The 144,179-nt window shown below is 38.2% G+C and overlaps 1 protein-coding gene and 1 pseudogene across 2 annotated transcripts; one reads left to right on the top strand and one right to left on the bottom strand.

Annotated features, from left to right (window-relative positions):
• The window catches only part of LOC148586353 (uncharacterized), a 97,927-nt pseudogene extending 85,513 nt beyond the window's left edge, over positions 1–12,414 (top strand).
• Positions 12,415–61,372: 48,958 nt separating this feature from the next.
• Positions 61,373–122,617, bottom strand: TIC40 (hydroxyproline-rich glycoprotein family protein). Of its 2 annotated transcripts, none has more exons than XM_088515728.1 (14): positions 122,252–122,617; positions 122,026–122,173; positions 121,603–121,660; positions 121,482–121,499; positions 101,030–101,288; positions 95,611–95,708; positions 95,394–95,526; positions 90,228–90,300; positions 86,587–86,627; positions 85,752–85,797; positions 79,202–79,296; positions 62,252–62,355; positions 62,136–62,183; positions 61,373–61,749 (listed from the first exon to the last, which is right to left on the bottom strand). In XM_088515728.1, exons 1-14 carry the CDS (start codon positions 122,412–122,414, stop codon positions 61,690–61,692), a joined length of 1,344 nt encoding a protein of 447 aa, XP_088371854.1. In that variant the 5' UTR covers positions 122,415–122,617; the 3' UTR covers positions 61,373–61,689. The 2 variants fall into 2 exon arrangements, with proteins under 2 accessions (XP_088371854.1, XP_088371855.1); XM_088515729.1 differs by having other exon boundaries at positions 122,026–122,134; positions 122,252–122,616.
• Between the last annotated feature and the right edge of the window lie 21,562 nt (positions 122,618–144,179).

Here is a 144,179-nt window from a genome sequence, read left to right as displayed (position 1 = left end):
TAACACCAAAAACACCAAAAATACTAAACACAAATGAAAACACAACAAAATATAATTCAAACTACAAAATAAAAGGATATGCTATGGAATGCCTCCCATGAGCGCAAAGTTTAACGTCTTCAGCCAGACGGTTGTTCTTCCTTCATTCTCTTATTTCTGTCCTGAAGATGAGGTTCTAGGATTGGGTATTGTTTGGGATGGAAATCCACCCTGTTTCCTTTCACTCAGCTCCTTAGCCATTTGCCCCATTTGGACTTCCAATCTTTGCATAGCTTGCTCAGTTTTTGCATTGAATTGTCTTTGATCATTCATGAATTCCCTTTGGCCCTTGTTGAATGGTCCTCTTAATTTCTGGATCAAGTGGAAGGATGGTTGAGGATTGAGATCGACGACCTTGCATAAGAAGAATTTTCCCTTATGGTCACAGCAGCTTCAGTACTACTGTGCGAAAGTCCTCTGGAACTGTGCTCGATCGCCGGGCCCTGCGCTCGATCGCAATGATAGAATGCCAGGTGCTTTAACCTGAAACAGAACACAGAGAAACACAAAAACAAAAACAAAAACAAAGGCAAAATAAAAGAAAATAGAGAAAAATAAAAAAATAAAAATGGACATACAAGATTGAAATCAGCAGCTTCAGTACTGCTGTCTGGCTGTGCGCTCGATCGCAGTGCACTTGTGCTCGATCGCACAGCTGCGCTCGATCTCCCTGGAATGGGCGCTCGAGCGCACTGTCGCAAAACATAAACATATAAGGCTCACAGATAGCTATGCGCTCGATCGCAGTGAGACTGCGCTCGATCGCACTGCCACAAATTAGATGAGATTTGCGGACAGAACAGAAACGAAAGACAAAATAAACAGAAATATAAAATAAACAAAATAATAAATAAATAAAAAATATGAACAAAACAGAGCAAAGAAAAATAAGAATAAATAACAGAATTATAAACAAACAAAAACAAAGAAAATTAAATAAGCAAAATTAAATCAAAACAGAATTAGATTAGAAACAGATAAGTAAACTAAAAAAATATTTTTACCTTTTATTTATTTATTTATTTATTTTGATAAAACAGAAATAAAAATAAAAATAATAGACTGGAAACAAAAACAAAAAAAATAGAAATATGAAAATAATAATAATAATAAAAATAAAGGCAAAATTGCTCCCTGCAAATGTGCTCGCTCGATCGCAGTAACAGAATGCTATCTCCGCAAATCTGAAACAAACAGAAAATTAAGAAAGAACGGATTTTTTTTTTTTTTTGATTTTTGATAGAGTTAAAAATTAAAATAACAAAACTAAAGGAAAATAATTCTAAACAAAATTTAACACAATCCCCGGCAACGGCACCAAAAACTTCTTGTGCAACAATATACCTAAATTAATAGGTAAATAATTGTACGTTTTAACTCGCAAGTGCACAAGATCAAAACAATAGTATAGCAGGCAAATACGAGATCATTCCCACGAGGATTGGTAAATTATGTTTAGAAATAAATTCCTATTTAATTAAACATATAAAATTCAATTGTCACGATTGAATTTAGATAAAAGAAATAAAATAAAAGATAACCAAAAACTAAAAAGGATTAGGGTTTTGATATCCACCACTAATCAGACTAATTAAGATAACAATATGCCAATGCGCCAATTATACTAGTATAATTAATGTTTGCCAACCTAAGGGCATGGGTGTCTACTCCTTAAGCTATTGATTTTCCTAAGCAACGAATTAGGCATGAGTGTCTACTCTAATTCTTTTATTTCTTAAAGGATTTAGCATGGGTGTCTATTAAGTTGTTCTTTAAGAAAGCATAAATCTGTGAAAATCGACAAACACACGAGGCCTAGGGCTGGTCAACATATGTGTGTGTGCTTGATTAACATATGCATGTGGTATGGACTAGTTAGTTAAATCAATTTGGATGACCAAGTCCTGATTTTAATAAAAGTAACAAAAGAAATCTACACCGGGTTCTTGGGTTAATCAACATGGAAAACCGGGAGTAGACACCCATGCCCTAGGCCTCATGTGCTTGTCGATTTCCATAGATTTATGCTTTCTTAAAGAACAACTTAGTAGACACCCATGCTAAATCCTTTAAGAAATAAAAGAATTAGAGTAGACACCCATGCCCTTAGGTTGACAAACATTAGATATACATAACATGATCAAAGCATTGGCATATTGATATATTATCTAAATATAATTAATGGTGGATATCCAAGCCCTACCTTTTTATTATCATCAATTCAAAAATTCAATCTTTGTTTTGTTTTACTTTTGGAATTAATTTTAAGCAAAATTAGCAATCCTCGTGGGAATGACCCCGTACTTGCACCCTATACTACTATGTTGACCTCGTCCATTTGCGGGTAAAATATACAATTATTTACCTATTAATTTAGGTAGATATTTGTAAACAACAAGTTTTTGGTTCTGTTGCCGGGGATTGTGGCGAATTTTGTTTAGAATTATTTTCCTTTAGCTTTGTTATTTTAAATTTTAAATTTTTATTCTGTTTTTATCAAAAATAAAAAAAAATCAAAAGTATTTTTCTGTTTCTTTTTATTCCTCTGTTTTTGTTCTACTTCAGCTCTGCGGTGCCTACATTCTATTACTGCGATCGAGCGCACTACCCTGTGATCGAGCGTAGTACCAGGGAGTATTCGAACAACAACACTGAAGCTGCTGTGACTACAGGGGCAAAATCTTTTTATGCAAAAATTTGACGGGACCATTCAACAAAGTCCTAGAGACAACTCCAACACGGAGGAAGAGGAAGAAGTTGAGGTAACAATGGAAGATCTTTTAGAAAACCCGCCACCAGTGCAAAGGCCCATGAAACAGTCTTTCATCCCAAGAAACCTCAACCAGCCATCATGCATTGCCTATCAACCGGAGGTGGAAGGCGAAGTTCTTTGATCTCTGCAAGCTTCAGCACATTCAAGGCCTAACTCCAGAGAAACTCAGGTTAGTCTTATTCCCATTTTCTTGAAAGACAATGCTAAGTTGTGGTATAATTCCTTGCCTGCAAAATCCATTCATACTTAGGAAGAGTTGTCCAGTAAGTTCCTGAAGAAGTTTTTCCTAGGTTAAAAGACAAGGCAGCTTAGAAGGGAGCTACAATCGTTCCAACAAAGAGATGGAGACCTTTTCTTTGAAGCATGGGACCACTTTAATGCGCTGCTTCTTAAGTGTCCAAATCACAACATATCTCGAGATGACCAGGTACAAATCTTTTATGAAAGGTTAGATGATTTTAACAAGGGTGTTGTTGATACAACTTGTGGAGGTGTGCTGATGGAAAAGAGTAGTGAGGAAGCCATAAAGATTTTTGAGATGTTGAGTGAACACATCCAACAATTCCCATCTAGAGGGAGGCAATGTGTAAGGAGCAAAGGCAGGAATGAAGAACACAGCGGAGTGCAAAATCAGTAGCTGCCATGCAGAAGACATTAAATATGCTTGTACATTCCATGATGACTCAGAACATCTCTCCCATGCAGCCAGCCACCCAACTCCAGGTATATGCCATATGTTCTCATTTAGATCACACTACTGAGACTTGCCTTTTGTATTCATCTGCAGATCAGGAGCAAGCAAATTATGTAGGACAACACAATTATCCTCCCAAGAATAATCCATACTCCAACACCTATAATTTAGGGTGGCGCAACCACCCCAATTCATCATGGAGTAATAGTCGGAATATTCTAAACCCACAAGGACAACAAGGCACTCCACAACAAGCAGTTCAACTAGCTTAGGAGCCACAGAAGGATGACCTAGCAAGTATTGTACGACAATTTGTGATTGCGCAACAACAAACCAATGCCAAGAATGATCAGTCCACACAAAGGACCGAGCAAGCTATTCAAAGACTGGAAGTGCAAATGGGGCAAATGGCTAAGGAATTGAGTGCAATAAAGCAGGGTGAATTTCCATTCCAAACAATACCCAATTCATGGGGTCACCAGCAACTAAAAGCAATCACAACCCTCAGAAATGGCAAGGTCATAGGAACTAAAGAGCCACCTCAAGCATCTCAAGATGAAGCCTCGACATCCAAGGTATGTAAAATGGAGAAGGTGAATGCACCACCCTTCCCTCAAAGGTTAGTCAAACCAAAGAAAGAAAAGCAACTTATGGATATTTTTGAGACCTTGAGGAAAGTAGAAATCAACATTAATTTATTAAATGCAATTAAACAGATTCCTTCATATGCTAAATTTTTAAAGGATTGTTGCACTAACAACAGGAAGTTTCAGGAGCATGAGACAGTGGCCCTAACAGAGGAGGTAAGTGTAGTTTTGCTAAGAAAATTACCACCAAAGCTAATAGATCCGGGTAGTTTTACCATTCCTTGCAGGATAGGAGACCAGGATGCATTGCTCGATTTGGGAGCTGGGGTCAATTTGCTGCCATACACTATATATGAAAAGCTAGGTTTGGGGGAGCTTCAACCAACTTCTATCACCTTATAATTGGCAGACAGAAGCATCAAAAGACCAAGAGGTATACTTGAGGATGTGTTGGTGTTGTGCAAATTTATTTAACTCGCAAGTGCACGAATTAATTGTAGTTTAATGGATTGCAAGTGCGAGGTCGAACCTACAGAGAATTCTATTTTTGAAAGAACAACTTATATCTAAACTAATTTTACCCTAACTTTGTTCCAAAAAAAAGTTTGAATTTGAAGTTTTGAAAATTAAAGGATAAACATAAACTAAATAAAATAAAACAAAAGGTAAAGACTAAGGTTTAGGAATCCATACTCACCGAATCATAACATCATACTTCCATGTTTATCAATATTAATCTGAAGTTCTCACCATTAAAATCTTAGATATGTTTTACTATGCTTCAAACAATTAATCAAAACCATCTCATGTATCCATTCATTGCACAAATTATAAAAGAAATCTAATATCAATTAAATCATCAGATGTATTCGTAAATCACAAAAGATATCCAATCTTAATTGAAACACCAAATGTATCCGTAAAATAAATCACAAGGGATATCCAATTATTTAGGCAAATAAAATCAAGCAATAAATTATGTGAAATTATCTTAAATCATCAAGTGTATCCTTGAATCACAAAAGATATCAAAGAATCACTCTACACATTGAAAAGAAGTAAAACAATTGAAATATTAAACCCAATAAAATCAGATAAATAAAGACTTACATGAAAGTATTGATGTTCTTCATTGGTCAGGCTTCATCCCCAACCTTAGTTGGGAATTTAGCTCCACATAAAAATAAAACCTAAATCTAAAGAAAACCTAAACTAAAAGGAGAAAAACTGTATAATTTTGCTCTCTAGAATTCTATCTCTCTTCTTGAATGCAAAGAAGTCCATTTATAGGCTTAGGAAAGTCCTAGAAGCCCTATTAAACCTAGATAATTCAGAGGTCTGTCTCCCAGTCAAATAGAAGTCTGAAATCGGAATAGGATTCGTCCAAATTTGTGTCCTTTAATTGCGGGGCGATTTTGGCATCGTTACCGTCTGAATTAGGAAAATCTTATTTCACAATGAATTGTATTATTTTGAGCTAGCTTTCCAATGCCATTTGAGTCACTTCAATCCGATATTTGAGAAGAAAGTTATGAACAAAATACTGAAACGTGTATAGAATCTGAATTTGAATCCGATCCGAAATCTTATCCAACTGATTTTTAATTCGATTTAACCTTTTCCTTGGATTTGGTTGAACTTAACCACATCATCTAGGTCTTCTCAAAGTATGCTTTCTTCCAAACTTCACATTTTTCCCTTTAAAGCTGCAGTTTTTCTTCAACGACCTACAAAATACAAAAAGCACAAAACTAACACAAAATATTAAATAATGACACAGCTAAAGGATTAACTAATGTAAATAAAGAGGTCCAAATATGCAATATTTGGCACTTATCAAACACCCTCAAACTTACGTTTTGCTAGTCTCTTAGCAAAACAAAACGAAAAATAAAATGAAAACAAAACAGAACAAAACAAAACATAAATCCTCTTTCGTGGGATAGACGATTGCATTTAGCATATGCAACAAGCCTTTTACACCCCTAGGCATCCCTAGTGGACAAGTGAAGTTTCGTGAGGGCTTAACAGGAATGATACATACAAACATTGTAGCACTATGTTGTTAACAAGAAAGAAATTTCACATAAACCATGGTTCTTATTCATAAGCGAACTTAAAAAGACAAACACCATCATCAGAATCAAAAGGAAATCCAAAATCACATCACTCATAAATGGACAATTAAGACCTCATATGTTCTGAAATGTGTGAAGTGTAATTAGCATACAATCATAAAGCTTTCAGCTTAAACTCAAGACAAGTTCTATAAAATTTGTAAAACTCTATCAAATGAAACAACCAAGGCAAGATATGCATTTTTTTTTTTAAAAAAAAAACAAAACAGGCTCTGCAATGTCTAACTCCCTTAAGCTTTCTAATTGACCCTTATAACAAGTGTTAGGCCAATGACTCCCAAGCCAGGTGGCTTTAGGGCACTAGATGTAGAACATCTCTAAGGGCTTATTAACTTAAGTAGAAAAGGCTACGAAGCCAGACTAGCCATATCTTAACTCAATACTGAATTTCACACCTTTTGACACGAACACTCAATGCTTAATGAGGCAAGAGGTCCGGTTACTCAGTGAAAAACTTAACATGATTTTTCTTTTCTTTTCCCTTCTCCTTTTATTTTTTATTTTATTTTATTTTTTATATATCTTGCAAGCCAATGGTTATTCATCAATAGGTCATTCAACGAATCTCAAAGAGAACAAGCTTAAGCTCAAACATCATACTTCACAGAAAACATGCTAATGTGCTCATAAAATTTTATCTCAAAACAAGTGAAATCTCTTTTACCCAAAAATAAGTCATGGGACTCAGACTCCTAATGACATAATAATGTGTTCAACCCTTTAAGCAAGCTAATGAAATGCAAATCACAGTCACAGTTTAACTCAACTTGACAACAACATAGCACATTTTTTTTTAACACAAAATGACAAATAAAAATAAACAAATAAGAACAAAAATAAACAATAAGAACAAAAATAAACAGACAAAGTGTTTTTCCATACCCCTAAACTTGAATTACACATTGCCCTCAATGTGTAGTATAGAAATACATTACAGGAAGTAAGAAAATCTGAGTGTGAACAGGGTCAGGGCGTCCCCCAAACTTAAACACCAAAACACCTGTCAACAAAAACTAACAGCAATATTTTTTATTTTTTATTTTTATTTTTATAGAAACAAACATTAAAAGATTAATTGCTGTTAGAAACAAAAACAAATAAAAAGAAATGCAGTATAATGAAAAAGGAAAGAAAGAATTTGTGGAATGAAGTGCTGAAAATAAACTGGAGGAGAAAACTTTACAATGATTCCCCCTATCATGTGGATGTCCAACCAATCCCTTCCACCCCTTCTTCTTCAAAACTTCATACCCTTCTGGAAGGATATTTCGCCATCTTATGTAGAATTGCTTGCTTCGAAGGATCTTTTTAGGAAAGTGGTTCCTAGATTTGTGTGCTTGTGTGCACAAGTCCTTGAGTATCTTAACATAAGATGGCTCTTTGAGATATTCAGGCGATGAAGCTTTGGGCTCTTGATATGGCTCAAGAGGGACAGTGATGCAGGCAGGAGCTTCAGTACTCACTTCCATGTCACTGGGCAGATTAGGATCTGTTGGGGGCTCACTATTCTCATGATGCTCAACTTACTCAGGTGCTCAACTTGCTCCTCTTTCTCTTCCTCCTCTTTGTTATCCACAATTTCCTCACTGTCAAGTGTGATGGTGACTTGGGCATGCTCATGATAAGAATTTTCGAAATCATCCTCATCAATCATGTAGTGCCTTTCAGCCATCAGTTGACTTTGAAGCTCTTCTTCCTCTATTCTGTTGAAGTAAGCAACTAGATGACCGATCTGTCCTTCTATCTTGGTCATGGCCTGCTTAAGTTCTTGTATGTCTCTACCATTAGCCATGTTGGAATTCCTCAGCTCCTGTACAGCTTGATTGGTAAAACCTTTTAGCTCTTGTATAGCTTGGGAGTTGGAATTCTTGAGCTCTTGTATAGCTTGGGAGTTGGACTGGTCGACTTTTTCTATTAATGTTTTCATCATGTATTCCAGTGATGATTATGGTGCAGGCTGTGACACTTGAATGGTAGATTGATAAATAGGAGTTTGAGCATGGTGATTGAACTGCGGATATTCTGACTGGTGCAATTCATCAAATTGGTGAGCATAATTTCCTGTAGCCTGAGCTGATCTTGAGAAATCAGATTGGTTGCTTCAGTCCGAGTTATAACAATTGAAATTTGAATCAAACCCCGGGTTAGAGAAACTGGTGTTCATTTGTTCATATGAAAAGTTAGATCTAACTGCTCTGATTTGGTCTAATTTGTCCCATAAGTCATTAAGCTCAGCTCGCAGATTTGGACAATTGTTTTCCTCATGATTGGATTGAAACAATATGAACATGGTTTATGTGAGTAAAAATTTTGATGGTAGTTAGTAGGAGCTGGTATCCTATAACTTGGAGAGGTATTAAAATTATTAAAATGAAAATTCATGCTTCCCCCTCACTTTTTAGCATGCAGATATCCCACATAAAACATTAACCATTTTTTTTTAAAAAATAAAATAAACTAAAACAAAAAAAAAACTAACACAAATAATAAAATAAGAAAAAATTAAACTAAAATTTAAAAACTCACAAAAAGGACCAAAAATAAATTTTTGGCAAAGATCTACGGAACTGCTGCCTTTGCTGTGAGTGCGCTCGATCGCGCTGATGTGCGGAAGGTGATGCGGCAGAACTGTAAAACAAGCCAAACAAAACAAAAAAAAAACAAGAAAAATCCTTTCTTTTTTTTTTCTTTTTTTTTTTAAATTTTTTTTATTAGTAACACGATTAAAACAAAACAAATTACAAAAAAATAAAATCCTAATTATAACTAGTAGAAGAATAAAACTGATCTAGAAATAAATTGGTTTCAAAAAATAAAAAATTCCCTGGCAACGGCGCCAAAAACTTGTGCAAATTTATTTTTAACTCGCAAGTGCACGAATCAATTGTAGTTTAATGGATTGCAAGTGCGAGGCCGAACCCATAGAGAATTGTATTTTTGAAAGAATAACTTATATCTAAACTAATTTTACCCTAACCTAGTTCCAAAAAAAAGTTTGAATTTTGAGTTTTGAAAATTAAAGGATAAACATAAACTAAATAAAATAAAACAAAAGGTAAAGACTAAGGTTTAGGAGTCCATACTCACCGGATTATAACATCATACTTCCATGTTTATCAATATTAATCTGAAGTTCTCACCATTAAAATCTTAGATATGTTTTACTATGTTTCAAACAATTAATCAAAGCCATCCCATGTATCCATTCATTGCACAAATCACAAAAGGAATCCAATATCAATTAAATCATCAGATGTATCCGTAAATCACAAAAGATATCCAATCTTAATTGAAATACCAAATGTATCCATAGAACAAATCACAAGGGATATCCAATTATTTAGGCAAATAAAATCAAGCAATTAATTATGTGAAATTATCTTAAATCATCAAGTGTATCCTTGAATCACAAAAGATATCAAAGAATCACTTCCACATTGAAAGGAAGTAAAACAATTGAAATATTAAACCCAATAAAATCAGATAAATAAAGACTAATATGAAAGTATTGATGTCTTCATCGGTGAGGCTTCATCCCCAACCTTAGTTGGGAATTTAGCTCCACATAAAAATAAAACCTAAATCTAAAGAAAACCTAAACTAAAAATAAAAAAACTGTAGAATTTTGCTCTCTGGAATTCTATCTCTCTTCTTGAATGCAAAGAAGTCTATTTATAGGCTTAGGGAAGTCTTAGAAGCCCTATTAAACCTAGATAATTTGGAGGTCTGTCTCCCAATCAAAATAGAAGTTTGAAATCGGAATAGGATTTGTCCAGATTTGTGTCCTTTAATTGCGGGGCGATTTTGGCATAGTTACCGTATGAATTAGGAAAATCCTATTTCACAACAAGTTGTATTATTTTGAGCTAGCTTTCCAATGCCATTTGAATCACTTCAATCCAATATTTGAGGAGAAAGTTATGATCAAAATACTGAGACATGTATGGAACCTAAATTTGAATCCGATCCGAAATCTTATCCAATCTGATCTTTAATCCGATTTAACATTTCCTTGGATTTGGTTGAACTTAACCACATCATCTAGGTCTTCTCAAAGTATGCTTTCTTCCAAACTTCGTATTTTTTCCTTTAAAGCTGTAGTTTTTCTTCAACAACCTACAAAATACTAAAAGCACAAAAGTAACACAAAATATTAAATAACGATATAGCTAAAGGATTAACTAATGTAAATAAAGGGGTCCAAGTATGCAATATTTGGCACTTATCAGTTGGTAAAGGTAGGTACATTTATTTTACTTGCTGATTTTATTGTATTGGATGTGGAAGAATCCCCTATGCCATCACCTTTGCCTATTATCTTAGGAAGACCATTTATGAGAACTGCTGATACCACAATAGGTGTGAAAAAGGGTATTGTGAGTTTGAAGGTAAATGGTGAGACAATAGAGTTCAAAATATTCGATGCACTGAAATTACCTCATGATGATTTAGACTGTTATGATGTTTGTATGATCCAAGGTGTTAGTGAGCCAGCTTTGCAGGACCAACATAGAGATCCATTGGAAGCCACCCTCACCTATAGTTTCACAAGGCAGGACATTGAGCCAGAACCTGAAGATGTTACTGATGACATCATTGAAACCGTGCACCTCCTTGAGGCCTCTTCAAAATATTCAAGTAAGTACACTCCTCCCTTTGAGATTCTTGAGCCTACTAATACCTCTCTTGTCCCTTCTATTGTCCAGGCATTAAAGCTAGAATTGAAGCAATTGCCAGAACACCTAACATATGCCTACTTAGGAGAGAACAAGACACTACCGGTCATAATTGCTGCAAATCTGAGTTGTAGGGAAGAAGAAAAGCTGTTGAGATTTCTTAGAGAGCATAAAACTGCATTGGGGTAAACCATTGTTGACATCAAGGGAATAAGTCCAGCCAAGTGCATACATCAAATCTTCCTTGAAGATGAAGCAAAGCCAAGCAGGGATGCACAGAGAAGACTCAATCCACACATGAAGGAGGTGGTTAAGGCAGAAGTATTAAAACTTGTGGATGTGGGCATTATCTATCCCATCTCAGACTATAAATGGGTTAGTCCAGTCCAAGTAGTTCCAAAAAAGAGTGGGATCACAGTGGCAAAGAATGAAGATGATGAGCTGATACCTACAAGAATAACCACTGGTTGGAGGGTATGCATTGATTACAGAAAGCTGAACAAGGTAACGAGAAAAGACCATTTTCCATTACCCTTCATGGATCAAATGCTTGAGAGGTTAGCTGGCCATAGCTACTACTGTTTCTTGGATGGATACAGTGGCTATAATTAGATTGCAATAGCACCAGAGGATCAAGAGAAGACCACCTTCACATGTCCTTTTGGCACATTCGCCTATAGAAGAATGCCATTTGGATTATGCAATGCTCCAGCCACATTCCAAAGATGCATGATGAGCATTTTTTCAGACATGATGAAGAAATTCATTGAGGTATTTATAGATGAGTTTAGTGTTTTTGGGTCTAGTTTCGATGAGTGCCACAACCATTTGAAGAATGTTCTCAAGAGATGTGAAGAATGCAACCTAGTGCTCAATTGGGAAAAATGTTACTTCATGGTTCAACAAGGCATCGTATTAGGTCATGCTATTTCAAGCAAGGGCATTGAGGTGGATAAAGCGAAGATTGACATCATTTCCAAGCTTCCCCCACCTCTGACAATGAAGGGGGAGAGGAGTTTTCTTGGACATGCCGGGTTCTATAGAAGGTTCATCAAGGATTTCTCCAAGGTCTTTAGACCTCACTGTTCATTGCTAGGGAAAGAGGCCAAAGTTTGAATGGACTGAAGAATGCATGACTGCCTTCAACACACTGAAAAAGCTGCTAACATCTGCACCAATAATGTGGGCACCTGAGAAAGAATTATTAGCTGTCATATTTGTTTTGGAGAAGTTCAGGTCATACCTAATTGATTCTAAGGTTATTATATTCACTGATCATGCTACTTTGAGATATTTGTTTGCGAAGAAAGACGCAAAACCTAGATTGATCAGATGGATATTACTTCTGCAAGAATTTGACCTTGAGATTAGAGACAAAAAGGGCAGTGAGAATGTGGTGGCAGATCTCTTATCCAGACTACTCCATGAAGAAGAAGGAGATGAGCTTCCACTGAATGAAAATTTTTCAGATGAGCAATTGTTTGTGTTGTCACAATTACCTACCTAAATTAATAGGCAAATAATTAGATGTTTTACCCGCAAGTGCACGAGGTCAACACAGTAGTACGGTGTGGAAGTACGGGGTCATTCCCACGAGGATTGCTGAATTTTGTTTAAAATTAATTCCAAAAGTAAACTAAAACAAAGATTGGAAGTGAGTTGATAATGATAAAAGGGTAGGGCTTTGATATCCACCACTAATTATATTTAGCTAATATATCAATATGCCAATGTTTTGATCATGTTATGAATATCTAATGTTTGTCAACCTAAGGGCATTGGTGTCTACTCCTTAAGCTATTGATTTTCCTAAGCAACGAATTAGGCATGGGTGTCTACTCTAATTCTTTTCTTTCTTAAAGGATTTAGCATGGGTGTCGACTAAGTTGTTCTTTAAGAAAGCATAAAATTGTGGAAATCAACAACCACACGAGGCCTAGGGCATGAGTGTCTACTCTCGGTTCCCCATGTTGATTAACCCAAGAACCCAGTGTGGATTTCTTTTGTTACTTTTGTTAAACCCAGGACTCGGTCATCCAAATTGATTTAACTAACTAGTCCATACCACATGCATATGTTGAACAGGCACACACATATGAGAAATTCATGAAAATAGGAATTAATCAATTTAGATATCACAACAAGATCATCACAAGGGCGCCAGTATTGAATATCAACTAAACATAACTAGGGCTTTAATCTAGCCCTACTAAATAAATTAGTTACATATAAGTTTGATGTTAAACATCTTCATAACATAAAATAAGAGAAAAGAAAAGAATAAACCCGAAATTTGAACTTGAAGAGCTCAAATTCTTCTCCTTGGAAAGTATATCTATTCTAGAGGCTTAAGGGTCTATTTATAGGCCTTTAGGTATACTCTAGAACCCTTAAAAATCAAAGGGTTTGAGCCCTAGTTCGTTGTTGTGCAAATTTATTTAACTCGCAAGTGCACGAATCAATTGTAGTTTAATGGATTGTGTTGTGCAAATTTATTTAACTCGCAAGTGCACGAATCGATTGTAGTTTAATGGATTGCAAGTGCGAGGTCGATCCCACAGAGAATTGTATTTTTGAAAGAGCAATTTATATCTAAACTAATTAAATCCTAATCTAGTTCCAAAAGGGTTTTGATTTTTGAGTTTTGAAAATTAAAGGATAAACATAAACTAAATAAAATAAGTAAATCTAAGGATAAAGGTACTAAGGTTTGGGAATTCACACTTACCAAATCATAACAACATATTTTATGTTCATCAATATTAATCCGAAGTTCTCACAAATTAAATCATAGATATGTTTTACTATACTTTAAAGAATTAATCAAAACCATCCCATGTATCCATTCATTGACCAAATCACAAAAGGAATCCAAATTAAATTGAAACACCAGATGTATCCGTAGAACAAATCACAAGGGATATCCAATTTTTATGAGTTAAAAGCCAAGCAATCAATCATATGAAATTATCTCAAATCATCAAATGTATCCTTGAATCACAAGAGATATCCAAGAATCACTCCATACAATTGATTAGAAGTAAAACAATTGAAATATAAAACCCAATAAAATCAGAATAATAAAAACTTACATAAAAGTATTGATGTTCTTCATCGGTGAGGCTTCATCCCCAACCTTAGTTGGGAATTTAGCTCCACATAAAAAATAAAATCTAAACCTAAACCTAAAGAAAAACTAAACAAAAGAATTTTGCTCTCTGGGATTGTGTATATTTTCTTGAATGCAAAGAATTCTATTTATAAGCTTAGGGAAGTCCTAGAAGCCCAAGTAAACTTAGATAATTCGGAGGTCTATCTCCCAGTCAAAATAGAAGTCTGAAATCGGAATAGGATTCGTCCAGATTTGTGTCCTTTAATTGTGGGGCGATTTTGACATACTAACTCTCAGAATTATGAAAATCCTATTTCACAACAAATTGTATTATTTTGAGCTAGCTTTCCAATACCGTTTGAATCACTTCAATCTGATATTTGAGCGGAGAGTTATGGTCAAAATACTAAGACATATGCAGAATCTGAATTTGAATCCGATCCGAAATCTTATCAAATCTGAACTTTAATCTGATTTAACCTTTTCTTGGATTTGGTTAGACATAACCACATCATCTAGGTCTTCTCAAAGTATGCTTTCTTCCAAACTTCGCATTTTTCCCTTTAAAGCTGCAGTTTTTCTTCAATGACCTACAAAACACTAAAAACACAAAACTAACACAAAATATTAAATAACGACACAGCTAAAGGATTAACTAATGTAAATAAAGGGGTCCAAATATGCAATATTTGGCACTTATCAAACACCCCCAAACTTACATTTTGCTAGTCCCTTAGCAAAACGAAACAAAAAATAAAATGAAAGCAAGAAACATAAATCCTCTTTCGTGGGAGAGACGATTGCATTTAGCATATGCAACAAGCCTTTTAAACCCCTAGGCATCCCTAGTGGACGAGTGAAGTCTCATGAGGGCTTAACATGAATGATACCCACAAACATTGTGCACTATGTTGTTAACAAGAAAGAAGTTTCACATAAACCCTGGTTCTTATTCATGAGCAAACTTAAAAAGACAAACACCATCATAACAGTCAAAAGGAAATCCAAAATCAAATTACTCATAAATGGACAATTGAGACCTCATATGTTCTGAAATGTGTAAAGTGTAATTAGTACATAATCATGAAGCTTTCAGTTTAAACTCAAGATAAGTTCCATAAAATTTGAAAGAATCCCTAACAAATGAAACAACCAAAGCAAGATATGCATTTTTTTTTTTTTTAAACAGGCTCTGCAATGTCTAACTCCCTTAAGCTTTCTAATTGACTCATATAACAAGTGTTAGGCCAATGACTCCCAAGCCAGGTAGCTTCAGGGCACTAGATGTAGAACATCCCTAAGGGCTTATTAACTTAAGTCAAAAAGACTACGAAGCCAGACTAGCCATATCATAAATCAACACTGAACTTCACACCTTTTGACGCGAACACTCAATGCTTAATGAGGCAAGAGGTTCGGTTACTCAGTGAAAAACTCAACATGATCTTTCTTTTCTTTTTCCTTCTCTTTTTTCTTTTTTATTTTTTTATATCTTACAAGCCAATGGTTATTCATCAATAGGTCATCCAACAAATCTCAAAGAGAACAAGCTTAAGCTCAAACATCATACTTCACAGAAAACATGCTAATGTGCTCATAAAAATTTATTTCAAAACAAGTGAAATCTCTTTTACCAAAAAATAAGTCAAAGGACTCTGACTTTTAATGACATAATGATGATGTTCAACCCTTTAAGCAAGCTAATGAAATGCAAATCACAGTTATAGTTTAACTCAAACTTGACAACTACATAGCACAATTTTTTTTTTTTTTTTTCAAATTTTTTAACACAAAATGATAAATAAAAATAAACAAATAAGAACAAAAATAAATAGACAAAGTGTTTTTCCATACCCCCAAACTTGAATTACACATTGCCCTCAATGTGTAGTATAGAAATACATTACCGGAAGTAAAGAAATCTCAAGGTATGAAAAAGGCTAGGGCGTCCCCCAAACTTAAACACCAAGACACCTGTCAACAAAAACTAAGAGCAATATTTTTTTCATAGAAACAAAACATCAAAAGATCAATTGCTGTTAGAAACAAAACAAATAAATAGAAATGCAATATAATGAAAAAGGAAATCAAAAATTTGTGGAGTGAAGTGCAGAAAATAAACTGGAGGAGAAAACTTTACAGTGCTTCCCCCTATCATGCGGATGTCCAACCAATCCCTTCCACCCCTTCTTCTTCAAAACTTCATACCCCTCTGGAAGGATGTTTCGCCATCTTATGTAGAATTTCTTGCTTTGAAGGATTGTCTTAGGAAAGTGGTTCCTAGATTTGTGTGCTTGTGTGCACAAGTCCTTGAGTATCTTGACATAAGATGGCTCTTTGAGATATTTAGGCGCTGAAGCTTTGGGCTCTTGATGTGTCTCAAGAGGGACAGTGATGCTGGCAGGAGCTTCAGTACTCACTTCCATGTCACTGGGCAGATTAGGATCCATTGGGAGTTCACCATTTTCATGGTGCTCAACTTGCTCAAAGTGCTCAACTTGCTCATCTTTCTCTTCCTCCTCTTTGTTATCCACAATTTCCTCACTCTCAAGTGTGATGGTGACTTGGGCATGCTCATGATAAGAATTTTCAGAATCATCCTCATCCATCATGTAGTGTCTTTCAGCCACCAGCTGACTTTGAAGCTCTTCTTCTTCTATTCTGTTGAAGTCAGCAACTAGATGACCGATCTGTCCTTCTATCTTGGTCATGGCCTGCTTAAGTTCTTGTATGTCTCTGCCATTAGCCATGTTGGAATTCCTCAGCTCTTGTACAGCTTGATTGGTAAAACCTTTTAGCTCTTGTATAGCTTGGGAGTTGGAATTCTTGAGCTCTTGTATAGCTTGGGAGTTGGACTGGTCGACTTTTTCTATTAGTGTTTTCATCATGGCTTCCAATGATGACTGTGGTGCAGGCTGTGGCACTTGAGTGGTAGCCTGATAAATGGGAGGTTGAGCTTGCTGATCGAACTGCGGATATTCTAAGTGGTGCAATTCATCAAATTGGTGAGCATAATTTCCTGTAGCTTGAGCTGACCATGAGAAACCAGATTGGTTGCTCCAGTCCGAGTTATAACAATTGAAATTTGAATCAAACCCCAGGCTGGAGAAACTAGTGTTCATTTGTTCATATGAAAAGTTAGATCTAGCTGCTCTGATTTGGTATAATTTGTCCCATAAGTCATCGAGCTCAGCTCGCAAATCTGGACAATTGTTTTCCTCATGATAAGGATTGAAACAAAATGAACATGGTTTATGTGGGTAAAAATTTTAAGGATAGTTGGTAGGAGCTGATGTCCTATAACTAGGAGATGCATTAAAATCATTAAAATGAAAATTCATGCTTCCCCTCACTTTTTAGCATGCAGATATCCCACATAAAATATTAACCAATTTTTTTTTTTTAAATAAAATAAACTAAAAGAACAGCTAACACAATAAAAAAAAAAATGAAAATGAAAATTTAAAAACTCACAAAAAGGACCAAAAATAAATTTTTGGCAAAGATCTACGGAACTGCTGCTTTTGCTATGAGTGCGCTCGATCGCGCTGATGTGCGGAAGGTGCTGCGGCAGAACTGTAAAACAAGCCAAACAAAACAAAAAGCAACAAGAAAAATCTTTTTTTTTTTTTTTTAAGTAATACGAATAAAACAAAACAAATTGCAGAAAAATAAAATCCTAATTATAACTAGTAGAAGAATAAAACTAATTTAGAAATAAATTGGTTTCAAAAATTGAACAATCCCCCGGCAACGGCGCCAAAAACTTGTTGTGCAAATTTATTTAACTCGCAAGTGCACGAATCAATTGTAGTTTAATGGATTGCAAGTGCGAGGTCGATCCCACAGAGAATTGTATTTTTGAAAGAGCAATTTATATCTAAACTAATTAAATCCTAATCTAGTTCCAAAAGGGTTTTGATTTTTGAGTTTTGAAAATTAAGGGATAAACATAAACTAAATAAAATAAGTAAATCTAAGGATAAAGGTACTAAGGTTTGGGAATTCACACTCACCAAATCATAACAACATACTTTATGTTCATCAATATTAATCCGAAGTTCTCACAAATTAAATCATAGATATGTTTTACTATGCTTCAAAGAATTAATCAAAACCATCCAATGTATCCATTCATTGACCAAATCACAAAAGGAATCCAAATTGAATTGAAACACCAGATGTATCCGTAGAACAAATCACAAGGGATATCCAATTTTTATGAGTTAAAAGCCAAGCAATCAATCATATGAAATTATCTCAAATCATCACATGTATCCTTGAATCACAAGAGATATCCAAGAATCAATCCATACAATTGATTAAAAGTAAAACAATTGAAATAAAAAAACCCAATAAAATCAGAATAATAAAAACTTACATAAAAGTGATGTTGTTCTTCATCGGTGAGGCTTCATCCCCAACCTTAGTTGGGAATTTAGCTCCACATAAAAATAAAATCTAAACCTAAACCTAAACCTAAACCTAAAGAAAAACTAAACAAAAGAATTTTGCTCTCTGGGATTGTGTATCTTTTCTTGAATGCAAAGAAGTCTATTTATAGGCTTAGGGAAGTCCTAGAAGCCCAAGTAAACCTAGATAATTCGGAAGTCTGTCTCCCAGTCAAAATAGAAGTCTAAAAACGGAATAGGATTCGTCCAGATTTGTGTCCTTTAATTGCGGGGCGATTTTGACATAGTAACTGTACGAATTACGAAAATCCTATTTCATAACAAATTGTAGTATTTTGAGCTAGCTTTCCAATGCCGTTTGAATCACTTCAATCCGATATTTGAGCGGAGAGTTATGGTCAAAATACTAAGATGTGTGCAGAATCTGAATTTGAATCCGATCCGAAATCTTATCCAATCTGAACTTTAATCTGATTTAACCTTTCCTTAGATTTGGTTAGACTTAACCACACAATCTAGGTCTTCTCAAAGTATGCTTTCTTCCAAACTTCGCATTTTTCCCTTTAAAGATACAGTTTTTCTTAATGACCTACAAAACACTAAAAACACAAAACTAACACAAAATATTAAATAACGACACAGCTAAAGGATTAACTAATGTAAATAAAGGGATCCAAATATGCAATATTTGGCACTTATCATTCGTACAAAGCTACAAAACCCTAAAAGTTGCTCTTTCCATATTAAGGCTGGCGGCTGACTTGGCCTTCACGCACAGGTGCGCTCGATCGCAGCCTATGTGCGATAAATCGCAAGTCTGCGATCGATCCTTCTTGTGCTTGCGCTCGATCATGGTTGCCTTGCATGTTGGGGTCCTCGTTTGTAGTGCGCTCAATCGCAGATCCCCTACGATAGTTCGCTCTACCAGAGCCTTGCAATTTCCAAAATAGCTCTTTTTAAGTTCAAAACTTCTAAGATTGTTTATTTTTCTTCCAATGACCTACATAATCAAGGAAAACACAATAAAGAGCTAAAATGACATAATTAACTAAAACTAAAGAATTAAAACATTTAAGTTAAGGGCTAAAAATATGAATATTTTAGTACTTAACACACCCTGAAACTTACATATTGCTAGTCCCTTAGCAATACAAAACTAAAAACAAAATGAAAAACAGAGAACGAAAAGATAAATCTATCTTTCGTGGGATGTAAGATTGCATGTAGCATATGCAACAAGCCTTTTAAACCCTTAGGAATTCCCTAAAGGACGAGTGAAGTCTCGTGAGGGTTTTCTAGAAATGTTACCCACAAACATCATGCACAGTTTATGTTATTCCAAAAATTAAAGCATCACTTCAAGATCATGATTTTCATTCATTAGCAAGCTTAAAAAGATGAACTCCATCTTCACAATGAGTTGGAATCCCAAAGTTCAATTACTTACAGAGGACATGCTAAAACATCACAAGTTTGAAAACAGTGTAAGGTGAACTAGCACAAAATTATGAGACTTCCAAATCTTTCCAGTGTGTACTATTTTTATATCTCAAAATTCATTGAAATCCCTATTAGAATGAACAATTATGGCATATTTCTTTTTTTTTTTTGGTCAGGTTGTGCAATGTTTGGTTTCCTTAAGCTTTCTAATTGACCCATGTAACAAGTGTTAAGTCAATGACTCTCAAACTAGATGGTTTTAGGGCATTAGGTGTAGAGACACCCTAAGGACCTACTAACTCGAGTCAAAAAGGCTACAAAACCAAACTAACCATGACATTGATCAAATCCAAATTTTTCACCTTTTGCCGTGAACACTCAATGCTTTTGAGGCAAGAGGTCCAGTTACTCAGTGAAAAGCTTATCAATGATCATTTATTTTATATATATATATATGCCAAAATGTCCATCTAATAAGTCATCCAATTCACCCAAGATACAGAAAAACAGACATTAGACTTCTCGTCATACCTCACAAATTATGTGCTAATGTGCTTGTGTGATCAGATCAAACATGTGATTTTTCAATTGTCCTAAGCAAGTAACCAAGCTAACAAATTCTCTCATCAGATCATGTGTTCAAAATTTTAAGCTCACTGATGAATGTAAGCCACAATTTTTTCAGATTAACCAAATTTTTAGGGCAAACATGAACATGCATAGATTTCCTTCTTCGTTATTTATTTATTTTTTATTTTCAAACATCAAACAAACAAAATAATTAACATGAAATTGGGACAAAGTGTGTGTAAACAACATGTGTGCCCATACCCCCAAACTTAAATGACACATTGTCCCTAATGTGTCTAAATTAAGGAAAGAATGTACTCGGGAGATGGACGACATTGTCTTGGAAAGCATGGCTCATAGCACACTCCCAAACTTAAATTGAAGCACACTTGTCCCTGTAAAATAAGAAAAACAAAAACAAGTAAAAAGAACAAAACTAAAGATAAAGCAAAAGATTAAATAAAACACACAAAAATAAAATAACAAGATAAACTATGGGGTGCCTCCCATGAGCGCTAAGTTTAACATCTTCAACTAGACTTTGGTACTTTAAACTTGAAGCACCAATCTTTCCTTCTCTTGCACCAAAGGGAATGAATCTTTTCCGCTGCAAGGTGATTCCAAATGTCTATAGATCGGGGAGGGCCACTTTGAGTTTTCTCAAACAGTTTCTCATCCGGTGGGGAATCATGAACTGGAATAAAGTAGGAAGAAAACTCAGGGAGCTTCTCTATCTTTATATCCTCAAATTACTCATCACATAGCCCCAATAGACTTCTCTCTTGGATTCTTAGGAATTCAGGAATAGATTTTGAAGAAGTTTCAGTGCTCTCTTCCTTTCCCCGATGTAGCTCCTCTAGAACTTTGGTTTGCTCCCCATTCCCCTCTTCCACTTGATTTTCAACCACTTCTTCGCTCCTCAACGTGATAACTTGCTCATGATAGTAGGTGCACTCTTTCTCCATGTAATGCTCATTAGGATTGGCCACCAACTCACTTTGACACTCTTCTTCTTCTTCTTCTTTAAATGTATTTGATTTTTGCTTGAGGTGGGCCTCCATCCATTCAAATGATTGCTCTCTTTCCTCCGAGTGACTAAGATGAGCTACCGCATGTTTTGTAAAGTCAGCACACTGTTTCACTGAGGCAGCAACTGCTTCTTCTAAGGTAGACCTTTTTGGAGGAGGTGGTTCTTCTTGACATTGTTCATGTGGAGAAGAATTCAAATGATCATATATGGGAGATGGCTTCTCTTCTTGGTATTGTGGAGGCCAATAGGTGGACGATGGCTCCTCTTGATATGCTTCTTCTTCTTTGAGACTATTGCCTTTATGTTTGAAGTAGGTCTTCATCTCCTCAGATGCTTGCTGTGCAATCTTAATTAATGTATTTATCATATCTATAAGAGAAGGTGGTTCAGCCTGACATTGCTGTTGTGGAGTTGATTGAGAGGAATATGCATGACCATAGAATTGTTGAAATGAGTAACGTAGCAGTCCATGAGATTGTTGAGCATGAATTCCTGGAGCTTGAGCTTGCCATGAGAGATTGGATTGTTGGCTCCATGTTGGGTTACAAGAATCAAAATAGCGGCCAATCCCTAGTCTAAAAAATGATGTGTTCTTATGCCCATTAAATTTGTTAGAAATTTGTCTCATTATAAGACACTCTCTAACATGGTGATAAGGGTCACGGCATAAAGAACATGGTCCATGAGGTGTCAGAACGCTTCCCCACATGTGTGAATAAAATAACAAAAAGTTAAAATAAAAAGGAAAAAAAATGAGATTTAAAAAGAAAACTTACTAATATGCAGATTCGAATGACCCTGTATGAAACAAAAGAAAAAAATTAGATCTATCGTTAGTGTAGTAACTGTGCCGCTCTCTGGATGTGCGATCAATCACACTGGAAAAAATAGAAAAACAAAAAAATTTAAAACAAAAATAAATTAAAGGAAAAACCAAAATTGAAAATTGAAAATTAAAATAACACAACTAAAAAAAATTAATTCTAAACAAAATTTGCCGCAATCCCCGGCAACGGTGCCAAAAACTTGTTGTCCCAATTACCTATCTAAATTAATAGGCAAATAATTGGAAGTTTTACCTGCAAGTGCATGAGGTCAATATAGTAGTATAGTGTGCAAGTACGGGGTCATTCCCACGAGGATTGCTGAATTTCGTTTAAAATTAATTTCAAAAGTAAACTAAAACAAAGATTGGAAGTTAGTTGATAATGATAAAAGGTTAAGGCTTTGATATCCACCACTAATTATATTTAGCTAATATATCAATATGCCAATGTTTTGATCATGTTATGAATATCTAATGTTTGTCAACCTAAGGGCATTAGTATCTACTCCTTATGCTATTGATTTTCCTAAGCAACGAATTAGGCATGGATGTCTAATCTAATTCTTTTCTTTCTTAAAGGATTTAGCATGGGTGTCTACTAAGTTGTTTTTTAAGAAAGCATAAAATTGTGGAAATCGACAAACGCATGAGGCCTAGGGCATGGGTGTTTACTCCTGATTCCCCATGTTGATTAACCCAAGAGCCCGGTGTGGATTTCTTTTGTTACTTTTGTTAAACCCAAGACTCGGTCATCCAAATTAATTTAACTAACTAGTCCATATCACGTGCATATGTTGATCAGGCACACACATATGAGGAATTCATGAAAACAGGAATTAATCAATTTAGATATCACAACAAGATCATCATAAGGGCGGCAATATTGAATATCAACTAAACATAACTAGGGCTTCAATCTAGCCCTACTAAATAAATTAGTTACACATAAGTTTGATGTTAAACATCTTTATAAAATAAAATAAGAGAAAGGAAAAGAATAAACCCGAAACTTGAACTTGAAGAGCTCCAATTTTTCACCTTGGAAAGTATATCTATTCTAGAGGCTTAAAGGTCTATTTATAGGCCTTTAGGAATACTCTAGAACTCCTAAAAATCGTAGGGTTTGAGAACTAGTTCGTACAAAGCTACAAAACCCTAAAAGTTGCTCTTCCATATTAAGGCTGGCAGCTGACTTGGCCTTCACGCACGGGTGAGCTCGATCGCAGCCTGTGTGCGATCGATCGTAGGTCTGCGATCGATCCTCCTTGTGCTTGCGCTCGATCGTGGTTGCTTTGCATGTTGCGGTTCTCGCCTGTAGTGTGCTTGATCCACGATCCCTTGTGATTGATCACTCTACCAGAGCCTTCCAATTTCCAAAATAGGTCTTTTTAAGTTCAAAACTTCTAAGATTGCTTTTTTTTTTTTTTTCTTCCAATGACCTACATAATCAAGGAAAATACATTAAAGAGCTACAATGACATAATTAACTAAAACTAAAGGATTATAACATGTAACTTAAGGGTTAAAAATATGAATATTTTTGCACTTAACAGTTTGCAGTTGATATCCAGCTCCCATGGTGTTGTGCCAAATACTACCTAAATTAATAGATAATATTTAGTACGTTTTAACTCGCAAGTGCACAAGATCAAAACAATAGTATAGCAGGCAAGTACGAGATCATTCCCACGAGGATTGGTAAATTATGTTTAGAAGTAGTTTCCTATTTAATTAAAAGATGAAATTCAATTGTCACGATTGAATTTAATAGAAAGAAATAAAATAAAAGATAAACAAAAACTAAAAAGGATTAGGGTTTTGATATCCACCACTAACTATATTCAGCTAATATAACAATATGCCAATGCTTTGATCATGTTATGCATATCTAATGTTTGTCAACGTAAGGGCATGGATGTCTACTCCTTAAACTATTGATTTCCCTAAGCAACGAATTAGGCATGGGTGTCTACTCTAATTCTTTTCTTTCTTAAAGGATTTAGTATGGGTGTCTACTAAGTTGTTCTTTAAGAACGCATAAAACTGTGGAAATCGATAAACACTTGAAGGCTAGGGCATGGGTGTCTACTCCTGGTTCCCCATGTTGATTAACCCAAGAATCGCGGTGTGGATTTCTTTTGTTACTTATGTTAAACCTAGGACTCGGTCATCCAAATTGATTTAACTAACTAGTCCATACCACATGCATATGTTGGCCAGACAGACACATATGAGGAATTCATGAAAGCAGGTATTAATCAAGTTAAATAGCACAACAAGATCATCACAAAGGCGCCAATATTGAAATATTAATTAAACATAACTAGGGTTTCAATCTAGGCCTAAATAAAATATAAACTACATAATAAAAATAAAAGGTGGAAGAGAAGAAAAACCTAAAGTCCTCTTGATTCAGCCTTCAGTTCATTTCCAGAGCTTGTGCCTATTTTCTCCACACTTATTCCTAGAGGCTAAGAGGTCTATTTATAAGCTTTAGAAGTCCTTGTTACCCAAGTAAATCTAGGAAATTCGCAGGGTTTTAATCCTATTACAAGTTGGAGTTGGAAAACCTTAATATGAAAATATTAACAGTGCTGGCCGCCACTTGATTTGTCTCCTGCGCATGGATGCGAACGATCGCAGCCCGTGTGCGCTTGATCGCTCCTGGCTTGCATCGTGCTGTGTATTCTCTGGTACTGCGCTCAATCGCAGTGTCAGGGATTCCCATTTTTCCCTTCTTCTCACTTTGAGCCCAAATCTTCCTGATTTACTTCATTTTCTTCCAAAAGCCTACAAAAGTATGAAAAACACAAAAATGAATTAAAATGACCTAATTAACTAAAATCAAAGGATTAAAACATGCAAGTTAAGGGCTGAAAATATGAATATTTTAGTTCCTAACACATGGTATGCAGATATAGTGAATGATATAACTGCCAAGGTGTTTCCTCCGGGTATGTCTAGTCAAGAAAGGAAGAGGTTAATGTCTATATCTAGACAATACCCTTGGGATGACTCCTATTTGTTCAAATTCTGCCCTGATCAAATCATTAGAAGGTGTGTCCCAGAAGAAGAGCACCTGAATATTTTGCAACACTGTCATCAGTTTGCTTGTGGTGAACACTTTGGGGCCAAGAGAACAGCTCTTAAGGTATTACAATCTGGTTTCTATTGGCCTAATGTGTTTAAAGATGTTTTTTTGTTTTGCAGCTCTTGTGATAGATGCCAAAGGACAGGTAACATCTCATCTAGAAATCAAATGCCACGGCAAAATATTTAAGTTGTAGAGCTCTTCGATGTCTGGGATATTGACTCCATGGGACCATTTCTTAACTTATTCGACTATTTATATATTCTTGTGGGTGTGGATTATGTGTCTAAATGGGTTGAGGATATCCCCTCAAAGACTAATGATCATAAAGTGGTTGTGAAGTTTTTGCAGGAAAACATCTTTGCTGGATTTGGGAAACCAAAGGCAATCATTAGTGATGGGGGAAGCCACTTCAACAACTATGTCTTTGCCTCTGTGATAAAGAAGTATGGCATCACTCATAAGGTTGGCACTCCATACCACCCCCAAACCCGTGGTCAAGTGGAGATCAGCAATAGAGAGATCAAAGGTATCCTTAAAAGGACAGTGAATCCCAGTAGGAAGGATTGGTCACTATGCTTGAATGATGCACTATGGGCTTATAGGATTGCTTACAAGACACCTATCGATATGTCTCCATATCGTTTGGTTTTTTGAAAAGCATGTCATCTACTAGTGGAATTGGAACACAAAGCGTACTGGGCCATCAAGAAATTTAATTTTGATATGAAGCAAGCTGGTGACAAAAGGAAGCTCCATCTAAATGAACTGGAGGAATTGAGGCGTGATGCATGTGAGAATGCCAAGCTCTACAAGGATAGAACCAAAGCATACCATGACAAGCAACTGGTCAGGAAGGAGTTTCAAGTAGGACATAAGCTATTGATCTATAATTCAAGATTGAAACTCTTCCTTGGGAAGCTTAAGTCAAGATGGTCTGGACCTTGCATTGTTACACAAGTATTCCCTCATGGAGCTTTGGAGGTTCACAACCCACAGACAAATCAGTCATTCAAGGTCAATAGACACAGAGTCAAGCCATATCTTAAAGTAAAATTAATACCAAGAGATGAAGATTTGGTACTCTAGTCCGTCCAACATGCAGCACCGCCATCTGGCGCATCTTCTTTAGGACAGCATTGACAGGGACCACTGTCTGGCTGAAGACGTTAAACTTAGTGCTCCTGGGAGGCACCCCATAGTTTATCTTGTTATTTTCTTTTTTGTGTGCTTTATTTAATCTTTTTATTGATCTTTAGTTTTGTTTCCTTTTACTTGTTTTTCGTGTTTTCTTCTTTTGCAGGGACAAGTGTGCTTCACTTCAAGTTTGGGGGTGTGCTATGAGCCATGCTTTCCAAGATGATGTCGTCCATCTCCTGTTGTGCAAAAATATACCTAAATTAATAGGTAAATAATTGTACGTTTTACTTGCAAGTGCACAAGGTCAACATGGTAGTATAGGGTGCAAGTACAGGATCATTCCCACGAGGATTGCTAAATTTATGTTTAAAAATATATTCCTTAAGCAAAAGCAAACTAAAATTGATTGTTGATGAGATGATAATAAAGGGTAGGGCTTTGATATCCACCACTAATTATATTAAACTAGTATTTCAATATGCCAATGCTTTGACCAAGTTATGCATATTTAATGTTTATCAACCTAAGGGTTAAACCCTAACTCCTTAAGCTATTGATTTCCCTAAGCAACAAATTAGGCACTTGGTCCATGCTCTAACTCTTTTCTTTCCTAAAGGATTTAGCATGGTCTATACTAAGTTGTTCTTTAGAAAAGCATATGTTCTATGGAAATCGACAAACACACAAGGCCTAGGGCATGGATACATACTCCCGGTTCCCTATGTTGATTAACTCAAGAATCCAGTGTGGATATCTCTTGTTACTTATGTTAAACCCAGGACTCGGTCATCCAAATTGATCTAACTAACAAGTCCATACCACATGCACATGTTGGTCAGGCATACACATATGAGGAATTCATGTAAACAGGTGTTAATCAAGTTAAATAGCACAACATGATCATCACAAGGCGCCAATATTGAAATATTAATTTAACATAACTAGGGCTTCAATCTAGCCCTGATAAGTAAATTAGCTACACATATAATTGATGTTAAACATCTTCATAAAATAAAACAAGGAAAAGAATAAACCCGAGACTTGAACTTGAGAGCTCCTCCTTCTCTTCCTCCAAGCCTCCCTATTCTAAAGGCTTAAGAGTCTATTTATAGGCTTTAAAAGTCCCTAGAAAAGTAGTAAACCCTAGGGATTTTATAGGGTTTCAATCCTATTACAATTTGGAGTTGGAAAAACCCTACAATCGTAGGGGAGCTATGATCGAGCGCACTACAGGCGAGGATGGCAACATTGCAAGGCAGCCACGATCGAGAGCAAGCACAAGGAGCATCGATCATAGACCTGCGATCGATCGCACACGGGCTGCGATCGAGAGCACCCGTGCGTGATGTCCAAGACAGCCGCTAGCCTTAATAAAGAAAGAGCAGTTTCTAGGGTTTTGTAGCATAGTGCGAACTAGGGCTCAAACCCTATGATTTTTAGGGGTTCTAGAGTATTCCTAAAGGCCTATAAATAGACCCTTAAGCCTCTAGAATATAAACACTTTTGAAGGAGAAGAATTGGAGCTCTTCAAGTTCAAGTTTCGGGTTTATTCTTTTCCTTTCTTTTATTTTATTTTATAAAGATGTTTAACATCAACTCTATGTGTAATGAATTTATTTAGTAGGGTTAGATTGAAGCCCTAGTTATGTTTAGTTGATGTGCAATATTGGCACCTTCCTCATATGTGTGTGCCTGATCAACATGTGCATGTGGTATGGACTAGTTAGTTAAATCAATTTGGATGACCGAGTCTTGGGTTTAACATAAGTAACAAAAGTAATCCACACCGGGTTCTTGCGTTAATCAACATGGGGAACCAGGAGTATATACCCATGCCCTAGGCCTCACGTGTTTGTTGATTTTCACAGAATATATGCTTTCTTAAAGAACAACTTAGTATACACCATGCTAAATCCTTTAGGAAAGAAACGAGTTACAGTATACACCCATGCCTAACTCATTGCTTAGGGAAATCTATAGCTTAAGAAGTATACACCCATGCCCTTAGGTTGACAAACATTAGATATACATAACATGATCAAAACATTGGCATATTGACATATTATCTAAATATAATTAGTGATGGATATCAAAGCCCTACATTTTTATCATTATCAACTCAAATCCAATCTTTTGTTTTATTTTACTTTGGAAATTTATTTTAGACAAAATTCAGCAATCCTCGTGAGAATGACCCCGTATTTGCACACTATACTACTATGTTGACCTCGTGCACTTGCGGGTAAAACATCCAATTATTTACCTATTAATTTAAGTAGATAATTGAGACAACAAGTTTTTGGCGCCGGTGCTGGGGATTGCGGCGAATTTTGTTTAAAATTATTTTCCTTTAGTTGTGTTATTTTAATTTTCAATTTCCAATTTTGTTTTTATCAAAAATATTTTCTATTGATTCTTAACTTTTTCTATTTTCTGTTTTAGGTTTACGGACTAGCATTCTGTGATTGCGATCAAACGTCCGCCAAGTGCGATCGAGTGCATTGCGATCGAACGCACCAACTTGCGATTGAGAATAGTTCCAGGGAGCATCCGGATCAGCAGTGCTAAGGCTGTTTTGACTAAAGAAGCAAAGCAATTGATGCAAGGTCGTCGATCGCAAGATTCAACCATCATTCCACTCGATCCTGAAATTGAGCGGACAATTCGACAAAGACCTAGTGACAAAGAAGAAGAGGAAGAAATTGAGATGAAAGATTTGCAAGAGAATCCAATAGAGCCAAGACCACTAGAGGCAAATCCACACCCGGTGTGGAGACCAATGAAGCAGGCATTCGTTCCAGCAAACCTCCATAAACCCTCATGCATAGCATAACAATCGGAGGTGGAAGGCAGGTATTATATTTCTCCTCAAATCCTCAATGCATTGACTCACTTTAGGGGCACAGCTACTGAGGATCCCAACTTGCATCTTAAAGAGTTCTTTGATCTAAGCAAGGTGCAGCACGTCCAAGGCCTAACTCCAGAGAGACTCAGGTTAGTTCTCTTTCCTTTCTCTTTGAAAGATATTGCTAAACTGAGGTATAATTCTATCCATACTTGGGAAGAATTAGCCACTAAGTTTCTGAAGAAGTTTTTCCCAACCCAAAAGACAAGACAACTTAAAAGGGAAGTTCAAATGTTCCAACAACAAGATGGAGATCTGTTCTTTGAGGCATGGGATCATTTCAATTCATTGCTTCTAAAGTGCCCACATCACAACATCCCTCAAGATGATCAGGTACAAATTTTTTTATGAAGGTTTAGATGTTACTAACAAAAGGATGGTTGATTTAGCTTGTGGAAGAGCACTTATGGAGAAGAGTAGTGAGGAAGAAATGGAGCTTTTTGAAACGTCAAGTGAGCATTCCCAACAATTCTGCTCTAGAGGAAGGCGAGGATTAAAGAGCAAAGGCATGTATGAAGTGAACTTCAATGGGGGATCTCCAAATCAGATGGCTGCTGTGGAAAAGAAGTTAGGCGTGATTGTCAAGGCCATGATTGCTCAGAAAATCTCACCTCTGCAATAGGACACACCAATCCAGGTATGTTCTATTTGTTCCTATTTAGATCACACAACTGAGACATGTCCTTTATCTCCATTTGTAGAGCAAGAAGAGGTGAATTATGTGGGACAAAACAATTACCCCCACAAGAACAATCCGTACTCCAACACCTACAATCCACGATGGCGCAACCATCCCAATTTCTCTTGGAGTAACAATCAAGGACAGCAGCAGGGGCCCCAACAAGCAAGCCAACCAACTCAAAAGTCAAAGTTGAACCAACTAGAGAATATGATACACAACCTGGTGACTTTATAACACCAATTTATGGCTAATCAAATGCAATTCAATACAAAGACTAATCAAGCCATCCAAAGACTGGAAGTGCAAATGGGGCAGATGGCAAAGGAGCTGAGTAAAAGGAAGTAGGAAGAATTTTCAGCCCAAACAATACCTAATCCAGGGAGTCAACAGCAGCTAAAAGCAGTCACAGTTCTCAGGAATGGTAAGGTCATTGGAACTGAAGAGCTACCTCAAGCATCTCCAGATGAAGCATCAACTTCTAAGGTAAACAAAATGGAGAAGGTAAATGCACCACCCTTCCCTCAAAGGTTAGTCAAACCAAAGAAAGAAAAGCAACTTATCCATCTTTGAGACTTTGAGGAAAGTAGAAATCAATATTCCCTTGTTAGATGCAATTAAACAGATTCCTTCTTATGCTCAATTTTTAAAGGATTGTTGTACTAACAAAAGGAGGTTTCAGGAGCATGAGACAGTGGCCCTAACAAAAGAGGTAAGTGCAGTCTTGCTGAGAAAATTACCTCCAAAGATAACAGATTCGGGTAGTTTTACCATTCCTTGCAGGATAAAAGACCATCTTTTTGAGCATGCATTGCTGGATCTAGGAACAGGGGTCAATTTGCTGCCTTACATGGTTTATGAAAAGTTGGGTTTAGGGGAGCTTCAACCAACCTCTGTTACCTTGCAATTGGCAGACAGAAGCATCAAAAGACCAAGAGATATACTTAAGGATGTGTTGGTAAAGGTAGGTACATTTATTTTACTTGCTGACTTCATTGTGTTAGATGTGGAAGAATCCCCTATGCCATCACCCTTGCCTATCATCTTAGGAAGACCTTTATGAGAACTGCTGATACCATAATAGGTGTGAAAAAGGGTACGGTAAGTATGAAGGTGAATGGTGAGACAATAGAGTTCAAAATATTTGATGCAAAGCAATTACCTCAAGACGATTTCAAATGTTTTGATGCTTGTATGATCCAAGGTGTTTGTGAGCCAGTTTTGTAGGACCCACAAAAAGATCCAGTAAAGACCCCCCTCACTCATAAGTTCACAAGTCAGGACATTGGGCCAGTCCATGCAGATGTTACTGAGGACATTAGTGGAGCAAAGCAACCACTTCAAGCCTGTCCACCATATTCAACTACCAAAAGAAAGCTGCAGCTGGATGAATGGGACGAATTGAGATATGAAGCAAATGAGGACACCAAGAAAAGACCCAAGGACCATCATCACAGAAAGCATGTCAAGAAGGAGTTCTATGTGGAACCGAAATTGTTGACCTATAGAGACAGTCCTGTGCCTACACCACCTAGGGCACTTGAGCCACATTCTATGGAGCTCAAATGCAGCTCTCCACACTAGAGACATTACAGTTACAAGTAGAAGCATTTGAGCAGTCCAGGAGCTCAAGCGCATCTACTCATAACAGTGGTACTGAGGCCACAGAAGGTAGTACACTTTTCCCCTCTTGTTTTTCATCATATCAATTTCTTTACTTTACATGTGTTCTCACTTATCCTTTGTGTTTCCTTTTTATTTCAAAACATTGTTGTACATTCTGCATTCAAGAAAAAAAAAAAATTGTTACTACGATCGATCGCAACAAGTATGCGATCGAGCCCAGTAATCAAATTTTGGCTTTGTACATTCTGTTAGTGCGATCGAACGCACCTTGCGTGCGTTCGAGCGCACATCACCCACTCACGCACATCCTTGCATCAATGTGATCGAGTGCACCATGTGTGCGACCAAGTGCACTCAGACAGCAGGACACGTGACGTATTTTAGGTCACTTTCTCCCCTATTCCCCCTTACACTCTCCCTGGGCCGTACAGTCCCCATCACTTGCACCCACACGTTCACCGGTGCACCACCACTTTTCCTTCATCTCCACTGGCCTTCAACCACCACCACCGCATCGCATCCGCACTTGCACGGCCGCATGCTTCCCTGCGGCCACCACCATCATCCCATAACACACACATATCACCCATCAATACCCCAACTCCGTTAACCCCCAACCTCCAATTTTTCCATCATTCTTTGCAATTGTGGGTGTTCATCCACCCACATTGCCTCTCTGTGTTGGGAATTTTTTGTTTCTGCAGGGGGTTTTGAGCAGTGTTGTTGTGTTTTACAACTTTGATCATCACAAGTGCCCACCAAGTGTTCGATAAAAGTCCCCAATCAAGCTCATAATGCCAAGAACTTGTGCTTCATCCTCCCGAGGGTCCGAGGCCCAAGCCATTTCTCCCCCGCCCACTAGACTTCCAAAACCTTGAGGCAACTCAATGGGCGGTCGCCAAGTTCAAGTGATGGGGGCTCAAGAAGCTTTCCAAGCCAGTCACCCCCACTGCCTACCGAAAGCTGGTGATTGAGTTCTATGCCTTCCTGTCCCATGATTGTGCCAGGCCGGCTGCCCTCTTTTCCAAGGTGCAAGGCCAAGCTGTTGTCGTGACACGGGCCGACATTGCCGTTGCCCTTCAATGCAATGAAGAGCACCCTCCAGAAGCCGCACAACTTGCCTAGCAATTGCCTAGATTCTATGTGGCAGAAATCATTAAGGACATGTTCCAAGGGCAATATGCCGATGCCCATCATAATGCCGGCAGCCGATCCAAGCTACCTCAACGGCTTTGGTTTGTGTACTCCATATTGCACCGTAATGCCTTTCCCTTGGGGCATAAGACTTAGAGGCGGGATCAATTTTTCCTAACCCTCTACGCCTTCCACAAGGATGCCTGGTATTCCATTCTCGATATTATCTGGAACCAAATTCACAAATTTTGGAATGGAGTGCATATTGGAGGAGTTGAGTCCACTCACTCATGGGGGTTGCCTTTCCCATACTTAATCACCTGCATTCTCTGGAAGAAAGGCATCAAGGGTACCATAGCTGATGAGCCAGTCACTACTACCCCCATCTTTGGCATTCGCCAATGGAATAAGAGCTGGCACCTCCAGCACCAACAGTTGGTAGGGAAGAGAGCGAGGCCGAGCCGATGGCAGAAGATGAACCAGCAGTTGAGCTAGCAGTAGCGGAGGAGGAAGCCCCAATCATTTTTTGTGCAGCACAGTACCGCTCACTTAGTGAAGAAATGTCAGGCCTTAGGAGAGAGTTGGCGGATCAAAGAAGGGAGGCTCGGGAAGATAAAGTCTTAATGGACAAAAGATTAGCGGCCTTAGAAGAATTGATGTAGTCCATTCTCAGATGTTTACCACCACCATCTGGAGCATCATCTTCTGGACAGCACTGAGCGGGGACCACAGTCTGGCTGAAGACGTTAAACTTAGCGCTCATGGGAGGCACCCCATAGTTTATCTTTTTATTTTTGTTTTGTTTAGTGTGTTTAAAGTTAATCTTTTTTATCTATCTTTAATTTTGTTTCTTTTTACTTGTTTTTGATGTTTTCTTATTTTGCAGGGACAAGTATGCTTCAATCCAAGTTTGGGGTTGTGCTATGAGCCATGCTTTCCAAGACTATGTCGTCCATCTCCCGGGTACACTCTTTCCTTTATTTAGACACATTGGGGACAATGTGTCATTTAAGTTTGGGGGTATGGACACACATGTTGTTCACAGACACTTTGTCCCAATTTCATGTTATTTGTTTTGTGTGTTTCTTTGTTTAATTGAAAAAAAAAATTAAAAAAAAAATATGCATGTTCATGTTTATCCAAAAAATTTTAGTTAATCTAAAAGAATTATGGCTTGAATTCATCAGTGAGCTTAAAATTTTGAACACATGATCAGATGAGTGAATCTGTTAGTTTGGTTACTTGTTTAGGACAGTTGAAAAATCACATGTTTGATTTAATCACACAAGCACATTAGCACATAATTTGTGAGGTATGATATGAGGTCTGATATGTGTGTTTCTGTATCTTAGATGAAATTGGATGACTTATTAGATGGACACTTTGGCATATATTTGAAAAAAAAATAATGATGAAATAAATGATCATTGATAAGCTTTTCACTGAGTAACTGGACCTCTTGCCTCAAAGCATTGAGTGTTCACGTCAAAAGGTGAAAAATTTGGATTTGATCAATGTCTTGGTTAGTTTGGTTTTGTAACATCTTTGACTCGAGTTAGTAGGTCGTTAGGGGTGTCTCTACACCTAATGCCCTAAAACCATCTGGTTTGGGAGTCATTGACTTAACACTCACTACATGGGTCAATTAGAAAACTTAAGGGAACCAAACATTGCACAACCTGACCACCCCCCCCCCCCCCCTTCTCCTCCCAAAAAGAATAAATAAAAGAGAAAAAGAAATATGCCATAGTTGTTCATTCTAATAGGGATTTCAACGAATTTTGAGAGATGGAGACATTACATGTTGGAAAGATTTGGAAGCCTCATAATTTTGTTCTAAGTTCACTTCACACTGTTTCCAAACTTGTGATGTTTTAGCATGTCCTTTGTAAGTAATTGAATTTTAAAATTCCAATTCATTGTGAAGATGAAGTTCATCTTTTTAAGCTTGCTAATGAATGAAAATCATGATCTTGAAGTGATACTTAATTTTTGGGGATAACATGAACTGTGCATGATGTTTGTGGGTAACATTTCAAGAAAACCCTCACGAGACTTCACTCGTCCTCTAGGGAATGCCTAGAGGTTTAAAAGGCTTGTTGCATATGTTAAATGCAATCGTACATCCCACGAAAGATGGATTTATCTTTTTGTTCTCTGTTTTTCATTTTTGTTTTTAGTTTTGTATTGCTAAGGGACTAGCAATATGTAAGTTTGGGGGTGTGCTATGTGCTAAAATATTCATATTTTCAAACCTTAACTTACATGTTTTAATCCTTTAGTTTTAGTTAATTATGTCATTTTAGCTCTTTTATGTGTTTTCTTTGATTTTGTAGGTCATGGGAAGAAAAAGAAGAAAACTCAGAAGTTTTGGACTAAAAAGGAGCTATTTTGGATTTTGGAAGGCTCTGGTAGAGCGATCGATCGCAGGGGAGCTGCGATTGAGCGTACTACAGGCGAGGATGGCAACATAGCAAGGCAGCCACGATCGAGTGCAAGCACAAGGAGGATTGATCGCAGACCTGCGATCGATTGCACACGAGCTGCGATCGATTGCACACGAGCTACGATCGATCACACCCGTGCGTGATGGCCAAGACTGCCACTAGCCTTGATAAGGAAATAGCAGTTTCTAGGGTTTTGTAGCTTAGTGCAAACTAGGGCTCAAACCCTACAATTTTTAGCGGTTCTAGAGTATTCCTAAAGGCCTATAAATAGACCCTTAAGCCTTTAGAATAGACACACTTTTGAAGAAGAAGAATTGGAGCTCTTCAAGTTCAAGTTTCAGGTTTATTCTTTTCCTTTCTTTTATTTTATTTTATGAAAATGTTTAACATCAACTCTATGTGTAACGAATTTATTTAGTAGGGCTATATTGAAGCCCTAGTTATGTTTAGTTGATATCAATATTGGCGCCTTTGTGATGATCTTGTTGTGAAATCTAAATTGATTAATTCCTGCTTTCATGAATTCCTGATATATGTGTGCCTAATCAACATGTGCATGTGGTATGGACTAGTTAGTTAAATAAATTTGGATGACCGAGTCCTGGGTTTAACATAAGTAACAAAATTAATCCACACCGGGTTCTTTTGTTAATCAACGTGGGGAACCGGGAGTATACACCCATGCCCTAGGCCTCATGTATTTGTCGATTTTCATAGAATATATGCATTCCTAAAAAACAACTTAGTATACACCATGCTAAATCCTTTAGGAAAGAAAAGAGTTAGAGTATACACCCATCCCTTAGGTTGACAAACATTAAATATAGATAACATGATCAAAGCATTGGCATATTGACATATTATCTAAATATAATTAGTAGTGGATATCAAAGCCCTACTTTTTTATCATTATCAACTCAAATCCAATCTTTTGTTTTATTTTACTTTGGGAACTTATTTTAGACAAAATTCAGAAATCCTCGTGGGAATGACCTCGTATTTGCACACTATACTACTGTGTTGACCTCGTGCACTTGCGGGTAAATCATCGAATTATTTGCCTATTAATTTAAGTAGATAATTGAGACAACACTCAAATATCCGATTGAGGTGAGTATAGTGGCATTGGAAAGCTAATTCAAAATGATACAAATCATTGCGAAATAGCATTTTCCTAATTCAGACATGCGCTATGCCAAAATCTTCCCTCAAGATAAGAACGCAAATCTGGACGAATCCTATTCTGAATTGGACTTAGGTTATCTTTATCCTAATTGGACTAGGAGATAAACCTCCAATTTTCCTGGGATTACTAGGGCTTCTAGGACTCTCATAAGCGCTATAAATAGACCTCTAAGCCTCACAATACAATACACAATTTAGGACACAATCTTGGGGAGAGGAATTGGAGGCTACTTCAAGGAGTCGTTTTTGGTTCTTTCTTTCTCTTTTCTTTTTAGTTTTATTTTAACTATGTGTAACTAAACTCCTTAGTAGGGCTATATTGAAGCCTTAATTATATTTATTTAATATTTTAATATTGGCGCCTTTGTGATAATCATACTGTGATGCTTAACTTGAGTAATCTCCGTTTTATTGAATTCCTCATATGTGTGTGCCTGATCAACATATGCATGTGGTATGGATTAGTTATTTAAGCCAATTTGGATGATCGAGTCTTGGGCTTAATAGAGTAACAAAAGAATTCCTCACAGGTTCTTGGGTTAATCAACATGAAAAACCAGGAGTTGCGTTTGTCGATTTTCACAAATTTATGCTTACTTAAAGAACTACTTAATAGACACCCATACTAAATCCTTTAAGAAAGAAAAGAATTAGAGTAGATACACATGCCTAATCCGTTGCTTAGGGAGATAAATAGCTTAAGGAGTAGACACATATACCCTTAGGTTGGCAAACATTACGTATTCATAATATGATTGGAATATTGGCATATTGTTATATTATTGAGCATGATTAGTGGTGGATATCAAAGCCCTACCTTTTTATTTATCTGTATTCCTTTTTCATAGTATCAATTTCGTGACAAAGTTGATATTTTAATAAATTCTAAGGAAAATCAACAATCCTCGCGGGAACGATGTTAAGTGCTAAAATATTCATATTTTTAGCCCTTAACTTACATGTGTTAATCCTTTAGTTTTGATTCATTTATGCTATTTTAGTTTTTTTATGTGTTTTCCATGCTTTTGTAGGCTTTTGGAAGAAAAGGAAGTAAAGCTGTAAGATTTGGGCTCAAAGAATTTTGGAAAAGTGGAGTTTCCAGTAGTGTGATCGATTGCAGGAGACTTGCGATCGAGCGCACATGGGTTGCGATCAATCGAACCTGTGCGCTGGAGAATTCTAGAAGCTACGGACAAACTCCCTGTCCTTCCATATTAGGGTTTTCCAAGTCCCACTTGTAATAGGACTAAAACCCTACGAAATTCTAGGTTTACTAGTGTAACAAGGACTTCTAAAGCCCTATAAATAGACCTCTAAACCTTGAGAGCAATCAAGCTGGAAAAGACACTCTTTCCAAGGAGAAGAATTGGAGCTCTTCAAGTTCAAGTCTCGGGTTTATTCTTATCCTTTCTTTTATTTTATTTTATTTTATGAAGATGTTTAACATCAAACTTATGTATAACTAATTTATTTAGTAGGGCTAGATTGAAGCCCTAGTTATGTTTAGTTAATATTCAATATTGGCGCCTTTGTGATGATCATGTTGTGATATTTAACTTGATTAATTCCTACTTTTATGAATTCCTCATATGTGTGTGCTTGATCAACATATGCATATGGTATGGACTAGTTAGTTAAACCAATTTGGATGACCAAGTCTTGGGTTTAATAAAAGTAACAAAATAATTTCACACCAGATTCTTGGGTTAATCAACATGGGGAACTGAGAGTATACACCCATGCCCTAGGCCTCATGTGTTTGTCGATTTCCATAGAATATATGCTTTCTTAAAAAACAACTTAGTATACACCCATGCTAAATCCTTTAAGAAAGAAAAGAGTTAGAATATACACCCATACCTAACTCGTTGCTAAGGGAAATCAATAGCTTAAGGAGTATACACCCATAGCCTTAGGTTGACAAACATTAAATATACATAATATGATCAAAAGATTGGCATATTGATATATTATCTAAATATAATTAGTGGTGGATATCAAAGCCCCACCTTTTCATTATTATCAAATCAAAAACCGATCTTTGTTTTGCTTTACTTTTGGAATTTATTTTAGACAAAATTCAACAATCCTCGTAGGAATGACCCCGTACTTGTACCCTATACTACTATGTTGACCTCGTACACTTGCGGGTAAAACATACAATTATTTGCCTATTAATTTAGGTAGATAATTGTAACGACAAACGATCTTGTACTTGCTGCACTATACTATCGTTTGATCTTGTGCACTTGCGAGTATAACATACCAATTATTATCTTTAATTTAGGTAGTATTTGGCACAACAAGTTTTTGGTGCCTTTGTCGGGGATTGTTTAATTTTGTTTAGAATTTTTTTTCCCTTAGTTTATTTTATTTTAATTTTCATGTTATTGTTTTCTGGAGTTTTAATTCCGTTCAGTAGCGGTGCGATCAAGTGCACTGCTGCAAGGCGATCAAGCGCACAGTCAGACAGCCACATGGAAGACGCATTGTTTTCTTTTTTGTTTTGCAGGTTTTCCGAAGTGCGATCGAGCAGCCCTGTGCAATTGAGCGCACTACCAGACAGTAGCTACGTTCCAGCACTTCAGGCCGTTTGTGAGTTCTCGCTCTTATTTTTATTTTTATTTTTATTTTGTTATTTAATTTTCTTTTTGTTCTTGTTTTCATGTGGGGAGCCATTCTGACACCCCATGGACCATGTTCATATTGCCATGACCCTTAACACTATGTTAGAGATTGTCCTTCAACAAGACAATTTTCTAACCATTCTTATGGGTATATGAACACATAATTCTCTAGACTAGGGGATGACGGCTATTTTGATACATATAACCCAACTTGGAGACAACAGTCAAATCTCTCATGCCATGCTCAAGTTCCTGAAAATCCTACTCCACAATTCTATGGTCAATCGTATTCCTGTCTTAGTCCTAGTCTAAGGCAATCCATTTTCAAGATAGAAGCTCAAGAAGAGGAGCCATCTCCCATATATGATCATTCATATTCCTTTCCACATCAACAATACCAAGAAGGACCACCTCCTCCAAAAGGTCTGCCTTAGACAAACCGTGCTATGCCTTAGAAGAAGAAAGTTTTTCCTTAAAAGAAGAGATGTCAGCTTATCTTAGCCAAATGGAGGAAAGTAAGTGATCATTTGAAAGGATGGAGGCTCACCTCAAGCAAATATCAAATATACTTAAAGAAGAAGAAGAAGAGTGCCAAATTTGATCTGGACCTTGACGTAATATGTGAGCAAGCTGAGGCCTTATTGGATTCCACTCCTGAGAACAACAAGGTGGAAGAAGAAGAGGAGCAAACTGAGGATCTAGAGGAACCACATCAGGAAAAAGAAGAGAGCACTAAGACTTCTTCAACATCAGCTCCTATTCCTGTATTACCAAAAGCCCAAGAGAGAAGTTTGCTGGGGTTATGTGATGAGCAAATTGAGGACACCAAGATAGAAAAGTTACCTGAGTATTCTTCTTATTTTATTCCAGTTCATGATTCCCTTCCGGATGAGAAACTATTTGAGAAGACTCAGAATGGTCTTCCCCGATCTATAGACAGTTGGAATCACCCTGCAATAGGAAGAATTCATTCTCTTTGGTGGAAGAGAAGAAAAGACTAGTGTGTCAAGTTTAAAAGGGGACAATAGTCTGGTTGAAGACATTAAACTTAGTGCTCATGGGAGGCACCCCATAACATACCCTTTTTATTCTTTTGTTTGTTTTTATTTTATTTTCATTTTATTTTTATTGGTTTTGTTTTTGTTTTCCGTTGTTACTTTAGTGTTTTTTTTTCAGCGACAAGTGTCCTTGCATTCAAGTTTGAGGGTGTGCTATGAGCCATACGAGTCCAGCCAGTTTCAACCATCTCCCGGGTAAGATCTTTCCATGTTATACACATATTGGGGATAATGTATAATTTAAGTTTGGGGTATGGGAGACACTTTACACACTTGGTCCCATTTTTGAAAAAAAATGCATGTTCATGTTTGTCTTAAAATTTTGGTTGCTCTTAAAAATTGTGATTTGATTTTTATTGGTGAGCTTAAAATTTTGAACATATGATATGATAACTGAGTTTTTAAGTTTGGTTACTTATTTTGGACAATTGAGAATTCACATGTTTGATCTGATCTTACACAAGCACATTAGCACATAATTTGTGGGGTATGACATGAAAGTCTGATGTGTATGTTTCTATGTCTTGGGTAAAACTGGATGACTTATTAGATTGATACTTTGGCATAATTATATATATAAAAAGAGAAAAAGAAGTTTTTTAAAAAAATGATCATTGATAATCTTTTCACTAAGTAATTGGACATTTTGCCTCATTAAGCATTGAGTGTTCACGTCAAAATGTGAAGATTTTGATTTCATTAATGTCATAGCTAGTTTGGTTTCGTAGCCTTTTTTACTCGAGTTAGTAAGTCCTTAGGGGTGTCTTTACACCTAATGTCCTAAAACCATCTGGTTTGGGAGTCATTGGCCTAACATTCGCTACATGAGTCTATTAGAAAGCTTAAGGGAACCAAACATTACATAGCCTGACAAAACAAAAAGGAAAAAAATACACTTTACCCCCCTAAACTATCTACCCATTTTCACTTTGACGTCCAATGTTTAAAAAGTGACACTTGACCCCCTCAAAGTTTAACACCATGACAAAAAAACCCATCCATTTATTTTGGCCGTCACTTTGGATGGAAACCTAATCATGTGCGTGGCACGTGCCACTTTTCAACCAAAAAGTTCAAAAATGCCCTTGGAGGGTAAAGTGGAAACATAAATTACTGAGGGGAGGGGGGGGGGGGGGGGGGGGTTAAAGTGTAAACATAAAAAACAAAAGACAAAACCAAAAAAAAAAAATTCTTATTTAAAAAATAAAAAGAAAAACTAAACTAAAACAAAAAAAAACTCGGGTTAATTACCTTTTTAGTACTAAGGTTCACACTTTATTTATTTTCTCACCTAAGTTACAAATCGTATCACAGATGACACCTGAGTTATAGGAAAAGACCAACTTGGTACCTCCATCACATTCTGTTAACCCAAACTAATGGACTCCCATGTGTCACCCCTAAAAAATGCCACATGTCCCTAAAAAAACTGGTTTAATAACTGGCTGAGCCACCCCTAGAGGGATCCAGATCCTCTCCAGTCCTTTTGGACTGAAGAGGCCTCCAGTTAATGGCTAGTATGGCCCTAGGAGAATCCTAGAGCCATTCTCATGCCACATGTCCCACCTATTAAAATATTATTTTTTATTTTAAAAACAAATAAAAATTCAAATAATATTATAATAATAATTTTTTTTTTTTTTTAATATGGCCCTTGGGGGTGGATGGTCTGGGGGTGGCCGAAACCACCCCAAAGGACAAAATGGGGTGGCCTGGCCACCCCATAATTTTTTCAATTTTTTTAGGGTTTATCTTTTTTGATTTTTTTTTTTAATTATTTTTATTTTTTTAAGACATGTCCCAAATTGGTATTTTTTTACGACATGTGGAGCCGAATATTTTTAGGACGTGGCATTTTTTGGGGGTGACACGTGACGGTCCATTACTTTGGGCTAATAGAATGTGACAAAAGTACCAAGTTGGTCTTTTCCCATAACTCAAGCACCATCTATTATACGATTTGTAATATAGGTGAGAAAAAAAAAAAGTGAGAAACTTAGTACTAAAAAGGTAATTAACTCGAGTTTTTTTGTTTTAGTTTAGTTTTTATTTTTTCTTTTTTAAATAAGCTTTTTTAAAAAAAAAAAAAAAAAAGTTTTTTATTTTTTATTTTGTTTTTTGTTTTTTTTATTTTTACCCCCTTGAAGTAATTTATGTTTACACTTTACCCCCCAAGGGCATTTTCAAACTTTTTGGTTGAAAAGTGTCACGTGCCACGCACGTGACTAGGTTTCCGTCCAAAGTGACGGCCGAAATAAACTGATGGGTTTTTTTGTTATTGTGTTAAACTTTGAGGGGGTTAAGTGTCACTTTTTAAACATTAGACGTCAATTGCAAATGGGTAGATAGTTTAGGGGGATAAGGTGTATTTTCCCAAAAATAAAAAATAAAGAAAAAAAAATGAAAAAGAAGAGAAAGAAATTTATGCCATAGTTATTCATTTTGATGGAAATTTCAGTGAACTTTGAGATATTGAGACTTTGCGCATTGGAATTAATAGGAAGCTTCATATTTATGTGCTAGTTCACTTTACACTGTCTCGAACTTGTAATGACTTAGCTTGTCTTTTGTGAGTAATTAGATTTTAAAATTCCAATTCATTGTGAAGATGAAGTTTGTCTTTTTAAACTTGCCAATGAATGAAAATCATAGTTTTGAGTGACACTAAAATTTTTGGATAACATGAACTTTGCATAATGTTTGTGAGTAATATTTTCTATGAAAACTCTCACGAGACTTCACTCATCCTCTAGGGAATGCCTAGATGTTTAAAAGGCTTGTTGCATACGTTAAATGCAATCGTACATCCCACGAAAGATGGATTTATCTTTTTGTTTTTTGTTTTTCATTTTGTTTTTAGTTTTGTATTGCTAAGGGACTAGCAATATGTAAGTTTGGGGATGTGATAAATCCCAAAATATTCATATTTTAGTCTTTAATTTATATTTGTTAATTCTTTAGTTTTGTTAGTTTGCGCAATTTTATTTCCTTTTTGTGTTTTCTTTATTTCATAGGTCATGGAAGAAAAGAAAGCATTTCCGGAAAAGTTCCAAGTTTAAAGGGAAAATTGGGAAGACCTAGAAGATATAGTTAAGCTTAACCAATCATAATAGATGACCTATATAATGTGGTTAAGTTTAATCAAATAAATGAAATGATTAAATCGGAATTTCTCAAATTGGAGTCAAAATTGGATTAGATTCAAATTTGGATTCTGCACACGTCTCGGTATTTTGATCATAACTTTCTGCTCAAATATCAAATTGAAGTGACTCCAGCAGCATTGGAAAGCTAACTCAAAATGATACAAATCATTGCAGAATAGCATTTTCCTAATTCGGACGTGCGCTATGCCAAAATTGTCCCGTAGGATAAGAGTGCAAATCTGGACGAATCCTATTCCAATTTGGACTTTGGTTATGTTTATCCTAATTGGACTAGGAGATAAACCTCAGAATTTTCAAGGATTACTAGGGCTTTTAGGACTCTCCTAAGCCCTATAAATAGACCTCTAAGCCTCACAATACAATACACAATTTAGGACACAATCTTGGGGAGAGGAATTGGAGGCTACTTCAAGGAGTCGTTTTTGGTTCTTTCTTTCCCTTTTCTTTTTAGTTTTATTTTAATTATGTGTAACTAAACTCCTAAGTAGTGCAAAATTGAAGCCCTAATTATGTGTATTTAGTATTTCAATATTGGCGCCTTTGTGATAATCATACTATGATGTTTAACTTGATTAATTCCTGTTTTATTGAATTCCTCATATGTGTGTGCCTGATCAACGTATGCATGTGGCACAGATTAGTTATATAAGTCAATTTGGATGATCGAGTCCTGGGCTTAATAGAGTAACAAAAGAATTCCTCATGGGTTCTTGGGTTAATCAACATGGAAAACCGGGAGTAGACACCCATGCCCTAGGTTCCATGTGTTTGTCGATTTCCACAAATTTATGGTTTCTTAAACAACTTAGTGTCGATTTCCACAAATTTATGGTTTCTTAAACAACTTAGTAGACACCCATGCTAAATCCCTTAAGAAAGAAAAGAATTAGAATAGACACCCATGCCCTTAGGTTGACAAACATTCGGTATTCATAATATGATTGGAACATTTGCATATTGTTATAGTATTGAGCATCATTAGTGGTGGATATCACAACCCTACCTTTCCATTTATCTTTATTCCTTTTTTATAGTATCAATTTCGTGACAAAATTGATATTTTAATAAATTCTAAACAAAATCAACAATCCTCTTGGAAACGATCTTGTACTTACTGCATTATACTATCGTTTGATCTTGTGTACTTGCGAGTAAAATGTACCGATTATTATCTATTAATTTTGGTAGTATTTGGCTTAACACCAAGTAGGGTTCTATTGACCGAACATGAGTCAGGAATCGATGAAAACGGTCAAAACTTATGACAATTGCCAGCGTTTCGCCAATATCTCTAAACAACCCCCCAAAGAGTTAAGTTTAATTCCCTCACACTAGCCTTTCTCGCAATGGGGGATGGATATAGTCGGACCATTACCCAAAGGAAATAGGGTGTTCGGTTTACAGTGGTAGTTGTAGATTACTTCACAAAGTGGGCAGAAGTTGATGCCCTAATAAACATCACAGCTAAGAGCATCGAACGATTCCTATGGAGGAATGTTATCTGTCAATATGGCATTCTGCACGCATTCATTATGGATAATGGAAAGCAGTTTGTCTGTGATTCATTCCGAGAATGGTGTGCCACTCTCTATATCAGAAACTACTTTTCATCCTCGAGACATCCTCAAGCGAATGGGCAGGTAGAGGCCACCAACAAGACCATCTTCAAAATTTTGAAGAAAAAGCTTGGCGATCACAAGGGAAACTGGGCTGAAGATCTCCCTAAAGTTCTTTGGGCGTACCGAACTACGAAGAGGATGCCAATTGAAGAAACCCCTTATGCTTTAGCTTTTGGAACCGAGGTAGTTATCTTAGCCGAGGTTGGGTCGGGCAGCTTTTGTGTAGAGACCTTTCAACCGGAGACTAATCATGAAGGCCTCAAATTACATCTCAATCTATTGCAGGAGAAACGGGACAAGCCCATGTAACAATGGCAGCATACCAAGAGAGAGTGGCTCGGTACTTCAATCAAAGGGTCAAGCACCGAAGCTTCAATCTGGGAGATTTGGTCTTGCGGAAGGTTACTATCGCCACCAAAGACCCAACAGAAGGAAAGTTGGCTCCAAATTGGGAAGGGTCAGACACCACAGAACATAAGCTTATCATCTCGAAGATTCGGAGGGTAAAACACTACCAAGGCCCTAGAATGTCAAGCACTTGAAGAAGTATTATGTGTAGCCATTGTAATCTCAAATGAAGGTTATTTTTTATGTAACTCATAAAAATACTATCAATAAAATCTTCAAAATTATAGTGTCAAATAATGCTTCAATAAAATATCGCCAACTGGGCACTTACTTGGAAACATCGCCGAGGTGCTTTCCCGAGTGTAACTCGGAGAAATATCGCCAAGGCACTTTCCTAGTTGGAAATATCATCGAGGTGCTTTCCCAGATTAACTCGGAGAAATATCGCCAAGATACTTTCCCAGACTTAGAAATATCACCATGGTGCTTTCCCCGAGTCTAACTCGGAGAAATATCGCCAAGGCACTTTCTTAGTCGGAAACATCGTTGAGGTGCTTTCCTGAGTATAGTTAGCTCAGAGAAATATCTCCAAGATGCTTTCCTAAAAATCCATTGGTGATATATCGCCAAGCTGCTTTCCCAAGACTAACTTGGAGAAATATTGCCAAGGTACTTTCCCAAGGATAACTAGACCTATTAAGAACATAAAGCCTCTGCAGTGGGATTGTTTAAAGGTTAAGTTACCTTGAGAAACACTGCTAAGAACATAAAGCCTCTAAAGTAGGATTGTTCCTTCAAGCATTTTCTTAGGTCAAGCACTTTGCCAAACATTCTGCCAAGAGCATTTTGCCAAGCAATCACAAAATTTAAACACTTGAGTTTTATTCTTAAGACTGAAGAGAAAATAGGAACAAGCGAGACAATGATGTTAAGCAAAAAACCTTTTCCTTATCACACCATCCAAAGATTTTCACAAGTCTTTAATCATGGAAGCGTTAACCTCGAAAACTTAATTGTTATCCGAATTAATGTCATATCAAACAACCCAAGGTTCTAGATCCCAAGAATCAGAACCGAAAGTTGTTTTAAACTTTAAACTTAGGTTGTTTTAAAAGAATTGCGAATGAAAGAGAGGAATGCAAGCAAGTTCAACTCAAACTGAAAATTTCTCTCTATTTTCAAGAAAAATAAATCAACCTACAGTTTGCATAAAAAGATTTCATTAATACAAACAGATACAAAATATTTCTTTAAACTAATCTTTGCCCTCAAGCGATACAATGTCTTCAGCCTTAGGAGAACCAGCGTCATTAGATGATCCCTTCAACTTGGAAGCCTCACCAGGTTCAAGGTCGGTGAAGCGGTTATATCCGAGTCTGGTTATCCCTCGGGCATCAGGCATCACTTCTGATCCAAGGGTGGCTATCTCCTCCATAGAGGCAGTTGAAGGCACAATGTCGTCGACCTTGACAGCCTGAAGGTTGATATCACAAGCGGGGTCCAAAGCCTAAACTTGGAAGGTCTCAAAGCCCAACGAGATGCCTTGGGCCCAGCCAATATCTTGTGCCCACGAGGCAAAGGACAGCTGTCTGATGTAGTTCTGGGCCTTGTCCTTAGCCACCTTCAGCTGGAGCCTTGTCTTTGTAAGTTGGCCAGTGAGGAACCCCACCTCGACTCGGTGATCTCCAGCTTCTTCTTTGCAACCTCAGCTTGTCTACTGGGCCTTAGATGCCCTCTTGGCCTCCTTCAGCTGCTCGACATCCACAGACTGACTCTCTTCCAGCTGCCGAAGATCCTCTTTTATGGTCGAGTGATCCTCTTGAAGAGAATGCAACTCAGCCGTAAGCTTCTTAATCCGAGATTGTAGCTGGCCCGCAATAAGTAGCTTAGCGTCTTGATCAGCCAACAGATCCTTCAACCTTGCCAAATTAACCTTAGAGAGGGCCAGCTTATTCTTGGCAACCGAGGATTGCAGAGACTTCCTGGCATCACAGTATAGGAGAATCGACCGCATGACACCTTGTCATAGATCAGAGAATAAGTCAAAATATTGTATTAGTAAAAAATTCAAATTGAAAGAGAAAACGAGCTTACATTAAGCTGCCAGTAGATCATTGACTCGGCCATACCAAGAGCTGAGTGATCGCGGGTACCAGTCAACTACTCACGAGGAATTAAGTCCAGCGTTAAACGGCTTCGCCAGTAGGTCACCACCGAATTTAGACATGGGTTCGCTGTTGTTACAAATATCTCCCTAAATTAATAGGCAAATAATTGCATATTTTATCCGCAAGTGCATGAGGTCAACATAGTAGTATAGGATGGAAGTAGGGGGTCGGTCATTCCCACGAGGATTGCTAATTTTGCTTAAAATTAATTCCAAAAGTAAAACAAAACAAAGATAGAATTTTGATTTGATGATAATAAAAAGGTAGGGCTTTGATATCCACCCCTAATTATATTTAGATAATAGAGAAAAATGCAATTTACCCCCCTGAAGTTTCAGGGGTTTTTCAATTTTAACCCAAAAGTTCAAAAATTGGCACTCTACCCCCTGAAGTTTCAAAAATTGGCAATTTAAACCCTCCGTTTAATTTTTCCGTCTAAATAGACGGAAATCTATGAAATTACATTATTTCCCTAAGGCATTTTTTAAAAAATTTCCGTCCAATTTAACAGAAATTAGTAACGGAAAGTTTAAATTGAAAATTTTTGAAACTTCAGGGGCTAAATTGCCAATTTTTGAAACTTCAGGAGGTAAATTGCCAATTTTTGAAACTTCAGGGGGTAAATTGCCAATTTTTGAACTTTGGAGTTAAAATTGAAAAACCCCTGAAACTTTAAGGGGGTAAACTGCATTTTCCCCTAGATAATATATCAATATGCCAATGTTTTGATCATGTTATGTATATTTAATGTTTGTCAACCTAAGCACATGGGCGTATACCCCTTAAAGGATATATTTCCTTAAGCAACGAGTTAGGTATGGGTGTATACTCGAACTCCTCTCTTTCTTAAAGGATTTAGCATGGGTGTATACTAAGTTGTTCTTTAAAAAAGCATATATTCTGTAGAAATCAAAAAAACACATGAGGCATAGGGCATGGGTGTATACTCTCGGTTCCCCATGTTGATTAACCCAAGAACCTGGTATAGATTTCTTTTGTTACTTTTATTAAACCCAGGACTCCGTTATCAAAATTGGTTTAACTAACTAGTCCATACCACATGCATATGTTGATCAGGTACACACATAGGAGGAATTCATGACAACAGAAATTAATCAAGTTAAATATCACAACATGATCATCACAAGGGCGCCAATATTAAATATGAACTAAACATAACTAGGGCTTCAATCTAGCCCTACTAAATAAATTAGATACACATAAGTTTAATGTTAAACATCTTCATAAAATAAAATAAAATAAAGGAAAAGAATAAACCCAAAACTTGAACTTGAAGGGCTCCTATTCTTCTCCATGGAAAGTATGTCTATTCTAGAGGCTTAATGGTCAATTTATAAGCCTTAGGAATACTCTAGAAACCTTAAAAATCGTAGGGTTTGACCCTTAGTTCGCAATAATTTACAAAACCCTAAAAGTTGCAGTTTCCATAACAAGGCTAGCGGCTGACTTGCCTATCACGCACGAGTACGCTCGATTGCAGCCCGTGTGCGATCGATCGCAGGTCTGCGATCGATCCTCTTTGTGCTGGCGCACGATTGTTGTCCAAAAATGTACCTAAATTAATAGGTAAATTATTGTACATTTTACCTGCAAGTGTACAAGGTCAACATGGTAATATAGGGTGCAAGTACAGGATCATTCCCACGAGGATTGCTGAATTTATGTTTAAAAATAAATTCCTTATGTAGAAACAGAGAGCGATTGTTAAAGTGATAATGATAAAAAGGTAGGGTTTTGATATCCACCGCTAATTATATCTAGCTAATATAACAATATGCCAATGCTTTGATCATGTTATGTATATTTAATGCTTGCCAACTTAAAGGTATGGGTGTCTACTCATTAGGCTATTGATTTCCCTAAGCACCGAATTTGGCATGGGTGTCTACTCTAATTCTTTTCTTCCTTAAAGGATTTAGCATGGGTGTCTACTAAGTTGTTCTTTAAGAAGCATGAATCTGTGGAAATCGGCGAACACATGAGGCCTAGGGTATGGGTGTCTACTCCCGGTTCCCCATGTTGATTAACCCAAGAACCCGGTGTGGATTTATTTTGTTACTAACATTAAACCTAGGACTCGATCATCCAAATTGATTTAATTAACTAGTCCATACCACATGCATATGTTTATCATGCACACACATATGAGGAATTCATAAAAGCAGGAATTAACCAAGTTAAATAACATAACATAACCATCGCAAAGGCGCCAATATTGAAATATTAACTAAACATAACTAGGGCTTCAATCTAGCCCTACTAAGTAAATTAGCTACACAATAAAGATAAAAGGGGTGGAAGAGAAAAAACCCAAACTCCTCTTGATTTAGCCTTCAGTTCATTTCCAGAGCTTATGCCTCTTTTCTCCAGACTTATTCCTAGAAACTAAGAGGTCTATTTATGGGCTTTAGAAGTCCTTGTGACACTAGTAAACCTAGAAAATTCGTAGGGTTTTAATCATATTACAAGTGGAAATTGAAAAACCCTAATATGGAAGGAAAAGGAGTCTGTCCGCAGCTTCTAGAATTCTCCAGCGCACAGGTGCGATCAATCGCAACCCGTGTGCGATCGATCACAAGTACACTGTGTTCGATCACACTACCAGAAACTCCAACTTTTCCAAAATTCTCTCTTTGAGCCTAAATCTTCCAAATTTACTTCATTTTCTTCCAAAAGCCTACAAAAGCAAAGAAAATACAAAAAGGAAGTAAAATGGCCTAATTAACTAAAACCAAAGGATTAAAACATGCAAGTTAAGAGCTGAAAATATGAATATTTTAGCACTTATTACACCCCCAAACTTACATATTGCTAGTCCCTTAGCAATACAAAACTAAAAACAGGAATGGAAAACAGAAAACATAAGATAAATCCATCTTTCGTGGGATGTACGATTGCATTTAGCATATGCAACAAGCCTTTTAAACCCCTAGGAATTCCCTAGTGGACGAGTGAAGTCTCGTGAGGGTTTTCTAGAAATGTTACCCACAAACATCATGCAAGAGTTAATGTTATCCAAAAACTAAGGTATCACTCAAAACCATGATTCTCATTCATTAGCAAGCTTTAAAAAGATAAACTCCATCTTCACAATGAATTGAAATTTTAAAATTTAATTACTCACCAAAGACATGCTAAGACATCACAAGTTTGAAAATAGGGTAAAGTGAACTAGCACATAAATATGAAGCTTCCAATTATTTCTAATGTACAATGTCTCAATATCTCAAAGTTCACTGAAATCCCTATTAGAATGAACAACAATGGCATATTTTTCTTTTTCTTCTTCTTTCTTTGTCAGGTTGTGCAATGCTTGATTCCCTTAAGCTTTCTAATTGACCCATGTAATGAGTGTTAAGTCAATGACTCCCAAACCAGATGGTTTTAGGGCATTAGGTGTAGAGATACCCCTAGGACTTACTAACTCGAGTCAAAAAGGCTACGAAACCAAACTGACCATGACATTAACCAAATCAAAATTCTTCACCTTTTGACGTGAACACTCAATGCTTTGAGACAAGAGGTCAAGTTACTCAGCGAAAAGCTTATCAATGATCATATTTTATTTTTTTATTTTATTTTTCATATATATATATGCCAAAGTAGCCATCTAATAAATCATCCAGTTTCACTTAAGACATAGAAACACACACATTAAACTTTTCATGTCATACCCCACAAATTATGTGCTAATGTGCTTGTGTAAGATCATATCAAACATGTGAATTCTCAACTGTCCTAAGCAAGTAACCAAACCGAAAAACTCAATTATTAGATTATGTGTTCAAAATTTTAAGCTCACCAATGAAATCAAATCACAATTTTTAAGATTAACCAAAATTTTAAGACAAACATGAACATGCATATATTTTTTTCTTGTTGAATTTTTTTTTTTTTTTTTTTCATTTATAAAAATAAACAGCAAACAAAATGAAATTGGGACAAAGTGTGTGTAAACAACATGTGCGCCCATACCCCCAAACTTAAATGACACATTGTCCCCAATGTGTCTAAAACAAGGAAAGAGTGTACCCGGGAGATGGACGACATCGTCTTGGAAAGCATGGCTCATAGCACACCCCCAAACTTGAAGTAAAGCACACTTGTCCCTGCGAAATAAGAAAACACAAAAACAAGTAAACAGAAACAAACTAAAATGAAATAAAAATTGAACATAAAAAGAATAATATAAATAACTAGGAGATGATGCCAAGTGCGCTCGATCGCACATGTTGTGCGTTCGATCGCACTAACAGAGTGTGGTAGCCTCTCAGATGGAAACCGGCGCTCGATCGCATGTGAGGTGCGATAGATCGTAGGAACAGAATGGAAAAGAAAACGACATAACACCAAAAACACCAAAAATACTAAACACAAATGAAAACACAACAAAATATAAATCAAACTACAAAATAAAAGGATATGCGATGGGGTGCCTCCCATGAGCGCGAAGTTTAACGTCTTCAGCCAGACGGTTGTTCTTCCTTCATTCTCTTATTTCTGTCCTGAAGATGAGGTTCCAGGATTGGGTATTGTTTGGGATGGAAATCCACCTTGTTTCCTTTCACTCAGCTCCTTAGCCATTTGCCCGATTTGGACTTCCAATCCTTGCATAGCTTGCTCGGTTTTGCATTGAATTGTCTTTTGATCATTCATGAATTCCCTTTGTGTGGTTGCCAAGGTGCGTACCATACTGTCCAAGTCAATCGGCTTTGATTCTTGGCTTGTTTGGCTTGCTTGTTGGTAGTTCCTCTGCAGCCCTTGATGGTTCAGAATATTTTGACTGTTACTCCATGAGAAATTTGGGGTGGTTTCGCCACCCTGAATTGTAGGTGTTGGAGTAGGGATTATTCTTGGGAGGATAGTTGTTTTGTCCCACATAATACACTTGCTCTTGGTCTGTGGATGAGTAAAAGGGGCAAGTCTCAGTAGTGTGATCAAAATGAGAACATAAAGCACATACCTGAGGTTGCATGTCTTGTTGACTAGGTGAGACTTTCTAAGCAGTCATGGCTTTGGCAATCATATCCGGCTTTCTTTCTACAACAGCCATCTGATTGGGGGTCCACTAATCAGATTCACTTCAAACATGCCCTTGCTCTTTACTCCTTGCCTCCCTTTGGATGAGAATTGTTGGGAGTGTTCACTCAAAGTTTCAAAGAGCTCTATGGCTTCCTCACTGCTCTTTTTCATTAGAACACCTCCACAAGCTGAATCAACAAAACCTTTGTTAATATCCTTACAACTTTCATAGAAAGCTTGTACCTGGTCATCTTGAGGCATGTTGTGATGTGGATACTTAAGAAGCAGCGTATTGAAGTGGTCCCACGCTTCAAAGAACAGATCTCCATCTCTTTGTTGGAAGGATTGAATCTCCCTTCTAAGTTGTCTTGTCTTTTGAGCTGGGAAGAACTTCTTTAGGAACTTGTTGGACAACTCTTCCCAAGTATGAATAGATTCCGCAAGCAAAGAATTATACCACAACTTAGCATTATCTTTTAAGGAAAAAGGGAATAAGACTAACCTGAACCTCTCTAGAGTTAGGCCTTGAACATGTTGAAGCTCACCGTGCGATCGATCACAGTGTACCTATGATCGATCACACTACCAGAAACTCCAATTTTTCCAAAATTCTCTCTTTGAGCCCAAATCTTCCAGATTTACTTCATTTTCTTCCAAAAGCCTACAAAAGCAAAGAAAATACAAAAAGGAAGTAAAATGGCCTAATTAACTAAAATCAAAGGATTAAAATATGCAAGTTAAGGGCTGAAAATATGAATATATTAGCACTTATCAACGATCGCAAGTGCCTTGCCGTGTTGTGGTCCTCGCTTGTAGTGTGCTCGATCGCTGCTCCCCTGCGATTGATCGCACTACCAGAGCCTTCCAATTTCCCAAAATAGCTCTTTTTAAGTCCAAAACTTTTGAGATTGCTTCTTTTTCTTCCAATGACCTACAAAATCAAGGAAAACACAAGAAAGAACTAAAATGGCATAAATTAACTAAAACTAAATGATTAAAACATGTAAGTTAAGGGTTAAAAATATGAATATTTTAGCACTTAACACACCCTCAAACTTACATATTGATAGTCCCTTAGCAATACAAAACTAAAAACAAGATGAAAAACAGAAAACAAAAAGATAAATCCATCTTTCACGGGATGTACGATTACATTTAGCATATGCAACAAGCCTTTTAAATCTCTAGGAATTCCCTAAAGGACGAATGAAGTATCGTGAGGGTTTTCCAGAAATGTTACCCACAAACATCATGCACAATTGATGTTATTCCAAAAATTAAAGCATCACTTAAACTTCATGATTTTCATTCATTAACAAGCTTAAAAAGATGAACTCCATCTTCACAATGAATTGGAATCTCAAAGTGCAATTACTTACAAAGGACATGCTAAAACATCACAAGTTTGAAAACAGTGTAAGGTGAACTAGCACAAAATTATGAGGCTTTCAAATCTTTTCAATGTGTAATATCTCCATATTTTAAAATTCACTGAAATCTCTATTAGAATGAACAATAATGGCATATTTCTTTTCTTCTTATCTTTTTTTTTTTTTTTTTTTCTTTTTGAGTCAGGTTGGGCAATGTTTGGTTCCCTTAAGCTTTCTAATTAACCCATGTAGCGAGTGTTAAGTCAATGACTCCCAAACCAGATGGTTTTAGGACATTAGGTGTAAAGACACCCCTAAGGACCTATTAACTCGCGTCAAAAAGGCTACAAAGCCAAACTAACTATGACATTAATAAAATAAAAAATTTTAACCTTTTGACGTGAACATTCAATGCTTTAAGGCAAGAGGTCCAGTTACTCAGTGAAAAGCTTATCAATGATCATATATATATATATATATATATATATATATATATATATATATATTCTTTTTGAATATATATGCCAAAGTGTCCATCTTATAAGTCATCCAATTTACCCAAGATACGGAAGCACACACATCAGACCTTATGTCATACCTCACAAATTATGTGTTAATGTGCTTGTGTGATTAGATCAAACATGTGATTTTTCAACTATCCTAAACAAGTAATCAGACTAACAAATTCTCTCATCAGATCATGTGTTCAAAATTTTGAGCTCACTGATGAATTCAAGCCACAATTCTTTTAGATTAACTACATTTTTTGCGCAAACATGAACATGCATAATTTATTTATTTTTTTTTTTTTTGAATAAACAAACAAACAAACAAAACAAATAACATGAAACCGGGACAAAGTGTGTGTAAACAACATGCCCATACCCCCAAACTTAATGGACACATTGTCCCCAATGTGTCTAAATTAATGAAAGAATGTATCAGGGATATGGACGATATCGTCTTGAAAAGTATGGCTCATAGCACACCCCCAAACTTGAATCGAAGCACACTTGTCCCTACAAAATAAGAAAACACAAAAACAAGTAAAAGAAAACAAAACTAAATATAAATAAAGAAGTAAAATGAAACACACAAAAATAAAATAACATGATAAACTATGGGGTGCCTCCCATGAGCACTAAGTTTAACGTCTTCAGCCAGACAGTGGTCCCTACTCAATGCTACCTAGAAGATAATGCTCCAGATGGTGATGGCAACCGGCTGAGAATGGATTGCATCAATTCTTCTAAGGCAGCTAGTCTTTTATCCATCAGGACTTTGTCCTCCCGAGCCTCTCTTCTCTGATCAGCCAACTCTCTGAATGCCTGCCATTTCTTCACTGAGTGAGTGATAGTGTGCTGCTCGAAAAATGATTGGGGCCTCCGCCTCTACTGCGGCTGGCTCAGCTGTGGGTTCATCTTCTGCCATCGGCTTGGCCTCATTCTCTTCCAAGCTAGTTGCTGCTGCTGGAGGTACCGGGGCATATGGGAGCAGCTCTTGTTCCATTGGCGAATGCCAAACATGGGGGTAGTGGTAACTGGCTCATTAGCCGCGGTGCCCTTGATGCCTTTCTTCCGGAGGATATAAGTGATTAAATATTGGAAAGGTAACCCCCATGAGTGTGTGGACTCAACTCCTCCAATGTGCAGTCCATTCCAAAATTTGTGAATTTGGTTTCAGACGATATCAGAAATGGAACACCAGGCATGTTTATGGAAGGCGTTGAGTGTCTGGAGAAATTGGTCCCACCTTTGAGTTTTGTGCCCCATGGGAAAAGCATTGCGGTGCAATATTGAGTCCATAAACCAGAGTCGTGGAGGTAGCTTGGACCGGCTGCCGGCATTATGATGGGCGTCGGCATATTGCCCTTGGCACATGTCCTAAATGATTTCCGCCACATAGAATCTAGGCGGTTGCTCGGCAAGTTGTGCTGCTTCTGGAGGGTGCTCATCATTACATTGGAGTGCAACGGCAATGTCGGTTTTTGTTACGTCAATAGCTCGACCCTGCACTGTGGAAGAGAGGGCAGCCAGCCTATTGCAATCATGGGACAGGTAGGCATAAAATTCGATCACCAATCTTCTATAGGAAGTGGAGATGACCGGCTTGAAAAGCTTCTTGAGCCCTCGACTCTTGAACTTGGAGAACGCCCATTGAGATGCCTCAAGGTTTTGAAAATCTTCTCTTATGGCAAAAGATGTCTCAAACAGCAACTTCCGCTCCTCAAAAGTGGGCGGGAGAGAAGTGGCATGGGCTTTGGACCCCCGGGAGGACGAAGCTCGAGTTCTTGGCATGATGAACTTGATTGGGAACTTTTGTCGAACACCTAATATGTACTGTGATGACCAAGGTTGCTATGGCACGGCAACAACTGCCCAAAATCCCCTGCAAAACAATAAAACCCAACAAAGAGAGGCAATGTGGGTGGTCAATTGCAGAAAATGATGAAAAAAAAATGAAGCGTGGGTCTAAGGGGATTTAGGGTTTTGAAGGTTGATGGTGCGATGATGTTGGTGGCCGCAGGTGAGAATGGGCACGTGCAGGTGCAAATGCGGTGCGGTGGTGATTGTTTAAGGCCGGTGGAAGTAAGGAAAAGTGGTGGTGTGCTGGTGGAGGTGGAGTTGCAGTGAAGGGGTGTGGGTGAGGGGTGTACGGCGCAGGGGAAAGTGAAGTGAAAGTGGGGAAACAATGACCTAAAATAGGTCATGTGGCCTGCTGCCCGAGTGCGCTCGATCGCACTCGTGCAATAGTGTGTGTATGTGGGTGATGTGCACTCGAGCGCGCACAAGGTGAGCTCGATCGCACTAACAGAATGTACAAAGCCAAAAATTGATCACTGCGCTCGATCGCATACTGGTTGCGATTGATCCTAGTAACCGAATGTGATTTTTTTTAAATGCATAATGTATAACAACACAAAAGATAAGTGAGAACACTACGAGTATGTCAAAAAAGTTTGGAAATTGATGTGATGGGAAACAAAGATGGAAAAGTGTACCGCCTTCGGTGGCCTGAGTACCACTGTTTTGAGTAGATGCGCTTGAGCTTCTGGACTGGTCAAACGCTTCTACTTGCAGCTGTAGTGCTACTAGTGTGGAGAGCTGCACTTGAGCTCCACAGAATGTGGCTCAAGTGCCCCTGGTGGTGCAGGGACAAGACTTTCTTTATAGGTCAATGATTTCAGTCGCCCATAGGACTCCTTGACACGCTTTATGTGATGATGGTCCTTAGGTCTTTTCTTGTGGAGCTTGGTGTCCTCATTTGCTTCATACCTAATTCGTCCCGTTCATCCAGCTGGAGCTTTCTCTTGGCACTTGAATATGGTGGGAAGGTTTCAAGGGGGTGCTTTGCTCCACTAATGTCCTCAATAACATCTGCATAGACTGGTCCAATGTCTTGCCTTGTGAACTTGTGAGTGAGGCAGGTCTTTACTAGATCTTTATATGGGTCCTGTAAAACTAGCTTACTAACACCTTGGATCATACAAACACCAAAACATTTAAAATCATCTTGAGGTAATTGCATTGTATCAAATATTTTGAACTCTATTGTCTCACCATTCACCTTCATACTTACAGTACCATTTTTCACACCTATTGTAGTATCAGCAGTTCTCATAAAGGGTCTTCCTAAGATGATAAGCGAGGGTAATGGCATAGGGGATTCTTCCACATCTAACACAATGAAGTCAGCAGGTAAAATAAATGTACCTACCTTTACCAACACATCCTCAAGTATACCTCTTGGTCTTTTGATGCTTCTGTCTGCCAATTGTAAGGTGACAGAGGTTGGTTGAAGATCCCCCAAACCCAGCTTTTCATATACCGTATAAGGCAGCAAATTTACCCCAGCTCCCAGATCTAGCAATGCATGCTCAAAATGATGGTCTCCTATCCTGCAAGGAATGGTAAAACTACTCGGATCTGTTAGCTTTGGTGGTAATTTCCTTAACAAAACTGCACTTACCTCCTCTGTTAGGGCCACTGTCTCATGCTCCTAAAACTTCCTTTTGTTAGTGCAATAATCCTGATGCGAACCTCAATCGACACGCTTTGAGACCCAACAAACAATATTGGAAATTAACCCAAGAAAACTAAAAACCAGATTTTAGATAGAAAACCTCGACCCAACATTTATAAAGAAACGCGAACCAAAGGTATAAAAAGTAACAACCTTCGACCCAACGTTTATAAACGAAACGCGAACCGAAGGTATAAAGTTAGAACGCCACAAGGAAGAATCCTTGATAAGTTCACAAGTTCTTTGAAGAACTAATAGAAGAAGCAAACCTCACTTTTGTATTTTCATTCATGATTTCCATTACAATGAATGCATGTTATTTATAGAACATGGCTGAAAATATGACTACCTACTTGCTATGGAAAGGAAATTAAATTGGTTCCAACATTGGAAAGTAAATAAAGTAAAAAAGGACTAACTAATAAAAGCCTAAAATTAAGGTTGATTTGGTCTGAAATTTGCAGCTCCTCCATGCCAAAAATAGACTGAGATTGGCAATTAAATCACGCCTAAGGAAGGTCTTGAAATAGGTAAGTCAATCAACCAACTAATTAGCATGTAATTTGGCAAGTCAATCATCCAATTAATTGGTATGTAATTAGATAGTCAATTAGCCATAATCAACCATTAATCCATGCCATTGCTAAGGAAATTTTGTGCAATCTGCTCCATGAATAGCTTGGATCAAATTTATTACGCCTTCATCTCCCTTTGGGCCAAGCTTGGAATGCCCCATTTTAGAATCAGCCCAAATCTCTTGAATCAGCCCATTAAGTGCTTCTTTGATCTTCTTGGATCTTGCTCTAGTAATAGGCCCAACTGGAACATGCAACGGATCCTTTAATGGTGCTTGTTGAATCTCATCAAATCCTTTAAAAATTTAGCATATGAAGGAATCTGCTTAATTGCATCTAATAAAGGAATATTGATTTTTGCTTTCCTCAAGGTCTCAAAAATATCCATGAGTTGCTTTTCTTTCTTTGGTTTGACTAACCTTTGAGGGAAGGGAGGTGCATTCACCTTCTCCATTTTGTTTACCTTGGAAGTTGATGCTTCATCTGGAGATGTTTGAGGTGGCTCTTCAGTTCCTATGACCTTGCCATTTCTGAGAACTGTGATTGCTTTCAGCTGCTGATGATCCCCTGGATTGGGTATTGTTTGGGCTGAAAATTCTCTCTTCTTTCTTTCACTCCCTGATAGCTAAAGAATATATATATTCTTCAGCTATCCAATTGATTGTTACTGAATTTAAAATTTCATGATCTTGTTTACCCAAAAAAAGGTCTAAAATATTTGTCTCTTCGGAATCATGCAAGCCAAATGCTAATCATGGATGAGTTCACACAAGGGCAGTTTTGTGATTGCCAATGAGTTTTCATTTCACTTCACATCCCTTCGCGTTTCCTTTTTTTATTTTTATTTTTCTCTTAACAAAATTGGAGGAAGGGATCAGACTAGCTATTTTATTTGGACGTGACTATAATAACACTTGTTCACTAAGTATCGCTTAAGAGGGGTATAGATGATAAGAATCGTAGACGCCCTCTCAGGACTGATTGAGCAATAGTTTAACACCAATCCATGAAAAATTATGTGAATTTGTGATATTTTGTATGTTTGTATTTTGGTATTAAAGAGTACATTTGTAAGAAACAATGATATGGTTGCGATTATATATGTTTATTAGTAATTAATTATTTTGTCTTATGTTTTTTTATGTCTATGATTATGATTTCTTTTAATTTATATTTAATTTACTATCAAGTGGCACCAAATTTGGTTTAAAAAAAAAAAAAAAATTGGCATTAAAATAATTTCTTTCGAATAAACCTAGTATTTAATTTTGTGCCAGGAGTGAGATTTTGGCACATAAAAATGCCAGAGTGAGATTTTGGCGCATGAAAATATGCCAATAAGCTATAAATCCTAACATATTATTATCATTTTTTGGACACTCAACTGTCATTATTTACTACCAAGAAAATATATACTTTCTAGCATTTAATTATTGCCTGCCTAAACAAAAACCCTTTTATAGTGCCACTAAAAATTCTAATAACATTCAAGCCAATAGCTATCATCGTTCCGATTGCTGGAATGCCGAATTTGCAGAATATTAAGACAGGAAGGTGACGCAAAGCAAGTTGATGGTTTTTTTGTTTTTTTGTAGTTGGCAAGAAAAGTAATATAATATAAATAGGGTTTAATAATAATTTAATGATGCTGGTAAAACCCAGCCTAGGTGGGGACGTCCAACCCTAGTTGTGGGCGTGTCTGTATGTCATTTTCTTCCTCCTAACTAATACACTTGAAAAAAAAAAAAAAAAAAGAAAAAAGAAAAAAAAAGGAGTTAAATAATACAATGACGTCTGCATTCCTTTGAAATAGGCATCTCACCGACGAGTCGTGATTGGGAGCACGCCTGGCGTGCTTCAACAGTGAAGCACGCCAGGCACAAATTTTTTTTTTTTTTTTTTTTTTCAAAAAAATTAAAATAATAAAATAATAATAAAATAATAATAAAAAAAAATTTTGTGCCTGGCGTGCATCACTGTTGATGCACGCCAGGCGTGGTGAATATCTTTACCCCTCACCGACGGTGCTCCCACAGTTTTGTTCTCGAGAATTCTAATGCAAAATTTTTATTTATTTATTTTCATTGGTTTTGGCGCAATTAACATTGTTTGTTTTGGTAACAAAATATTTCAGGAGGAGATGTAAGGGTGTTCATAATGTGAAATGGATTGGAAATGCCAATAAGATGAGCTCTAGTGCATACTAGACTATTATATTATAATTTTATTTTATTTTTTAAATTTTAATTGTTTGAAATGATGCTGAACTTCCATTGCCAATATAAAGAACAAGTATATTGTCCAGCTTGGACATTACACTTTCACTAATACAACTAGGATATCTTTCATCCACACTTCTCAATGGATTGTTGCACTAAAGCCTTCCCAACTCTTCCTCTTGGAAGGTTCGGAAGATTTATAAAAGCGCTAATTTCTATGTCCACCATGTGACATATTAAAATATACGATACAGCTTGAATTCACTCTGATTGCATTCCCACCTTCTTTTCTCCCTCCTTACCCAATCTGTAGTGGAAAAGATCCACCCCCTAGCTTGCTTTGTTTTTCTGTTTTTGCTTGTTAGATGTACTTAAATAATTTTAAAAAAAAATTTAAAAAAAAAAAAGTGAAAATGCAAGGAGAGGTGGTTTTACAAAATGAGTTCCCTCCTCTTCCCCCCCACACGAAAAAAGGTGAACGAATTTTGAGAGGAAAAGCAACCAATTTCCCAGTCTAGCATTACCTTTTGAAAACTTTTGGAAAAAAAAGCTACAATAAAACCAAAACAAAATAAGATATGGAAAACTTATAAACCCTAGAAAGTCGATGCTTATTACTCTTTTTGTGCATGCAAGTGTGCGGGCGCGAGGGAGATAAATCCCACGACATTATCAAGAGGTATTTTACTATGCAAGCAAATTTATTGCATTAAGTACAACAAAATAAGAGTTTAACTAACAACTGATCACAACTAGCAAACTTATTCAACCATCTACATATTCAGACCATGGGATGATGAGGCGAGGGAACTCTTAGCTGAATTAAGTCTACAAGAACTGGTCAAAATTTAGAACTTCACTCATGCATGCTTTAGATTTAGGGTTTTGTTCTAACCACCTTGGTCATGAAGAACAAATAATGAGCATTTCTACTCCACCATCGAGTAACTGTGAATGAACCAAGACAATCATGGTGGACCGGTCACTCCAGGGAAGAGTTCGGTTAATTTATTGAAAAGATCCATAACCTGGAATTGGAAAGAAACAGGGAAAAAAAAGACATAAGTTTATTATTTTGATGAGAGAGAAATAAGGACAACTCTTGGACTAAGAAAAGAATACTAAGGACAAAGGTCAGATAAGCGGTATTAGAACAATACAAACAAGACAGGGTGGTGTGAGACAAATAATGGCTCTAAATATAATACATTTGAGACTTGAGATTGTTTTTAATTAAGGTTACTATAGGATGTATATTTTAATACTGTGAGAATTTTGAATTGGTGGATGCATAGTTTAATTTTAAAGAAAAAAATGGAGTTGAATTTGTATTCTTATAGAAGCATTAATTTAAAAGCAGATAATTTTAGGAATGAAAAATCATGTTTAAGGTAAAAAAAATGTTTGGCCTTACCTCCTTGTCATTTTGATATTTTGCAATGCTCAGTGGGTTCTGTGAACACTGGAAAGGCAACATAATGTTAGAGAGTTGGTGTTAAAGATTAAAAAAGTGCTTCAGGTAGAACATACATCCATGATTGCTGCTTGGACTCTTGGGTTTTGAAAGGCCTGGGCAACTTCAGGGTTGGCCATTATTTTTGCAATAGTTTCTTCAGGTGAAAGCCCAATTTGATCTGCAAAATGTAAAATAGAAGCAGAATTAAAAAGGGAAGTTAAAACAGAATGCTGAACATCCACCCAAAGAGGGTTTGCCTTGATTACAGAGTGTAATGGAACTTTATCCAAACAGAAATGTGATACAGAGAAAAGTAAACCTTATGAGATACTTAGAAGTATTCAATAAATTCAAGTCAAATCTCTAAAATACTCTTGTAGTAATACCAATCTTAACATAACAATGGATGGCGGGTCAAAGGTCACTGGTGCAGTTTTGTATACACATGGTTACAACTACACCCAGAAAGGTTATTATAGACATATTAAGAAAGCTCTGCTCTACCATTTTGAGTGATGAAGCAGTTAAGTGAAAGTGCTTATTTACAAAGGTACTATGCACCATTTGAATATATAATGTGAAAGATCATTTATTTTCGACAAGAGTGAGATTTCTATCCATTTGCCTCCAATTACAACCAAACTAAGAGTCTGAGTTAGTCATTGGCAATCAGATCATGCAAACCCACCATAGTGGATATCAATAGTTATTAGGGATAAATGCCCAGTCCACATGATGACACCCCCATAATCTGCAACGCTACGAGATATGACATTAAGTTTATTTTCTTGAAAACAAACAATATCCACCTTCCAATCTCTGAGCAAGTTCCTAACCTTCAGACATTTCTTCCCCTCTTTCAACTTTCAGGCTTATGAACCAAAACAAATCCACAATCTTATGAATCAAGACCACAGCTATCCTTATCAAATGCTGCTAGCTACGAATTTCAACTGGACAATGCAATTCTCTCCATGGGGGAAGGCTTTGTGGAGATTGGTTGTGGATTTTAAATATGACAGCATGTACAATGGAGGGTGGTGTTCTAATGCTGTCAATGGATCTTGCGGGGTTAGGGTGTGGAGAAATATTAGGAGGATGGAGGGATTTCTCTATATTTATTAGATTTGAGGCCGGCAATGAGTTCTAAGATCTAATTTTAGCATGATGTGTGGTGTGTGGATCAGGCATTGAAGGCAGCTTTCGGGGAGTTGTTTAGCATAACTTGTTTTTAAGGAGGCTTCAGTGGTAGATCATTTGCAATTTTTCTAATCACACTTTATAGGGGAACATCACCTTTATTAGATTAGTGCATGGCTAGGAGGTGGCTTCAATTACCTCGCTCCTTCACTTTTTGTATTCTCTTAGGTTGAAACTGTTAGTCAGATACGGCAAATATATCATATATATTTAGCCATAAATAGTCTATCTAGTTATGGCATGTTTTTGTATTATAGCTATAGTATCTTGTAATTAATAGGTAGATTTTAGTTGCCTTATTTGTTCTCCTAGATTGCTGTAATCGCTGAGATACAACCTGTAATTAGCTAGACAATTCTTATATAAAATGAGAAACCCTCACATTGAGAGGTATTCAGTACAATTGACAGAAACTAAGTGGTGTGAATAAGATTTGTTGGATTCGTTCGAAAAGGCGGATTTTTGAGGTTAGATCTTTTTACAATGGGTAAATTCCCCCTGATGACTCTCATTTTCCTTGGAAGTGCATTTGGTGGAATAAGACTCATTTGAAAATAACATTCTTTGTATGGACCATAGCTTTAGGGAAGATCCTAACTATAGATAACTTGAGAAAGAACACATCATAGTGATGAATTGGTGTTGTATGTGTAAGAAGAGTGGGGAAAACACTGATCATCTATTGCTCCATTACGAAGTAGCTAGAGAATTATGGGAATCGATCTTCCATTTATTCAAAATAGAGTGGGTCAAGCCTCAACGGGTTGTGGACTTATTGGAGAGGATAGTTTGGAAAACAATGCAATATAGAAGTTTGGAAAATGATTCGCCTGTCCTTAATGTGGTGTATTTGGAGAGACCACAATGCTCGAAACTTCAAAAATAGTTAGAGGACACTGACAATATCAAAAGACGTTATGTTCAAATCTCTTCGTGTTCGGATAGCTGCCTGCAACTGTTCTCGTTTTTCTAAATGCTTAGAATTTTTCGATATGTGTTCTTTTTGTTAATTGGATGTTTCTTTTGTCTGAAGATTTCAAGGGTGGTTAGTCTTGTGGGTGGCATCTACAAAATTATTGCTAAAGTTTTAGGTAACAGGTTGAGATTGGTATTGGAGAAGATTATTTCCAAGTCTCAGAACACTTTCATCAAGAGAAGATAATTTCTAGATTCCTGCCAATAAATAGCAGAATCAGATATGGGGAAATGGATGTGCCATGTACATTGGATATAGAAAAAGCTTATGATCACAGTAACGGGGATTTTTTGTTGTACATGTTGAGTGGTTTTGGGGAGAGATGGTGTTCTTGGATAGCTCATTGCATATGTTTAGTTCGCTTTTCTGTTTTGGTGAATGGCACTCCTACCCATTTTTTTGGTAGTTCTTGTGGTCTAAGACAGGGGATCTTACTGTTTGTTGTTGTTATGGAGACTTCAGGTAAGATGATCTCAGCTGTATTGAGGGGAGGTCTTTTATTTGGCTTTTATGTGGGGCATTGGAATGCTAGAGGGATTGATATCTCTTATCATTTGTTTGCGGACGACACCTTGATTCTCTGTGAGGTGGATTTAGATCACCTTTGTCCTCTACGGTGCTAGTTTTTATGTTTCGAAGCTATTTCGGGTCTTAAAATAGTTGCAGTTCGTTAAAGTTCTCCTTCTCTCTCATCCACTTCCGCCTGAGTGTCGGAGCGTGGGTGGCACGTGAGAGCCGGTTGGGATAGTTTTAGCTGTTTGGTGAACATCATGGCTGGGTCGAGAAGTTGGTCCGTTGAATCCAAGGTTTTTGAAGTGCTGATTAAGGCAGGGTTATCAGGGGTGAGGATTTTTGAGATAATTAAAAGATTCAGAAGGTCTATTTTCATGCAGAAGGATGAGCTAGCTTGGTTAGTGCGAATAGTGGAGGAATTGGTGACAGTGGATAACTCTGAAGTCTTTTGGGATCAATCTAGAGCTGGGTATCCTAGAATAATCGATTAGAAATGCTCTAATAGGCATGGTTATTTTCTGAAGGTAGAGGAATTTGATGGTAGAAGAAGGTGTGGCTCGATCATCATTCCAGAAGGACGTCATCGGATAGGGTGGGAACGTTTCATGGCAAACTCATCCCTCCGTGAGCACAGAGCGGTCAGTGATCCTCGAGTGGTCAGGGAAGGCAAGAACGACAAGGTAGTGAAGGAAAGGAGTTACGCGGAGACGTTGAGGTTATCGTTGAAGCCAACTGAGGAATGTTTCAATTCCTTTTTAGAACCGATTGCCAAGGTCCCAAGGTGGCTAAAAGAAGCTCCTGTAGATAGGGAAAGGCAAGTCCATGTTTATGGCAAGCAACCGTGGGTTCTGACGAAAACCCATGTTATGGCGAGGTTCCAAGGTGGTTCTGGGGTGGGTCCAACAGAGAGCCACTGTCCGGCGAGGTCTGTCCAAGAACATGCAAAGGCTGGAACGTGCAGTTTGAAGGATGGAGACAGAATGGGGGTGTCGTTTAGAGCTCCGGCGAGTAGTTCCCAAAGGCCGGCGACGGGGTCTGCATCGTTTTCTGGTCCTGACCACTTGAAGGGACGGGAGGGGATGGGGAGCCATGTTGGGCAGACCTACTCTGCTGCAAGTCTCGAGCTCCTCAACGTTAGGGAGTCATTGCAAAGGCTGAAATGGGAGTGTGATGTGGGGCTGACGAAGGTAGATTTGGTGATGAAGTTATTGGAGGACAGTGGGCTTGGGCAGGGTGTTAGAGAATTGTTTGTCCAGCAGAAATCGGCATCAGAAGGGAAGGAGATGAGTGGGTTGGAGGGCAAAGCTACAAAAACCAATAGGAAGCATAAGGTGAAGAAGAAAGTAGCTTTTAAGCCCAAAGGTGGTTTGGGCCCAGGCGTGGGCTTTAACTATAGACCAGACCACGCTGGTCTATGAGTGGGTTGGAGGGCAAAGCTACAAAAACCAATAGGAAGCATAAGGTGAAGAAGAAAGTAGCTTTTAAGCCCAAAGGTGGTTTGGGCCCAGGCGTGGGCTTTAACTATAGACCAGACCACGCTGGACCAAAAGGATTTACATCCTCAGACGTTTTGATTCCGATGCTGGAGACACAGAAAGCCCCGAAGGGCCTGCGACCAAACTTGGTAAGTTCGGCAAGCATGTCACCGTTGGCTGGAAGGGCCCTACCAGGGGGAGGGGGGGTTGGGTCAGCGGAAGGAGAAGCACCCACGGAGGTTTTCGGCTTTTCTACCAGGGAGGTGATGGGTTTCTGACCGTCGAGAAGCCCAGTAACAGGGACCCTCAAAGATCGGCGCTCGCAGCTCAGACCACTGATAAAAGGAAAACTCTGTTGACTTATTATAGGAGGAAGAAGACTGGGCCGCAGTTTTCGAACGCAGCACTGGTGGGCTCGCTAGAAGTTTCTTCGTCGGCCGGTGGACAGGGGGAAAGGGATCCTTGGGTCGAAGCCAACTTCTACTTAGGGGGTGCCGGAAACGCAATCTCTACCGGAGAAATCACAGAGCTCGCCGGAGTGTCATTTGGACATCGGTGAGGCTTGGGCAGGGGAGGACTTGGGCTCGGCCAGGGGTCAACTTTTGGCGGAATCTTCTTCTCGTCTGAATACTGGGGTGGTGGTGGTAGGGGGCTGTTTGCCGGAGGCTCCTCAGGGGGAGGCAATGAGCCTGGGATCGCCGATTCCTGTAGGACAGGAAGGTGTTGAGCGTGTGCCAGTGATGGAATTTATAGGGCTTGGAGTAGGCACGGACAGTATCTCAGGAACAGGAGGGATGGGGGAATTAGGGGCGGAGAAGGATTCTTCCAGCTGGGTAGTTGAAAGCTGCCTCAAGTTTTGCCCTAAAATTGGTGTATCTGATGAGGGGAAAAAGGAGGAGTTGGCGGGTTTGTTCAATTCTATTGAAGCATCTAGAGCGCAATGTGATTCGGACTTGGGAGGCTTTTATGCCAATGATCATGCTCTTAAAGGATTTCAGGAGCTAAAGAAATCTGGAGGTTCTAGTATTATTGGTAGGGGCCAGATGGAAATTATGCAAGGTAGGGGTTGAGGGAGGGGTCGATTGGTGGATTATGAAGCTTAACATCGTCGCATGGAATGTAAGAGGGTTGAATGCCCTCAAAAAAAGGATGAGGATAAGGGGTCTCTTGAAAGAATGAAAAGTAGATATAGTGTGCTTGATTGAGACTAAGATGGAGGATATTTCCCGTGAAGTGGTTTATAGTCTTTGGGGAGATCAACATGTGGGGTGGATGTATAAGGGGTCTAATGGGTTGTCGGGGGGGGGGGGGGTGTGTTACTGATGTGGGATAGGAGGGTGGTTGAGTGTAAGGAGGAGTGTGTGGGGCATTTCAGCCAGGCGTGTTCCTTTCAAAATGTGGAGGATAATTGGGTCTGGGCATTTGGGGGGGTGTATGGCCCAAGTGATGATGTGGAGAGAAGGGTCCTTTGAGAAGAGCTGGCTGGTTTGATGAATGTGTAGGAGATCCCTTGGTGTATTGGTGGGGATTTTAATATTGTCCGGTTTCCTAGTGAGTGCTCTAGTGTCTCTTATTATTCTTCTAGCATGATGGATTTCTCGGACTTTATATCAGAGAACAATTTGGTGGACATTCCGATGATGGGGGGTCAATTTACTTGGTCTAATAATCAAGAGAATGAGATTTGGTCTAGAATTGACCGGTTCTTGCTCTCCTCAGATTGGGAAGATCATTACCCAGCGGTGTCACAAAGAAGACTTCAACACCTGCTCTCCGATCATTTCCCTTTATTACTGGACTGTGGGGATCCTCGTGGAGGTAATAAGTGTTTCAAATTTGAAAATATGTGGCTTAAATCCGAAGGTTCTGTTGACAAGGTTAGTTTTTGGTGGGGGTCTTATTCGTTTGAAGGTTTGCCTAGTTTTGTATTAGCTAATAAGCTGAAATCCCTTAAAGTGGATTTGAAAAAGTGGAATGAGTAGGTGTTTGGTGATATTGGGAGGAAAAAGGAGTTGTTGGGAGGAATTCAGGAGTTGGATGAGATGGCAGAATCGAGAGGCTTAGCTCAAGAAGAGAAGATTAGAAAGGCAGATATGTCGAAAGAATTGGAGAATACTTTGTTGTATGAAGAAATTCATTGGCGCCAAAAATCGAGAGCTTTGTGGCTCAAGGAGGGGGATCGAAATACTCGGTTTTTTACAAGGTGGCCAACTCTCATCGAAGGTACAATCGGGTGGAAGCGCTTCGTATTGATGGTGTCTTATCTGACGATCCAGTTGAGGTAAAAGATCACATTGTGCAATATTATCAAACCTTATACTCGGAACAAAGCACTTGGAGACCTAGAATGGATAACCAACCCTTCTTGTCCATTGATGAGGAGGATAATAGGTGGTTAGAAAGAGATTTTGAGGAAAATGAGGTATGGGAGGTGGTAAAAGGTATGGAGGGTGATAAGGCACCGGGCCCGAATGGCTTTTCCATGGCTTTCTTTCAAGCTTGTTGGAGTGTAATTAAACATGATGTTATGGCGGTTTTTGCTGAGTTCCATCGTAGACGTCAATTGGTGAAGAGCTTAAATGCAACTTTTATTTCCTTGATTCCGAAAAAGGCGGATGCGGTGGAGATGAAGGATTTTCGGCCCATTAGCTTGGTGGGAGGGGTGTACAAAATTGTTTCTAAGGTACTCACCAATAGGATGAGAACTGTTTTGGGTAAGATCATTTCCAACTCTCAAAATGCTTTCATCGAGGGTCGTCAAATCCTAGATTCTGTACTCATTGCAAATGAATTTGTGAATAGTCGTATAAAATCCAGGGTGCCAGGTGTTCTTTGTAAATTGGAATTGGAAAAGGCTTATGACCGTGTAAATTGGGACTTTGTTATGTATTTGCTGCATCGGTGTGGTTTTGGAAAGAGGTGGAGGGATTGGATAGAGTGGTACATTACGTCGGTAAGATTCTCCATCCTTGTGAACGGTTCTTCGGAAGGCTTCTTTAACAGCTTGCGGGGAATACGGCAAGGGGATCCTTTCTCTCTGCTACTCTTTGTGCTTGTTATGGAGGCCTTGAGTAAGATGGTGAATGCGACAGTTAACCAAGGCCTTTTGACTGGTTTTTCGGTGTGAGATAGGGTCTTCTCAGAGTTGGTGGTTACTCACTCGTTATTTGCTGATGATACTTTGATTTTTTGTGAAGCTTCTCCCGAACAGACACGGTATGTGCGCCTCATTCTTTTATGTTTTGAAGCTGTTTCGGGGTTGAGAGTTAATCTGGGAAAGTCAAAGATTGTGGCTATTGGTGAGGTGGAGAACATTGGGGCTTTAGCTAATATCCTTGGGTGTAGTGTTGCCAATATGCCTATGAAGTATTTGGGTCTGCCTCTTGGGGCGTTGTATAAGGATACGGCTATGTGGAATGATGTGATCAAAAAGATGGAGCATCAGATGGCAGGTTGGAAGAGAATGTATCTCTCTAAGGGAGGCCGTTTAACTCTCATTAAGAGTACGTTGTCTAATCTTCCGACTTACTTTTTGTCTTTGTTTCCAATTCCCATGAGTGTAGCAAAAAGGCTTGAGAAAATCCAAAGAGACTTCTTGTGGGGAGGGATGGGAGATGAGCCTAAGTTGCATCTTGTAAGTTAGAATCAAGTCTGTCGTCCCCTGCACTCCGGTGGTCTGGGCATCTGAACGATGCATCAGTTTAATCAAGCTCTCTTTGGGAAATGGCTTTGGAGATATGCAAATGAGGGTGAGGCTCTCTGGTACAAGATTATCAAAGCTAAGTACGAAGACCAAGATGGTGGGTGGTGCACGAAGGAGGTTTCGGGCTCTCATGGGGTGGGTTTATGGAAGCATATTCGACAAGGTTGGAACTTCTTTGCTAAAGGTATTCAGTTTGAAGTGGGGGTGGGTTCGAAAGTGCGCTTCTGGCATGACATTTGGTGTGGGGAAATTTCTTTGAAGCAGGCTTTCCCGTCCCTATTCAGTATTGCTAGATATAAAGAAGCTTGGGTGAAGGATAACTTTACTTGGAGGAATGGGGTTGTCGAGTGGAATGTCATTTTTATGCGGCCAATCCAGGATTGGGAGATGGACATAATTTCCTCTTTCTATGTACGATTATACTCTTGCAAGATCTCCATGGGTACTATGGATCGTATTTGTTGGTCCTCGTCTACGAAGGGTAAGTTCGAGGTTAAGTCGCTCTTCAAGGCCTTGTCCAACTTTGATCATGAGGTGTTTCCTTGGAAGAGTATTTGGCACACCAAGGTGCCTCTCCGAGTGGCTTTTTTCGAATGGACCGTGGCCCTAGGCAAAATCTTAACTCACGATAATTTGCAGAAGAGGAACCTTGTAGTAGTGGAGTGGTGTTGTATGTGCAAGAAGACAGGAGAGTCAGTCGATCATGTACTTCTCTACTATGAGATCGCAAGTGTTCTTTGGCACTCCATTTTTAGTCGGTTTGGGTTGCATTGGGTCATGCCTTGCAGGGTAAGGGACTTGTTCGATTGCTGGTGGTCGGGAGGACGTTCTCGAAGCGCGGTAGTGTGAAAGATGATCCCTCTTTGTCTTATGTGGTGTATTTGGAATAAAAGAAATGCTAGATGTTTTGAGAACTTCACTAGGACTGTAGAGGAAATTTCTCATATTTTCTACTTTACTCTCTACTCTTGGACGGCCGCTTGGCTTGCTCCTTTAACGATTAGTTTTTCTGATTGCCTTTTTCATTTCTTTCCCTCTTAGGCGCTTTCTTTATACTCCAATGTATGTGGTTGCGCCCCCCTGCGCTTTGCTTTATATCATTATTACTTATCAAAAAAAAGAATTGGTCCCTGTTAGTAATGTCAATAATGTAGAAGATCTGGCATGCATCTGGGTTGCAAGGTTTCATCTTTGCCTAAAAAGTATCTTGGTCTTCTGTTGGGTTCTTTTTTTAAGGCCAAATCTATTTGGGATGGCATTATTGAGAAGATTGAGTGTCGTTTGGCTAGTTAGAAGCAGGTGTACCTGTCTAAAGGAGGTAGGATAATCTTGATTAAGAGTACCTTGTCTAATCTACCTACTTATTTCTTCTCTTTTTGCCCTCTCGGTTAGAGTTGCTAGGTGCATTGAGAAGTTACAACGAGATTTCCTTGCTTTTTTTTTTTTATAGGTAATCAAAGTGCTTAATAAAAAAAAGTGTAAGGCACCCCTAAGTACACCGAAAGTATACACAAGGATACCAAGCAAAAGAAAAAAAAAAAAAAAGACCCAAAACCCACAAAACCCAAGACCCACAAAACAAAACCAACACCCCACCAAAAAAGACCTACAAACTCTTGCATTTACCGCGATTGGAACCCTCATAATTGATAGAACTCTCCAAGCTCTTCCATTCGCTCATTCCTTCTAACTTAGAAGCACAAACGGACTTCAATGATTCTCCCACCTCTGAGAGAGGTGGGACCACCCCTGGCCTAAACAGGGAAGGGGGATCACTAGACAAACCCTCCAAAACCTGAGAAAATGACCAAAAACCCGACGAGAACAGCAAAAGAGCAACTGCTTCATCCACTGCCCTTTTGGACAGCCTTGGGGGCGACTCACACAAGATCCGATCCAAGGGCATTGCAGGGAGGAAAAACACCCAAGGGGAAAGGATAGTCATCTTCCATCCTAATGTCCCCATTATCCTTATAAGTTACAACGAGATATCTTGTGGGAAGATTTGAGTGAAGAGTTCTCACTTGTTAAGTTGGCCCAAGGTATGTTCTCTAATTTCTAGGGGTTTTTTAGGGGTCCGATATTTGCTTGTGTTCTACTGGACTTTTCCAAGGGAGTCGTAATGGTGTTGTGTGTATGAGAGAGAGGCTTTGTGGAGAATGGTGATGGACTTTAAATATGGTATTCAATGGGGTGGGTGGTGTTCTAAAGAAGTTAAGTGGATCACATGGAATTGGTCTTTGGAAATTCATTAGTAGGAGTTTTTTTTTTTTGATAAGTAACAACCAGTCTTATTAAAAGCGTAAGGTGCCCCAAAGTACACATGGAATATACAAAAGGAATCACCTAACTAGAAAGGGAAAAGCGAACAAGAAAATCACCATCATTAATCGACAATGGGGACACAAACACTACAGTCCAAAGATACAATGTATGAAAACAAGAGGATAAAATGTCCTTCGAGGACCTCTCCCAATCCTCAAAGCACCTATTGTTTTTTTCCCTCCATAAACACCAAAAGAGGCAAGTAGGCACCATCTTCCAGACCGCGGCACTCCTCCGCATTCCAAAAAACCACCAACAGGCAAACAAATCGAAAACCAGTCTAGGTATAACTCAAGACATCCCAAAACGACTAAGCTACCTCACAATGAAGAATATGGTCCACCGTCTCTTCACTTCTCTTACACATGCAACATCTATTCATCACAATAACATGTCACTTTCTGAGATTATCTTTTTTTTTTTGATAGGTAAGTAACTGATATTATTAAAAGCGTGAGGCGCCCCAAAGTACACTGGAAGTATACAACTAGGAACACCTAACTAGAAGGGGAAAAGCGTACAAGGAAATCATCATAGCTAATCGAAACCGGAAAAACATATGCTACAGTCCAGAGATAGAGAGTATGGAAACAATAGGCTAAAGTGTCCTCAAAAGACCTCTCCACATCCTCGAAACACCTATTATTTCTCTCTCTCCATATACACCAAAAAAGGATTCTGAGATTATCTAAAGCTAGGATTTTGCCCAGAGCTGCCAACCAAGCAAAAAAGACTGCCCTTGGAGGAGCCTATGTCCGTCACACACTCTTTCATGAGAAGCGCCTATCTTCAGTATAAGCCAAGGAGTAAAAATGGAACTTGACCTAGGAAAAGGCCTCTTTTGGAGAAGATCCACCACAATCTATCTTCACACCCTCGTCTCACTATGACTAAATGCAACACCTGGAGAAAGGAGGCAAAGGCTTCCAATTCCTAGTCATGTGCCTCTCTAGAAAATCTGACATTCCATTGATTGGATTCACCAACAACTCCATATTAGCCGCAACTGAGGCATCCTTCGCACAAGCAATACCAAATAAAACTGGAAAAGCTACCTTAAGAACCATATCTCCACACCACAAATTATGCCAAAAAGCTACTGCTAGTCCCATCCCCCACCTCATGTCTAGTAAAGCCTTTGAGAGTCTCCCACCAATTGCGCGTTCCTTCTCCTTCTGTATGAGTCCTTGCCTAACAGACTGGGCTTTTTTGGATCCCTTCCTATTGCATGGGCAATTCTTGAGCCCTTTTCTTCTTGCAAAGGCCCTCTAGCCTCCAAACTTTTAAGCACCAAGTCCAGCCCCTTGAGACCAACGTCAATTTCCTCTTTAGCAAGAGAGGAATTTTTGAGGATTTTAGATTCAAGGTGGGTGATCGTTCAAAGATTAGATTTTGGCATGATGTATAGTATGAGGAGTAACACCTTAAGGTAGCATTTTCAAAGTTGTTTAGTATTGCCGGCATTAGGGAGGTCTTTGTAGCGGATCACCTTTAGTTATCTAATGGCTTTCCTCAATGGAATGTTTTTTTTTTTGATAAGTAAAAGGCATTATATAAAAAGCGCAAGGGGCGCAACCCATGTACACAGGAAGTATACAAAAGAGCCCACTACACGAGCTTCAAACTGAAAAAGACGCACATAGATCGATAAACTCCGTAAGCGTTGTAGCTTGCGAAGAAAACCCCATGACCCTCCAAGAGTAGAGTGTTTGGATCACCCTTTTCTTCAAATCTATAATTCCCATTTCACGATCCTCAAAGCTCCGCGCATTCCTTTCTCTCCATAATGACCACATTACACACAAAGGAGCCATCCTCCAAATGTACATGACTGTCCGCTTTCCCCTTTGCCCTCCCCAACTCCCCAAGCATTCCTTCAAACTCCCAGGCATCACCCACGTTATACCAAAGAGTTGGAGAATCATGTTCCATACCTCAACAGCAGTTTCGCAATGCACTAAAAGGTGATCAATAGATTCGCCACTCTTCTTGCACATACAACACCATTCCGTCACAATGATGTTCTTCTTCCGTAGGTTGTCCAATGTTAGAATTTTCCCCATAACTGCCGTCCATACGAAAAAAGCCACCCTCGGTGGAGCTTTACTCTTCCAAATAAGTTTCCATGGACCATCCACCGGGGCTGAATTTATTTTCACCTTGTAGAAAGACTTCACCTCAAAAATTTTCCTCTTTGAAGGCATCCAACAAATTTTATCTACCCCACCTTGCCTTACTTGTTGGGAATACAGCAATTCGAAGAATCTCGAAACCTCTTCCAATTCCCAATCATGGACATGTCGAATAAATCGAACATTCCAATAGATAACTCCATTTACCCTCTCCATATTCTCCTCTACCCATGCCTCCTTTTCACATGCAATATTGAATAAAGCAGGAAACAAATTCTGTAGTGATGCCTCCCCACACCACACATCCTTCCAAAACAACACACGAGACCCGTTTCCTACCTCAAATCGCACATGTTGCTGAAACTCATCCCATCCCTTTCGGATACTTTTCCACAATCCCACCCCATATGACCCTCCTACCTCCTTGGTACACCAATCACCCCTCATCACCTCATATTTTGTCTCCACTAATTTCCTCCACCATGCATCTCTTTCAAATGCAAATCTCCACAACCATTTACCCAATAAGGCTCGATTAAATTGTGTCAAATTCTTTACCCCTAATCCCCCCGCCTCCACAGGCATACAAATGTTGGACCATCGGACCAAATGGAATTTGAACTCATCTCCGACACCTCCCCATAGAAAATCTCTTTGCATTTTTTCGAGCCGTTTCGCCACATTCACTGGGATTTGAAACAACGATAAATAGTATGTGGGTATACTAGATAGCGTACTCTTGATCAACGTTATTCGCCCCCCCTTGGATAAATACATTCGCTTCCACCCCGCCAATTTCATCTCCATCTTCTCTATAACCTTATTCCATATAGCAGGGTCCTTACTATGAGCCCCCAAAGGCAATCCCAAATATATAAATGGTATAGAATCCACACCACAACCAAGTGTATTTGCCAATCCTTCTACATCTTCCACCATACCAATAGGCGCAATTACAGACTTTGATAAATTTATTTTCAACCCCGCAACCGCTTCAAAGCACAACAACAAACATCGCAAATTCCGAAGTTGTTCCACCTTTGGCTCACAAAAAATAATAGTATCATCAGCAAAGAGTAAATGCGACACTTCCATTACCTCATTAAGCTGCGAACCCACTGAGAAGCCAGCCATAAGCTCTCTCTCCGCCATTGCCTTCATCATCCTACTGAACGCCTCCATCACCAACACAAATAACAAAGGGGACAAAGGATCCCCTTGTCTCACTCCCCGAGAACTACCAAAAAAATCTGTCGGTGTTCCATTAATGAGCACTGAAAATCTTACAGTAGAGACACAATGCCGAATCCACGCTCTCCACCTTTCCCCGAAACCACATTTCTCCAACATATACAATAAAAAATCCCAGTTGACATGGTCATATGCCTTCTCCAGATCTAACTTGCAAATAATACCTGGTTCCCCAGATCGAATCCGACTATCCACACATTCATTTGCCATTAAAACAGAGTCTAAAATTTGCCTGCCAGGTATAAAAGCATTTTGGGTATGTGACACGAGCTTCCCCATGACAGAATTCAACCGACTAACCAACACCTTTGAGATTATCTTATACACCCCGCTTACCAGGCTAATAGGTCGAAAATCCCTTACGTCCACCGCTCCAGCTTTTTTTGGAATAAGTGCTACAAAAGTAGCATTAATGCTCTTTTCGAATTTACCACTTTCATGGAATTCCTTGAAAACCGCCATCAAGTCCTCCTTAATAACCTCCCAACATTTCTGATAAAACGCCATGGTAAAGCCATCCGGTCCAGGTGCCTTATCACCCTGCAAATTCCTCACCACCGCCCAAATCTCCTCTTCCTCAAAATCTCTCTCCATCCACAACCGCTCCCCTTCCTCAATAGAGTTGATATGTTCTATCAGAGGATCTAATAATGTGGTTGGTCTCTCCTGGCACTGCTCAGAATACAACATTTTATAAAAATGCACAATATGATCTTGTATAGCTGCCGGATCCTCTGTCCTTCTCCCACCCACCATCATTGCTGCAACTGTGTTGTTTCTTTTGTGTGAGTTTGCCAACCTATGAAAGAACTTCGTATTCCGATCGCCCTCTTTTAGCCACAAAGCTCTAGATTTCTGCCTCCAACTCATTTCTTCTTGTAAGAGTGTCTTCTCTAAGTTTTGAGAGCATTCATCTCGCCGAAGTATCTCCTCCTCCGTTAATTCTCTGCTTTCTATTATTCTGTCCAGCCCACCCAAAACCTCCTCCAACTCCTTTTTACGTTTGCCTATGTCTCCAAAAACCTCCACATTCCATTTTTTGAGGTCCCCTTTCAAGGCTTTCAACTTTCGGGCCAGCACATAGCTAGGGTTACCATCAAAAAAATAGGAATTCCACCAATTCTTGACCTGCTCCACAAACCCCTCCGCTTGTAGCCACATGTTTTCGAACCTAAATGGTAGACGACCCCTTCTTCCAATTCCACACTCCAACAACACTGGAAAATGATCGGATAAGACTCTAGGCAATCTTTTTTGACATACATCTGGATAGTGTTCCTCCCATTCTGTGGAGACCAGAAATCTGTCAAGTCTGGACCCTGCACGCCTATTAGACCATGTAATCCGCCCTCCTACCATTGGAAGATCGATAAGCCCATGCTCGAAGATAAAATCAGCAAATTCGGTCATTGCTTGGGTTTGTCTTGTAGCCCGCAATCGTTCCCCAATACTGCGCACGACATTAAAATCCCCTCCCACACACCAAGGTCGATCCCACACATTAATTACACCTCCCAGTTCATCCCAACAGTTGCTTCGGATACTAGCGTCCGTTGGCCCATACACGCCCGCAAAAGCCCATTCAAAATTTTCCGTGACACTTCGGAAAACACATGCTACTATAAAATGCCCTACACATTCCTCAACTTTCTCCACCACTCGTCTATCCCACATTAACAAAATACCTCCCGATGCACCGGTAGCTCTCAAATACAACCAACCAACATGATTACACCCCCATACACTCCGAATCACCTCAATATTAATGATCTCCATTTTTGTCTCCTGTAAACACACAATATCCGCTTTCCACTCTCGTAGTCTCCGCCTAATCTTCACTCTTTTCTCCGGCTCATTCATGCCTCGTACATTCCAAGTAATTATTTTTGGCTTCATTGACAAGATTTTCCAGCCCTCCCTTAAACATTCTCTTTCCGCGATCCTTTCACATCATAGTTCACTGTGCTTTCCAATCGCTTTAATTCCCGACTACCTCGATTCCCCACTTTAGCAATCCCCGGGTGTCCACTGCCCTTTCGCCCATTTGCTCTATTGTTCTCAATGATAGTAAACAGAGCCAGCAGCTCCTCCTCATGCCCTCAATGGAATGTTAATTTCATTAGAGCAGCGCAAGATTAGGAGATGGATTTCTTTACTTCATTCTTCAATCAGTTGTATTCCGTCAGATTGAGACTTGGCGGTGAGAATAAGATTTTTTAGGTTCCTTTCATGAGTTGTTTGATGTAAGATCATTTTCAATTCCCCATGTTAACACTCCTTTCCCTTGGAGGAGTATTTGGCACAATAAGGTCTGCTTAAGAGTGACTCTCTTTGCTTGGTTGGCCGCTTTAGGTAATATCTTCCCTATGAATAATTTAAGAAAGAAGTAGATCATTGTGGTTGATTGGTGTTGCATGCGTAAGAAGAGTGAGGAAATCATAGACCACCTTTTACTCCATTGCAAGATAGCTAGTGCTTTATGAAACTCTATCTTCGGTTTCTTTGGCTTAGCAAGGGTCATGCCCCCTGCCAAGTGCTAGATCTCCTTGTTTGTTGGAGAGAAAAGTTTGGTAGAAAGTGAAGCTGTTTAAAAGATGATTCCACACTGCTTGATTTGGTGCATTTGGAGATATAGAAATTATCAAAACTTTAAAGATAGAGATAGGACGGCGGTGAAGTTAAAGGCTTAATATTCCTAGTTTTCATAAATTTTTTTGATATTTTTTCCTTTTCTAGTTAGGTGTCTCTTGTATACTGCTCGTGTACTTTGGTGCGTCTTTTAGCGCTTCTAATGAATTTGTTAGTAGTCAAAAAGCTTCCCACGTACTTGGGTTGCGCATCTCATTTTAATGATTGTAATATCTGGAGTAGAGTTCACTTTCCACATTATATTAACATATTTTGTACTCTAGACAAACTTAACTTGATAATTTATAATTTCATCAGTCTCGAAAGACTTCAGATTCTCCAGCCATATAAAATTTAATTTTGAAAGATACCAGCAATTCATATCTGGATTAATGGTAAGGGAGAAATAATCTGAAATACACAAATACACATTTTAATAAGTATGTACACAATAACTCAAAGCAGATACAGCCAAGAAATTCTCAATTATGTGAAGAGCCAAAAAAAAAAAAAAAAAAAAGTACCTAAACGCTAACAGACCTCAAAGGAAATTTTGTATTTATTAAGTCAGCAAAGAACAGCAAAAGACTTGACTTATTCTAGCAGGATGGTCCTGGATAATCAAAGAACTCGGTTCACGTATATCATAAATTTTTATTTTATTTTTTATTTTTTTAAAAGGACCAGAAGATAAAAACTCAATCATGCAACCATCATCCGACTGAAATAACCCTAATGCAAAATGAACAGGACATCCAAAACTTCTAAAAAATGTATGGAACATTGAATATAGAGCAGAGAGTAGTTCAATTAGAACTTACCAAACTGCTGCTTAACATCAGGACTGTTAAGATCAAAATTTTTCAAGGAATCCATCATTCTCTTGTCCCATTCGCTGCTTCCGGTCATATTATTCCTGCAAAAAAATATTAAGTATGGGAAAGGAATTAAGAACCATCACAAATTAGAAAATATTTTAGGCTATCAGATCATAATATAACTACCGAGAGAACTGCAACCTACTGGGCCAAAAGAGAACATTTTTTTTTGATAAGTTATTATGTTATATCAAAAGCGCAGAGGGGCGCAACCCATATACACGGGAAGTATAAATAGAGAGCGCCTAAGAGGGAGAGAAATGAAAGAGGAAGTCAAATACCAAAAGGGAACATAGTAATAAATCAGTAATAAACATTACACCAAATACTAAAAAATATTTCTATAATCACAAAATCATAAAATAATAAAAAATATCTACCCTGGGAGGTCTCTCACCACGTCAGCATGAATCTCTCTCTCATCCCAGCGGCGCGTGAGGAACAGTGATGGTGCATGTGTGAATTCTGATTAGTGTTCAGGCAGTGTAGGTAGAGGGTCATCGAGTTTTGATCGGAAAAATGGGTTATCTAGGGTATTTCTATGTAGAAACCAAATCTTTTGAGATTAGATTGAATGTGCAAAGCGGAGTCCAATTGGCGGAGAAATGGGTTATCTGGGGTATTTCTATGTAGAAACCAAATCTTTTGAGATTAGATTGAATGTGCAAGGTGGAGTCCAATTGGCGGAGAAGAGTCGGGGAAAAACACGAGACGTGATCATGGCATGGCCAACCATCTTCTGGTTAGTGAGTGTCTGGGACTATTTGACAAATATTGAGATCGTTCGTGACAATTGGAGGACTTTTCGATTTGGTAGCTTTTCATACGTGATGCAGCGAAGAAAGAATTCCCACGGCAATTACCTGGAGTTTTCGGAATATGGTGGGAAGGGATGGAGGAGTTTTGTGATTATACCGGAGGGGAATGAAGGGAAGGGATGGAAAGATTGCCGATCGCAATTGCAGCGGCTAAAGTTACACTTTGAGAAGAATAGAGAAGGGGTGATCAATGGGGAGGAGTCGGAGGGGAAGATACAAACAGGACTGGCGAGCGGAGGGACCAAAGCGATGCCACCGGCGAGGACCCAAAACCAGCAGATGGGGCTTCAAAACCGGCTTTCCTATGCAGCGGCGGTGGTTGAGGAAAAAATCACGGCCGGCAATTTTGGTACACAGGCAGCCGGTGAGGGTGATCCCAAACTAAGTAAGGAAGGTGCGCAAATTCTGGAGATCACGTCCTGCAGCAAAAGGAAATTATGGCGCCACACAACCTGGAGGATATCACGAGCATTAAGGAGATATTGCTTTCCTTACAAAAACAGATAGCCAGCTGTCTATCTAAGCTAGAGCAGGGCTGTGGGACTAAGGGGCTGGAGATGGGCTGGGGGAATAAGGGGGCAGGAGCTGGGCTGGGGGAATGGGTTGAAGGACTGGGCTCCAAGAGGGGAGAACGAGAATGGGCTTGATCAGTCCAAAATCCAAATTGGTTGTGGAGCCGGTAGATAAACCCACAAGACTTCAAATAATAAATAGGTATCGTAAGATATACGTACGCCCCCAGAAACAGAAGATGGCGCCCAAAAACTATGGAACACATGTACCAACCGGTGATTGCAGTATTGCTGGCGACTGATCAAAGTGGGACACTGGAGCAACTAAAGGAGTTTCTCGGCACAGAACATGCCGATGAGAAGGACCACACGTACCAACCGATGACTGCAGAATCGCCGGCGACTGATCGGAATGAGACCCCAGAGCAACTAAAGGAGTTTCTCGGCACAAAACACGCCGATGAGAAGGAAGGACAAGCTGGGCAGGCTGAAAACAAGACAGAGATGGCCGAAGATGGTACTAGAGAAGGCCTAGACCTTGCCGGCTTTGTTTTCATGGCACCAGAGACGGTGACAGGAGGTAAGGTGGCAACAGGGGTAGCAGAGTAGGGTGAGTCTGAAGCAGACAGGGCCGAAGAGGGGAGCACAAAACAATTGGGAGATATTTAAGCTATGGGTCAGTTTGTGGGTAAGTTTTCGAAAATGCCAGAACTCACTGGAAAGACCGCCGGAGACATACAGGCGACAACTAAGGCACCCGGCGGTGCAGAAACTACCGGCGAGGTGGGGCTGGTTGTGGTGACACTTATGGAGCAGTCTAAAGGTTTGGAAGTTGAAGAAATGGTAGAGGCGAGGGTGGCCAAGCAGTGTCTGGACGTTGGTGAGGGGGTTGGTGCAATAATAGAAAGGGTTGGACTACTAGATGAAATGGGGAAGGGCAGAGTTTTTAGATATTCCACCCCTAGCCATTATGGGAGCGGGAGAAACTCAGCCTGTGTCTCCGGATTGGGTATTAGAACGGGTGCTAGAATTGGGACTCAAGTGTGATGGGCATGAGGAGGAGTTGCTGGCATTGTTTATTGCCATCGAGACCAATAGAGCAAATGGGCGAAGGGGTAGTGGTCAACAGGGGAATGATAAAGTGGGGAATCGAGGTAGTCGTGAATTAAAGTGGTTGGAAAGCACAATGAACTATAATGTGAAGGGATCGCGTAAAGTGAATGGAAAACGGAGGGCTGGAAAATCTTGTTAATGAAGCCAAAAATAATTTTGTGGAATGTGCGAGGTATGAATGAGCCAAAGAAAAGAGTGAAGATTAGGAGGAGACTAAGAGAGTGGAAGGCGAATATTGTGTGCTTACAGGAGACAAAAATGGAGGTTATTAATATTGAGGTGATTCGGAGTGTGTGGGGGTGTAATCATGTTGGTTGGCTATACTTGAGAGCTACGGGTGCATCCAGAAGTATTTTATTAATGTGGGATAGACTAGTGGTGGAGAAGGTTGAGGAATGTGTAGGGCATTTTGTAGTAGCCTATCTTCCGAAGTGTCACAAAAAATTTTGAATGGGCTTTTGCTGGTGTTTATGGGCCAAATGATGCTAGTATCAGAAGCAATTTTTGGGATGAACTAGGAGGTGTAATGAATGTGTGGGATCGACCTTGGTGTGTGGGAGGGGATTTTAATGTCGTGCGCAACCCTGGAGAACGATTACGGGCTACAAGACAAACGCAAGCAATGACTGCTTTTGCTGATTTTATTTTTGAGCATGGGCTTATCGATCTTCCAATGGTAGGAGGGCGGATCACATGGTCTAATAGGCGTGCAGGGTCCAGACTTGATAGATTTTTGATTTCTACAGAATGGGAGGAACGCTATCCAAATGTATGCCAAAAAAGGTTGCCTAGAGTATTATCAGATCACTTTCTAGTGATATTGGAGTGTGGAACTGGAAGAAGGGGTCGTATACCCTTCAGGTTTGAAAACATGTGGTTACAAGCGGAGGGGTTCGTGGAGCAGGTCAAGAGTTGGTGGAACTCCTATTCTTTCGAAGGTAACACCAGTTATGTGTTGGCTCGTAAGTTGAAAGCTTTGAAAGGGGATCTCAAAAAATGGAATGTGGAGGTTTTTGGAGACATAGTAAAACGTAAAAAGGAGTTGGAGGAGGTATTGGGTGGGCTGGATAGCATAATAGAAAGTAGAGATTTAACGGAGGAGGAGACACTTCGGCAAGATGAGTGTTCCCAAAACTTAGAGAAGACACTCTTTCACAAAGAAATGAGTTGGAGGCAGAAATTTAGAGCATTGTGGCTAAAAGAGGGTGATCGGAATACGAAGTTCTTTCATAGGTTGGCAAACTCGCATAAGAGAAATAACACGGTTACGGCAATGATGGTGGGTGGGAATAGGACTGAGGATCCGGCAGCTATACAGGATCATATTGTGCAGTTTTATAAAGTTCTGTATTTTGAGCAGTGTCAAGAGAGACCAACCACATTCTTAGATCCTTTGATGGAAAATCTTAATTCCATAGAGGAAGGGGAGAGATTATGGATGGAGAGAGATATTGAGGAAGAAGAGGTTTGGGCGGTGGTGAGGAAATTGAAGGGTGATAAAGCATCTGGACCGGATGGCTTTACTATGGCATTCTATCAGAAATGTTGGGAGGTGCTTAAGGAGGACTTGATGGCGGTCTTCAAGGAATTTCATGATAGTGGTCAATTTGAGAAGAGCATTAATGCTACTTTTGTTGCACTTATTCCAAAGAAAGCTGGGGCAGTGGACATTAAGGATTTTCGACCTATTAGTCTAGTAAGCAAGGTGTATAAAATAATCTCGAAGGTTTTGGTTAGTCGGTTGAATTCAGTAATGGGGAAGCTTGTATCACATACCCAAAATGCATTTATACCAGGCAGGCAAATTTTAGATTTGGTGTTAATGGTGAATGAATGTGTGGATAGCTGGATTCGAGCTGGGGAACCAGGTCTTATTTGCAGGTTGAATTTGGAGAAGGCTTATGAACATGTCAATTGGGACTTTTTATTATACATGTTAGAGAGATGCGGTTTAGGGGAGAGGTTGGATTCATCATTGTGTCTGTACTGTACAATTTTCCATGCTCATTAATGAAACACTAGCAAATTTTTTTTAATAGTTCTCGGAGAGTGAGACAAGGGGATCCTTTGTCCCCTTTATTATTTGTGTTGGTGATGGAGGCATTTAGTAGGATGATGAAGGCAATGGCGGAGAGAGAGCTTAAGGCTGGTTTCTCGGTGGGTTCGCGGCTTGATGAGGTAATGGAAGTGTCGCACTTATTACTTGCAGATGATACTATTATTTTTTGCGAGCCAAAGGTTGAACAACTTTGGAACTTGAGATGTTTGTTGTTGTGTTTTGAAGTGGTTTCGGGGCTGAAAATAAATTTATCGAAGTCTGTGATTGCTCTTATAGGTGAGGTGGAAGATGTAGAAGGATTGGCAAGTATCCTTGAGTGTGGAGTGGACTCGATGCCGTTTATATATTTGGGGCTACCTTTGGGGGCTCATAATAAGGACCCCTCTATATGGAATAAGGTCATAGAGAAGATGGAGATGAAGTTGGCAGGGTGGAAGCGTATGTATTTATCCAAGGGTGGGAGACTAACGTTGATCAAGAGTACGCTATCTAGCATACCCACATACTACTTATTACTGTTTCAAATTCCAGCGACTGTGGCGAAGCGGATCAAAAAAATATAAAGAAATTTTCTGTGGGGAGGTGAAGGTGACGAGTTCAAGTTCCACTTGGTAAATTGGTCCAAAATTTGCATGCCTACGGAGGCGGGGGGATTAGGGGTAAAGAATTTGATTCAATTTAATCGAGCTTTATTGGGTAAATGGTTGTGGAGATTTGCAAATGTAAGAGATGCGTGGTGGAGGAAATTAGTGGAGAATAAATATGAGGTGATGAGGGGTGATTGGTGTTTCAAGGAGGTAGGAGGGTTGTATGGGGTGGGAATGTGGAAAAGTATCCGAAGGGGGTGGGATGAGTTTAAGCAACATGTGTTTTGAGGTAAGAACCGGGTCTCGTGTTTTGTTTGGCAGGATGTGTAGTGTGGGGAGGTATCACTGCAGAATTTGTTTCCCACCTTGTTCAATATAGCATGTGTAAAGGAGGCATGGGTGGAGGAGAATATGGAGATGGTAAATGGTGCTATTTATTGGAATGTAAGGTTTATTCGGCCTGCGCATGATTGGGAACTGGAGGAGGTTTCGAGATTTTTCGAAATGTTGTATTCCCAACAGGTAAGGCATGATGGGGTAGATAAAATCAGTTGGATTCCCTCGAAGAGGAAATTTTTGAGGTAAAGTCATTCTACAAGGTGAAGATTTAATCCAGCTCTGGTGGATGGCCCGTGGAAGCTTATTTGGAAGAGTAAAGCTCCTCCGTGTGTGGCTTTCTTCGTATGGACGGCGGTTATAGGAAAAATTTTAACATTAGACAACCTACGAAAGAAAAATATCATTGTGACGGAGTAGTATTGTATGTGCAAGAAGAGTGGCGAATCTATTGATCACCTTTTAGTGCATTGTGAAGCTGTTGTAGAAGTATGGAATATGATTCTTCTGCTATTTGGTATAACGTGAGTGATGCCGGGGAGTTTGAAGGAATGCCTGGGAAGTTGGAGAGGGCAAAGGGGAAGCGGACAGTCATGCAACTTTGGAGGATGGCCCCTTTATGAGTAATGTGGTCCTTATGGAGAGAAAGGAATGCGCGGAGTTTTGAGGATTGTGAAATGGGAATTATAGAATTGAAGAAAAGGGTGCCCCAAACACTTTCTCATGGAGGGTCTTGGGATATTCTTTGCAAGCTTCAATGCTTGCAGAATTTATAGATCTTTGTGTGTCTTTTTCAGTTTAAAGCTTATGTAGTGGACTCTTTTGTATACTCTCTGTGTACATGAGTTGCACCCCTTGCGCTTTTTAATACATTGACTCTACTTATCAAAAAAAAAAAAAAAAAAACATTACACCAAAACATAAAAATGATTGCTTTGGCACAATCTGTTCACAGCTTTAATAAAAATACTACAGCATGTCTTCCAAAGCACTTGTTCACAAAATCTCTGCATTACTATATTGCAGTCTCAACAAGATCGTATGAATAAAAGGTGAAAAAGGTCTTACAGCATCTCCTCAAGTTGTTGACGATATTGTGGATTTTGTAGCATCCCTATTAAAAAAAAAAAAAAAAAAACCTTAATAGTTTAGTGCTGTGTAAAATAACAAGCCAAGACTGAAATTTGCATGAAATAACTAGACTCAATACCTCATGATCTGGAGAAACAAAATTAATTCTAGCTTTATAGACTAATGATGTGTAGCTCCAATGACATAATAGTAATTATTCACTTGCAATTAAAAAGGAATGGAAATGTACAAAACGAGACCATATATATATATATATATATATATATATATATATATATATATAAGTAAAGAGAAATTTATAAAAAGTGTAAGGCGCCCCTAAATACACATACAGTATACAACAGGAAACACTCAAGTAAAGCAAGCACAAGAAAGACCCAACACCCAAACCAAACAAAACCCACCCAAAAACAGGACCAGATATTTCAGGCAATAAGAATGATACTGATGCACAAACCCTTAATGAAGGAAGACACATCACATCCACCAGACAAAACACATCACATCCACCAGACAAAAATGCTAAAAAAATAAAATAAAATAAAGTTCTAATCAATTGTTTCCACAACTGACATCTAAGGTTCTAAAAAATGGAAATATTGTTATGTGTGTTCCATTCAATTATATAAGGTTTTTCCAGACTAGAACGATGATCAACCATTCTCAAAAAGGGACAAAAAAAAAAAAAAAAAAAAAAGGAAGTAAAAGAGTGACATTATTCTATTTTTTATTTCTTTTAGAGATGGATGGGGTATAGAGACTGTTTACAGTGCTCCAAACATTTGCGCTGGTAAATATTGAATTAACTTACATTTTAAGGTGTCAGGATTCCTGAACTCCTCCGGTAAATGGCTGCAAAGAAATATGAAGAGAATTCACTTTCACAAAATCCGAAACCAATAATAATGATATATGCTAGAACAGGCATAGCAGAAGACACAATGTTACTAATTTCTAGATAATTTACTTAAGTATGCACAAACAATTATAACTTCTGTGGAGCAATGCTTAGTAATAACAAGTGTGACAAGAATGAAAGAAGATCAACGACATACTTATATGCAAGCAGAAACAATTAGATGAAAAAGACAAAAAATAGAATAAATGAAACTTATCCCAGATAGAAGACAGAACACCAAGTATCAATCATTGCAACATTAGAACAGCCACCTTGGCATAATAATAGCATGTAAAGCATCTGACTGTTGTACACTGTCACAGATCCTAGCATCTCAAATTACTGGAGAGTTCCTAAGGCCAAGTATTTGTAATTTATGACCCTGACAGCATGCATTTCCAATGCCACCCAGACAACTGCTACAAAATCCAAGTCCATGAAATCTACAAACATGAAACACTTACGAATGCTGTCACAGATCCTAACATCTCAAATTACTGGAGAGTTCCTAAGGCCAACTATTTGTAATTTATGACCCTGACAGCATGTATTTCCAATGCCACCCAGACAACTGCTACAAAACCCAAGTCAATGAAATCTACAAACATGATAACACTTATGAAATGCTCGGGTATACAAAAAATGTAAGAAATCAAAGGAACTTGGACCTCTTGCATGAGTTGATCCAGAAGTAGATTAATTAGAAAAACTATGGTAAATCATTGATTCATCTACTGTCTAAATATATGTATAATTACAAGTTTACTAGATCAAAATTTATGATGTTCAAAAATCTATATATATATTTTTTTTTGATAAGTAAAAAGATGTATTAAAGAGCGCAGAGGGGCGCAACCCTAGTACACAGGGAGTATACAAGAGAGCGACTAAGAGGAAGAAAAAGAAGAAGAAAACATAAAAAGAAAGTCAGGGAAGCTAATCACTATAGGCGCTAGCTAGCCAGTAGTCCAAGTGAAAAGAGTGTACAAGAAAAAGTGTACAAGGCCCTCTATATTCCTAGATGAGTCCTCGAAACATCTAGCATTTCTCTCACTCCAGATGCACCACATGAGGCAAAGAGGAACTATCTTCCACACAACAGCACTGCGAGACTTGCCACCCACCCACCAAGAAGCATACAACTCCCTAACACAACCAGGCATCACCCAACACAAACCAAACTAAGAGAACACGGCATTCCACAAGATACGCGCAACCCCACAATGAAGAAAGAGATGATCAACTGACTCCCCATCCGATTCACACATGCAACAACGATTTACCACTACAATACCTCTCTTCCAAACATTATCCAATGTTAAAGTCTTCCCAAGCACGGCCGTCCAAGCAAAGAAAGCCACTCTTGAAGGAACCTTAGTGCGCCAAATACTTTTCCATGGGAAAGGGATGGGATTTGTAGAAGCAAGGATCTTGTAATAAGATCTTACCTCAAAAGTTCCTTTACGAGAAGAGATCCACCACATCCTATCCTCCCCTACTCCACTCCTCGAATGCGCATACAAGAGCGTGTAGAAAGAGGCCAAGACCTCCACTTCCCAATCATGAACCCTGCGAATGAAGGACACGTTCCACTGCACAGAGCCATTTAGACACTCCCTGTTATCCGCAATAGATGCATCCTTATTGGTGGCAATATTGAAGAGTCCAGGAAAAGCATCCTTGAGAGACATGTCACCACACCAGATGTCCTCCCAAAACCTGATGTTGGACCCAAGACCAGGGACAAATCTGAAGTGACCTCGAAGTGACCTCCACCCCCTGCATATATGATTCCATAGCCCCACCCCATGTGGACCACTAGGATCCCTAGAACGCCAACCGCCCCAAACCGCACCATGCTTAGCCATCAAGATCTTCCTCCACCAAGCCTCTTTCTCTTGAGCAAATCTCCACAACCATTTCCCCAACAAAGCTTGATTCATCACACGCAAATTTCGGATCCCTAAACCTCTCTCAGAGATCGGAGAACAAACCTTGTTCCAACTAACTAAATGGAACTTAAACTCATCATTAATCCCACCCCATAAGAAATCACGTTGAATCTTCTCCATACGCTTTGCCACGGATGCAGGGATAGGAAACAGCGACAAAAAATAAGTAAAGAAAGCTAGTTGATATATGATATATGTATAGGACGTACCCAATGTGTCCTATCCAAGTGTGGGGTAGTCATGTTGACGCACATTTGGTGAACAATGTGGCATACTTGAGATACAGGTAAGGAGTTATAGCATGTTGAAGTTTTGGTCCACCTATGGCGCAGCAATATTAAAAGTATATTACAGGGTGAATCTTCCATGAAATAAGGAAGTAACTTTTCCAGTTGAAGGTCTTTGGCCTTAATGTACAAGGTTCAGCATTCAGCGAGCCGGCCTATAATAGCCGACATCTTAGTCCTTTCAGTTTCCTTTTCAATGCTATGTTATAGTACCAAAGCTATGGAATACGTACAAAAAGACACATCAAAAGTACATACTTATTTACAGATGTACATCTATCTTTCTACAGACATGTATGACAAAACACTAAAATTTTTTAGAGCTCTCCTAGATTACATCTTCCAATTTTTAATTTTGTTAAAGGGGACCAACAAAATTTTGTCAGAGTTAGCATTTTATTAGGAGATTACCTTCATTATTGAGGTCTGGCACAACATTAAAGATAACCAATTTCCAATTTGTGTGGCATCAAATCAAAGATGAGACGGATTCCCAGGAACTCAAAACACCATTCAAAACAAAGCTAGTTGTTGTCCTTGGAGAAATCCTTTTTGTATTTCTGATTGAACTTGATTTGGGTCAGGTTTGTTAGATAGTTACTTGTGTATTTGTTGGCAGCTAGTTCAGCTGCTTGTGTTCTCTGTTACTGCTGACTTGCAGATCTTTTGTTCTTCTACTTTGGTTGAACGAAATTCTTAATTCTCCCCTTCTTTCCCAAAAAGAGAACGAAAGAAAGAAAAAATCTATGATGAAATACACGTGGAATTACATTTACAAGCAAAGGGAAAAGGAACGGTATATGAAATCAAGTTGCTTGCATAGTTTTAAATATAAAAACAAGAAGTATATTTGGTGATAAAAGTGAGGATGAGTTTTTATTTTTTATCTTTTCTTTTTCTTTTTCCTTTTTACGGGCACTCCTATGAGCAGATCTGGTAGAGTCAGAGTGGGACCTATAGTTCAGAGAACTCTAGCACTAGACTGTAAACCATGTCGTCAGTACGCTAATAATGGTAGCCTCTTCCCATTTTGGGCAGAAAACAGATCTATTAATCTTTGATTATTGGACCTACGATCATGTTCTTTAAAGCTGTGGATTGAGAAAAAGAAAATATCTGACATCAAATTGCTTTGCATATTGCACATATCGAAGACATGGATGTGATTATTGAAACTTCTAATATCTAATTAATGTTTAAACCTTAGCAACAAGAAGAAATGTTCAGGAAGAAATTTAGACACCACAACGCAAGATAGATCATTATAATAATTAGAAAAGCATAAAATGTTAAATAGACAAAGAAGCCATATTACGGATAAACCATCTTCTGCACTGTTGGATCTTCCATCATTTTCTCCAAAACTTCCACCGATATGACAGATTTTCCTATCCAAATATAAAATAAGAACATACTTAGAATATCTGATTAAATCTTAAGAAAAACAAAAACTGAGATTAATATGGCAAAAATAGTCTGCCATTAGAAGTCATACTCATGCAAATAGTTAAATCATATCCATTGTATGACAAAAGTGGGATCTGAGGAACAAAATTTTGTATGAAAAAAGAGACATGCATTCACAGCATGTAATAGGATACAGCAATGAACCTAGCAGACAAACATGTGCCCTTGCACATAATACATGCATTAAATCACCATCATATATGTATATGTTTTAAAAGTAACAGGAATACAAACAACATCTATTTGATATGAGCATGGTCTAATAACTATAAAGACAATCAACAAATTCAAGGACATATTTAATATCTAGTAGCAACAAAGGATACATCAACTTTCAGCGTAAAAGACTCCAAAATTTTCCTCCAAAGAATCTAAACAACTGCCTAGATGCATTTATATTCTTTACTACTTTAATATTTTTTGAATAGTATATGATGTCCTGATATAATGAACCTAGAGATGGCCTTGTCAATAGTTCTAATGTCAGGAAGAGGAGGAAAGGAGGAGCAAAGATGAGTTGTCTATGGAGTTGGAGAGATTGCTGTTGTGTAAGGAAGTTAGCTGGCGTCAGAAATCTCGGGCTCTATGGTTGTGGGAGGGGGATAAGAACACAATTTTTTCACAGGATGGCGAACTCAAATAGAAGGAACAATGCCATTGAGTCTTTAATTGTCAATGGCTCTCTGTCTTCAGAAGCCACAAATATCAAGGCGCATATTGTTCTGTTTTATACACACTTGTTCACTGAGAGTTGTAGTTGGAGGCCTATATCTAATGATTTATCCTTTCAATCTATTGGAAGTGAGGAGGGCTTGTGGTTAGAAAGGGATTTTGAAGAGAGTGAGGTGTTTGAGGTAGTTAAGGAGTTACAAGGAGACAAGCCACCGGGTCCTAATGGCTTTTCCTTGGGTTTTGTGCATACATGTTGGGGAGTGATTAAAGCAGATATAATGGCTGTTTTCAGAGAATTCCATAGCAAGGGGAGTTTTCAGAAAAGTCTGAATGCAACATTTATAGCGCTAATTCCTAAGAAAGTAGGGGCAGACAAGCTAAAGGACTTTCGACCTATAAATTTGGTGGGTGTTGCGTACAAATTGATTTTTAAAGTGTTAGCAAATCGATTGAAAACAGTGTTAGAGAAGATCATATCGAAGTCATAAAATGCGTACATTAAGGAGAGACAAATTTTGGATTCAGTTCTGATAGCTAATAAATGCATTAATAGCCGTCTCAGATCTGGGTAACCCAATTTGTTATGTAAGTTGGACCTAGAAAAGGCGTATGATCATGTGTATTGAGATTTTTTACTATTCATATTGCAACAAAGTGGGTTTGGGGAGAAATTGAGAGATTGGATAGCTTTTTGTATTTCTACAGTTCGAGATTCAGTTTTGATTAATGGAGGACCCTCAGATTTTTTAGTAGTACTCGAGGTTTAAGACAATGGGCTCTGCTATCTCCTTTCCTATTTGTTATTGTTATGGAGGCACTGAGTAGAATGATGGTGGCTACAGAACATAGTGGCCTTCTTGTTGGTTTTTCAGTGGGAACAAGAAATAATCCCGGATTCAGTGTCTCACATTTCTTGTTTGCTGATGATACATTGATATTTTGTGGGGCAAACGACGACCAACTCCGAAATTTGCAGTCTTTTTCTATGCTTTGAAGCTGTCTCGGGGTTAAAAAATAATTTGCTGAAGTCTGAGATTGTTCCAACTGGTGAGGTAAAGGATGTTGATGGGCTGGCGAGTATTTTTGGTTGCAAGGTGGCAGGATTACCTATGAAATATTTGGGTCTTCCTCTGGGGGCGCCATACAAGTCTACCACCATTTGGACAGGTATTGTTGAGACGATAGGAAGGAAATTGGCGGGTTGGAAGAGACTATATTTATCAAAGGGCGGGAGGATCACACTGATTAAAAGCACTTTGTTCAACCTTCCTACGTATTTTTTTGTCTCTATTCCCTATTCCTGTGAGTGTGGCGAACATATTGGAGAAGCTACAACGAGATTTCCTATGGGGTGGTCTCAATGAGGACCCTAAGTTCCACTTAGTGAAATGGTCTCAAATTTGCTCTCCCATGCAAGGAGGTGGTTTGGGAATTCGGAACCTGTGCAATTTCAATCTCGCTTTATTGGGAAAATGGTTATGGCGATATGCTACAGAAAGGGAAGCGTATTGGAAGTTGGTTGTTGAGGTCAAATATGGGTGCATGAATGGCGGTTGGTGTACGAAGGTGGTGGAAGGCCCTTATGGACTTCGCATGTGGAAACCTATTAGGAGAGGGTGAGGATTTTTCTTGAGATTTATTAGATTTGGAATAGGAGATGGTTCCCACATTAGGTCTTGGCATGATACTTGGTGTAGGGATCAGTCTTTGAAGGAAGTTTTTCCTGAATTATTTCGAATTGCGAGTAATAAGGAGGTATGGGTTAGGGATCATATGCAGCTGTCCAATGGTGTTATACAGTGGAATGTTCCTTTTTAAGAGCGGTCCAGAATTGGGAGGTAGAGGTGGTGATGACTTTTTTTGGAAAGTTATATGCCTTTCATAGTCGACTGGGGGGATGGACTGCATGTGGTGAACTCCTTCCAAATGAAAGATTTTTGAGGTGAGGTCTTTTTTTCGCATGCTTTCTTCTTCGGGGACAGATGTGGTAGCTTCCTCTTTCTCGTGGAGTAATGTATGGAAAGTTAAAGTTCTATTGATAGTAAGTTTCTTTGTGTGGACGGCAACTCTTGGAAAGATTCTGACTTCAGAGAACTTGCGTAAGGGAGGTATCATTGTGGTGGAAGTATGTGTAAGCAGAGTGACACATCTGTCAACCATCTTCTCCTTCACTGTGAAGTAGCATGAGCTTTATGGAGTGTGTTATTTACTCAATTGATGTCACATGGGTCATGTCTAGAAGGGTGGCAGATTTGTTAGCTTGTTGGCACGGTCAGAGAGGTAATAGTTAAGCAAAGGCAGCAAAGGAGGTGTGGCGAATAGCCCCACTATGTCTAATGTGGACTATTTAGAGAGAGCGGAATGCAAGATGTTTTGAAGATCAATAAAGGACGCTGGATGAGCTCAAAAAGCTGTTTATCTAGACTCTGTTTTATTGGGGAGACGCTTTTAATGTGTCTCAGTTTTACACTATGCCTCAATTTTTGTCTTTATGTTCCTCTTTTTGCCTTTAGTGAGGCCATTCTTTATATATATCCTGTGTACTAGGGTTGCATTGCTCTACGCTTTTCAATGAATTACTTATTTATCAAAAAAAAAAATAATGACAGATAGATAAGATAATACATAGACTAATTTGCTTCCAGACTTTTCTTAGCCTTCTGCAAGATTTGGTTTTTGTGCAGCCTAGCCACACTGTCTTGCATATATATTTTCAATAAAAATTTACCGCAAAGCACTTATACACAAAGCATACAACCAAAACTCTCCATTGTCTCATACATGAAAAACATGGACGCAGAAATCTTGAAGACGAAGAGGCAGAAACGGCTAGCAGAGCTCAAGCTTGATTTGGGATAGATAAAGTCATGTGGGTCCTCTTGGGGCATTGTAGAGTTAATTTCAGATCAAGTCTCAGTTTATGTTTTCTAAGTCAGTATGCAGCTGGTTCAGTTCTGTACATGTTAATTTTACCAATGAAAGAAAAGGCCAAGGTGGAGTCTCAAAATTCTAGTGCTTTGATCAAAAGAAAGGATTTTCGCTGGTTTCAAACAAGAGCCCATGCAGCCTACCAAAAAAATTAAAACTCAATAATTTTGCTTGAAACATCAACAATGTTAAGAAGGCAGCTGTTTTCACACAGTGGTATCAAAGCAGGTGGAAGAAGCTGAAGAAGAAAGTGAACAAGCGGAAGGAAGAAAATGAAAAGCCTGACTAACAAAGAACCGGTCACAGAACTAACAAATAACTGGTTACAGAATTAAACAAAGACAGAAATTAAGACTATTCCAATGGGTTTTGGGGATAACTACATGATTAGAAAAATAAAAAAAATCTTGAACAAGTGAGTAAAGGAGAGGTGGAAGAATAAAGGTAATAAACCATTGGATTTAAATATATGTTGTTTGTGCAGAAAGTTTTATTGAAAAGATGCATAATTGGTGAGACCCATTCAAAGAATCTTCTAGTTTGTGTTCTTAAGAAATTAGGACTTCAAAATCTAATAAGATGTAACAAAAATGGTGGAGGTGGGGAAAGTGGTAGAGTGGTTTGGTGGTGCTTGAGGTAATGTGGCAGAGGTGGTCAACACTAGTCAAATATATGATTTGCAAAAGTTCACGAACAAAATTGAATGTAAGAATAATTTTAAAATCGCAAAATCTGATAATCAGGATTGCCAAAATCCCTTCTTTTGTTAATGCATAAGGAAATAAACACTCATAAATGTCATGTTATATCATATGAAACCAATATAGAAAAACACTGGAAATTCACTTAAATTGTTTCAAGAGATACCAAAGCAGTGTAAAATTTGTACCATGAATTCAAACATTAATTTCGAAGATACATTAATGACTAATGTTGGAGGGTCTGAGTTGCAATAGGCTTTCATTTCCAACCAAGTTTTTCAATTAATATTGCTTCAAAGAACTTTGATGATTAAGATATTGATTTGAAATTATATTTATATTTTCAATGAAGTTAGCACTACACAACATAAAACTTGTGAGCAGATTGCCTATTAAACTCTAAATAAATTCCATTAATTCCTTGGTGAACGATTAGCTACTCCTGACACCAAATACTTCCATCTACAACAACCAACTACCCATCAAGACCACATAGGAATCTTGAACTAAGAAATAAATTCTAGAATTAAAGAACTCATCTAATGATATCAGTAAAACAAGTCCTGGTATAGATTTAAGATATTACACTTACTAGAAACAAAAGTTAACAGAAAAGCCAGTAATAAAACCGAGGGAGCAAACCATGTAATGAAGGACTGCAAATGGTCAATGCAATCTAGTAATAATAATAATAAAAGCAATTGACTACATACCCGAAGATTGGGACCCCTCAGAAGCAGTGGAGTTACGGGTAGATTGGAACAACTCAGAACCGGCAGGGTTAGTGGTAGCTTGAGACCATTCAGAACCACCTATGCGCTCAGAAGCAGCTCCATTTTGAGAAACCTTAAAAAATGCTCAAATAGTTAAACCTTAAGACATTAACTTAAACATCACAGCTCGTTCAAAAGCTCAACAACAAATACTTACCACCTGAGCATCCTTGAACGAACTTGTTCCACTGGCATCTTTTAAACTTTCATAAGGGCTCTTTTGCTCAGCTTCTTCCGGAGAAACATCTACGAAAGCTGTTAGTACAAGTTGGATTAGAGTTCTAATATGAAAGCTCCTTCCAGGATCTTTTTCTATTTAAAGTCGAACTCTTTTTAATTTTATTGGTAAGTGACAAAAATCTAGTTGAACTCAATTTCGGTAGAACTTAAGGTATGGAGAAGAACTTTGAAAATTTTACTACCCAAATTGTTTGATATTGCAGTAGACAAGGCAGCTTGAATCTGTTGAAAATTATTTGATATTTTGAGGTATATGCATCAAATTAATTGTATATTTATCTATTGAAAACTTTGATTTACTTGATGTGGTGCAAGTTACTGTGATGGAAAGAAATTTTACATAAGATCTTATTATCGGGCATTGGAAGGAGGTCTAGGGGTTGATTTTTCTAGGAGACCATTTGGTAGGAAAAGTTCTAGCAAAAATGGCATTCTTTTTTTGTTGACAGCAATTCAGAGCATCATTTTTATTCATTGCACTGCTCATAGGGAGTTATTTGTTCAGGACTTTTTAGGTTGTATCTAGGTCAGTGTTGGAGAAACTAGCTTAATAGACATCAGAGTAGTATCATTTGCAATAGCATAACAGTCCCAACACTTGGATTGAAAATGAGTCTTCGGGATCATTTTTCAACTCAATGAAGGCAATTGGAGGATTTCTTCTCTGCTTTTAGACATCTTGGATCTAATTTAAATCTTAGTTCTTTACATGCACACATAAGCACAAATACATAATAAGAGCTACAAGCCTAATTTTTCAACTGGATGAGGGCAAGTGGAAGAATTTATTCTCTGCTTTTAGATGTCTTATATCAAATTATAGATCTTCGATGTACATATTTTCAACCACTTCACTAGATGAAACTTAAAATCATCACCAATACCCCACAAAGAAAGTCCCTCAAAAGTTTTTCTAGCCGATTAGCCACTCCTACTGTAATTGGGAAAAGGGCCATGTAATACAATGGTAAATTAGAAACAGCACTTTTTATCAAAGTTAATCTGTCTCCCAATGATAAACAAAGGCCTTTTCAACCCGCCAACCTATGTTACATCTTCTCAATAATGCCATTCTAATTGGTAGAAGCCTTATAAGGAGCTCCGAACGGAAGACCCAAATACTTTATCGGCAACGAACCCACTCTACACCTAAGAATGCTAGCCAAACCCTCAACATCCCCCACCTCGCTCGCCTATGGGAACAATCTCGAATTTAGACAAGTTTATCTTCATCCCCGACACCGCTTCATAACATAAGAAAAAGGTATCTCAAGTTACGAAGTTCTTCACCATTTTTTTTTTGTAAGTAATATATATTATCAAACACGCAGAAGGGCGCAACCCAAGTACACAGGATGTATACAAAGTATCCCTTACTGACTAGAAAATGAATTACAAAGCTCTAAGAAATCAGAAAATGTAGACACATGCAAGACCAAGTCACTCTCCAAGAGAACATAGTATTTAACGCCAATTTCTTCAACTCAATAATGTCGCTCTCACAATCCTCAAAGCTGTGTACATTCCGTTCTCGCCATCGACATCACATCACACACAATGGAATCAGCCTCCACATGTGCAAAGCAAGCCGATTACCCAACCGTCCCCTCCAACTCCACAAGCAATCACTCACCTTTCGCGGCATAACCCAACTAACACCAAAGAGTTGAAGAAACGCATTCCATATCTCAGTTGCAACCTCACAATGCAGGAATAGATATAAAAGTATCCCAAATAACCCATATTGAATTGACAAACAAACACTACGCAATCCTCCAACGAGATATGCCAGAACATAACCTCATGCGGCCACGAACAATATCTAATGTCCATTCATTTCGAATGAGCCAATAAATGACTTAATAACAGAATGATAGCATGGGTAAGAAAACAGCAAGTAGAAGGGATAAATATTTCTAAGATTGTGAGACTATCACAAGAATCAAAGAAACCTTTTCAAATCAATAGATGCTATCTATGAATTTAAGGAAAAGTAATGAAGAAACTCAACTCTGAGTATTCTTATTGAGAAAACCAAATAATATTCATAAACTACTGATAAATTAGAGGCTATAAGCATGTATTTATAGCCCCAAGACTCATAAACCTAATAAAATATGACATAAATACCCACAAAACCCTAAACCTAATAAAATAACGCAATATTGACTCCAAAAACCCTAATCCTACTAAAACAAGGAAATAAAGATGGCTTGACCTAATTAAAACGCAGAAAATAACATAAAGGTCCTGCGTGCGCTTGATCGCAGGACGCAGGGAATCGATCGTAGACCGAGCGCTCGATCGCAGTCACAGCGTGTGCTCGATTGTAGTACCAGACGCCCGACTGTTATCCAACCTGCATCATTCTCCCCTGGTTGGAGAGAATTCATCCTCGAATTCGGCCGGTTCTTTCCACGGTCCTTCGGATGCCCAATCAACTCATTCCACTCGTCCTTCCTCAAGATCAAGACAAAATACCACCCCACAATAAGAGTGGCGCATCTCATCATCGAAATACCTTGATGGTTGTCGTGAAAGCCCCACACGCTACTTGGCAATATCTCAGATTTGCCATACTTTTCTCGTTCCTTCTCCCTTCCACGTGCCATGAAAATACTCAAGAACGGGTCAACCATTATTTCCCTTGTGAACATATAATTTTCCTCATCCGCATAAAACTCACCATAATCTTCGTTAGGTGAATTTAAAATATCTTCAACACCAAGGAAATCAACATAAGCAACCTCTTCATCATTAAAATTAGGCACTTCACCTGAAACGTTTTCATCAACCTCTTCATAGTCGTCAATGTCAACCGTGTATTCTTCCTCTTCCAATGGGTCATCTTCTTCGGGATAGAGACCGCCAAACATGGGAAAAAACCCATCTTTTTTGTGCTCCTCCGTAGGTCTTTCCTCTTCCCATGAGTCATCTTCTTCGGGCACCTCATCATAGGTTGGTGGAGAATTCCAATCCACGAATCCTTGCGAAGGATCTTCAACATCTTCATGTCTAAACTCTTCATCAACGAACTCCACAGAATATGGATTTGGTTGATGGATTTGAGGCTCGCGAATAATGGTCAAATTGGCCTGTCGCGGCATCTCCGTCTCAATCCATGCCTTCCGTCGTTGAGATTGCGTCCTACGAGCGACAACCACATTATGTTCATTCACAAAGCGTGGAGTTGTTTGATAGTGGCGAACTTTAGGGCCACCCATGTTGTTAACTCGGGTCGTGAAGGCCTCTATTTGTTTCCGCAGTATCTCCACATCATCCTTCATGCATTGCCAACGAATCGCCGATTGATTCATCATCTCTGCCGCCTCCCTAGGCACCCTCTTTTTTCCGGACTTTTCTATCGTTTCTTTTTGGGTGTCGAGCTTGACGCCTGCGTCCCGTGATATAACATGGGCTTGTGCCGTTGGAAATTGCTTCCGCATTTTGCGCCTCGCATAAGGATTGACAGGTTCACCCTCAACGATAAATTTGTCTCCAGCCCCCGCGTACCGCGGTCTTGGTTGACGACGACGAACGCTCGGACCATCCATGTCGGCCAAGTGATTAGTAGGGACCCCGTGTTGGTGCGCGCACGCCCCTTCTTCCGCACGATTAGACCACCAAACCTCTCCTCTATGTGCCGCTAACGAATCGCCGGTTGCTCCTTACGTGCTGCCACCGTGCACACGTGCACTTCGTTCATGTCTGCTAGACGGTTGCTCCTCCCCATTCATGGAAAGTAACTTGAGCTCTGATACCAACTGATGCAGCAATGGATAGTGATGAATAAGAAAACAAGAAGTAGAAGGAATAAATATTTCTAAGATTGTGAGACTATCACAAGAATCAAAGAAACCTTCTCAAATCAATAGATGCTATCTATGAATTTAAGGAAAAGTAATAAAGAAACTCAACTCTGAGTATTCTTATTGAGAAAACCAAATAATATTCATAAACTACTGATAAATTAGAGGCTATAAGCATGTATTTATAGCCCCAAGACTCACAAACCTAATAAAATATGACATAAATACCCCTAAAACCTTAAACCTAATAAATAACGCAATATTGACTCTCAAAACCCTAATCCTACTAAAACAATGAAATAAAGACAGTTTAACCTAATTAAAACGCAGAAAATAACATAAAGGTCCCGCGTGCGCTCAATTGCAGCACGCAGGCAATCGATCACAGACCGAGCGCTCAATTGCAGTCACACCATGCGCTCGATCGCAGTACCAAATGCCCGACTGTTATCCAACCTGCATCAAGTAAGGAGCTTTGACCAAAACAGATGGTGAAGAATGGGAAGAACCAAAGAATACTCATTGTTAAAGGGTGTACTACTTGGAGTAGCTAAGAAAAATATTATTGAGCCTGAAAAAGGAGAATGGAAAGATATGAATCGCTACATCCAAAAATGTGCTCTTAGAGAAGAAAAAACTACAGAAGAAAAAAGAAAAGGGTAGAAACCTATGCCAGTGGTGGTAGTTCAATGGTCTCAAGGGAATTCCCATGAGGTTGGGCATGCACTAGGGACTGGGTTCGACTCCCGCAATTAAAATAATAAAAAAAAATTTATCAAAAAAAAAAGAAACCTATGCCAGTGGCAAAGGGTATAATGACTAAGCTTTGGTAAAAATTTGAAGGAGTGGAATATTCTTTCTGAATTAAAAGCCGAACTATTAAAACACTACCTAAAGACTTCAATCAACAGGAGACTAACTCTAGAGGTAGCAAAAGTATATCTCAAAAGGTAAGTTCTACAATTTTATTATAAATCTCCGCTCTTTTATACTGAGCTGAGAATTTCTTAGTGCAAATCCAGGCAGTTTTTAGAAACTTTCTTATGTGCATCAATACAAAACAACAGGTGTATTTATTTCCTCCCCTAACGCCTAAAATAGCCACAGAATGATTCATGGCCTAGATAAGTTACTCATTTTCCACAAGAATAGATAACAGTCGTGAAATTTCTACCTTTGTTTACAACAATTTTTCAAACTTTGAATTTAGAACGGACATCAGTTATTTAAAAAGTAAGACTGCAATTCATCAATATTTGAAGTTCAATAAGTTCAAGCATCAAAATTAGATTTAGAAGATTTTTAATTTTAACCTAAAAATAAGACTTTTTAAATCAGTAAGAAACTCTATATTAGGGATGTAGAAGTCACTAAAAGTACGACAAATATAAGCAAAAAGGAAGAAGGTAATAAATAAGATATATATCTAAACTGGAGCAACATCTTCAAAGTCCTCACACATATTGCATTTGAACTATAACAGGCACATACGGCATGTTATGAAGATGCTAAGAAGTTAATTATTACCGAGTCTCTTCGATTCCTTTTTTACTTCTGATTCATCTTTCACAACAGTTGTAGGTGCTGCTTCCACATTTGTTGCAGGCACATCTACTGTAACAGCAGAATGAGAAGTGACTGGAGGAGGTGAGGTTGAAGGAGCTGGCATTGAAGGCATAGAAAATGGAAAAGGTGAACCCGAAGAAAAAGCTGTATCGTTGAACTGGTTATTTTGAGAATTCATCTGTCCCATCATTGTCTTGAAAGCTTGTTGCATTGCATACTTCTGAAAGATTAACAGTAAATTTTGTACAAATTAGAATACATGTGGAAAAAGTGCAAGGTTGAATTCTACTATTGCCATAAAGGATCCAAAGCTACGTCTTCTAGAAGAAGAGATGATACACAAATCTTACAACAAACTGATAAAGGCAAAACAAAATAAAATACCAAATATATATTTACTTTGACATAAAATAAATACCGGTGCATGCGTGCATGTATACATTTTGTGTGCATGGATTTGTTATGATTATGTCTTCAAATCAAATTGCAACTCTGAGATTGAAGTCCATAATCCAAGTTGTAATGGTGCTAGGGTTTGTGAGACTTCGTAATCCTCATATAGTTGAGTAAACATAATCTCCAATGGATGTATGAATAATGGACACATGCCACACCAACACCTAGAACCATCCCCCCCGGAAAAAAAGAAAGCCCGAACAACCACACCACACTAAGGGCTACTTGCATGTTTCATTTTAGTCTGTTAAAGTAAAGTACGTAACCCATGCGTAAGGGTGCTGCTGTCCAGATGCTAAAGGCCTAATACATAATTAAGGGAGTGGACACAACCCTAGTATACAAGAAGTATACACAGATTTTTTTTTTTTTTGATAAGTAATGATGATGATATAAAAGAGCGCAAAGGGGCGCAACCCATATACACGGGAAGTATAAACTGAGAGCGCCTAGGAGGGAGAGAAATGAAAAAGAAAATCAGAGAAACTAATCACTAAAGGAGCTAGCCAAGCGGCCGTCCAAGAGTAAAGAGTACAAAAGAAGAAATGAGTCAATTCCTCTATGGTCCTAGTGGAATTTTCAAAACATCTAGCATTTCGTTCATTCCAAATACACCACATAAGACACAGAGGGATCATCTTCCAAACAACCGCGCTTCGAGAGCGACCTCCCGACCACCAACTAGCAAAAAAGGCCCTCACCCGGCTAGGCATGACCCAAAGCAACCCGAACCGCTGAAAAATCATGTGCCAAAGAGCACTTGCAAGCTCACAGTGGAGAAGAAGATGATCGGCTGACTCTCCGGTCTTCTTGCACATACAACACCACTCCACAACCACTATGTTCCTCCTACGAAGCATATCATGAGTCAAAATTTTGCCTAAGGCTGCTGTCCACCCAAAAAAAGCCACCCGCTGAGGCGCCTTAGTACCCCATATGCTCTTCCAAGGAAACTCCTCTTGGTTAGAAATGGTCAAGGTCTTATAGAACGATTTCACCTCAAACTTGCCCTTCTTGGACGGCGCCCAGCAAATACGGTCTACGTTGCCTAGGGAAACCTTGCAAGAATACAACCGATCAAAAAAAGGAGAAACCAAATCCATCTCCCAATCTTGTACCGATCGTATGAAAATGACATTCCACTCAACAACCCCATTCCTTCCAAAAAAGTTATCCTTCACCCAAGCTTCTTTGTTTCTGGCGATACTGTATAAGGATGGAAAATCTTGCTTTAAAGAATTGTCCCCACACCAAATATCATGCCAAAAACGGACTTTTGAGCCCTCCCCCACCTCAAACCGAATACTTTTGGCAAAGAAATTCCATCCTCTCCGAATATGCTTCCAAAGCCCCACACCATGAGAGCCCGAAACCTCCTTCGTGCACCACCCACCTTCTTGGTCTTCATACTTAGCTTTGATCAACTTACACCAAAGCGCCTCGTTCTCATTTGCATATCTCCAAAGCCATTTCCCCAAGAGAGCTTGGTTAAACTGATGCATCTTCCGAATACCAAGCCCACCATAACGAATAGGGGTACAAACTTGGTCCCAACTTACTAGATGCATCTTGGGCTCATCCCCCATTCCTCCCCACAAGAAATCTCTCTGGACTTTCTCAATCCTTTTGGCTACACTAGCAGGAATCGGAAATAGAGATAAAAAGTAAGTCGGGAGATTAGCCAAAGTGCTCTTGATGAGGGTTAAACGACCTCCTTTAGAGAGGTACATTCTCTTCCAACCTGCCATCTGACGCTCCATCTTTTCGATCACTTCATTCCACATAACCGTGTGGAATGAAGTATACACAGATAACCCCTAAAGTGTAGGAAATGAAGAACAAAATACCCAAAACTCAAAACAATTAGAAATATGCAAATTATTTCATGCTAGTCTTCCAAGTATAAAAGGATTGGAACATCATCTTCTTCATCTCTAACATCACAATCTCATGATCTTCAAGGCTCCTTTCATTCCTCTGTCTCCAAATACCTCACATTTAAACACAAAGTAGTCAACTTTCATATTTTCAAAACAGTACGGTGTTCCAATTGTCCCCTCCAACTCTTCAACAACTTGCTCACCCTACGAGGCATGACCCATACAACACCAAACAACTGGAAAAGTGCACTCCACAGTTCTATTTCCACCTCACAATGAAGAAGAAGGTGATCAATAGACTCTCAATTTTTCTTGCATATACAACACTAATTCACAACCATAACATTCCTCCTAAGTAAATTATCCAAAATTAAGATTTTTTCTCAAGCCGCTGTTCACACAAAGAACACCATTCTCAAGGGAGCCTTAACTTTCTAAATACTCTTCCATGGAAAATGGAAGCTTACCGGAGTAGACCACACCAGATAGTACGACTTTAACTTCAAATGATATCCTTAATCCAACAAATTTTATCCTCACTACCTTGCCCTACTCTTTCATAATACAACTAAAAGAAAAAATACAGACCACTTCCACCTCTCAATCATGCACTGGTCTTGTAAAAATAATATTCCAATGAATATTTCCATTTCGGAACTACATATGATCTGCCACCCACACATCCTTATCATGAGCAATAGTGAATAATTTCAAAAATGAGCAATTTAAAGGCTCTTCTGCACGCCAAACATCATGCCAAAACAGCACCTTAGTTCCATCTCTTACCTCATACCTGACAAATTTAGAAAAACCTTCCCACCCCTCCTTATATATTTCCACACTCCCACGCCAAGGGGGCCCCCAAACTCCTTAGAACACCAGCCACCTCTCAAACTATCATACTTAAAGCCCACCACCAATATCCACAGGGCCTCCCTCCCCATAACATACCTCCACAACCACTTATCCAAAAGGACTTGATCAAACTAAATCAGATTTTTTACCTCCAAACCCTCTAAAATGATTAGGGTACACATTTTTGACCACTTCACTTGATGAAACAATGACAAGTAGTACGTCGGTAAATTAGAAAGACTATTTTTTATCAACTTTAACCTACCTCCCTTTGATAAATAAAGTCTCTTCCAACTTGCCAACCTATGCATCTTCTCAATAATGCCATTTCAAATGGTAAAAGCCTTGTAAGGAGCTCCCGAAGGAAGACACAAATACTTCATAGGCAACGAAGCCACTCTACACCCAAGAATGGTAGCCAAGCCTTCCACATCGCCTACCAGGAACAATCTTTGACCTAGACAAGCTCATCTTCAATCCCAACACTGCTTCAAAACATAAGAAAAGACATCTCAAGTTACGGAGTTGTTCACAACTAGGCTCACAAAAGATCAACGTATCATCTGCAAACAACAAATGCAACACAATCATCTCCTCATGATTCCTCAATCCCACCAAAAATCCAGATAAAAGCCCGCTATCCACTGTTGCAGATATCATCCTAGTTAATACCTCCATAACAAACAAACAATAATGGAGACAATGGATCCCCCTAAAGTAATCTACATGAAATACTAAAGAAGCCAAAATGAGATCCCTTAATAAGAAAGGAAAACCGCACCATAGAAATACAATAATCTATCCAACCTCTCAATCTCTCCCCAAAACCACATCACTTCAACAAAAATAGCAGAAATTCCCAGATTGACATCATCATAAGCCTTCTCCAATTGAAATTTAAAAGATATTCCCGGCTCCTCAGATCGAATCCGACTATCCAAACATTCATTCACCACCAATACAGAGTCCAAAATTTGTCTACCTCTGATAAACGCATTCTGAGAACTTCAGACAATCTTCCCCAGTACGTCGACCTATTTGCCAATGCTTTAGATATAATTTTTGACACACCTCCCGCTAAGTTGATAGGATGAAAATCCTTAATTTCCACCACACCAGCTTTCTTTGGAATAAGAGATACAAAAGTAGCATTGAAACTCTTCTCAAACTTCCCTCGGCTGTGGAGTTGAACACCACCATAATATCCTCTTTTAATACCTCCCAACATTTCTAGAAAAAAGCCATAGAAAACTCGCCATGTCTTGGTGCCTTATCTCCATTGAAATTGGTAACCACCTCCCACACTTCACTCTCCTCAAAATCTCTTTCCATCCAATTTTTTCTCCCATTCCACAGCCCAACCTGCTCAGTACCTTGTTGGGCCTCATCAATGGAAAGGAATGAGAAGCCATCCACCTTTGGTCTCCACATATATTGTTCCAAATACAAATGTTCATAATTTCACAAAATGTTCCTTTATAATTCTTGAATCAGCCATCATATTCCCATTAATTAGTAGGGACACCACTGAATTATTCATTCTATGCAAATTTGCCAAACGATGGAAAATTTTAGTATTGTTGTCTCCCTCTCGCAGCTAAAGGGGCCTTGAATTTTGTCTCCAACAGACTTCTTCAACAAGAATACTCCTCTCCAACTCTAGAAAAAACTTTTTTCTTCAATTTTTCATCTTCAGTTAATGATCTTTCCTCTGCAATCAAATCAAGCTCACGGAAACCCTCCTCCATCTCCTTCTGCTTCGCTACATTAGCAAAGACATTCTCATTCTATTTCCTCAAATTAGATTTCAATGCTTTCAATTTTTGTGCCAACGCATAAGTAGGAAGATGCTAATAATTATAGGATCCCTACTAAGTTTTGACCTGCTCTACAAAACCCTCTAATTGCATCCACATATTCTCATACTTAAAATAGCTGCTACCCTGGCTCCCCACACCACAATCCAACATCAACGAAAAGTGATCAAATAGTAATCTAGTAAGGCATCTCTGAGAAATATTCAAAAAATATTCCTCCCATTATGGAGATAGCAAGAATCTATCAATTCTCAACCATGCCTCAACATCTCTATTATTAAACCACTTGAAATTCCCCCTACGAACGGAATATCCACAAGTCCCTGCCCAAAAATGAATCTTGGAAATTTCACCATTGCTTGTGCCTGCCTTGATTTGTCTAATCTTTCACACGAAAACCAAACGACATTAAAATCCCCCCAATACACCACGTCATGTCCCACCAACTTATTAATCCAACCAATTCATCCCAAAGACATCTTCTCTCCACATCATCATTTGGCCTATAAACACACGTAAATGCCCATTCAAAGTTCTAAGTAACACATCTAAAAGAACACGCTAACACACACCTACCCACACATTTTTCAATCTTCTCCACCACCCGTCTATCCCACATTAACAGAATACCTCTTGATGTCCCTCTCGACCCCAAATACAACCAATCTACATGATGACAACCACATAAACTATGAACCACTTCCCTAGTAATAACCTCCATTTGTCTCTTGCAAAGACACAATATTAGCTTTCCACTCCCTTAGAAACCCTCTAATCCTCGTCCTTTTCTCATTATCATTTAGGCCTCTCACATTCCATGATATAATCTTAGGTTTCATAATGAACATTTCCCACCCTCCATTTTCCTATCACTCTAAGAGATTGGCCTCCCTTAACGTCATAATTCCCCAAAAATATCAATTTCTTTAATTCACGATTACCTCTATTCCCCGGTTTTCCATTCAAATCTATAACACTATTCACCCCACTTTGAGCTCGACTAGCTTCAATTGCAAATTTGATCATCATAACCTTCACATAATAATTCAACTACTTGACAAAAAAAATTTACCCTCTCCACTACCCAGTCTAGGGACACCGAATAAGACCCTCCTCTTTCCCCAATTACATTTTGGTTGAATATCCAGCATCTCACTTCGCATACTTTCATCTTGTGTGCATGTCACCACAACCAAATTAGGTTCAATCTCAACCCCACAATATAAGCTACCCTTATTGTGGTTACAAGCAACACAAAGTCGACCTAGATTGTGATATTCAAGTGTTATCTAAATTGATGTTCAATAACACAAGATCCAAGGGGCAGATATGTTTAAAAGATTTACTTGTTTCATTTTTTTTTTTTAGGCAAAATAATTCATTAAAAGCATAAGGAGTGCAACTTGAGTACACAAAAACTATACAAGAGAAAAATACGCAACAAACAAGAACAAGAGAAAAGAGAGAATAAAATCTACAAAGCTAGAGATATTGAGAAAATTGTTGGCAGAAATTCGCTCAATCCACTCAAAGCATAAGTAATTTGAACCGGGCCATTTCCAATCCGCAAAATGCGTTCGTCAAAGGAAGACAGATTTTGGATTCGGTGCTTATTGCCAATGAATGCCTGGACAGCCGGCTTAGATCTGGGGATCCCGGCCTCTTGTGTAAGTTGGATATGGAGAAGGCTTACGATCACTTGAATTGGAAGTTTCTACTCTACCTTTTAAAAAGGTGCGGTTTTGGTGAGAAATGGTGCTCTTGGATTGAACATTGTATCTCGTCGGTGAGGTTCTCGGTGTTGATCAATGGTTCACCTTCCGGTTTCTTTGGGAGTTCGCGTGGGGTTAGACAAGGCGACCCTCTTTCGCCTTTCTTGTTCATCATGGCCATGGAGGCTTTCAGTAGGATGATTGATGCCTCTATCAGTAGGGGTTTCATCAATGGTTTCTATGTGGGTGCCGGGGAGCATGGGCGGGTTTCTGTCTCCCATCTTCTCTTTGCTGATGATACGTTGGTGTTTTGTGGGGCATCATCTGAAAATGTCAGATTTATTAAAGCTATCATTATTGGTTTCGAGGCGGTCTCAGGGTTAAAAGTTAATCGGGCCAAGTCTGTTTTGGTTCCAGTCGGAGATTCGGTGGAGACGGTTGAGTTGGCTGGTGTTTTGGGTTGTGGTACTAGTTCTTTGCCCTTGAAGTACCTGGGTCTTCCGCTAGGGGCGTCTTTCAAGCAGTTGGCTATTTGGGATGACATGTTGGAGAAAATTGCTCGAAGGTTGGCCCCTTGGAAGCGTTCTTATTTGTCCAAGGGGGCAAGGCTCACTCTCATCAAGAGCACTCTATCCAATCTCCCCACCTATCTTTTGTCTCTCTTTCCCATTCCTATTTCCGTGGCGAATCGGATTGAGAAGATTCAACGGGATTTTTTATGGGGGGGGTTCAAGGATGAGACTAAGTTCCATTTGGTAAGCTGGCATGAGGTGTGTTCTCCAATTGCTGAGGGAGGACTAGGGATTCGGAGTCTGCATCTTTTCAATCAAGCTCTCTTGGGGAAATGGTTATGGAGATTTGCAAATGAGGAAGGAGCTTGGTGGAGAAGTATTTTGGTGGCTAAGTATGGGGTGGTTTGGGGGGGTTGGCGCACCAAAGTTCCTCGTGGAACGCATGGGGTGGGGTTATGGAAACACATTTGTGGAGTTTGGAGGTCGTTTCGGGGTCACTTCAGATTAGATCCTGGTGTGGGAGGGAAGGTCAAATTTTGGGAGGATTGGTGGTGTGGTGAGACGTCTCTCAAGGATGCCTTCCCGGGTCTTTTTAATATTGCTTGCAATAAGGACGCTTCCATTGCGGATATCCGAGAGTGTGTAAACGGGATGGTTCACTGGAATGTTACTTTCACCCGCAGTATTCATGATTGGGAGGAGATGGCCTTAGCCTCTTTCTTCTCGCTCTTGTACTCGTCTTTGATTAGGGGGGAAGGGGAGGACCGGATGTGGTGGATTCACTCAAGTAAAGGGAAGTTTGAGGTCCGCTCTTTCTATAGGATGCTTGCCCTTAAGGTTCCTAATCACTTTCCGTGGAAAAGCATTTGGCGTACCAAGGCTCCTTTGAGAGTAGCGTTTTTTGCATGGGCGGCTGCCCTTGGGAAACCTCTCACGTTGGACAATGTTCGGAAGAGAGGCATCGTTGTGATTAATCGATGTTGTATGTGTGAGGCGGATGGGGAGTCCGTGGATCATCTCTTTCTTCATTGTGTAGTCGCACGGAAGTTGTGGGATGTTATCTTTTCTCGCTTTAACATGTGTTGGGTTATGCCTAGAAGTGTAAAAGAGATGTTCGCTAGTTGGTGGGCGGGTGGGAGAACGAGTAGTGCGGTGGTTTGGAAGATGGCTCCCCTTTGTCTCCTTTGGTGCCTCTGGAAGGAAAGGAATGCGAGATGCTTCGAAGATGCGTCGAGGAATCTAGAGGACCTTATTCTTTTCTTTTTGTACACCTTATTCACTTGGACTTCAGGCTGGCTTGCTCCTTTAGTGATCAACTTTTCTGATTTTCTCCTTATGTTCTCTTCTTCTTTCTCCCCTACTTAGTCGCTCTCTTGTATACTTCCTGTGTACTTGGGTTGCGCCCCTCTGCGCTCTTTTAATACATTATTACTTATCAAAAAATTTGCGCACAGCAAGCAGCAGCTACTGATGCAAACTGTTGGGTTCGGATCGAGAAAGGCCTCCACAAGCTCAAACCCAACTAGATTCTTCATACCTAAACCCACCCCCAAACCCAAATTAGGGGTTTTAATATTAATCCAAACCCATCCCATTTAAACATGAGAACCCCAAATGCCAACCATCGCAACTTATTAGCATTTAAAATAACTAAATAAATAAGATAACAAAAAAAAATCTGCAACAACAGTCACAAGCACCCGACAATGCCCACAAGAGAAAAATGAACATAATAGAATTTAAAGACCCAACAAACACCCCCATTGGAAAAATGGAAGAAAATAAAAAGTTCACACTCGTACTTCTGAAAAGAAAAATATGGAAATATGAGGGAATGGTATCTCATTTTGGAGGAAGTAGGATTTTTTATGAAACCAAAGAAACATATGTTTCTTCAACAATTCTCAACTTCCAAATTCTAATAACTTTAATAGCTACTAAATCCCAGAAATTCATGAAAGTCAAGAAACATTTTATCACGGTTTGCCCATTTTAACAAATCTATATGTTTCCATAGAGAGGTAGAATGAGAGAGGTAAACTTAGGACATATAGGGAAATCTACTCAACTAGTGATGGGGTTAGGGTTAGGAGGGGTTGTGAGTCTAAAGTTTAGGATTTCAAAATAAAGGTGTTTAAGATTGACCCAGCTCTCAGCTCTGGAAAGCTCAAATTTTGATCCATCAAAATTTGAGCTTTCCAGAGCTGAGAGCTGGGTCAATCTTAAACACCTTTATTTTGAAATCCTAAAATCCCATTAGAAAGCACAGAGGAGCGCAACCCAAATACACAAGAAATATACAAAAGATACCCTTAATTAGGAGAAAAAGATGTGTTAGTATTTTTCTTGGCTTAATTCGGTTCCAAAATGCAGAGGCTACTGTCTACGAGTTCAAACACTGATATAAAATGCTCAGAATCCAATTTCCACCATTCATAATGTGGATTCATGTGTCATGAATGTCCCTGCAAACTTTCAACTCAATCAGACCATAAACACTCATCAATCAAAGTTGTTGATTAAGGACCGACAGAAGTTCAAGTAACTCTCATCTGCAATGGGTGTCCGGACAGGCTAATAGTCTGTTCGGACACCAATTCCAGCAAGCTTGTTTTTGCTTGCTCACAAGGCCCTGTCCGGGCACCCCATACCTATAACAGTTTTAAATGATTTCAAACTATGTCATAGGTCTGGGGATTATGGGGCTATTATAAATACACCTCTATAAAAAGAGGGGTACAAATTTTTACCTCCAGAGAGTTCGTCAAAGGCTATACTAAGAGAGATCATATGTGGTGAGCATTAAATTGAATCTCTTAGAGTTTGAGTTATTCTTTTAATAAATCTATGGTTGAGAAGTCTATCGAAAGGGTCCAATGAAGGAGAATCACGTTGAAAGAAGATTGAGAGTAAGGAGACGAGTTGTAGGCTTGTCGATCTTACAGAGCCAAGGGTTGTAAGTGTTCCTAGTGTCTATAATCTCTGGATAATCTTTTGATAGTGATTTCCTCGATTTGGCTACCTCGGAGAAGTTTTACTTTTAGATTGGTTTCTAAAAGGTTTCCTCTTCATAACCAAAATATTTGTATCTGCTTCTTTATTGCTTTATATATTTTGGTGATTGAATTGTTTATTGCTCCATCGTATTAATTCCGCATAAATTGTGATAAACAAGTTTTTAGAGTTGGTATAGCGTTTTCAATTGATATCAGAGCAAGTTCACTCCGTAAAGGATTAAACTCCTGAGTGTAGATCCTTGACTTCTTTTTTCCATGAATATCTCTCAATTTAGTTTCATTAATTCTCATGATGCTATGCATGATAAAGAGTCCTTGGCTAATGAATTGTCTGAATCACATGTCTTAATTGACTCTTTAAAATCTGAGAAAGAATCTTTGGCGAATGATTTGTCTAAATCACATATCTTGATTGATTCTTTGAAATCTGAGATTTCTGTGCTTGTCGAAAAGTCTTTATCACTTGAGAATGAATTGAATGTTTCTAAGGAACTCTCACGAAATTCCTCGAGTGATAATCTAAAAAGCTTTCTTTGAATTGAAGAATCTGTTTCTAACAAGCCTAGTATGATTGTTGATAATGCTGGTGCATCTACTTCACATGCTTCTAATGAGTCTTTGAATGTTGAGCCTGTGAATGTTAAAGAAGCCAAGGCTAATTTTTCCAACACTCCTTCAGTTAAACAAACTCAAGGTAAGTTTGTTCCTACATGCCACCATTGTGGGATTGTTGGTCACATTAGACCAAACTACTGGAAATTCAAAGCTGCTCCTAAGAAAGAAAATCAAGCAGCTGCTCCGACTCTCCATGGTAAGAAAGGTAAGAAAATTTATGTTGAGCATCATGCATTTTACCCTAAGCCTAGAGTCGTGCATCCTCCTAGAAAATTACCTTCTAAAAGGTTTGTGCCCACTTGTCATCATTGTAGAAAGGTTGGTCATATTCGACCAAAGTGTTTTGATTTGAAATCCCATAAGCATAAAAGTGAAAATTCCTATTCTAGGAAAGAAAGTGAGGGTTTGGTCATAATGATGAAAGAAGTGCTATCTAAGCTAGATAAGTTTGAGCAAAGTCATAAATCTAGACCTAAGATTTCTCAAGTATGGTTTAGGAAGGATGATACCATTCACCGCTTGAGGGGGAGTGGTGGTGATCTCACCTTATGTTAAGTGAGTCACCCACATGCCTAGGATTGGTTATCATGCATTCTATTGAATATCCTAGAGCATGTTGTTGTCTTTTGCTTTGTTTTGTTATTTTTAGTTTTTCTATTTGCATTGATTTTTTTTGTTTGTATGCATTTCATTTTAAAAAAATTTCAAAAAGACAAAAATAATTTTATTTGATTGTTTTATTTTCTCTCTTTTGTCTTATGCACCTAGATAGTCCTTTAATTTCTCATGTTGCTTTCATGGATTTAATTCCTTGCATCATGGAATGTTCTTAATATGCATGAGATGAAAATTTGTTTTTCAATGGAATTGTTTTTGTATTTACCTAAAGCCTGAGCTTATTTGGTACGTTTTGCCTATGCTTAATCTCTTGTGCACATTTAAGCTTAATTTGAGGTTATTTCTTAATTTTAAACGTGAGGTCTGTTAGGTAACTACTTGAGGTTTGTTTTTGACCAGTCATATCTTTGAAATTGACCATATGCTAATTGAACCTAGGGCTTAAAAATTTCTGCTTTCTCTTTTGTGATAAGCACCACAAGTTTAAGAACAATTTCTCATAGAGAAAAAGAAACAAAATAGTGAAACAAATATAATCAAAAGATCATATTCCAAAATGAATTTATTTCACTGTGTCAAACTTGTGCAAATTGTTTTACAAAGATAAATGTATAGGATGAGAGTGGCTAGGCCCTAGTATGATAAGGTTTGACTTTTGATTTGATATACTAGTCAAAACCTCATGGTGGTGAAAATTTCTCCTCATTTTGTAAGTTGATAATTTTTCTCTTTGAATGGCTTATGCATACACCACACAAGCATGGATTGAATAGAACATTTTTCTTTGCTTGGGTTTAGCAATATGAGTCTTTTTTTCTTTTTTTTTTTTTTTTTTGCCATTTCTATTCTCATGTATATTTTGCATATTTGGAGCATGTTTGGGATATTCATTGTGAAATACATGAGTCGTTGATGTGTGTGTCATGAGTGTTCATTTGACTTTTGAGAAAGAGTGATTTCCTGGGTTTGGCTGCCCCGGAGAGGTTTTACTTTTAAATCGATTTCTAAAATGTTTCCTCTTCGTAACCAAAATATCAGTGTTTGCCTCTTTATTGCTTTATATATTTTGGTGATTGAATTGTTTATTGCTTCATAGTATTAATTCCTCATAAATTGTGATAAACAAGTTTTTGGACTCGGCATAGCATCTTTCAAGATGAACAAAAGCCCAAAATTCAAAAAAGCTAGAAAAATGTGGACTTGAACATAATGGGATTTGAACATAATGTTCTTTAGCTCAACCACCAAAATCTCACGATCTCCAAACCTCCTTAAATTCCACTTTTTTCAAATGCACCACATTAAGCACAAAGGTGTCATCCTCCAAACTTCTTCTATGTTACGACTTTCCATCTAGCCTCTCCAACTTGCCAATAACTCAATAACCTTTCTAGACATGACCCATTTTATCCCCAATAGATGGAAAATCGAAACCCACATTTCTCTCGCTACTTTACAGTGAAGAAGAAGAAGATGATTCATTGACTCCTCACTCCTGCATTTACAACACCAATCCACCACTATGACATTGCTCAATTATCCAAAAATGAAACTCGAAGAGCCTTGAAAATGATAAGAGTCCCACTACTTTTTCACCCTATCTACAAAACCCTCAAACTTTAGCCCATATTTTCAAATTTGAAATACCTTGTACCACCCTAAAAGTCACAGCAGTCAAGAAGGATTGGGAAGTAGTCCGAGCACAGTCTAGGAAGCTTCCTCTAGGTCACGAGGAAACTAGGCTTCCTAATACGAAGAGCCAAGAAACCTAGACCAGGATGAGAGATTCCGATTATTCGACCAAGTAAAAGTTCTACAAACAAGAGATTAGACCTTGATCAAAAATGAAATCAAAGAACACCATAGCTGGGTAAAAACAAACTTTTCCTGATCTCTTACTAGGGAAATGGGTGACGTTAGAATCATCCCCAATGCACCAAGGCAAGTTCCATCAACCAACTAAGCAAACCAGCCAATTCATCCCAAAGAAGCCTTCTATCCCTATTAGAATTAGAGCCATAAACACCTGCAAAAGCCAAGGTGAAATGATGTTCAACATTTTTGAATGAACGCACCAAAGTGAACTTCTCCACACACTTGTCGATTTTTTCCACCACCCTCCTATCCCATATAATCAAAATTCAACCAAATGCCCCTCTAGAGTCTAAACAACATCAATCCACATGATGGCAACCCCACAAACTACGCACAACATTGCAAGACATAAACTCCAGCATAATTTATTAAAAACAAACAATATTAGCCTTTCTGAGTAAATTCCTTACCCTTAAGCATTTATCCCCCTCCTTCTCACATTCCAAAATAACAATTTAGGCCTTATTAAGAATTGAGAATCCCCTATCCTCGCCTCTTCCACAGCATGAACTTCCACCTTTAGAGTAGTAAATAATTGAGCATGTTAATCTTTTTAACTCCCTAATTCCTTTGTTTACTTGTTAGAATTGGAGGCCGAAACCTTTTGGAAATGTCACGCTTCAATGACTGTCAAAAGTGCCATAAATTGCTCCTCAAAACCCTCACATGAAATCACCACAACATGATGGATCTCCTTCGCTCTTTACAAAACACAATCTGAATACTCTAACCCCTAAGCTATCAGTTTTCTCAAACACAAGAAGGGGATAGGAACTTAGAGGAGTACAAAACATGGGCTCCTCCCTATTATAGAGATCCATGAACAAGCATGCTGTCAGCTCGCACACAAGCTAGTCGTTCCCTCCAACACAACCCAACTCCATACCAACCAAAACAAGTAGAACGATCACTTCCCTCTTATCACCATTAACACTGACCTCCCCCAAACTTCCAAAAGATGAACATGAAGCAGAAGGATCAGAGCCCAATGCCCCCCTCCCCCCCCCCCCCCCCCCCCTAAGGTCTGCTACAACACCAATAGGGCTTGACTGACTACCTTCACCAATAGGCCTTGAGACAACAGCATCAGCACCCAAGCCATCTACCTCACTGACTAAGTGAGCCACTTCTCAAGATACCTCAGCAACACCAGTTTCATCACCATCACAGGATTCAATCCTAAAATCTGACATCGCAACGTCCTCGCCTGAAATTTCTAAAGGATGATGAGAGAACGACTACAAAAGAGGTTCCACGTGCACTACCTTCGACATAGAAGCACCAATGAGAGACCCCTCTAGAACTTCTGCCTCCAATACATTTAGGTCAGAGCAAATTAGAGACACCAAGCCACCATCGACAAGATCTGGGTCCTCACAGTGCTCCCCTCCATAGCAAGTGGCAACCATGAGACAAAACATTTACCTACAACCATGGAATCACCAGTGAAAGAACTCCCCATAACCACTCACAACAGAGGTCGAGGACCAAAGGCCAAGACGGCAATGCTGCGTGTCACAGCAGGTCCTCTGGGGCGACCCATACGTGCATCCAAGCCATTTGTTGTGCTCGAGCCCAAAACAAAATGCCCCAAGCCCGGTGGCCCAAATCCCACTTCCACTCTCCACCCGAGTTAAAGTTTGGCTTTGAGCATGAGGGAGAACTTAGCTTCAGCACCCCCACACCCCATCAAGGCCTTACCTTTATTGTTTGCATAAGACTGGGCCACTAGAGGTGGGCCTAAAATTGCTTGCTACAACAAGAGCCTTAAGAGGAACAAAAACTTCTGAAATGGGCTTCGGCTCAACAGCCACTAGGCTTGTCTTGCTTCCAACAACACCTAGGCCCTGCCCCAAATCAATACACTCTAAAGAAAGGGATTATACAAGCAAGCAGTTATTAACTGCAACTAACCACTAACCGCTACTAATGCTATCCGCGTAACCACTTTGGTATGCAGTTTGCAAAAACCACTAACCGCATATGCAGATGCAGTTAGAGGTTTTAGGGTAGGTGAATGCATTTAATAACTGCATCTGCATACCCTTATATATAATATTATATATATGTATATATATAATATATTCAAAAGAAACAAATTCACCAAATCACGTCATTTTGGTATTGGATTTCATCTTTAGTTTAGGCTTTTTTGGCTCTCCTCTCACATTCACATTGAAACTCTCTCACTCTCTCGGCCTCTCAATGCAATCCACAAGCATCATGCGTCACCGTCGCCCACAAGCCACTGTACCACACCGCCACCCACAAGCACTGTACGACACCGAGCCCACAGCCACAAGCACCACTAACAACCCACCAGGCCACCACCCAAACAAAAGAGGTAACTTTCCTCTCTTTACTTTTTTCCTTTTGATTTAGGGTTTAGGTAGCTCACTCTACTTTAGTTAACATTTCTTTTGGTTTGTTGGGCATTTGTCTAGGTGTTTTGGAGGTCATTCCAATGTTGGTGTATGGGGTCGTTTCTACCATTTGTCTTGGTGTTTGCTTGGCCAATTGATTATAGTTTTGCCTTGGGTTATTTCTCTTCATCAGGAAGGTTTGCTTTTGAAGTTGAATTGACTGACCTTCTCATCGTTGAATTTTTCAAACTTCAACATCTATCTCCTTATGCCAAATGGTTATAAGATACATCTTAAAATGTTATCTAGCGAGAACATGAACATTGTGTAGATGAACAAATTCAATAGCATCAATAATCTCTCAATTTTTTCTTTTCATCTATCCTCTTGTTTTCCCCATGCATGAGGTTAGTAATAAGTTGCACCAATGCATTAAGGTTGTGCGACTTCTGCCATATGATCTTTAAAGGGGACTTGTTTTGGGGGTTGAATTTGGTGGGGAATATGCAGTTTCAAAATGGTACTATGCATTGGAATGTGTTGTTTATTCGCCCAGTGCATGATTGGGAAGTGGATGTGGTCTCTCAATTCGATGAGGTGCTTTATTCCCAAAAAGTTTGGGATGTGCGGATACAATTTGTTCGAGTCCATCGAAAAGGAAGACATTTGATGTGAAGTCGTATTATCAGATTTTGTCTACTTCAGTGCAATATATTTTCCCTTGGAAGAGTATTTGAAAAGTTAAGGCGCCATCGAGAGTGGATTTCTTTGTGTGGACGGCGACTCTAAGAACTCCCCTGAAATTATCGACCGCCACAAAAAAACGACGACCTAGTCCCAACCCAAGCTTGACAATTCCTACGGCCCTCAACAGGTAACTGAAAACAACCCTAATTTAGATGATGGCTCTGATACCATGTCAATTGTACTGAATACCTCTCAATGTGAGGGTTGCTCGTATTATATAGAAAATTGTCTAGGTAATTACAGGCTGTATCTCAGCGATTACAGCAATCTAGGGAAACCAATAAGGCAACTAAAATCTATCTATTAATTACAATATACTATAGCTATAATACAAGAACATGTCATAACTAGAAAGACTAATTATGGCTAAATATATATGGACCGTATCTGATTGACATCAAGCAGTGTCTACAAGTTGGAGAAAGCATTATATGGTTTCAAGCAGTCACCAAGAGTGTGGTTTGGGAAGTTTTCTGATGTTATGACGTTGTCATGGATTTTGGTCTCCACTGTTGTCAGATGGATCATTTAGTTTTCCACTTACACATTGATGCTGGATACGTACTATTTGCTTATGTGGATGACATTGTGATTACTGGAGATGATTCTAGAGGCATCACCAGATTGAAACAATTCTTACACCAACACTATAATACCAAAGATCTTGGTAAAATTTGGTACTTCTTGGGAATTGAAGTTGCAAGATCTAAGCTAGGCATCAATTTGTCTTAGAGGAAGTATGTACTTGATATCCTCGAGGAGACAAGATTGCTAGGTGCTCATCTTGTTGACACTCATATGGATCCAAATAAAGTCGCAGTAATAGAGGCTACCAACTTCATGTCTCATACCAATCATCTTATTCGTTTGGAGGATCTTACCATATGATTGCAAAGGCACTCATTCTGATTGTAACAGTCATATCGTGGATTTTGGTTTATAGATGATAATCTCATAAGATCTAATTTGAACCAAAGATATCTCTGCCATTGGATGGCTGAGATGGAATTAAATAATAGGCAGCTCTAACTTATAGGTGCACTGCACTAACAGGTAGCACCAACTGAAAAAATCAGTTGTGCATGATGGTGGATAAGGAGTTACTCAGCAGGTTCTCAGGCACAAATACAGTTGAGTTTTCTATTGTGAGGGTCATCAAATAAAATTTCCTCGTCCATTGTAAGTTGCATATCTAGGTCATCGATGGTTCCACCTGAGCCCCTTCAACTAACCACTTAATTATATTAAAATAAGTTAGTAATTATCTTGGATCAAGCAACTTTATATCCGACATAGCATCACCATCCCAAAATCTTCCCTATAAATATTTTAACTTACATTTTTTTAATTTAACCTATATGGTCACCATAGATTACAAAAGAAACGCTCAGTTGTGGTTTCTGAAAAATAGCAGCTGGCTTCATTTGTTTGCTGCCTCTATGCTATAACAGTACCTCATTTCCAGAATTATGCTTGAGGTGATTGTGTTAAATGTAAACTCTGGCAGACTTCAGTTGATTTTCCTGAGAAAATATTTTGATCAGAGATCTACACATTTGAAGCCAGATTGTAGCTTCAAGTGCAGCATGCTTCAGTTGAGATCGCCCCCCTGCCCCTATAGAAATCAAAGCCCATCTCCACTGGACCAAGATACTCTGGACATTGTTCCAAGAAAAGAGGATTGCTGTTATAATTTACGCAAGAGGAATATTATGGTGATTAAATGGCGTGGTATGTGTAAGCATGGTGGAAAGTTGATCGACCATTTATTCCTACATTGTGAGGTGGCAATAGAGATATGGAGTGTACTTCTTCAACTATTTGGTGTTGATTGGGTTATGCCTAGTAGGGTGAGCGAGTGTTTGGGAAGTTGGAGAGGACAGCTGGGAAATTGCCTTGCGTTGCACATATGGCGCATGGTTCCATTGTGTGTGATGTGGTGTATTTGGAGAGAGCGGAATGCTCGAAGTTTTGATGACTGTGAGAGAGGATTGATCCATTTGAAGAAGTTGGTGTTATAAACGTTGTATTCATGGAGAGTGGCTTGGCCTACTCCAACTATTTCTAATCTTTCTGAATTTCTAGATTTATGCTCTTCTTTCTCTTCGGATTAGGGGTCTCTTGTATATTTCCTATGCACACAGGTTGCACCCCTCTGCGAGTTGTTTGAATATACATTATTTATATAAAAAAAAAAAAAAAAAAAAAGGTTTTGGTAAAATTGAACTTAGAGAAGACTTATGACCACATTAGCTAGGACTTTTTATTATACATGTTAGGGAGATGTGGCTTTGGGGAGAAATGGCGAAGGTGGATTGCGCACTACATATCGTGCACTACATATCCACAATTCAGTTCTATATTCTAATTAATGGTCATGCAATTTTTTTTTTTTAAATAGTTCTCGTGGTCTAAGACAAGACAACCCTCTCCACCCCCCCTCCCCCCCCATTTTTTTTCTGATTGTTATGGAAACTTCAAATGATGTCAACTGCTGAAAATGAGAACTTTATCTCTAGTTTCTCAGTGGGGGCTAAAAATGATGATTCTTTATATGTCTTTCATCTCCTTTTTGTTGATGATACCCTCATTTTCTATGAGACTGCTTCATATTATTTTTGTTATTTATGATGTGTTCCTTTATTTTGAAGTTGCTTTAGAGTTGAAGATTAATCTAGCTAAATTCGAATTGGTTCATGTGGGTGATATGTCGAATGTGAGTGGGTTGGCTTGTATTCTAGGCTATAGGGTCTCATCTTTGCCTATGAAGTATATGGGCCTCTCGTTGGATGCTTCATTCCAGGCTAAATTTATATGGGATACAATCATTAAGAAAATGGAGAAAAGATTTAGTTGGGTGGAAAAGACTCTACTTATCTAAGGGTAGTCAAGTAATGTTGATTAAGAGCACGCTTTCTAACCTTCCTACCTATTTCCTTTCCCTCTTTCCTATCTTGGTAGGTGTTGTTAACCAGTTAGAAAAATTGCAAAGAGATTTTTTGTGGGGTGATTTGAAGAATAAGTCTAAATTCCATCTTGTTTTTTTTCATAAGTAATTCCATCTTGTTAATTGGAAGGTTTCTCTCCAACTTGGAGGGTTGTGGATCAATAGTTTTCTTACTTTCTATTAGGCTCTATCGGAAAAGTGATTATGGAGGTTTGATGTGGAGAGACAGGCTTTCTGACATCAGGTAATGGATAAAACTATGATAGTTTGGCGGATGGTTAATGGACTAACTGTTTCATTGGGCATTATGGGGTGAGTCTTTGGAAACATATTGGGAGGGGTTGGGATGCCTTCTCTAGTTTTGTTAGTGTTGAGGTGGGTGACGACTCTCATACCAAGGCTTGGCACAACATTTGGTGTGGGGATCATTCTTTGAAGGAAACTTTTCCAAAGTTATTTTTCCTTGCAAGGACTAATGCTTTGGTGGCTGACCTTAGGATTATTCACAATGACGTGGTACATTGGAACATTAATTTTTTCAAATTGGTGCATGATTAGGAGATGGGCTTCGTTTCCACATTTTTCAATGTTTTGTATTCTGTTAGGATGGGTCAAGGAGGTGACAATAAGTTACGTTGGACTCCCTCGAAAAGAAGATCTTTTAAGGTTAAATACTTTTACAAAGTTCTTCTTGCAACCTTGAAGGAAATGAGTCAAAAGCATTAACAAATAACTAAAAACACAAAATATTTGCAAACTACTTTCACCTTTATATCACATCAAAACTAAAAAGCAAAAAGCACTTTCTAAAAAGTTTTATCAAACGAACCGACAAGTTTCTACTGAACAACGACCATTTCCTAAGTGGCCTTTTGACAATAGATCATCACCTTCACATGTCATGCTGATCACAATGAAGGCATTTAATTGCTAATGCACTAGACCTACCAGAAAAATTAAAAAAAGCAAATCCATACCTTATAGGAGAGAAACACTCACCTTCAAATTTGCAGCAACCTGTCATTTCGTTCAAATGGTTAAAAGGTGCAGCAGAACAAAACCACACTGATAAATGTCTGCAATACCGAATTAAAACGGGCAAAAGGCTTCTTGTTCTCACCCATGAAAACAGCGCTGAGAGCCCAACGCCAACTCCAATCCAAAAGAGTGGTGACCCTCTAGAAACACAGTCATGAGATCAAAAAGATACGAACATTATATAAGCACGAAACAAACACAAACAAGTTAAAAAGTTGATAAAAACACTGGCACAGTTGTGATATGCAGATAACTATATCTCAAGTTTTTTGCTTGAATTGTAAAAAGAAGATTTATGTGATATAAATGTTGACTTTCGTTAAAGAAAAGAAAAAAAAAAATTAAGATTCTTTTTTTTTTTTTTTTAAGGAGAAAAAATAAGGAGAGGGAAAGGGGTTTGCCAAACCCACCCACAATCTACTAAATAGTATTTCTATAAAATAAAATAAAATAAAAATACATGACCAAGTAAAACCCAAGAAAATGAAGTGCATAGTATAATTACACATATGACGGAGGAGGTGGAACTGATGGTTGTGGATTAACAGCAACTGAAGATGTCTCTTGATTGCTTGAACGAGAAATGCTAGCAAAAGGCCTCACATCTACCTTCTCTGGCATTGTATCCCGACCATAAGCACACATCAATACAGCTACATTTAAAACCTCACTAAGAACGACAATCTGTAGCATATACGACAAACAGAAAGCGAAACGAAAGTGTGTCGTACCGTCAGTTGCACGGGCTCGCAACGTGAGCCCAGGGTAGCAGTGGAGACACTTCACCCCAAAGAGGAGACGGCTATGGGTGCGAAATCCGGTGCCGACGCGGCGCTGGGGTTTAGGATGCGGCGGCGGCGCAGTTGACGCCTTCAGAAACGGAGTGGTTATCATCGTCGACCAACCTCGATGAATTCAAAGGTTTGAGCGCAGTCCGGTGGAGGTTATTAAGGAGTTTAAATTTCGAATTGGATTTTGAAGGGACTGTGACTCTGTGAGGGAGGGTGACGGTATCAGTGTGTATGATATGACGGTATGGATTTCTTTCCAACGTCCTTTGCTTTCTTCTTTCCTCGTCTTTTTGGGGGCTTTCGCCTTTTTAGGCTTTTTTTTTTTTTTTTTTTTTTTTGAGCTGCTTTTTCAGCTGAATAGCCTGAATGTAGGGTTCTAATGCTCAAACCAATGTCCTTTCTAAGAAGGGGCCGGCCCATTACTAAATAAATTTAGTGATAAGAAGGCTGGACCCATTTGTGAGTTTGACATTTGAGATTTGATATCTTGTTGAAATGTCTAAAGATTAGAACATCATGGAAATTACACATTTTTATTTCGTTTACAAATTTTAAAAGCTAATTTATATCAATTTCTCTTTAAATATAAAAAATATCAAATACGGGTACGGCAAGGTCATAACGCAGCTAGCCCCACCAGACAAATCAGGCTTTAGACATGGAGTAATGATATGGTCTTACTCGCGTGCTTGAACAGTAAGCACGCCACTGATGTAGAACATGCCACATTTGCCCCAAAATTAAAAATTAAAAAAACAAAAAAAAAAAAAAAGACAAATTCGAAAAATGCGTCAAAAACCATTCCCATGACACCATTTCCCTCCAAATTTTTCCTCAAACCCATTCTCCCTCCACTAGCACCAACCCATTCTCCCCCACTAGAACCAACCCATTCTCTCCCACTGGAACCAACGGCATGATCTCCTCTCCCCACCATCACTGTCGCCGCTGGCCCCAAACCCTTTCCCCCAAAAATCACATTTCATTTCCCCCCTTTTTCTCCCCCCACCAGCACCATGCATCCTCTCCTCTCTCAACCGTCACTACCGCCAATGACCGCCTCCACTTCCTTCCATCAACTTTAGTCAGAACCCATTCCCACACAAGAGGCAACTCTCCCCATTGTCACTGCCGTCGACAACCCCAAACCCTTCCCCCGAAAATCACATTTCATTTCGCCCATTTTTCTTTCCTAGCCCATTTTCTCCCCCCACTGGCACCATGCATCCTCTCCTCTCCCCACCATCACTGTCACCAACGACCACCTCCACTTCCTTCCATCAACTCCGATCGAAACTCATTCCCTCACGAGAGGTAGCTCTTCCCCCCTCCCTTTTCAAAAAAAGAAAAGAAAGAAAAACCCTCATTTTTCTAAAACCTAAAATGCTCTCCAATCCACCATCTTCACCACTACCTACGACTACTAATTTCACTATCGCAATGGAACTAACAATGGGCTCCATGAACATCGAGAAGGCCATCGATGCAATTCGTTCTTCAAGCCCCAACTCGACAAATTCGGCCATGCGTCCACCAGCTGCTACCCTCACTCGTGGCCAATCCCCTTCGGTCACCCCTCCATCAGTTGCTACACCAAATTGTGGTAAGCTCACACTCTTCAAAAAATTTTATCACTAATCCTCAGAAATTGTAATGAGTGTGTTGAGTTTAATGTGCTGGAAATGCATAAATTACTGTTCACAACACTGCTCATCGTTATGTTTATAGAATTCTGAGAATAATATGTTGGGATCTATGCGTATGTTTGACAAAGTAAACTTCAAAAATTTTCTTTCTACACAATGGATTAAAAACGATTCCCAAGACCTTTTTGCCACAAGATAACCATATTTAAATCTTAAGCAAACATATAAGTTATAATTACTAACGTGTAGATTCGGCCTCTCCTAGGCATGAGGTTATAGAAGTATCATTTGATTCTTTTGTTAGTGTTGGACTGAGTAATTAAAGTTCCAACATATTTGCAAACTTCATGTACTCATCCATACCATCTTGCCTTCATTGCGTTCTTCGTGAACTTTAAAACCATCTTTATGTTTTTCATCATATTTACGAAGTATTTCTTGAACACTTGATTGTATATCAAGAATATCAAGATCTTCCATCAAACAGTGTATATATTTATTCATAGGATCTTTTATTTGATCACTGAAGATGACTGTGAGTGTGGGTTCACAAAGCTTTCTCAAAAACAAGAGAAAAAATAGAAGCAAGAACTTTGGAATCAAATTCCCCTTCTTTGGCCGTGTATATTCTCTAAGGCAGAGTGAGGTTGTGTTTTTTGTCTTTCACTAAAATCAAAAGCTTTAAACCAAAGGTATAGTTTTGCCTTCACCTGCTCTACTATTTATAATACTAGGTGTAACACCCCTGACCCATTAGGGTTAGGTTTACTAACTTGATCTTTCAAAGGCGCAAACTATTATAAGGCTTTCCAGAGCAATTAACTAAATGTAGAAATAAGTACACGATAAAAATTTATTGAATATGGAAACATTTCTTCTAAACAAGTGAACTACCAACAGAGTTCTAAAGAAATCCAAATAGCCAAACTTTGTGCTAGTGCACTTATTATAAAAGAAAACATATTCGTGACATAAGCCTGTGGTCCTCCTAACTCCCCATTCCAGCCTCCTATTCCTTCATGCTTATTCTTTGAAAACAAAAATATAATAAGGGTGAGCAAAAACAGTGCAGAGTAAGTAGATCCTCAACCATAAAACAGTTGAGTTAAAAATCGTTTTCTAAAATACTTATTTTTCTTCTATGAAATCTCTAAGACAAAATATTTTTCTCTTTCAAAAGGACAACAATTAATACTCATATAATAAATAAAAAATCATTCTTAATAAAGTTGTTCTCTTAATAGGACCCATGTATATTGTTATCCCTGTGTACTAGGGTTGCGCGGTCTTTATGACTGTGGCAGCGCCTATGGCCGCAGACGTGCCTTTTGGTGCCAGGCAATTAACTAAGGTGCATGATGTGCAAATTATAATTACTCGCAAGTGCACGAGTCGTGTGTGGTACAGATTTTGCAAGTGCGAAGTCGATCCACAGGGAATTGTGTTTGTGTAAATAAACTTCTATCTAAATCAATTATATCTTAACCTAGTTCCGAATGATTTTGATTTTGAAAATAAATAAACATAAACTAAATAAAATAAAAATAATCAAAAGATAAACGGCTAAGGTTTTAGAATTCACCTCACTAAATCAAAGCATACATTCTCATGTTTTCATTCATGCATCCAACAAACAATTAAACTCTATATATGTCCTATTGCTTTTTATAAATCAATTAAATCATTCAACGAATCCATCTCTATTACAAATCACAACAAATATCTAATTGAGATCAAATCATCCGCTCTATCCATAAATCACAATGGATATAAGTCTCAATCAAATCATTCGATGTATCTGTTGGATGAAACACAATGAATACCAACGTTTTCATGATTTATAAACAACAATCAATCACAATTTTGTCACACAATTGAATTGAAATGAACATATATTACATTAAATGATGGATTTGTACGAACAAAACATAAAAATATAAAACTAATCAATGGCAAGGCTTCATCTTCAACCTTAGTTGAAGATTTAGCCTCTCATGACACAAGGAATCATAAAGAAACTGAAATACTTCATTGAAATTGACAAACTTATAAAAGAATTGGAGTTCAAAGCTCCAAAAACCCAGAAAAGTCAAAAATTGACAAAGTACGACACCCCCGGCGCGTCTCCGTATGTTTACAATAGAAAAGAATGATATTCATAAACTTATTTTAGGGTTTCAACACTGTCAAGTTGGCCGAGTGCGCTCAATCGCACTCATGGTGCGCTCAATTGCACTCGTGCATTACTTTCCACTTTCAATGGGTGCGTGTGTGCTCTATCGCACTAAATGTGTGTGCGAGCGCACTATCTTCGGAATTAACCAACTCTTGTGAAACATGACTTTGTAGATCTTTGAATTAGTTTTCTAATGACACTAAGACCACTTCAATCCGACTCTAGAACTCCAGATATGGCCTTTTTAGTGGGACTCGTCGGGTGCGAATAATCTCTCAATCCAAATTTGCTGCTAATGCTCCCTAAAGTATCTTAAGGCCCAGAATTGATGGAATGAGTTGCATTTTTCCCTTTAAAGGTGCATTTTTCTCTTAGCAACATACAAAACACTAAAATACCAAAACTAACCAAAACATCAAAAAATAATAAAGTTAAAGGCTTAGCAAATGCAAATGAAGGGGGTCCAAATATGCAATATTTGACACTTATCAAATGCCCCCCAAACTTACATTTTGCTTATCCCTTAGCAAAACAAAATCAAAATATGAGACATAAATCTGCTGTCATGAGAGAAACAATTGCATTTAACGTATGCAACAAACCTTTTAAACCCTAAGGCATCCTTAGAGGACGAGTGAAGTTTCGTGAGGGTTTAACAGGAATGATACCCACAAACATTTTTAGCACTATGTCATTGATAAACACAAATTTTCACACAAACACATGGTTCTTACATCATGAGCACATTTAACAAAGTGAACACCACAATCACATCATCAAGTCAACCACAAATCATTCAACTCAAATATGGAAATTTTTTAGATAATACATGTTCCAATAAGTGCAATGTGAGACTAACATACAATCATGAGGCTTCAATTTTCTCAAAGTTAGGTGTACCTCAAAAGTTATAAGAATTCACTCAGATAAACACAACCAAGGCTTAAGTAAAGATATGCATTTTTTTGTGTAGGCTGTGCGATGCTCGGCTCCATTAAGCTTTCTAATTGACCTATATAACGAGTGTTGGGGTAGTGAATCCCAAACCAGATGGTCTTAGGGCATTAGATGTAGAAACATCCCTAAGGGCTTAATACTCAAGTCAACAAAGGTACGAAGCCAAACTAATCATACGATCAACCAAATTAAATTTATCATCTTTTTACGTGAACACTCAATGCTTAGTGAGGCATGAGGTCCAATTACTCAATGAGAAGCTCAAACTGATTTTTTTTTTTTTTTTAGCACATAAAAATAAACAAATAACACAAACAAACAAACAGTGTGTTGTTCCACACTCCTAAACTTAAATGACACATTGTCTCCAATGTGTGTCAAGAGATATAATACTGTGAGATGAAGATATTGGAGTGTGCAAAGCCCGGGGCGTCTCTCAAACTTGAACACCAAAACACATGTTAAAAACTAACAGCAATATTCTCTTACATGAACAAACATCGAAAGGTTAATTGTTGTTAGAAACAAAAAGAAAATGACACGAAAATAAAATGACAAAAGAAAAAGACACAAAAATAAAATGCGGAAAATAAAAAATAAAAAATGCTGCACTTTCCCCAATCATTTGGGTGTCCGACCAATCCCTTCCACCCTTTCTTCTTAAGAATTTGATAGCCCTTTGGAAAGAAGTTTAGCCGTCTCAGGTAGCCTAGTTGCTTGCTTCAAAGGATCTTCTTAGGAACATGGTTCCTAGATTTGTGACCTTGTGTGCATAGATCCTTGAGAATTTCAGCATGAGACGACTCTTTAAGACATTGAAGAACTGAAGCTTTGGGTTCATGAATTGTCTCAAGAGGGATTTTGATGAAGAAGTGAGCTTCAATACTCACTTCTTTGTTAGTGGACAAATTTGGAGTTGACGGGGGATCAATGTGCTCAACCTGCTCCTCTTTTTCTTCCTCCTCATGTTTATCCATAATGAAAGACTTACCCATTGATGAAGATGATTTAGATGATGATATCTCAGTGGTTTCCCCATTTTTAGTTCGCATCTTAGGAGTGGAGTCCAACAGGGCATCAGCTTGCTCAAGTAACTTGTCAAGGTCTACGTCACACCCAAATTGAGCAAAGCACTTTCCCAATAGGTCCTCCAGTTTTGGCTCATCAACAGTCTCCTCATCTTTTTCCTCACTCCCAAGTATGGTGGTGGTTTGAACATGCTCATGTCCAGACTTGCTAGCATCTTCCTCGTTAATCATGTAATGGTTAATGAATGGACAATCACCTATTCGATGAGAAGGATGATAACAATATGAGCATGACTTATGAGGTGTGTGAGTGTGAGGAGGTTGGGTATAGGGCACGCCTAGCTGCCATGAGTTGGTCTACTCTCTCCTCTAAGTCATCAGCATGAGCAATAAGAAAATGTTGCACTAATGACTCTTGAAGAGAGTAATTGCAAGGTGAAGGTATGGAAGAATGATTATTAAACTGTGGATATTCAGGATGGTGCAGTTCATGAGATTGTAGAGCATAATTTCCCGTAGCATGAGCTTGCCACAAGAAATCAGAATGGTTGCTCTAGTCTGAGGTGTAGAAATTGGAAGTTGATTCAGACCGCGAACTGGAGAAATTGGTGTTCATCTACTCATATGAAAAATTGTCCTTAGGATGGACAATTACCTAAACTATGATAAGGGCTGGAGCAATATGAACATGGTCCATGTGGATAAAAATGGTGTGGGAAGTTGGTAGAAGCGGGTGTCCTACAACTAGGGGTAGCATTAAAATTACTAAAAGGAAAATTCATGCTTACTCTTACTCTTTAACATGCAAGTATCCCACGTGAAAAAGTGACCAAATATAATTTTTTTTTTTTTTTTTTCAAAATAGAATAAACAAAAATACAGAAAATAAAAAAAAATAAAAAAAAAAACATAAAAGGACAAAAAGAATTTGCAAACTTTTTTAACTTAGCTGCTTCTGGTCTGTTGAAGTTGATTTCTGAAAGTGTGCTCGAGCGTAGGTAAGTGCGATCGAGCACGAGTGTGCAATGTGCTCGAGCGCAGGTGTGGTGCGATCGATCGCACTGGTAGGGAGTGATTTTTCTGAAACTTCAACAGAACTCAAAAACAACCAAAGTTTTCCTTTTTTTTTTTTAATTATATTTTTATGGTTAGATAAAATCTCATAAACAAAAACAAATACAATAAAATAAAATTGCAAAAAGAAAAGAAGACAAAAATCTACCTAAACTAGTAGAAAAATAAAATTAATTCAAACAAAAATTAATTTTCACAAACAGACAAATCCGCAGCAACGGAGCCAAAAACTTGATGTGCAAATTATAATTACTCGCAAGTGCACAAGTCGTGTGCAGTACAGATTATGCAAGTGCGAAGTTGATTCACATGAGTTTGATGTTCCAATTGTTCTATATCAATTCAATTAGTTGGAGAATTTCATTTAATTGATTGTTTGGGTTTTCTTTGTCAAAACATTGGATATCCATTGTGATTCATTCTACGGATACATTGGATGATTTAATTTAAATTGGGTATCCTTTGTGATTTGTGCATGAATGGATACATTGGGTATTTTAATTAATTCTTTTAAGTAAAGTAGAACTTACATAAGATTTCGGATATATTATTGACCATGAGAATATGTTGCTATGATTTTGTGAGTGCAGATTCCACAACCTTAGTGCTTCGTTATTTGATAAATTTCACTTTGTTTAGTTTATGCTTTTCATTTTATATTCAAAAAAAAAAAAAAAAAAATCACTTGTCTTTTGAAACTAGGTGAAGATTTAGTTAGTTTAGATATATTTGGTTTTCATAAACACAATTCCCTATGGGTTCGACCTCGCACATGCAATACTATATTGCAAAACGATTCGTGCACTTGCGAATACATAACATAACCATCTTCCTAAGAAAGTCCTTCTAAGCAAGCAAGTTGGCCACCTAAGATGGCCAAGCACTCTTCCTTAATGCTATGAAGTTTTAAGCAAGAAAGGGTGGAAGAGATTAATTAGACATCTAAAGGATCGAGGAAAACACCTTTGACTTCGAACTTGAGCTTAAACAAGTCAAACCATAGAGAGATCAAGTGCAGTTTTTGTACATTCCAGACCTCCAGCGAGTTACTGGGTTTGAATCAATGCCCTGTACATTCAAACACACCAGAAGATTACTACACTCGAGCACATCTGATTACTCAAGTGTATTTGCACCATCCAGGGACATGACTAATTTAATTTTTAAATTATTTTTATTTTTCATTTTATTTTCCACATCTCAAGTCATGATTTCTTTTTCCTTTTTCCTTTTATTTCATGTCATTTTTTTTTTTTTTCCGTTTCCAACAGCATTTAATCTTATGATGTCGATTTCTGTTATGAAGTATTGCTGTGATTTTTAGGACAAGTGCTATTGCATCTAAGTTTGGGGGGCGCCCCTCCTTTTCACGCTTAGGTGTTCCTATCCTCCTAGTATTGTATTTCTATACTACACATTAAGGATAATGTATGATTTAAGTTTGGGGGTATGGAAAGACACTGATGTCCATTTCTTTTTATCTTTTTATTGTTTGTTTCAATTTATGTTACGAAAATATATGTGTGTGTGTTGTTCCTAAGAATGGGTTGAATGATAATTGTGCTTTGCATTTCATCAGTGAGCTTAAAGTTGTGAACACATTATCATTTCATTAAGATTGTGAGTCCTGTGACTTATTTTTGAGCAATAGAGACATCACTTTTTTTGAGTTAAATTATCATGAGCACATTAGTATATAGTATGTGAGGTATGAAATTTGAACTTAATCAGGTTTATCTTGAAATTTGTTGGATGACCTACTAATGAATAACCTTGGTAGTTTAAAAATAAAAAACATAAAACATAATCATTTTGAGTTTTTCACTGAGTAACCGAGCCTCTTGCCTTATTAAGTATTGAGTGTTCACGTAAAAAGGTGTGAAGTTCACATTGTTTGATGGTATGGGTAATTTGGTTTCGTAGCCTTTTTTACTTGAGTTAATAATACCTTAGGGATGTTTCAGCATCTAGTGCCCTAAAGCCATTTGGCTTGGGAGTCATTAACCTAACATTCGTTACACGGGTCAATTAGAAAACTTAAGGGAGCTAAGCATTACACAGCCTACACAAAAAATGTGTTCATTTCTTGTTAATAATATAATGCCTTGGTTGTTTCATATGATAGGAATTCCTATGAATTTTTGAGCTATTGAACCATTTATCTGAAGATTAAATTGAAGCCTCTTGATTGTATGTTAATTTCACTTTGCACCTAATTAAACATATGCTCTCTCAACTGTCCACTTATGAGTGAATTGACTTTGGTTATCCTAAAGATTTTGAAGATGGAGTTCACCTTTTTAAGCCTGCTCATGAATAAGAACCATTGTTTGTAAGAAACTTCAATCTTTTCAATAATATAGTACTGACAATGTTTGTGGGTATCATTTCTGTTAAACCCTCATGAGACTTCACTCGTCCACTAGGGATGCCTAGAGAATTAAAAGGCTTGTTGCATTTGTCAAATGCAATTGTATCTCTCACGAAAGAGGATTTGTGTTTTATGTTTTCATTCTATTTTTGATTTTGTATTGCTAAAGAACTAGCAATATATAAGTTTTGGGGTGTTTGATGAGTGTCAAATATTGCATATTTCAGCCCCTTAATTTGCATCCGTTAATCCCTTAGTTGTATTATAATCTAACGTTTTGTGTTAGATCTGTGATTTTAGTGTTTTGCTGGTTGCTAACGGAAAAGTGTGGATTTAATGTGAAAAATGCAAATGTTTAAAGAAAGCCACCATGGAAAGGGATTGAGCACACCAACTCTAGGCTGGAGCACAGCTGCGCTTGAGCCTAGCGGATCTACGCTCGAGCACATAGAGCTTGAGCATTGTCCATCAACGCTCAAGCGCCTATGCTGTAGGAAGAACCCCGCTAGCACGAGTGCGCTCGAGCGCACACCTCAGTTCCATAATTTTTGCCTTTCTCCTCAAGCGCACTTAAAAAAAAAAAAAACCCTAGAAGAGGGATATAAAAAAGAAAAAGAAAGAGGAAGAAAAGAGGTTGGAGACAGAGGACGAAAAGAGGCACACCAACATTCTCCTTAGCTTAGTTTTTTCTATATGTTTAGTATTTTTGCTTGTAGGATTTATTTTTCATAGTTATGTGTAGCTAATTTCTCAACTAAGGCTGAGGATGAAGCCTCGCCAATGAATAGCAACTAAGATTTATTCTTTTACGCAAAGTGGAACATGCATATGATTTTTATTGCCCATAACAATCTTGATGAAAATCAAGAGTGTTATGTAGAGAATTTCAAATGTATGGATGATCATGAGGATATGTTGCCATGATTTGGTGGGTGTGGATTTCAAAACCTTAGTGCTTTGTCATTTGATAAATTTCAATCTATTTATTTTATGTTTTTCTTTGTTTCAATTCAAAAATCACTTAGTTTTTAGAACTAGGTTAAGATTCAATTGGTTTAGATAAATTTTGTTTTCAAACAATTCCTTATGGGATCGACCTTGCACTTGCAACACTGTATTGCAAAATGAATTCATGCACTTGCAAGTATATTAAAATTTTCACAACATTACGCTCGAGTGCAATTGCGCCGCAGGGAGCACCACTCGACTGACCAGCGCACCTATGTTCAATCCATGCCATCCTAAGCTCGAGCACACACGTGCTCAAGGCAGCACTGTCCAGAAGGATTAGTGCATCTGCGCTTGATCCCCACCAACAGGGGCTTAAGTGCACCAATGTAGCAAATTGCACCACTAGCAAATTAGCAGCTAATATTTTGCCAAAATTTATTTTTGGTCCTTTTTGTGAGTTTTTAAGTTTTAGTTTTTATTTTATGGTATTTTTGATTGTTTGTATGCTTCTATTTTAGTATTAATTTTTTATTTTATATCTTTGTTTATTTTATTTTTAGAAGAATGGTTAATGTTTCATGTGGAAGTATGTTTTTGTTTTAAAAGTGAGAGTGATCCTGTATTCTTTTGATAATGTTCGCAAAAATTCTATGCAACATGTTTCAACTAGTGGTAGGGCACATTTTCCAATTGCTCAAAAGACTGAAGGTCATTTTGGTGAAAGTAGCTTTATGAATCTGGCTGCTGAGATTGATGCCTTATCTAACAGAGTAGATGAACTCATAGCAGCTAAGTTTTCCCATACCTATTTTCCTCACACTTACCTCATGAACTATGTTCATATTATTCCAATCCTTACCACCACGTAAGAAATTGTCCATCCAATGGACAATTGCTTGAATTTTCATATGAGCAATGGAACACCAATTTCTCCAGCCCGAGGTTTGAATCAAATTCCAATTTTTACAATCTAGAATGGAGCAATCATTCTGATTTCTTATGGCAAGCTCAAGCTATAGGAAATTATGCTCCCTAACTTCATGAATTGCATCATCCAAAATATCTGTAGTTCGATAACCAATCTTCCCGACACTCTCAAATCCTTCATGCAATTACCGGCCAATCCATTTTAGAAACCAACAATGCTACCATGACTAACACTCAAGCTATCAGAAAGTTGGAAGAACGGATTGGCAAGTTAATAATTCAGTGTAAGAGTGAGAATGAATGTTATATAGTTGAGCATCAACTTGACTCATTAACTCAATATTGGGACGATGAGAGCATAGAGGATAACAACGAAGAGTAAGAAAAAGAGGAGCAAATTAATCCCCCGTCAAATCCAAATTCGTCCAATGACAAGGAAGTGAATATTGAAGCTCCTTCCTTCATCATTGTCTCTCTCAAGACACATCCTGAACCGCAAGCTTTATTCCCCCAATGTCTCAAAGAGCCATCTTATGCAAAGCTTCTCAAGGGCATATACATACAATTGCACAAATCTAGGAACCATCTTCCTAAGAAAGGGCAATCTTGTAATTTTGATATCAATATTGAGGGCAAACTTGGAAGAGCAGGCTAAAAAAGCTCACGTGATATGCACGTGAGACGTTTTCCATCCACTTTGACGGCAGATACTAATAGAAGGTTTAAATTAACAATTTTTTGTAACTTTAGGGGGGTACATTGCAAATTTTGAAACTTTTGGGTTCAAATTGAAAAACTCCTAAAACTTTAGGAGAGTAAAGTGGATTTTTCCCTTTTATCTTTTTTTTTTGTTTGTTTCAATTTCTTTTTGAGGTACTAAACCATTTATCGTAAGATTAAATTGAAGCCTCATAATTTTACGGTAATTTCATTTTGCACCTATTGGAACATATGATGTCTCAACTATCCATTTATAAGTGAATTGACTTTGGATGTCCTAAACATTTTGAAGATAGAGTTCATCTTTTTAAGCTTACTCATGAATAAGAATTAATGTTTGTGTGAAACCTCATTATTTTCAATAACATAGTGCTGATAATGTTTGTAGGTATCATTTATGTTAAACTCTCACGTGACTTCACTCGTCCACTAGGAATGCCACATACACTTTCTTGTCTTTTAGTGTGGTCAGCACTAGGTGTTTCCAAGCAGCGAGGCTTACACCCATTCGCATTCTAGGGGTTTAAAAGGCTTGTTTCATATGCTAAATGCAATCGTATCTCCCACAAAAGAAGATTTATGTTTCATGTTTTCATTTTGTTTCTAGTTTTGTATTGCTAAGGGACTAGTAATATGTAAGTTTGGTAGTATGATAAGTGTCAAATATTGGATATTTGAGCCCCGTAATCTACACCCGTTAATCATTTAGTTGTATTATAACATAATGATTTGTGTTAGTTCTGTGGATTTAGTGTTTTGTAGGTTGCTAAGGAAAAATTGTGGATTTAATGTGAGAAAAGAAAATGCTAGAAAAAGCCACTCGGGAGTTAAGGATCAAGCCTAGAAGACAAACGCTCGAGCGCATAAGCACTCGAGCATGGTCTATCAGCGCTCAAGCGCTTGCGCCGTAGGAAGGCACCCCACCGGCATGAGTCCGCTAAAGCGCACTCAGTAAGCGCTCAAGGGCATGCATCAGGTAGACTTGCCCAGCTCCGATTTTTGAAAAAAAGCGAAGAAAGAAACCCTAGGAAAAGAGATATAAAAGGAAAAAGAAAGAGAAGAGAGGGGGGCGGCTAGCTGTAAGGGAGAAGAGAAGAGAAGCCTGCTGGCTCTCTCTTGGCTACAACACTAGAAGCATTGTTTTTTGCTTTTTTGCTTAGTTTTTCCTTCACGTTTAGCATTTTGTTTTTAGGGTTTATTTTCATAGTTATGTGTTGCAAATTTTCAAACTAAGATTAAGGATAAAGCCTCTCCAATGAGTAGCAACCATATTTTCATGTGATTTTATACGTTCCGAATATATGAGTTCTTATGTTTCAAATGTTCTACATTTAATTCATTGGTTGGATTTTCATTTGTCAAAATATTGGATATTCATTGTGTTTCGTTTTATGGATACATTGGATAATTTGGCTTAAATTGGATATCCATTGTGATTTGTTGTGCAAACGTATACATTGGATGATTTAGTTTAAATTTAATATCCATTGTGATTTATGCCATACACGGATACATTGGATGATTTAATGTTTTCTTTTAAGCAAAGTAAAACATGCATAAGATTTTTATTGCCCATAACAATTTTGATGAAAAGCAAGAGTGTTATGTAGAGAATTTTGGATGTATGGATGATCATGATGATATATTGCTATGATTTTGTGAGTGTGAATTCCAAAAACCTTAGTACTTTGTCATTTGATAAATTTCATTTTGTCTATTTTACGCTCTTTCTTTTATGTTTTGAATCACCCATCTTGTGGAACTAGGTTAAGATTTAGTTGTTCTAGATACATTTGGGTTTCATAAATACAATTCCCTGTGAGATTGACCTCGCACTTGCAACACTATATTGCAAAATGATTTGTGCACTTACAAGTACATTAAAATTTACACAATAGTAATCATCGCATTAATTTAGCCGCATGCGTCATTGATCTCATGGCCACTATCAAGACTTCAAAATCGAAAAAATTGTCTCTTCCCTATGGTGGTACCATCAGTAAAGTTTTTACCCTTTTTCTGTTGTTCCTTGCTCATCTGATCACATAGCCTCACAGTCTGGTCCTTGTGATCAAACTACTGTTCTGAAATTAGATTTTGCACAGAAAAAAAAAAAAGGGTCAAGTGACCCTATTTCTGCTCATTCTTCTTCCACTTCTATCCCTATTCTTCTCCTTTCTATTCCTTCTGAGGATGCTAGTCGCCTTAAGAATATGTTTTTGGAGACAAGGGAATTGTTTCAAAATCAGATAATAGGTCTATACAAGGAAGTTGCTACTCTCAAAGGGTTGCTCACAAAGGAAGTAGGTACACTCGAAGGGTCGCTCACGAAGGTTGAGGTAGCTCTGACATCTCTTCTTACGAGAACATAAAGATCAAGCCAGTTAAGAGATGAGCCTGAGGTACAGATCGATGAATCGATCTTGGAGGAAGAGGTTGATGGTGCAGAAGCTAATGATATAGAACCAGCTGAGAAATCTAGCACTTTTGGGAATTTTCACATGGACTACTTGGATCTAGAGAATGATCAGTTCTTCTCGAACCTTTTCAGAGATGGTCAAAACCCTCTTATGGCTCGTGTTGATGCCACATCCCCAACTCCTCCTACTGCTTCGGCTATTCCTATTGATCCTATGGAGTTAGGTGATGAAGACTTTGAGGATTTTGAGTAATCTTATCTTGTCTTGATCTTCTCCTTTGTCCATGTGTGACAAAAAGGGGGAGAATGGTTTAAACTTATCAAACAATATTTCTTTCATTTGGTTTTTGATGTATTTGTGTGTATTTTATCTTGTAACAATGTGGTTGTTTAAATTTGGTTTAAACGTGTGATATTCTGAATGTCTACTTTTTCATTATTATTGAATATGGTGTAGTAATGCTTTTTGTGTGAAATGTTTCAGAATGAGGACAGTTTGTGGTCTTGATTGTTTTTTATTAGTGCAACAATGGTCTTTTGATGAAGTGTTCCATGACCTAGCACTTTGGTCTAGAAGGGTTGCACTTGGTTTGTTCTTTGTGTTTAGTTGGTTATTTGTTTGTATAAAAGTTTTAAACCTTGTTTAGGGTTTTGTCATTGAATGGCCAAAGAGGGAGATTGTTAGATTTTAGTTTGGCCTTATTCAATGATATTTCTTTTATTTCTTTTATGTTTAAAACTTTGGGGAATAGCACTTAGGCTTTCAGGGGTTGTTTGAAGAACTCTCTATTTTTCCATCAAGAACATAGTCAGAACGGGACATGTCACGGGATTGTGTGAAGACCCTATTATTTTCTCATTTGGAGTACTGTCATGACGAGACATGTAATGGGGAGTTACTGTTTTCTCGTCAAGTGTGCCGTTGGGAGGAGACATGTAACGGCGAGTTACTGTTTTTTCGTTAGAAGTTGTGTCAGGACAAGACATCAACAGGGAGTTACTATTTCCTTGTTCGAAGTTGCATTGGGACGGGGATGTAACAGGATTGAGGTTGAAACTACTGTTTCCACATTAGGAACCTCATTAGGACGGGACATGTAACGGAACCAATGTTGGGATCCCTGTTTTATTGTCAAATGGTGCGTTAAGACGGGACATGTGACGAAGATGTGACATTTGTTCTTCCCGTCATAACAGAACTACTTTCTTGTTAGGACGTGAAATTCTTAGATCTATGAATTTGTTCTTCCTGTCATAACAATAAATGTATCCTGTTAGGATGTGAAGAGTAAAATGCTTCTCCTATAAAAGGATTTTTCTATCATTGTTCATTGCAGACTTTTGAAAAATATTTTCAATATGCACTGTTCACTGAAGTCTCAATAGTTCTCTATGAGCGTTGTGTCTCGGGAGTTGTTTGTTCAAGACAGGACACGATAAAGCTTTTGGCTGTCCTTTTCTCTTGCTTGGTGTGTTTCCTGTATGTTTATCTACACAAAGATTATTACCGTGGGTACTTGAAGAAAGAAGTCTACCGAAGGATTGATGAGGAAATGCACTCCGTGAAGATGGTTAGGATGGAGATAAGCTGTGAAGTTTGTTGTTCTTACTAAGTCTAAAGGTCCTCAATATTGTAACAAATATTACCTAAATTAATAGATAATATTTAGTAGGTTTTACTTGCAAGTGCACAAGATCAAACAATAGTATAGTGCAGCAAGTAAGAGATCGATCCTACGAGGATTGTTGATTTTGTTTTAGAATTGATAAAAATATCAAATTGCACTAAATTGATATTATAAAAAAGAAATAAAAAGATATAAAGATAAATGACAAGCTAAAGGTAGGGTTTTGATATCCACCACTAATCATACTTAGATAATATAACAATATGCCAATGATCCAATCATATTATGAATACTTAATGTTTGCCAACCTAAGAGTATGAGTGTCTACTCCTTAAGCTATTGATTTTCCTAAGTAACGATTAGCCATGGGTGTCTACTCTAAGTCTTTTCTTTCTTAAAGGATTTAGCATGGGTGTCTACTAAGTTATTCTTTAAGGAAGCATAAATTTATGAAAATCGACAAACACATGAGGCCTAGGGCATGAGTGTCTACTCCTGGTTCCCCATGTTGATTAACCCAAGAACCCGGTGTGGATTTCTTTTGTTACTCTTATTAAACCCAGGACTCAATCATCCAAATTAATTTAATTAACTAATCCATACCACATGTATATAATGACTAATCACATACATATGAAGAATTCAAGAAAACATGAATTAATCAAGTTAAGCAATACAATATGATTATCACAAAGGCGCCAATATTGAAATATTAAATAAACATAATTAGGGCTTCAATTTATCCCTCCTTAAGAGTTAGTTACACATAATTAAAATAAAACAAAAAAGAAAAGGAAAAGAAGGAACCGAAAATCGCTCCTAGAAGTAGCCTCCAATTCCTCTCTCCTAAGTTGTGTCTATTCAAGGATGATTATTCTCAAGTTTTAGAGGTCTATTTATAGGCTTAGGAATACTCTAGAAACATAGAAACCCTAGTAAACTTGTAGGGTTTAGTCCTAGTGCAACTAGGAGTAGAAAAACCCTAATATGGAAAGCAAAGGGAGTCTAGCCGCAACTTCTAAAATTCTCTAGCGCACAGGTGCCCTTGATTGCAGCCCATGTGCACTAGATCACATCGCTACGATCGATCATATGTCTTCTGTGCTCGATCGCAATGCAATCGAGTCTTCTCTTGTGCGCATGAGCGCACGTCTCGCTCTTTACGTCTGGAGCTCTCTAGAAGTGCACTCAATTGCAGGGGACCTGCAATCGATCGCACTACCAGAATGCTTTTGCTTTCTTCAAGTCTTCTAGCTTTTCCTCAATTTTATCCTTTAAGTCTGATACTTCCAGGAATGCTTTCTTTTCTTCCAAAAACCTATAAAACTAAGAAACAATAAAAAGAAAGTAAAATCGCACAAACTAACAACGCTAAGGAATTAACACATATAAGTTTAAGGGCTAAAATATGAATATTCTAGCACTTAACACACCCCCAAACTTACATATTGCTAGTCACTTAGCAAAACGAAACTGAAAACAAAATGGAAAAATAGAAATTAAAAAGATAAATCCATCTTTCGTGGGATGTACGATTGCATTTAGCATATGCAACAAACCTTTTAAACCCCTAGGAATTCCCTAGAGGACGAGTGAAGTCTCGTTGGGGTTTTCTAGAAATGTTACCCACAAACATTATTCACAAGTTCATGTTATCCAAAAATTTAAGTATCACTCAAAATCATGATTTTCATTCATTAGCAAGCTTAAAAGAATAAACTCCATCTTCACAATGAATTGGAATTTTAAAATTTAATCACTTACAAAAGACATGCTAAGGCATCATAAGTTTGAAATAGTGTAAAGTGAACTAGCACATAAATATGAAGCTTCCAATTATTTCCAATGTGCAATGTCTCAATATCTCAAAGTTCATTGAAATCCCTATTAGAATGAACAATAATGGCATATATATATATATATATATATATATATATATATATATATATATATATATATATATATATTTTGGTCAAGTTGTGCAATGCTTGATTCCCTTAAGCTTTCTAATTGACCCATGTAACGAGTGTTAAGTCAATGACTCCCAAACCAAATGGTTTTAGGGCATTAGGTGTAGAGACACCCCTAAGACTTACTAACTCGAGTCAGAAAGGCTAAAAAACCAAACTAACCGTGACATTAACCTACTCAAAATTCATCACCTTTTGACATGAACACTCATTGCTTTGAGGCAAGAGGTCTAGTTACTTAGTGAAAAGCTTATTAATGATCATATTTTTTATTTCTTTTATCATATATATATGACAAAGTATTCATCTAATAAATCATCCAGTTTCACCCAAGACATAGAAACATATACATCAGACTTCATGTCATACCCCATTGATAAATGCTAAAATATTCATATTTTCAGCCTTTATCTTACATGTTTTAATCCTTTGGTTGTAGTTAATTAGGCCATTTTACTTCTTTTTTGTGTTTTTGATGTTTTTACAGGCTTTTGGAAGAAAAGAAGCATTTTTGGACAAATTACAAGGTTAAAGGGCAAATTGGGAAAACCTAGAAGATATGGTTGAGCTTAGCCAATCATGGTTAAGTTTAATCAAATAGAGGAAATGATCAATTCGGAATTTCTCACATTGAAGTCAAATCGGATTGGATGAAAAATTGGATTCTGAATATGTCTCGATATTTAGATCATAACTTTCAGGTCAGATATACGATTGAGGTGATTCAAGTGGCATTGGAAAGCTAACTCAAAGGGCTACAAATTATTGTGAAATAGCATTTTCCCAATTCGGAGTGACGCAAGGTCAAAATCGCGCCGCAAATTAAGACCACAATTTTGGGCAATCCTACTCCGATTTGGACTTTGATTTTCTTTATCCTAATTGAACTTGGACTTAAAACTCCGAATTTTCTAGGTTTACTTGTATAACAAGGACTTATAAAGCCTATAAATAAACCCCTTAGGTTCTAGGAATAAGTGTGGAGAAAAGAGGTACAAGCTTTAGAAAGGAACTGAAGGCTAAATCAAGAGGAGTTTGGGTTTTTTTCTCTTCCACCCTTTTTATCTTTATTATGTAGTTTATACTTTATTTAGGACAAGATTGAAGCCATAGTTATGTTAAATTAATATTTCAATATTGGTGCCTTGTGATGATCATGTTGTGCTATTTAACTTGATTAATACCTGTTTACATGAATTCCTCATATGTGTATGCCTGATCAACATGTGCATGTGGTATGGACTTGTTAGTTAGATCAATTTGGATGACCGAGCCCTGGGTTTAACATAAGTAACAAGAGATATCCACATTGGATTCTTGCGTTAATCAACATAGGGAACCAGGAGTATGTATCCATGCCCTAGGCCTTTTGTGTTTGTCGATTTTCATAGAACATATGCTTTTCTAAAGAACAATTTAGTATAGATCATGCTAAATCCTTTAGGAAAGAAAAGAGTTAGAGCATAGACCAAGTACCTAATTTGTTGCTTAGGGAAATCAATAGCTTAAGGAGTTAGGGTTTAACCCTTAGGTTGGCAAACATTAAATATGCATAACTTGATCAAAGCATTGGCATATTAATATACTAGTTTAACATAATTAGTGGTGGATATCAAAACTCTAATCTTTTTAGTTTTTATTTATCTTTTATTCTATTGAATTCAATAGTGACAATTGAATTTTATCTTTTAATTAAATAGAAATTTACTTCTAAACATAATTTACCAATCCTCGTGAGAATGATCCTGTACTTGCACCCTATACTATCATGTTGACCTTGTGCACTTGCAGGTAAAACGTACAATTATTTACCTATTAATTTAGGTAGATTTTTGCACAACACCCACAAATTATGTGCTAATGTGCTTGTGTAAGATCAGATCAAACAAGTGAATTCTCAACTATTTCAAGCAAGTAACCAAACTAAAAAACTCAATTATCAAATCATGTGTTCAAAATTTTAAGCTCACCAATGAAATCAAATCACAATTTTTAAGATCAACCAAAATTTTAAGACAAACATGATTATATATATATATATATATATATTTTCACAAATAACAAAAATAAAAATAAAATAAAACTGGGACAAAGTATGTGTAAAGTGTCTCCCATATCCTCAAACTTAAATTATACATTGTCCCCAATGTATATATAACATGGAAAGAATTTACCTGGGATATGGACGAAGTTGTCTGGAATAGCATGGCTTATAGCACACCCCCAAACTTAAGTTGAAGCACACTTGTCCCTGCAAAACACTAAAGTAACAACGGAAAACAAAAACAAAACAAAATAAAAATAAAACAACAAACAAAATAAAAATGATATGTTGTAGGGTGCCTCCTATGAGTGCTAAGTTTAACGTCTTTAGCCAGACTATTGCACTTTAAACTTAAAGCACCAGTCTTTTCTTCTCTTGCACCAAAGGGAATGAATTCTTCCTATTGCAAGATGCTTCCGAATATCTATAGATCGGGGAGGACCACTTTGAGTTTTAGCAAACAGTTTCGCATTCGGTGGGGAATCATGAACTGGAATATAGTAGAAAGAAAACTCAAGGAGCTTCTCTATCTTGATGTCCTCAATTTGCTCATGCGGTAGCTCTAACAGACTTCTCTCTTGGCCTCTTGGTATTTTAGGAATAAGAGCAAGTGTTGAAAAAATCTTAGTGCTCTCTTCTTTTTCCTGATGTGTCTCTTGTGGAACTTCTATTTGCTCCTCCTTCCCCTCTTCCACTGAATTTTCAACCACCTCTTCACTCCTCAATGTAATAACTTGCACATGATAGTCGGTGCACTCTTCCTCCATGTATTGTCTATTGGGTTTTTCCATCAACTGACTTTGACACTCTTCTTCTTGGTATTGTTGAGGTCAATTGATGGGAGATGCACTCAACTCCCTGGCCAATTGTCCCATTTGTACTTCCAGTCTTTGAATAGCTTGATTAGTCCTTGTATTGATTTGTTTTTGATCAGTCATAAATTACTGTTGCGAGGTTACTAGGGTGCATAGCATACTCGCCAGGTTATCCAGCTTTGACTCTTGCTCCTGATTTGCAGATGAATACAAATGACAAGTTTCAGTAGAATGATTAGAATGAGAACATATGGCACATACCTGGAGTTGGGTGGCTGGCTGAATGGGAGAGATGTTATGAGTAGTCATGGAGTTTACAATCATATTTAATGTCTTCTGCATTGCAGCCATCTAATCACAGAACTGCGGATATGATTGATGATGCAATTCATTAAATTGTGGAGCATGATTTCTAGGAGCTTAAACTTGCCATGGGAAATTTTACTGTTGGCTCGAGGTTAGGTTGCAAGAATGAAGATAGTTGTCGTTCCCCCGTCTAGAGAACGATGTGTTCTTATGCCCATTAATTTTGTTAGAAATTTGTCTCATTGCAAGACATTCTCTAACATGGTGATAAGGGTCATGGCATAATGAACATGGTCTATGGGGTGTTGGAATGCCTCCCCACATGTGTAAAATTAAAAATAAAATAACAAAAAGTTAAAATTAAAGGGGAAAATAAAAACAAAATTAAAAATAAAACTTACGAAGATGCAGACTGAACTGACCCTGCATGAAATAAAAGAAAGGAAAAAAATCTGATCTATAATTAGTGCAGTAACTGCACTGCTGTTCGGATGTGCGATCGATCGCACCGTGAGGTGCATTCAATCGCACTGGTGCACTCGATCGCCCTGGATGGGCGCTCGATCGCACCTCTGGAGGCAGAACCGTAACTACGGAAAAACTTAGAAAAAGAGAAAAAATTAAAACAAAAATAAACTAAGGAAAATAATTCCAAACAAAATCAAACAATCCCCGGCAACGGCGCCAAAAACTTGTTGCGTCAAATACTATCTAAATTAATAGATAATATTTAGTACGTTTTATTTGCAAATGCACAAGATCAAACGATAGTATAGTGCAGCAAGCACGAAATCGATCCCACAAGGATTGTTGATTTTGTTTTAGAATTGATAAAA

The sequence above is a fragment of the Corylus avellana genome, chromosome 4 (assembly GCF_965113065.1).
Source record: "Corylus avellana chromosome 4, dhCorAvel1.hap1.2, whole genome shotgun sequence".
Classification (NCBI taxonomy): Eukaryota; Viridiplantae; Streptophyta; class Magnoliopsida; order Fagales; family Betulaceae; genus Corylus; species Corylus avellana.
Note: the sequence above shows the minus strand (reverse complement) of the source record. Positions and strands in the feature narration are given on the sequence as shown.

Bases quoted from the DNA above. Each gene is read 5' to 3' on its own strand.
- TIC40 (XM_088515728.1), bottom strand. From the start codon at position 122,414: ATGATAACCACTCCGTTTCTGAAGGCGTCAACTGCGCCGCCGCCGCAT. The intron at 79,297-85,751 runs GTAAGACCTTTT...ATTTTTTTGCAG, and splicing joins CAACAACTTGAGGAGATGCT to GAATAATATGACCGGAAGCA. The intron at 61,750-62,135 runs GTAAGGCCAAAC...TTCCAATTCCAG, and splicing joins AATATCAAAATGACAAGGAG to GTTATGGATCTTTTCAATAA.